Below are 144,179 nucleotides of genomic sequence, written 5' to 3' on the forward strand. Positions count from 1 at the left end.
ATATGAAGAGAAAGATCTCTGTACATCACACGAAGTCACAGGACAATATCGAAAAGAGGCTATGTCACTAACAGAATAACCATCAGATGTTTTTCAGATTCTCCTTGTAACACCTTATTCACATCCCGAAGAAACATTAAACCTGGATTCCTTGCTTCAGTTTTCTCAATTCTGTTACGAAGACACTTTCCTATTTCTCCTGATATGTCTCCGACGATAGCTGTTTCGTAGACCTCAAGGGCAGAAAATAGAGGCATTGCTTTTTCCTCCAAACGTGTGATTGTGGCTGGGAGTTTACTGAAATAGGTCCTAATAAACACTAATTTCCTCTGGACACTCTCCTCATTGCAAGCGCTAATTGCAGCTGGGATACTTGCTGCTTCATTTCTGTCCATCGCGTCCAGCACCCTTTTCACGTCTTCTAAATGCTCACTGTAATACAGAGCTGCTTCTATCCATGTTCCCCACCTCGTGATGATCGGCTGTGGGAGTAAACGAATACCTGGCATCATTTCAGTAAATAATTTTACTCTTGATGGCATGTTCACAAACACTTTTTTCACAGAGGAAATTAAGGCATTTACTTCTGGAAAATACGTTCGAATTTCTTGAGCCAGTCGGTGAAGAGCATGTGCTAAACAAGTTATGTGAACTGCCTTGGGATAAAATACCTGCAAAGCCTTAGCAGCCTTAATCATATATGCTGTTGCATCTGTAATTATCCCAGGAGTTTTTCCTCGTTTTCTTTAGCGGGCCACAAAACGCGTGATGCATCACGAACAACCCTAGCAATAGTAGAATGGTTTGTTATTTCCAGTACTCTGGAGACAATGAGATGAGGTGTTCCTGGTGCAAATTCCGCCATTTTTCCGACGTTACAACGTTGGCAATATATCTCCCACATAAGTCAGTCGTTTCATCTACAGATAACCATACGTTTGAATCCCCAATATCATCTCTGATCTCTTTTATTACCTGAAAAAAATTATTTCATTGAAAATTTGTAAAGAACAGCCATGGCAATATGGGTCTCACTTTTTTTCGGGGGGGGGGATAAGTATAACAAAAAATATTAAAGATGTTTCTTGATCGTAAACTCGTTGACACTACAGGCCATACGAAATTTTATGTTTCGGTTTTAAATATTTTTGTGTAATAGATTTAAAAGTCTTTAAAAAAATAGAAAAGTTTTAATGAAACTTAAAAGGAGGGTGGGGGATATGGGGGTAGCTAACATGCAAACTAATTTCATTAAATGAATGTTTAAACTTACCTCTTCGTAAGGGCAATACCGAAGAATGTAGCAGCTCTATGTTCTTCTGCATTGACGCCAGGTCGAAGTTGTAATATTAGTTTTTTTAGATGAGCCTTCCTGATTTCAAGCAGTATCAGTGCTCTCTTTATGTCGTATAGTCATGCCCTATAAATATATGAAATGAATCACTCGTTTGTTACCTTTCTGATCTTCGACTTCTTACCCTTGATGTGGCGTCGAATGTAATGAAGACCTACACCAAGGTGGCTAGACCTGCCCCACAAGGGGCCTCCCGGCCAATGACGCCAAACGCTCTTTTCCACTTCCATTGTTGAGCATGAGCGAGTTGTGTAGACGGCAGCTGTGTGAACCAGGTGCGGTGTTTCCACATAAATCATGTTCACGATATACGTTTATTCGGTACTGGTGGTTTCTCTTTGTAGTTACTTGTACAAAATGACAGCATAGAAGTGACGCTGTGGCAACAGCGCGCGTTTAAAGTTTCGGGAGGAGGGAGAAAGGCTTCTTTTCACAGGCAGCAGATACGAGCACTATAGTCGAGACAGCCATGGAGGTAAGAATAAGGGGAGATGGCGCTACGTATCCCAGCCGTACTACGTTTTGAAGCCATGGGAGCGTGGCTCGCTGCCATGACACTCTGACCAAAACATTGCCAGTGTGCTATAGCGCTGCGTGTATTACAGTCGCTAATTGCACCATATACGCATGTAACGTTATCAGATTGGTTGTTTCAAAGTTTTTGTTTAAAATAAACCTCGTAAAGGCGAAATTCCGCGTTTCTTCTGATTAAAAATAGTTTTTAATGTAATATTACGAATAGCTAGCCTTCAATGTAAACGATACAATTTTGTTAATTCAGTAGTAAACGTGTATCACAAACTGAATAATAGAAACTGAAAACTAAGTTAGCTATACCCTCCCTCCAAAGCCCCATAAACACATCTTGTTTTTAATACGTACTGGAACATTTCAGTTACGTTACACTACTGGGAAACACTGTTCATTACCACCAATATTTACTGAAATACGGTACTTATAATGGCAAATCTACACAGTGTCCTGTTTAGGCCTATACTTTACGCCAGTTAATGTAGTGTTAGCTTTTAATTTGGTACATGATGAAGACAAAGTGGTTACTCAACACTTCCGATTATCGACGATACGTACGTATTATACTGAAATGTGAACTTGAAAACTAAGAACTTAATTCTTTGAATTAACATACCTTTTGCAAATGTTTTGGGTGTGTAGGGAAAACTGATGGTACAGCATTTTCTCGGAGCGTTACTGTTGAAAGGGAAGTTCGGTCTATGTCCTCTTCTCGGAAATGCTGCGAACATATAGTGCTCCATTTAGACGCACGCCAATTCTTCCTCCTCACGGCATTCTCCCACAGAGCTTTCCGACTTTCATTTTTAGGAAATCTAAAATCATACAACACGCTATAGTACAAGTACCAATGTAGCACACGTTCATTCACAATGAAGTTGTAAAATCACACTTAACGAGACACACATGAAATGTTATTCCCTTCGATTTCGCATCACAATCAGAACGATTCGTACATCCGAACACCCCATAAGTCACCATAATAGCGCAAAATCCTCCCAAAAGCGAGCGACAAGCCTATGCACACAAGCTTACAGCAGCAATGTTTTGGTCGGATTGAGATGGCTTCACATAGCTTCGCAGCTGTGACGTCACGGCGTCTCCCTCTATTCTTACCTCCATGGAGACAGCATAACTTCCCTGACAGCTCTCAGCGCTGTTGCCAGCTTTAAATTGCGGAGCGCTAACGGCTGCAGGTGAAAACAGTAGCCGTCTACAGGGCAGTGACAATACTGAGGTGTTGCCATAGAGACGTTCACAAAATCGCATTACGTTATTGGCTGAGGTAGGCCCTTGATGATGGATGGAGAGGGTTTTAAGGGCACACGACGGCAAGGTCTTCAGTGCCTGCTCAGTAACAGATTGAGATGGTTGTCAAGAAAAGACTCAGAACAGTAAGATAAAACAGAACGTAAGACACAGTAAACTAGCTTGTAAAAATATGTGCCTACCCACACCGAAGCGTGGGATGAAGCACGCCACCAGTAGTAAAACATGGACAACCTAGGAAGAAAGTGGTAGAGGGAGCTAAAACAATATAGCAGATGGTAGTGGCTGGCTGACTGGAAGGAAAAAGGGAGGAACCAGTCACTTTGCAATACACTAAAACCTCCAGCCTAAACGTTTAGACCAGAGTCCAGGCACATCACAAAACTTTAAAACCCCTAGACACACACACACGTCTCATCATTAGCTAAAACACAGGGCAGATCTCCATCAACTTGTGCTTCTGCCCTTGCATCACGGTACAAAATGCAGTCTGTTAAAATGTGCCGGACAGAGATGTGCACACCACAAGCATCACAAATCGGGGGATCCTCCCGCCGTAATAGAAAACTGTGTGTAGGCCCTTGAAGCTGTTGCGCCCAGTTCACTGCAACTGTCAGGGATACCTTTCCCAGTAAATCGTTAAACTGTCTTTCTTATTTTTTCCCTTTTTAGTTTTGCGCCATTTCTAGCGCTAATCTCGCCGCGTTAACAGTGCAGCCCTAGACTCAGGAGAGATGTGTAGGTAAAGATACTACAAGCTGTCAAGAACACCACTGCTGTGGTAGCAAGTGCACAGTGATCAATAAAACCAATGGCACTGCGTACAGGTCTGTAATTTTAGTGCAATCTCAATGTCATAAAATTTCAGGCTTACAAAGAATTTGTTACAGACAGATGAGTTTTAAATCCATAAATGTGTCTGCTTTCGCTGTCATAGCGTACACTCTCTCAAGTGGAGAAATGCAGCCAAAATGTTTTGCAAAACTTTGCGCTTTATATTAATTTCTCATTCGTGAAGCCTGTTACTAAACAATGTGCAAACATAGAACCATGCTATCAGCTATTTCTATCGTCACATTATGTGGCATCTACAAGTACTGACCTCAGGTGTCCGCAACTTCTCCTACAATGAGGAACGACATTGGGAGAATTCAGCCAGTTGACTCCAGCGATCTTCCATAGGTCTGCATCCTGTCGGTTTGGCGTATTTTCCTTGTGGTCTGTCTCTGTGCCTTCGTCTCCATTCCTCCATTCCTTTGTCCATCAGCTACCATTTCTCCTGACAACGTGGCTGTCCCCACTGCCATTTTCTAGTGGCTTTTCTCTTTAGGATGTCCTTGTCATCGTTATCTTGTAAAAGTCACGTTATGTAAAATGTGTGTAGCAGAAAAATGACTGATACATTATTTTTTATCACAGTGTCCCTCAAATCTATCTACGCACAGGCTTTCTTTAAAATGTGGCGGTTTGGTTAAGCTGATTCTTATTGAAAATATACGCTTGCATAATACATTAAATGATTTATGGCAGTATTTAAAAAAGCCTGCCTTCTGACTGAACCAGCATGTAGGCATGATTACTTGAGCCTCTTAACTAACCATCAGGATAATAATATTTTTAAGACAGTTCTGTGGAACATTAATTTTTTTTCATTTTATTTTGCAGTAATGCCTGTCTTTCTAGAAGAAGTGTTAATTGCATTTAACTCGTAGTGTAAATGATGGTTGGTCGGTTGATTCAGAGAGGGGGCCAAACAGGGAGGTCATCTGCCCCATTGGGTTAGGGAAGGATAGGAAGAAAGTTGGCCGTGCCCTTTCAAAGGACCACCTTGGCATTTACTTGAAGTGATTTAGGAAAATCATGGAAAACCTAAATCAGGATGGCTGGATGTGGGTTGGAGCTGTAATCCTCCCGAATGCGAGCCGAGTGTGCTAACCATTGCGCCACCCTGCTTAGTAGTGTTAGTAAGCAAGTGCACTCAGCTACCAGTTGCTGTAGAAAAAATTGTTTACTGGTCTTCTGAGAGTTGATCAGGCAATGGGATGTTACACTGCCCACATGAAATAAACAAATATTGATGTGTATTTTTGTGGATGCAATATTTACAGTAATTTGAGTGTATATCTCAACTTACATCAGACTTTTTCGCTTAGAAGGCTGATTGGAATCTTGTAATAATTTAACAGAAATGATACTGCGTAATTATGCAAGAGACTTTCTGAAGAAATTCTTTCATTTTGTGAGATTTGAGCTGAAATGTACGTAAAAGTCCATAGAATTGGAGTATTGGGATTCATTTTTGTCTTAGGGTCTTAATACAGTTTGCAAATTTTTAAAAACCTATCTACACACACAAATGTTTTAATACATTTATATCACTGTTTGATTAGATCTATGTCAGGAGTATATATCCAAAGAATCATTTCTTTTATTTTTTTTATTTTATTTACCAGTTTACTATAGATAAGAGGGTGAAATGATACAACATGGAATGTCTACTGTATCATGAATTAACAATGTTAAGGTGAACAGAATATTCTAACAAAAAACTGAAAAAAAACATTTTTTTTCGAAATTGAAGGCAACTTTAGTGAAGAGTCTCTAGCTTTGGAAGATGCTTGACTCGATTTCTGGCCATAAAAAGGTCTCCTTATGACATCTATACTGTTTTAGATAACTTAGATATGACCCCTCACAGCCACTGCTGGTTTCTGACACACATGAGACTTCTGAACAATACAACACAAATTTTCAACTTTTCCATTTATTTAAATCACTGCCCACTTGCCAACAGTATCTGTCATTCCCATCTTCTTTTTTGTTACTTGGTCTTTTTCCTACATTGAGGGCCGTGTAATCAGCTTCTGGGGTTGTCTCAACTATTTCAGTTTCTTCCTTGCTTTTTTCTAAGGCATCCATATTGCATTCCTCGTTGTTGTCATGAGAAATTTCCTAACCATCTTCTGTTTCTGGTTCATCCTCTCCAACATTCTTCAGACATCTTCCTCATTCAACCTGGAACTTTCCATTTCACCTAGTAATGTTGCCTCCCTCCTTTCACTGTTGGCTTTTGAAATTTAAGAAAGAAGACAAAATGTTGAAAAAGGAAGGTCCCATTATATTGCCGACAAGAAGAGAGAGAGAGAGAAAACATTTAATTAAAGATTGAAAAGGAAGTATGAAGTTTTTTTCTCTCTCATTGCATTATACCTTCTTCTTTTATTCTACGAATTAATAGACACAGCACAGATATCTTGGTTTAGAGAGCTGCAAGCTTGGTGATGAAAGACCATGGTTTTGTTAATTTTTAATGCAATGAAAGAGTTTGCATAATCATAATCATTACAGTTGGACTTTGTTAAAAAAACACAGCTTGCAGGTTCGACTTACAAATATTGATGTGTGAAAGTGACAGCACACTTATAGCACATGATCATTGTGTCACAAAACTGACCACTTACAACGAATTTAAAAGGTTGAAAAATAGACAAAGATCTTTATTACTAGTGGAGAACATGAGTAAGCACAGTGCTACCAAATAAACACACAAATAAATTACATACAAGTTATTATTTCACAATGTAATTTACAACCTTTTAGTAGCAAGGTTCGAGGAGGAAGAAGAAGGAGGAGGAGGAGGATGATTTTTCAGTGTAGTTTTACCCCTTCTACAAATTATCTATTTGCTTCTTGGTCCATCAGTCAAATTTGTTTCATCGTAGTTTAGAATGTTACAATGCTCTACACCACTATGACTTTCTTCAGGAGTGTCAAAGTAACCATTTATTGTTTGTGCACCTGCCCTGGTTTTTCTGTTATTTTGGCTCATTCTTAAGCTAAGCTGCTCTTTGTGCCTTGTCAAAAAGGAAATGACTGAATCCTCATCTGGCTGATAATTTCTGAACTACTGTATGGTCCTCCCTTGCTTGTCCAACGTGTAAATCCGTATGTCTTAACAGAAAACACCATTTTCAGAGGAGAAGGTTTTATCTGAAAAAAAGTTTAAATAACTTGATGTGTTTAACTTATTACATAATTTAATTATAATGTGATACACTGGGCCTAGATGGGTTCTGCCTAAACATCGAACACATACTGCTGATACTGGTACAAGTATGGTAATTACCTATGGTAACTGCTCAACAGCTTACAATGAAGACGTTTATTTAGGTACCTGTGCATAATGTGCTTTAGTGCAGCAAATTAATAAAGCCTCAGTTTCTAAAAAGCTCTTCCATGGAACTCAGGAGTTGTGTGCACACCATGAGCCTTTTGGTGGATGTTTTTGTATTTCCAAAATATCTTCATCTTGTCTATGTGATACTTTTCTGAAGCAACACACAGTTCATTTTCCACTTCTTACTTCATTCATAGCTTTATTTAAGTTATGAGCACTGCACCAATTTAAAGAATATGTCCCAAGAGCCTCTTGTAAAACCTGAGTATCTTGTTCGGCACTTATGCAGTTTAGCAGGTACGGAAAAAATTTTTCATTCCAAATGTATCTGGCTTGGAGAGCTTTGTGGGTGAATATGTAAAGTTTGTTGGTGATTGTACTTTGTATTTTCATAAATAAAGTGATCTGTAGCGTAGCCCACTTGAGGTTAGGTTGGGAGTTTTTTTTTTTTGGAATGTGGCAGCGGCAGCAGCCGCCTATGATTTGAAAATACTGATTAGTTAGTGTATTACGCAATGTTGCGTCATCGGCAGCGCCGCGCTTATCGGGCAGAAGATATCGCCGACGGTCAAGGCAAAATGAAAATGGATGTTATATTCGAAATCAGCGCATCAGAATTCACTATATCGACAAAATATTGAAAAAAAAAAAATATATAAAAAAAATTTAAAACAATTTTTTTGATGTAAATAATTGACTGGGGCGAAAATAAATATCGTATTCGTAATCAGCGTATCAAATTTGACTATAATCGATCAAATTTTGAAAAAAATTGATAAATTTTTTCCGTACCTGCTAAACTGCATAAGTGCCTCTTGTTCTAGCTGAAAAAAAAAAAGCTGAATTCACTCAATTTAGGTTGAGTGATACCGCTTCATCATAAATAGAACCATTTTTTTAATTTTTATTTTTTTAAATTTTGAATAACAATAACAGGTTATTAATCATGATATATTTCTTACCTTTTACGAGAAATTCAGCTTTATTCAAATGTAGGGTATATCTTTGGTAAGTGAAGTTTCTGGGAATACTGAAGAATGAGATACAACCCATTGGCTTTGAAAAATGATGTCACAACTAACGACAGATGATACATTGCAAAGACACAGATGAATGTTGAGAAGCAAAGAATGTAGTGCAGAGAAAACAGTTCGTAGACATGTACCACACGTACCCACTTTCGAATGTAATTTTACGCATATCGCTCTTTTATTTTTATTTTTTGCAGTAGAAAGCCCTACTACCCTATTCTTCAGTTCACCTATATAGGTCAACTGAAAGATAGAATACAAGGGCTTGTGAAAGAAAAAAAGGACATAGGGCTAGTAAAAAAAAAACGACGTAGGGCTAGGGAAAGAAAAAAAAAAAAAGGAACATGCATAACATTGCTATGGAATACCTCAGCTGACATGTATAGGTTGTATCCTGTTCCTCAGTTGAGCCATATAGATCAACTGAAGTACAAGGTACAGATTTGACGCATGTCATGTTTTTCACCTTCACGATTACTAGTAGCAACTGAAGAATAGGATACTAGAACGAGCGAAGGCCAAAAATTCGACAAATGTTAAATTTGTATCCTGTACTTCCGTTGACCTACATAGGTGAGCTGAAGAACAGAATACAACCTTCGTAGTTCAACTGGGAAGTATGATGCCAGTGTTATGTATGTAGCTTTTTTGCTTTCGCTATACTAGTAGCCTATTCTTGACGGGACCTACATAGTACAGGATATGAAACAACTACAGAGCAAACATCAATTGAAATGACTCACTATCAGACGAAGGTATAATTCAAATTGTGTGCACAAAAGGATTTAAAATTACCACAAGCGACAAAAAGCGTACACAATATCTCTCTCTTAATAACATTTATTTATTTATGATTATGACCTTTGCCACAGAATATAACTATTTATTTTCTATGGCTCGAAAACAAACAATAACGTCATATTTTAGTCATTCATCAAAACTAGCGAGTTGTATCAACACCATCTAGAAGGTGTTGGTTGTATCCTATTCTTCAGCTGACCTGAGTTTCCAATTCCTTGAAAACAGCGTAACATGACCTCTCAAGTAAACAATACCGAATGAGCTGCAAAACTGCCGGGGAGAATCAGCTGACAGTCACACGATTTAAAACTGACCTTAGGGGAACACCATTGTTACCAGCATTTACTTTGTATTACCAATATAAGTAACGTTGCATCTGATCTCCGTTCACCCCATTGAATTATTTCTACTTGATTTAAGATATCGTTTATTTGTGGAATAGCGGTTAAATGCACAGTATGCAAGGTCAAACAAGCCCGACTGCGCAAATGCAGGAAATGTCAATATAAAATGCGTCTTTTTAGATGTCACCATATTGGAGATCACTCGAATGTTCCGCACAGTCAAATTTGTTAGAGATAATTACATTGAGCATTTATCTTTGTGTGGTGAAGAAGTGATTATATCTTTACATTGTGTCAATGATCTTTGCATTACAGCAGTGTGTGGTGTGCGTTTGTTGTCATTGGTTGTTTGCGGTTTGATTGTGGAGGGGGCATTGTTATGAGTTATCCGTGTGACTTTTCGATAACGTCAGTGCAACGCTAGCCTCAGTGAAACTTCAGGATGTGGAGATTTGTGACTGTTTTGTTCTGTATTCACGTTGCAAGCTGTCTTGTGTTTTATCAACCAGAGCAGATACACCTTTCATATGGAGGTATGTTGTAAATAGTTGTCAGACGCAGAATTACCATTTCGTTTCCAAGCATTTGCTAATTTGTCGCGCAAATGTACATTTCACGACTTGAATACTGACAGTCCAAATTAAATGTGAAACCACTGTGAACTCGTTGAGTTTGATGATCGAGGTAATAAAAACTACGTAAACTGCGTTTGTGTACGACAACACGGAAATGTTGTGTTTGTTGCTAAATTAAGATACTAACTACAGGCAGCAAACACAGAGTGAAACTTGTAGCACTTTCGACGGAGAGTAGTGATGAGAAATTAAATATATCATCACAGTGAATTTTAGGATGTTAATTTTTCGTAATTTATCAGTGTTTTCCTGCATTATGTTATTTCCGATCTTGTCCGCCTAAATAAAATTCCAGGTCAAACATGGAGAACAAAAGAAGTCATAATAAAGTTTATAGGGCTAAATTGAAACTGCGTATCGGGCTACAACAAAACAGCGTATTAAATATGCTCGTCACAATTGCGGTGACTCACTATGATTTATTTTAGTTATTCGTCAAAAAATCTTTCCAGGTTGTGGGGACAAAGCCACGAAAGATTTTGCACAAGTTGCACTGTATTGCTTCAAGTGTCTTATATCTCAAATGTTGGAAATATTCTGCTACTGAATTTAAGCAACGATCTAATAAGAATGTGCTTAGGATTTTAGAAAAGAGTGTGAACGGTGGTATGATTTTTAACGTATTTTCAAGACTATTGTAAATTTGTATACCACTGTTTGTTGTGGAGGTTTTACAGGCTGATACCCTTACTGAGTGGACATGAAGCTTTTCCTTGTAACATGCTCATGGATACAGTTTTCATTTCTGTTTGCAAATTCTTTCTTACGTACTCATAGATTTATAGGCCCTATGTACGTACATTACAATGGGAGGATTGATGACTTTCTAAAGAGAGATTTTCAAGAATCAGTTTCTTGAGCATGTTGCATTCCTGTAACAGTTCTTTTCTGGTTTAGGAAAATGAGTGAACTAGGTGGTGTATTACCCCAGAATGTAACTCCGTACAGTAGAATGCTATGGAATTGAGCAAAGTAGGTAATTTAGACACTGTTAAAACTTGCTTTAATAGAGTGTAATTGTAGACTATAACACGTTTTATTTAGTGTTAAATTTATTTTGTTTATTTGTATGTGCCATTTGAAGTTATTTTGAAGCCACATGCCTAAAAAAGTTGTTTCCAGAGACAATGAAATTTTGTTAGTTTATTGTCACACCAGTGCTGCATGTGTCACTTTTAAAGAGAAATTTAGGTGTTTCTTTTGTGTTTATCAGTAGTTCATTGCAATCAAATCATCTATTTAGCTGTGCTGCTGTTTTATTTACAGCTGCTTCTAGTTGACTTGGGTGTTTCCTGTAATAAGGATGTTTGTGTCATCTGCAAAAAAAAATCTGCATCTGAGAAACATATCCTATAATTTTCCTTTAGTTCGTTTTTATTTGTATTTTCTGTTTCCTTTTTGTCAGGTAAGATGGAAGTCATTTTCCTGTAGTACATGCTTGTCCAACAGTATGTTGTGGTCCATTGCTTGTAGGGCAGTGTGACTAAAATCATCGATGGCACTAGTTGAAACATCCTGGCAGATAAAAACTGTTTGCCGGAATGAGACTCGAACTCGGGATCTTTGCCTTTCACGGGCAAGTGCTCTACCAGCTGAGCTACCCAAGCACAACTCACGCCCAGTCCCCACAGCATTACTTCAGCCAGTATCTTTTTATTCCAGTAGTGCTAGCTCTGCAAGGTTTGCAGGAGAGCTTCTGTGAAGTTTAGGAGACGAGATACTGGCTGTGAGAATGGGGCGTGAGTCCTGCTTTGGTAGCTCAGTTGGTAGATCACTTGCCTGCGAAAGGCAAAAGTCCCGAGTTCATGTCTTGGCCTGGTACACAGTTTTAATCTGCCAGGAAGTTTCATATCGGCTGCAGAGTGAAAATTTCAATATGGCACTAGTTTTTCCTGAATCCATGCTGAGCATCAGTGAGAATTTTGTTTTTCTCTAAAAATTTTGTTAACTAGTTATACGTCACATCTTCTGTGATTTTACTTAAGCCTGATAATATGGCAGTTGGTCTATAGTTTTAGTTAGTCTCCTTTCTTATGAATAGGGACTACTTTATCAATTTTTAAACACAGTGGAAATGTACCTTTCAGAAAAGATCAATTGCTTATATCAGCAAGAGGCAGTGATACAAAACTTGTCAGTTGCTTTGCAGTTGCAGTACAGTTTCTCAGTGAAAAATATGGTAACACACTGATCGTTTATCTGACCGGTTTCGCACATTATATCTTTAATATCATTTTAAAATTTTTGTTTTGCATTTTAGTGGTGATCGTTTTCACCTCATTGACCATAACAGAGGCTATGTGCATTTGACTTACTTTGCACAATCCAGATCCTTTCTGAAGCTCAATAGCCTCATGGACTGTGAGCCCTTGCAACCAGTTTTCTCAGAAGCTGTTAGGAAATGCTCATTAATGACATTTGTAAGTGCGTCCAGTTTCGTTAATCAAATTAGGCCTACCACAATGTCAATAATTTCCATGCTGGATACATTTTCATCTTTTTTTCCCAACTCCCTTTTGATAACACTCAAGATGGTTTACTGTTTGAGTTGTCTATTTTAGATTTAAAATGTAAGGATTTGGAGCACATTACATTTCTTTTTAGGATTTTACGATATAATCTATAGTGTTCTTTTATTGCAGTCACATTAGAACGTCTTTGTGTTGTATCTAACTTTCTTTGTCTTACATGAAATTTTCATCGCTTTCTAATCCACAGTTTCACTTTGAAAACCTGAGGATTAATTTTTACAGTTTTCTTGTGAAATACTGCTTCAAATAGGGACTTGAATTCATCTGTGACTAGCTTAAATTTGATATTAACATTTCTTTCTTCATATATTGGGCTCCAGTCAGTCTTATGCTGCAAAAGCTGTTTGAATTTTTCTAATGTGTCCATGTTGATTGTTCTGAAAGACCTAAAAACTGGTTAAGATTTATTGTTAAAACATAATGTCATATGCAACTGTCCATTGTGGTCAGTCAGACCATACGATATTGAAAGCTTCAGTTAATTCAACACACACACACCTACACCTACTCCTACTATTCTTCTTCAGAATAGGAGCAGTTGTCAAGCAAATAAGATTTCATTTTGTGTTTGAATTTTATTTTACTATCTATTGAATTCTTTCCATCACTGCAGAAGTGGTCAGAGATTGTTATGGCTGGTCACTTTGCTCCTTTCTGTGCTTGCTAAGACTGAGATGATAGGTATCATCTGCAACGTACTGTTGGTTGTGATTTTGAGTAAAATTAAAAACTGATGTAGGTAGGTTGAAAATGGGAAATACCTAGTAGGAACACTTATCGTTCTTTAATTTTTTGAAGGGCTGCTATAGGGTGTACAAGAAATTGTGTTCTATGCTTGATGAGTGTGAGGGGTGTGTGTGTGTGTGTGTGTGTGTGTGTGTGTGTGTGTGTGTGTGTGTGTGTTGAGTGAGAGAGAGAGGTCAATAGTCTTCTGCACCTTTGTGGTCATGCGTCTTGTAGCAATTCTTTTGTAGCAAACTGTGGCATTTTACTTGCCTTCTTGGAAGAGACTAATTAGTGAAGAAGTAGAGTTTTATAATGCTAACCCATCACTGTAAACATTCAGTGGATGCTAATACTTTCAATTCCACTAAAATAAAAAAACCCACTTTCTAAATGAAAATTCTGATTTACAGAATGAAATATTACAGATGTTAAATGAAATGATTAAGGGAAAGAATCTCTGGAAACCAGAAGGAAAAGCTGTTTTGTGAGATGTATGAACACGTCTAGAAATAGGGGTCTATACTTCAGTAATGGAGTAAGCGTTAAGTGAACCTTGACAGTGTAAGTGAAAATAAGCATCAATAGTTGAAGTGCTCTTAACAATGTATATGTCACTCTGTTTCTCCATAATTATTCCTACTTTCATAATTTCTGTTCAGTACTGATTCAGCTGAGATCTTTATATCTCATACATGGTCTTCCTTCAGCCCCACAGTTGGCTAATGGTGCCATTAATTCAACTTTTTTGTCCATTTCTCACATACAGCATATCGTGTAAATCATTGTAAAACTATTTGGTCCTGAAGACCACCAATTTTAGCCTGCTTTCAGTGATTTTTATTTTCCTATGTGCAGCCTTGAGAAGGAACACTGTGTTTTGGCTATAATAATTGTTTCAATAAAAATTTAGCATTTTCATAGATGTGGGCTATCTTCACATTTTTACATCCTATTTTCCAGATGTTACTGGGACTACTCATTAGATTTTCCTCTTTTGCCTACTGCATGTAGCCTATTTTGTAATATTTCATGGTTATTGGTGTCAAAAGCTTTGGAAAAGTCTAAAATATACTTCTAACACAGTCACCCCTGTCAGCTTTTGTAAAATTTTGTTATGGCAAATACTGTACATTTTCTACGGTAAAAGCAAAAAATTCACATCATTAAAAAGGTTCTACAACAACAACAAAAAGATTGTACTTATTCAGGGGAATCAGTAGTCTGCCTTTAATGATTGATTCTGTTATGTTTTTAGATTGACGAGAGTAGGGAAACAGGCCTATATCTGTCTTCTTTTTTCTTATAATTCTTTAATACGAGCACAACTCATGCCTGCTTTAGATACTCCAGAAAAATACTTTGAACTAAACGACCAATTTATTACAGCATTTGTTGACGGGGTTTGTACATAGCCCATGCAGGCTTTCAGAAAAAACACACACACACACACACACACACACACACATACACACACACACACACAGAGACAGAGAGAGAGAGAGAGAGAGAGTGAGTGTTTTCTTTCAGTGTCTTCAAATTTTCTTCCTTGATGAGTGATGGTGATGTCATCTGCATGTGTGAATCATTTTATTTCTGGCTGATGTGGCTTGTCATTTGTGTACACGCGGAACATAGTAGGGAAAAGAACACTCTCTTGTTATAATATATATATTTTCAGTTTCTCCATCTACGTTTCTTCCCCTGGAGTGTTACGAAAATGAAATGTCGTGTGACGAGGGCCTCCCGTCAGGTAGACCTTTCGCCTGGTGCAAGTCTTTCGATTTGACGCCACTTCGGCAACTTGCGCGTCAATGGGGATGAAATGATGATGATGATTAGGACAACACTACACCCAGTCCTTGAGCGGAGAAAATCTCCGACCCAGCCAGGAATCGAACCCGGGCCCTTTGGATTGACAGTCTGTCGTGCTGACCACTCAGCTATCGGGGGCGGCTGGAGTGTTATGTAAAATACTCTGTTCTGCAGCATGCCTGTTAACATGTCAGTCAGTCAAATGTCCTTTGTTATTTCATTGCCCTTCGTGAGGATGTGTTTGTGGTCTGCTGTATTGCACACAGCAGAAAGATCAACACAAACAGCAGTGCTCAGTTATTACTTTTCCATTCAAAACTGTCTTCTGTGTGTTGAATCATAATATTATTTGACCAGCACATGTTTGTCTGGTCTGGAACCAGCTTTTTGAGGGATAAGTTTTCTATCGATTTTGGTTGTTATTCTTGGCAGAATCATTCTTTCAGGTAGCTAATCTAGGTGGCTGTTTAAAAAAAAAATAGGATGGAAATTTTTTGACCCAGTGGGCTCTTTGCCCAACTATTCACCTTTGAATTTGCAATACATTACATTTACGTGTGGTGGGCTCAGTGTTCTCATTGCTATCGACAGTATCGTAAGCCTTCGTATTAAGGGACACTGCTAAGTGGTTTAAGATACCTCAGGACTTCACTGCCTCTAGTAATGGCAAAGTGTAGGCTGCCAGGTCTTCTCACTTGTCAGCGAAATGGAAGTGGGCGAAGTGGAAATCAGCATATGGCTGAAGGTTAGATACATGACAAGGGGACACACACACACACACACACACACACACACACACACACACACACACACACACACACACACACACAGTCCGAATGGGGAAAGTCTCCGACCCAGCCAGGAATTGAACCTGGTGAGTGAGTACAAAAATCCGGAGATTTTTGGAGTCACCTACAGTGTGTAAAGCTATATCTTAAGATGATGATGTTGACTGCTTTTGATGACTCCTTAGTTTATTGAGTTAAGCTGCAGACCCCAAAAATGATTTCTGCCTACCAACATGGTACGAACATGAACACAACCTAGCAGTTTCGTCTACAAGTCAGTAGAATGAAGGACACTTCTTACAAGTGCCATAAAAACAGTGTCAAAGGATTTTTTTGTACAAATTGTTTTATTGTTTCTCAGAATATCTGCTTTTAAAATTTACACACATTTTGGTGCTGTCCAGCCAGTTGTGGAAACATGTGTTTTAGTCTGAAGTTTGTACCCGAAAAATGTGGTTTTGCACAGATACAGTAACTTCTGCAGGTGACAAAAACCTCAGTCCTGCCAATTGTTGTTTGAGGTAAGTTAACAAAAAAGTATTTGTGAGGTGATAAATTGTGAATATGGACAATGAGACATCAACATGTTGGTTTTTTTTCATCAAATACTCAATTGTTTGACATGCTGTGTTACAATAATGGTCAGTATGTATCGAGCATAACTATGGGAACAAGTGTTTTTCTTGGAAATGTTTCAGAAACATACGACATCCATTTATTTCGGATTCTCTCACAACACCCAAACAATTAGTTGCTGCGAGGTTCCTGGCTTGTAACAATATATATGACAAAGTTTTGGCTCTCCTTATGATACTGTAAATGGATTTTACATTCCCTCTGATGAAGATATTGAGCTATTCATTAAACCAGTCAACACAAATAAGTGTTCAAGCTTCGGTTGAATTGTACGGAATCCTCGGGAACAAATCTTTTTCACAGATAAATGTTCAAACAAAACCAAAAAAATCTAAACCGTTGCATGGAGGGTCATGAGTTCAAAACTCACCTGGACTGTACAATTTTAATTTCTATATTTGGTTCGAATACGTTCAAGAAGTATCCACCACTATCGAGAATCATTGTACTGGAATGTTCTGTAGCTGTGTATATACTGTATGTGTTCTGGCTGGAGGCAGTTCGCTCTGTGGTCTTGTATGTGCAAGTGCTAAGTAAACCTTTGTTAAGTGAAGTTAGTGTTCGTCATTCATCTAATTACACGTTCTTTTACGTGACATTATTCTGGTGGAAGCGCTGTGTATTGGAGCTGCCATTTACGTGGCAAGAAACCCGAGTTTGAGCCATATTCACAGATTGCAATCTATTGAAGACAGACGAAGAAGAGGACGTTACGATGACAGCAACTCCTTGCCACCACATGAGACATCCTTCCAGGTTCTCTGTTGACAATGGCCAAGATCCAAACAAGTGGCTGAATGTATATGAGCATACAGCCACATTTAAGAAGTGGAATGACACCGTGTGTTTGGCTAATGTATTTTTCTGCTTGGAGGGCACTGCCAAGCAATGGCATGAGAACAACGAGGAGAAGTTCACAAGCTGGAAAGTGTTCCAGGCAGAACTGCACAAGTATTTCGGCGACACACGACGACAGAAGTGCATGGCTGAAGATAAACTAAAGTGCAGGGCACAGCGTCCAGGAGAAACTACAGCATCCTAAATTCAAGATGTCTTGGAGCTGTGTAAAATATTGTACCCTAGAATGGAGGAGGAAGACAAGATTGCACATCTCATGAAAGGTGTTGCTGAGGACAAGTATCAAGCCCTACTCCTGAAGGAGGTTTCGACAGCAGACAACTTCATAAAATGGTGCCAATATATCGAGACAATGCATCAAAAAAGAATTACACGCAAGAAGTTTGGACTGCTTTCAAATGTCGTACGATGTCTGTGATGGAGCAAGCAACTGATTTCAGAAGTGTTCTTCGTCAGATAGTGAGAGAGGAGGTTCAAAAGGCACTTGGATTGCATGGCGAGCAAAAAACCGAGACACTTCAAGAGGTCATCGGGAAGGAAGTGGAACAGACATTGAACCCAATCTCTCGTCCTGAAAAAGTCGAGACCCAACCAGAGTTACTTTCCTATAATGTGGCATGAGGAACCTGTTTGGGCACCAAGGAAAACTGACGTCTGGAGGACCCAGGATAACCAACCAGTATGTTTCCACTGTGGATGACCAGGACGTGGTACGCTATTGTCGAGAAAGGCGGCGGATATATGACGATGCCCGCACCAGAAGACAGCAGACTGATCTTAGACGATGCCAATTCCGGGACGACGAAGATGAACAAGAAAATGTGGGTGCAGGATGACACAGGTCACTATCGCCATAAGCTAGCCGCTGGAGAGGACGCTCCCCAACCCGCCAGTCGAGGTCTCCAGCTGATCATTTAGCTGCTGCAACCTGGAAAAGTAAAGGCTGTGACCTTCCTTGGAGGTGAGGCCGCCGAAGAGAAAAATCCTCCACCATCGATCACTACAAAAATGATTGGGAACTACGTCAATAACCTCATGGATGGCTGACCAGCCCAAGGTCTTGCGGACTCTGGAGCATCATATTCAGTCATTTCGGAGAAGTACCATCACCAGTTGCAGAAAACCATATTTGTCGACAACAAAACATCTGTGCAGAAGGTGGCTAATGGGAAATATGTAAAACCTGCAGGAAGATGTACCACTCGTGTGGGTATAAGTGGTCATACACAGCCCTTGGAATTCATCGTCTGACAAGAGTGTAGTCATGATGTCATTCTCGGATAGGACTTTTTGAAAGATTCTCAGGCAATTATAGATTGTGGTCACTCGAAGCTTATGCTAGACGAGATGAGATACTGTGGACAGGAAGATGCGCATCCGAGTGTGTGGAGACTGTGTGCTGGATGAAGTGATCATTCCTGTAGTCAGCACTAGAAAGGTAACCATCACGTGTCATGCCATGCATCAACCCATGGATCTTGTAGTAGGATGTAAGAGAAGCATACCACTGAAGAATAACTTGGCCATCTCAGCCTCTGTCATCTCATTTAAGAATGGATTCGATGAATTGTGGATAGTTAACTGTCGCCGAGAACCGCAGATCCTTCCAAGACGCAAGCACGTAGCAAATGCTGAGCCGTTAATTGAAGAACAGCTGAGCGTCATAGAAACCTCCCATGCTGAGTCTGTGCGTGAATTTTGGGCTACCACTATGAGACAAGATCTTCTAGCTCGACTATCACCAGTTCTCACTAAGGAACAACAGAAGAAGCTACTCGCCATTCTTCAAGAGTTCTCTGAATGCTTCAATCCACAGGTGAAGAGCAAATTAGACAAATTTATGGTGAAGCACCGGATTAGCACTGGCGACCATCAACCAATAAGCCAGAGAACATACCGTGTGTCGGCAACGGAATGTCGGATAATTCGCGACGAGGTAGAGAAAATGATGAAGAATGACATCATTCAGCCTTCGCAGAGCCCATGGTCGTCACCATTGGTCCTCGTCGGGAAGAAGGATGGCAGTTGGTGCTTTTGTGTTAATTACAGGAAGTTTAATGAGATAACTAAACAGGACATTTACCTTCTTCCACGAATTGACGACACACTAGATTGTCTGAAGGGGGCTAAGTTTTTCTCAACGATGGACATGTACTCGGGATACTGGCAAATCAAAGTAGATGAGGCTAATCGTGAGGAAATTGCATTCATCACCTGAGGGCCTGTATGAGTTTAAGGCGATGCCATTTGGTTTGTGTAATGCACAAGCAACTTTTGAACGGATGATGGATGATCTTCTTAGGCATCTGAAGTGGACAACGCGTCTTTGTTATTTAGATGACATTATAGTGTTCTCAGAGACATCTGGTGTACATAATAAGACTGAGGGCCATTCTTGAGTGTCTCCAACAAGGCAGACTGAAACTTAATCCAGGAAAGTGTCTCTTTGAAGCAAATGAAATCAAAATACGTGGACACCTTGTATCAAACGAAGTGTGTGGCCAGACGCAGAAAAGGTGAGATCTATAACAGCATTTTCTATTTCCTAAAAGTATTAGAGATATGAAAAGCTTCCTCAGATAATGTTCTTGTTACCGTCATTTTATCAAAGATTTTTGTATCAAAGCCAGGCCACTCCAAGGGTTGTTAAAAGCTGATGCTAAATTTATCTGGGGTGGTGCTCAACAAGATTCTTTCGATGTGCTGTGAAAAGCTCTAACAACTGATCCTGTACTTGGTCTGTATGATGAGTGAGCACCTACAGAACTACACACAGATGCCGGTGGGTATGGGATCAGTGCTGTTCTGGTGCAAATTTTGGATGGAAAGGAGAAGGTTATAGCCTATGCTTCTAGGACACTTACAAAAGCCAAGAGAAACTACCCAACTACAGAAAGAGAATGTCTTGATGTGATCTGGGCCATGTGCAAATTTCGACAGCATCCATATGGAAGGCCATTCACAGTTGTTACTGACCGTCATTCACTATGTTGGTTGACAGGTCTTAAGGATCCAACAGGACGACTCGGCAGGTGGGCACTATGTCTTCAAGAGTATGACATTACCATAGTGTACAAAAGTGGAAGAAAACACCAAGATGCTGACTGTATCTCAGGAAATCCTGTGCAAGACCATCAAGACTTTGATGAAGACAGTGACTGACTCGCTGCACTCCAGGATCTCTCTGCTGAGCAGAAGGAGGACACCAAGATATCGCAAATTATGCTTGCTTTAAATCGGTCAGAGGATGTGAAAGGACAATTTAAGATAGTTAATGGATTACTTTGCAAGAAAAACTTTGAACCGTATGGAAAGAGGTGGCTACCAGTGGTTTCTAAATACATGTGCTTAGATGTTCTATAGAAATTCCATGACACATTGAGGCCAAACATTTAGGATTTATTAAGACATACGATAGAATCGGCAAGAGATTTTTCTGGCCAGGTTCATTTAGGAGTGTCTGTCACTATGTGTTGCACTGTTGAGTGCCAGAGGAGAAAGGCAATTCCTCAGAAACCACCTGGCCGACTCATACCAATTCCACCAGCCGAAACTACTCTCCAGCATGTTGGGGTTGATGTCCTCGGACGATTTCCAACATCTGCTAGTAGCAATAGATGGATAATTGTTTGCGCTGATTATCTGACACGTTATACCATTACAAAATCTGTGAAAACAGCCGAAGCATCTGAGGTAGCCAAATTCATTGTGGAAGACATTGTATTAAAACACGGTGCCCCGAGGTCATTAATTACGGATCGTGAGAAAGTTTTTCAGTCGAATCTTGTGACAAACCATTGGTGCTACATTACTCATCACATGACGACTGCCTACCATCCACAAACTAACGGGCTTACTGAACGCCTTACTAAGACCTTGGCTGACATGTTATCAATGTTGAACAGAGCAACTGGGATGAGGTACTACCTTTCATGACGTTTGCCTACAACGCCGCCAAACAAGACACCACAGGTTTTATGCCATTTTTCCTGGTACATGGGGGTGAGGCAACTACGACGATGGACACTGTGTTTCCGTTACATCCTAATAATGTGTACGACGACTACATCGGCCAGTTGTTAACCAGAGCTGAGGAAGCTCGGCAGTTAGCTCGACTCCACATGCTTCAGGCATAAGAAAATGATCGCCGATGGTATGACGTGAGCCACTGCTCGGTTGTCTATAAGCCTGGTGACCTCATCTGGATCTACTCCTTTTTGAAAGGTTGGTCTCTCTGAGAAGCTCCTCAGGCGCTACTTTGGACCTTATAAGGTTGTAAGACGGTTATCTGTTGTTACTTATGAAGTTGAAGATTTCTATCCTGACACAAAACGATGAAAGATCAGAGATATGGTCCGCGTCCTTCGAATGAAGCCGTATAATGATACTGCAACCCAGGGTAAATTCGATGCTCCAGCGACAGGCAACATTCGGAAAGGTAACAAAGAGCGTATCGGCAAAATAAGTTCTAAGAAGATCACCGCCAGGGCGAGAATCAGTCATCAGGAGTCAGAGTATGCAAGACCAATTACTTGTTCCCAGACTAGGAGGACGTAACACCGAGATGCTGTTCTCTTAAGGAGGGAGCAATGTCACAGAAGGTACTGACAAGGGAACCTCCCCATCACACCCCCCTGAGATTTAGTTATAAGTTGGCACAGTGGATCGGCCTTGAAAAACTGAACAGATCAATTGAGAAAACAGGAAGAAGTTGTGTGGAACTATGAAAAAAAATAAGCAAAATATACAAACTGAGTAGTCTTTGCGAAAGGATAATGTATGCTCAGGAGTGCCGTGGTTAGCGTGAGCCAGCTGCGGAACGATAGGTCCTTGGTTCAAGTTTTCCCTCGATTGAAAAGTTTAATTTTTTTATTTTCAGACAATTATTATCTGCCCGTCCGTCCGTCTGATGCGATAACTTTTTTGGGAGTGATTATCACATCCACAACAAAACCTAAATTGGGCAAGGTAGAAGAATCTTTTTACCCATTCGCCAAGTGTACAAGTTAGGTGGGTCGACAACATATTCCTGTCGTGTGATGCACATGCCGTCACCAGTGTTGTATAGAATATATCAGACTTGTTTTCCTGTGGATGAATAGGTTGACCTATGACCTTGCGATCAAATGTTTTCGGTTCCCATTGGAGAGGCACATCCTTTCGTCTACTAATCGCACGATTTGCAGTGCGGTCGCAAAACACAGACACTAAACTTATTACAGTGAACAAAGACGTCAATGAACGAACTGACAGATCATAACTTTTATGCGAAAATAAAAAAAGGTAAACTTTTCACGCGAGGGAAGACTTGAACCGAGGACCTTCCGTTCCACAGCTGCTCACGCTAACCACGGGACCACGGCGCTCTTTGAGTTCACTTTCTCCTTGATGCTGCCTATCTTGCGCATGGACTATGCAGTTTGTACATTTTGCTTATTTTTTTCATAGTTCTACACAACTTCTTCCTGTTTTCTCGATTGATCTGTGTTCAGTTTTTCAAGGGCTATCCACTGTGCCAACTTATAACTAAGTCTGAGGGGGGGTGCGATGGGGAGGTTCCCTTGTGAGCATCATCATGATTTAGTGATACTATGTGAACTGTTGCAAGGAGGGTCATGAGTTCAAAACTCACCTGGACTGTACAATTTTAATTTCTATATTCGGTTCAAATACATTCTAGAAGTATCCACCAATATCAAGAGTCTTGTACTGGAATGTTCTGTAGCTGTATATATACTGTATGTGTTCTGGCCGGAGGCAGTTCGCTTCACACTCTTGTACGAGCAAGTGCTGAATAAACCTTTGTTAAGTGAAGTTAGTGTTCGTCATTCATCTAATTACACCTTCTTCAATGTGACACTATTATGTTGATGCTCTTCAGTTATGCTGCACACAGCATCCCTGGTTTTTGGAGCAACAACTGATTTTGGTTGACCTTCATGAAACTTGTAACTGATGGAGGCACTATTGCTGATGAGTTAGGCTGTTACAGAAATCATCTTATGAAATCTCTTCTGAAAATTCCACATTTTTCACCAAACTGTTTCTTTAACACTCACTATACACAAACTACCAGTCAGTGTCTGATGTGTCATTTTTTTTTACAACAATAAATGCAAATTTTAAAATAATAATGTCACATGTCAGCAGTGTCATCTAGCGGTTTTTGGTAAAAACAAGGCGACCCTCATGTTGCTAGGCCAACTACAAAGGGATGTTGGGACATTTTGTTAGTACCAATATTACACGGAGATGACAAGAATCATGGAGTAGTGGTAAGCTTATATACAGATGGTGGTCATATCGCTTACATGAGCTATAAAGGGACAGTGCATTGGTGGAGCTGTTACTTGTACTTGGGTGAAACAATTTCCAGCACGATTATGACCACATGATGGTAATTAACAGACTTTGAACGCAGAGTAGTAGTTGGAGCTAGACACGTGGGACATTCCATTTTGGAAATCTTAAGGGAATTCGGTATTCTGGGACCAAAGTGTCAAGAGTGTGCCGAGAATATCAAATTGCAGGTATTACCTCTAATCACGGACAACACAGTGCACAGTGGCCGACTGCCTTCACTTAAGAACCGAGAGCTGTGGCGTTTGCAAAGATTTGTCAGTGCTCAATCAACTACAGAAATCAATGTGGGATATATGATAAACATATCAGTTAGGGCAATGCAGCAAAATTTGGTGTTAATTGGGCTGTGGCAGCAGCCTTTGCTAAAGCCTGCCATCTCACACGGAGCAAGGTTCGCCGCAAGTTTGCGAGATGGCATGCATGCCTGCCAGCTTGCAGGGAAAGGAGCCGGCTATCTTCCATGCCGAAGCTCTCCCACGGTGCAAGATCGGCAGCTAGTTGTGTTGTGATCGGCTGCATGTTGTATCGAACGAAGATGGCTGCTTCAGGTACAGATGTTCAGAGCAAACTGGCGTTATTAGCTGTTTTGTTGCTAAACGATGCAGAAATGCATGCTAAAGAGATAAGAAGAAAGAAAGAATGGACGAAAAACTGGATGAAGGGGAGAAACGATGGAAAAGGTGTGCTCTCCATGCTTCATAAAGAGTTGAGGTTAGTTCGCATAACACCTACTTTTGTTTGAAAAGTATCACCAGTTCATTACTGTTTGACTTCATATATATATACCAATAATGACTGTTATATACGACTTTATTGTGCAATTTGCTATTGCACTTCTTGCTCGTCGTATATGGTCGAACAAGACACACGGCACTTGCAACTCTTTCGAGTGCTTCTGCACACAAGTGTTTATTATAATAGTTTGCGCTTTTCACGATGTACAGACATTGTTCTTCCCTATAAGTACATATCAATGCTTCAATTGCTTCCTTGGACCACTGCGGTGCCATTACTTAATAGTTAAAAGAACTTCCTACTGCACCTCACAACAGCAGAAAAGCGACTATCAGCAAAGGCTTCCCGCCCAAGCTTTCCGTGTCTGACATCACAAATGAAACGTCTCATGATGGGCCAATGCAGGTAGCATGCAGGGAACCTTACAAGAAAACCTTACAAGAAAAATCCTGGAAATCTTACAAGGTTCCCAGCAAGGTAGCTCTCTAGCAGACAACGATGCCCGCAAGGTAGCCGTCGCGCGAGCCAGCAAGGAAACTTAGAGCGAATCGTGCTCCGTGTGAGACGGGCTTTACAGCACAAAATTGCTTGCATGACCTCTCCTAGGCTCGTGACCATATTGGTTGGACCCTAGATGACTGGAAAATAGTATCCTGGTCAGGTGAGTCCCAATTCAACTTGTCAACAATGCACTATGCAAGCTGGTGGTAGCTCATTAATGGTGTAGGCTGTGTTTGTATGGAATGGACTGTGTTCTCTGGTCCAACTGAGTTGATCATTGATTGGAAATAGTTGTGTTTGGCTACGTGGAGACCATTTTCAGTCATTTATGGACTTCATGTTCCTAAACAAAGATGTCATGTTATGGGGCCACAGTTGTTCTCTATCAGTTTCAGCTTTTTCCAAAGCTGTTTCACAGAGGAAGACTGCACTGTAGTTCCTTCTCTAGATTGTCGCACAGATGACAAAATGGTAGATATCGAAATAGACGACAGAGGGATAGAGAAACAATTAAAATCGCTCAAAAGAGGAAAGGCCTCTGGACCTGATGGGATACCAGTTCGATTTTACACAGAGTACATGAAGGAACTTGCCCCCCTTCTTGCAGCGGTGTACTGTAGGTCTCTAGAAGAGCGTAGCATTCCAAAGGATTGGAAAAGGGCACAGGTCATCCCCGTTTTCAAGAAGGGACGTCGAACAGATGTGCAGAACTATAGATCTACATCTCTAACGTCTATCAGTTGTAGAATTTTGGAACACATATTATGTTCAAGTATGATGACTTGTCTGGAGACTAGAAATCTACTCTGTAGGAATCAGCTTGGGTTTCAAACAAGACGATTGTGTGAAACCCAGCTCGCGCTAGACTCAGAGGGCCATAGACACGGGTTCCCAGGTAGATGCTGTGTTTCTTGACTTCCACAAGGCGTTCGATACAGTTCCTTACAGTCATTTAATGAACAAAGTAAGAGCATATGGACTATCAGACCAGTTGTGTGATTGGATTGAAGAGTTCCTAGACAACAGAATGCAGCATGTCATTCTCAATGGAGAGAAGTCTTCCGAAGTAAGAGTGATTTCTGGTTTGCCGCAGGGGAGTGTCGTAGGACCATTGCTATTCACAATATACATAAATGACCTTGTGGATGACATCGGAAGTTCACTGAGGCTTTTTGCGGATTATGCTGTGGTATATCAAGAGGTTTTAACAATGGAAAATTGTACTGAAATGCAGGATGATCTGCAGCAAATTGACGCATGGTGCAGGGAATGGCAATTGAATCTCAATGTAGACAAGTGTAATGTTCTGCGAATGCATAGAAAGAAAGATCCCCTATCATTTAGCTACAATATAGCAGATCAGCAACTGGAAGCAGTTAATTCCATAAATTGCCAGGATAAAGAAAACTGGCGTTCCACGGATCGGAGCGTGGAATGTCAGATCCCTTAATCGGATAGGTAGGTTAGAAAATTTAAAAAGGGAAATGGATAAGTTGAAGTTAGATATAGTGGGAATTAGTGAAGTTCGGTGGCAGGAGGAACAAGACTTTTGGTCAGGTGAATACAGGGTTATAAATACAAAATCAAATAGGGGTAATGCAGGAGTAGGTTTAATAATGAATAAAAAAATAGGAGTGCGGGTATGCTACTACCAACAGCGTAGTGAATGCATTATTGTGGCCCAGATAGACATGAAGCCCATGCCTACTACAGTAGTGCAAGTTTATATGCCAACTAGCTCTGCAGATGATGAAGAAATTGATGAAATGTATGATGAGATAAAAGAAATTATTCAGGTAGTGAAGGGAGACGAAAATTTAATAGTCATGGGTGACTGGAATTCGACAGTAGGAAAAGGGAGAGAAGGATACATAGTGGGTGATTATGGATTGGGGGAGAGAAATGAAAGAGGAAGCAGTCTGGTAGAATTTTGCACAGAGCATAAGTTAATCATAGCTAACACTTGGTTCAAGAATCATAAAAGAAGGTTGTATACATGGAAGAATCGTGGAGATACTAGAAGGTATCAGATAGATTATATAATGGTAAGACAGAAATTTAGGAACCAGGTTTTAAATTGTAAGACATTTCCAGGGGCAGATGTGGACTCTGACCACAATCTATTGCTTATGCACTGTAGATTAAAACTGAAGAAACTGCAAAGAAGTGGGAATATAAGGAGATGGAACCTGGATAAACTGACTAAACCAGAGGTTGTACAGAGTTTCAGGGAGAGCAAAAGGGAACAATTGACAGGAATGGGTGAAAGAAATACAGTAGCAGAAGATTGGGTAGCTCTGAGGGATGAAGTAGTGAAGGCAGCAGAGGATCAAGTAGGTAAAAAGACAAGGGCTAGTAGAAATCCTTGGGTAACAGAAGAAATATTGAATTTAATTGATGAAAGGAGAAAATATAAAAACGCAGTAAATGAAGCAGGCAAAAAGGAATACAAACGTCTCAAAAATGAGATCAACAGGAAGTGCAAAATGGCTAAGCAGGGATGGCTAGAAGACAAATGTAAGAATGTAGAGGCTTATCTCACAAGGGGTAAGATAGATACTGCCTACAGGAAAATTAGAGAGACCTTTGGAGAGAAGAGCCACTTACATGAATATCAAGAGCTCAGATGGAAACCCAGTTCTTAACAAAGAAGGGAAAGCAGAAAGGGGCTATACAAGGGTGGTGTACTTGAGGACAATATTATGGAAATGGAAGAGGATGTAAATGAAGGTGAAATGGGAGATACAATACTGCATGAAGAGTTTGACAGAGCACTGAAAGACCTGAGTTGAAACAAGGCTCCGGGAGTAGACAATATTCCGTTGGAACTACTGACGGCCTTGGGAGAGCCAGTCCTGACAAAACTCTACCATCTGGTGAGCAAGATGTACGAGACAGGCGAAATACCCTCAGACTTCAATAAGAATATAATAATTCCAATCCCAAAGAAAGCAGGTGTTGACAGATGTGGAAATTACCGAACTATCAGCTTAATAAGTCACAGTTGCAAAATACTATCACGAATTCTTTGCAGACGAATGGAAAAACTGGTAGAAGCCGACCTCGGCGGAGATCAGTTTGGATTCCGCAGAAATGTTGGAATGCGTGAGGCAATACTGACCCTACGACTTATCTTAGAAAATAGATTAAGGAAAGGCAAAGCTACATTTCTCGCATTTGTAGGCTTAGAGAAAGCTTTTGACAATGTTGACTGGAATACTCTCTTTCAAATTCTAAATGTGGCAGGGGTAAAATACAGGGAGCGAAAGGCTATTTTCAATTTGTACAGAAACCAGATAGCAGTTATAAGAGTAGAGGGGCATGAAAGGGAAGCAGTGGTTGGGAAGGGAGTGAGACAGGGTTGTAGCCTGTCCCCGATGTTATTCAATCTGTGTATTGAGCAAGCAGTAAAGGAAACAAAAGAAAAATTCGGAGTAGGTATTAAAATACATGGAGAAGAAATAAAAACGTTGAGGTTCGCCAATGACATTGTAATTCTGTCAGAGACAGCAAAGGACTTGGAAGAACAGTTGAACGGAATGGACAGTGTCTTGAAAGGAGGATATAAGATGAACATCAACAAAAGCAAAACGAGGATAATGGAATGTAGTTGAATTAAGTTGGGTGATGCTGAGGGAAGTAGATTAGGAAATGAGACAAAGTAGTAAAGGAGTTTTGCTATTTGGGGAGCAAAATAACTGATGGTGGTTGAAGTAGACAGGATATAAAATGTAGACTGGCAATGGCAAGGAAAGTGTTTCTGAAGAAGAGAAATTTGTTAACATCGAGTATAGATTTAATTGTCAGGAAGTCGTTTCTGAAAGTATTTGTATGGAGTGTAGTCATGTATGGAAGTGAAACATGGACGATTAATGGTTTGGACAAGAAGAGAATAGAAGCTTTCGAAATGTGGTGCTACAGAAGAATGCTGAAGATTTGATGGGTAGACCACATAACTAATGAGGTGGTATTGAATAGAATTGGGGAGAAGAGGAGCTTGTGGCACAACTTGAGTAGAAGAAGGGACCGGTTGGTGGGACATCTTCTGAGGCATCAAGGGATCACAAATTTAGCATTGGAGGGCAAAAATCATAGAGAGATACCAAGAGATGAATACACTAAGCAGATTCAGAAGGATGTAGGTTGCAGTAAGTACTGGGAGATGAAGAAGCTTGCACAGGATAGAGTAGCATGGAGAGCTGCATCAAACCTCAGGACTAAACACAATATCTGGGAGTACGCGTTAGGAGTGATTTAAAATGGAATGATCACATAAAGTCAATTGTCGGTAAAGCAGATGCCAGACTGAGATTCATTGGAAGAATCCTAAGGAAATGCAATCCGAAAACAAAGGAAGTAGGTTACAGTAGGCTTGTTCGCCCACTGCTTGAATACTGCTCAGCAGTGTGGGATCCATACCGGGTAGGGTTGATAGAAGAGACAGAGAAGATCCAACTCAGAGCAGCGCGCTTCTTTGCAGGATCATTTAGCAATCACGAAAGCGTTACGGAGATGACAGATAAACTCCAGTGGAAGACTCTGCAGGAGAGATGTTCAGTAGCTTGGCACGGGCTTTTGTTGAAGTTTCGAGAACATACCTTCACCGAGGAGTCAAGCAGTATATTGCTCCCTCCTACGAATATCTCGCGAAGAGACTGTGAGGATAAAGTCGGAGAGATTAGATCCCACACAGAGGCATACCGACAATCCTTCTTTCCACAAACAATGCGAGACTGGAATAGAAGGGAGTACTGATAGAGGTACTTACGGTACCCACCGCCACACACTGTCAGGTGGCTTGCGGAGTATGGATGTAGATGAAGAACATTCCGGACAGTTTGAGGGAATGATTTGGCAACCCAGATCACCTGACTCGAATCCCATGAGACTTTTACAATGCACAGTCGAGATGTTCCATAAAAACACGGGAATACTGCCGGATATCAGTAACATTCTGCCTCTGTAGTACTACTACAGTGGCACTCACCTGAAGATGGCCAGAAGACTGCGCTGAAATATCGTGGTAGGACGTTACTGATATCCGGCAGTTCTCCCGTGTTTTTATGGAACAATCAGTACTCCGGGAAAGCTTTAAACATCACACAGTCAAGATGTCAGTTCGTGCGCAATATCCCACACCAGCTACACCTTTGCAGTTATATTGATGGCTGTAGAGGTAACATGGTTGAGTATTTCAGCAGAGGAATTCCAATGACTTCTTGTGTCCGTGCCACGTTGAGCTGGTGCACTACACTGGGCAAAAGGAGGTCCGGGATGATATTGTGAGGTATCCCGTGGCTTTTATCACCTCAGTTTGTAGATCACAGGAAACCGTGGAGATGGGAACAGAAAAAGAATTGTGCACTGTTCAGTCATCATCAGATGGTGATAATGATGTGTAATAAAATAATGTGGAATTTCTACTGCCAGTTCACAATTACAACAACATTTTGTTTACATGGGTTATTTAAACCAACATCTTTAATGGGAAGGACTGCGGTTTTGAGCTTTTGTCATCCCATATAAGTAAGTGACCATAAAAAAGTCTAGTTTGCTGTCTTTGTGTAAATAAATTCACCGTGCGTGGCCACATCACGCTGGCAACTAAAGACAGTAGCTCTGTAGCTGTCAACAGTGGTCATCACCAGAACCGTGAAAGTCTGGGCAAGCCAGGCTAGAAAAAGAGAAAATACTCCACTGTCAGTAGTTCCGTGTGCATCGAGCTGTTTATTCATTTGAGGAACATAGTACATGGGAGGAAGACTGCATCACTGAGGAGTACTGTCATATTATATATTATTGTGAGGAATTAGTTCAGTGTACATAAGGAGTTCGCCATTTGATATATTTTTTTGTCTGAATTTGGATATCGGTTCAGTTCTTTTGGGAATTTTACATTTTTCATATATGACAGCAGATGCCATCCATTGACACATGATGATGGGATTCATGTCAGGTGATGTCGGTAGCCAAATCATTTGCTCGAATTTCCAGAATGTTCTCGAAACACTGTCATGACGGAGCGCCTTCACAGACGTGGCATGAATAAATGTATACACTGATATGCAGAAGTAGCAGCTGTTTGAGACCTCTGTAAAGTATACCACCAGCAAATTATGACCTGTTCTAATCTTGTCTAATATACAATTATGGTAGTTTCTTCTATGTTACTCTTTATTTGTGAAACTCAACTACTTTGGAAAGTGCCTTGCCCTCGTAGACTGCTCAGCTGGGGTTTCTATCTACAGCTTCACATTAAACATTTATATAACCTCACTGATGCATATTGAAAATAGACATTCAGCTCAGTCAAGCTGTGCACCTCGTAACAAGGTGGATTTTTCGACAAACACGCATTTAGTACTGGTTCGTAGTAATATTCCATCACCATCTGTGGGAAGATCACAGTCCTTGTTGAATGTATGGAAAAGTAATGGGACCCTTCTTGTTCTCTACATAGGTAAATTGTCTGACGGACCGGGTGAACAGCTATCTGCCGCTGTTTAGTAATGACGGTGTAGTGAACGAGAAAATGTTGTCATTAAATGGCTATAGGGGAGGAGTCTAGATGACTTAAACAGAATTTTTAGTTGGTGTTCTGAATGCAGAAAAATGTAAGTTAATGTGGATGAGTAGCGAAAAAAGTATGTGATGTTTGAATACAGCATCAGTACTGTGTTGCTTGATGCAGTTACGTCAATTAAATTTCTAGGCATAGTGTTGCGAAGCGATATTAAATGGAATGAACACGTAAGGATGGTAATACAGAAGGTGAATATTTGTCTTTGGTTCGTTGGAAGAATTTTAGGAAAGTGTATCTCATCAACAAAGGAGACTGCGTGTACAACGTTAGTGTGACCTCCTCTTAAGTATTGCTTGAGGGTTTGAGATCCCCACTAGGTCATATTAATGGAAAACGTGGAAGCAGTTCGGACTTGTGCTTCTAGATTTATTACTGGTGGTTTTGATGAACATCATAGTATTATGTAGATGCTTCCAGAATGTAAATAGCAATCTCTGGAGGGAAGACAACGTTCTTTTCACAAAACAATATTGAGATCATTTAGAGAATCATCATTTGTGGTTGATTGCAGAACAATTCTAGTGTTGTCGACGTACATTTTGTGTGAGGACTGCGAAGACAACTCAAGGGAAATTAGGTCTTGTACAGAGGAAAATAGATAGTCAATTTTCCGTCGCTCTGTTCGTGAGTAGAGCAGGAAAAGATATGAGTAGTAGTGGTAAGCAGCTCTGCACAGTACAGTGGTTGTGGAGTATGTATGTAGGTGCAGATGAAAATGAGTGTGTATACAAGAACAAAAACCAATCCAGAATTACCGATTCAGCCATAATTTTCATCAACATAACCCCAGCGGTTGGAGTCTAGAAAACCATTGTGGCACACAGCAATCAGTCTGCACAACAATAATTTCTACCTGCAAGGTGCCAGGAGCAATTAATGGCAGAAGAAAACTTCCTCGATGCATCACCGACCATTTTAAACTCGCTGGGAACGACCAGCAGGTTTTCATCTGTCCCGACAATACTCGTGCATGCTGAATTGGATCAGAACTGACCGGGGTGGATATGAAACTTAAAAATAGTTGTCTAGCATTCTCCACCTGTCATGATACCATAAGCAATAGAATACTCATGTGCATACATCGGGAAAGCTAAAAACCTGCATTTTTCGTCAGGTTTCCGCGTTTTTGTCCGACATCTGTAAGCATAAGAATTCATTGGTCCTGAAGACGCTTCTGCATAATCTTTGATTATCATCTTTACATAACATTCTCTCTGCACTCTTCTCTAGAGTAAGTACTTTTTATGAGCTGCATTACCCCAGAAGAGGGTGTTGCAGGGCAGAATTAAGTGGAGGCATGCAGAGTATGCTAGCAGTCCTGTCTGCAGATCAAGAAAGTGAGACAAGTGTGCTATGTGCATAGCAGGGAGAAATGAATTTACTTTGCAGATCATTTATGCATTCTTAGAACCATCTCAGTTTTTTTACTCGTGGGGGTTCTAAAGTTACATGTCTTCTTATCAGCTAGTCATTGTCTGTGTGTGTACCTATAACACAGTTGTCTTCTTTGTATGGTGGATGAAGTTACTGCTTGTATTTTTCTCTACTATTTTTCATAACATCTTGGTCACAGCCAGACGTCACCCATCTGCTGCCCCGTATTTTTACTCTGTGTCCTCTGCTCCCTTTTTAGCAACAGACCCATTTATTAATTTATTCTATGTAAGGATACTATTTTCCTCCAACTACCTGGAAATTATGTTATTTCTTCATGTAATTTGATGTTATTAAATTTTACAGATGTCCCCAACACAATTGTCGTTACGTGGAGCACTTTAAATAACACTGGCAAATCTGTTGTCGAGTATGGCATCGGTGGCCTCATTTTAGAATCAAAGGGAACATCGAAGATTTTTCAGAGTGCTGGCAGTTTGGAGAGAATACAGTACATCCATAGAGTTGTACTAGCGAATCTCACATGGGACAGTATATACGGTAAGCCAGATTGTTCTCTACCTCTGTACTTACACATTTCGACGCAAATCTCTCGACACTTCATTTTGGGCTCAGAGGTGCCTATATCCCTACAAAATGTCAATCATTCGGTATCAGTTTTGCGAAAACACTGTAAGATGGATGCTGTAAACTTATATCCTACCTTGTTGCAGTGTATCACTGTGGGAACCCAGACTACGGATGGTCGGAACTATTCAGGTTCCGAGTCCCACCCGACCCAGAAGGCTCGGTGCAGTGGGTGCCTTCCCTCGCAGTGTTTGGTGACATGGGTAACGAGAACGCTGTGTCGCTGCCATTTCTGCAGGAGGAGGTGCAGAGGGGAATGTACGATGCCATCATCCATGTCGGTGACTTTGCGTATGACATGAATACGGTATGTTGTTACAGTTATACATTGTGATACAAAAGCAGTGGAGAAAACTGTGCAGTAATCTGGGAAAAATAATTGAAGTTCAGGGATGAAAACTATAAGCTTTATTACTGAAGAAAAAAGTACAACCAGCCATACTTTTGAATTAATGAATGAGTGATTTAATATACTGCACCTATAGCAGTGTGCACATAAAAAGGCAGATGGTGGGTAGATAGACAGCAGCAAGGAGCACTGCCCTCTGTGACATTCCAGCCAGTAGTGCCACGTCTGTACATTGTCCTTACAGATGCACAGAGAACGTTTAGTGTCGATTTTCATTTTAGGTTAGATATTGTAGTGGTTCTTTCCCTGTATTGATTTTTCCTCAGATTGCAGATTTAATGACCATTTTTATAAAAGGCAGCTAACTTTGAAAAAAAGTGATAAGTATGATATTGCAGTGCCTGCATTATTCTGATGATGATGCACTGTGGCGACCACAGCCATTACGAATTACACCAGATGAATTCGCAATTGCGAATAATGACCACGATCGGCTGTAGAATGGAATGGCAACAATGAAAATTTTTGCCGGACCAGAACTCGTACCCAGATTTCCCGCTTATCGCGAGAAGTCACTTTGCCATTTTACTATCCGTGCACGACTCGTGGCGAGACCCAAACTTCCAAATGTCATCAACCGTGCGTCTGTGTGGTTGCCACAGTACATTGTCATCAGAATAACGGAGACACTGCAATATCATATTTATCTGCCGTTACTGGGCACGCGACATTCAAGCACAACGTCTGCTCTGTACAGGAATATACGTAATGGATGTGTGAGTACAGCTTGTAGACATACGGAAGTTTGGGTCTGGTTGTGAGTCGTGCACGGATAGCCAAATGGTACGGTATTGGTCGCGATAAGTGGGAAACCCGGGTTTGGGTTCTGGTCCGGCACAAATTTTCAATGTCTTCATTATTCACAATTGCAATTTATCTGATGTTTACAAAAAGTGATATAGGTTTTCCATCACTATGCATACAGTGTAGTGCAGTTATCTTTTGCTAATATACGAGTATATTTTCTTTCATTAATATTACATTGTGCTTAATAGATCTAGCATGTGTACTTTGTTTATCTTCCATCCTTTTATCATTGAAACAAAAATCAGTTAAAATAATTATTTAGCAGGCATAGTAGTGGGCAGTGGACAAGCTTTAGTTGACTGCAGCACTTGCTAGCTCCACAGGGGAAAAAGATTAGTCCCTATGAAAGCAAAATTAAATGTATTAAAATAATTGTGCGTCAAAAAAACTCATTGTGTATGAATTTTACAATAACTGGATTACAAAGTGTAGTTCAATTTGGCATTACCTGTAATTGCCCCGATGTTGGGAGCACGAAGTTAGTGTCAACAGTTTTGTGACCAATACAGTGTAATGAATGTACTTAGCTGCTATAGTCTTCACGGTGGGTGGAACAATGCAGACATGACAAGTATTACATTAAGAAGCAACAATAGTTTACCAAGCATTTAAATTTATCCGAGGTGAGTCGGAAGCAGAAACAGCAGCCCATTGTGGTGTTCACTCCTTCACTCCAGTGATAGCTTGTCCCCAGGGTAGGCAAGAGCTGGAGGGTAGGCCAAGGAACAGAAATGGAGAGCACACTGGTGCTGCTCCATCTCTTTCTCTGGAGATTGCATCACACACCCTCATTCTAACATGCAAACTGTCAGATGGTAGTGAGGCTTTCCCACACAATTTTCACTTTTTTCCCCAGTAACATAATGTAGCATCCATAATTATAAAGAACTTCACTCTGTTATCAAGGTCTATACATTTTACTAAGTTGAAGAAAAGTTCTATTTCATCCATTGCAGCATAGAGGTGTGCTTAATCCATATGTGAAATGCTGAACGGTGAAATAGCCTAAGGACAAGATGTGGAGGTACGTGTTTGTATCTGTTATGTTTATAATGCCATTGGATAGGTAAAAAATTTACACACCAAGTGAAGGAGTACACACATGTAAAGGTATTTAAATTTGCAAGCTTTCAGAGGCAACATCTCCTTCTTCTGGCAGATAGGTTGAAGGGGAAGGAAGAAGTCTGAAGGGAAAGTACTGGTGAGTTTTAGGAAATGTGGAGCGTTCAAAAATGTAGCCCAGAACCCTGGGTCATGGGGCACTTACTGGACGGGACGATAAGGAAAGACTGGTTCAGTTGTTTTCCTTCACCCTTCTTCCTTCCCCTTCAATGATTCTGCCACTGGCTCCAAAAGCTTGCAGATTTAAATACCTTTATATTTGTGTTATCCTGACAACGCTTGGTGTGTAGATGTTTTATGTATCAAATTACATTATATATTAAAAAATCTGTTGTGTTTATGTCTGACATCACATCAGCTAAGTGATTTTGCTGGCTGTACCAAAGAACGAGATGGAATAGTGATGCAATATTTCTGTAGTGCTGATAATTCCTCCGGACGTTGTTGTTCCTAGTGTAGGCTGTGTCTAAACCTAACAATTTAATTTTTCAACCTAATGCAATATAATTGTCGTCATCATCGTCTTCAACCTAAGACTGGTTTCATGCGGCTTTCCACACTAGTGTCATCCTGTGCAGGCCTCTTTATCTCTACATGGCTACTGTGACCTACAGCCATTTGGACCTGATCACTGTACATAACCCTTGATCTCCCTCTACAGTTATGACCAGCCACACTTACCTTCCAAGCACTCAGTATGTTGGCACTGCCTGAATGAGGTGGCACAGTGCTCAGACACTGGGCATACAGTCATCAGGGCAGTGGTGGCTTCCACATATAAGTTTTCTATTACTTCCTCAAAAGGCTTGAGTCAGAGGGCGGGGATGGTTCCTTTCATCTATATCTACATGATTACTCTGCATTTAACAATCAAGTGTGTGGCAGAGTATTCATTGAACCACCTTCAACTTACTGAAAACTGCTTCCCCAAGAAAATAGTTAAATATACTCGTAAGAAACCTTGTAACAAACCATGGCTTACTAAGGGTATAAAAATATCTTGTAACCGGAAAAGGGAAATGTATCTGACAACAAGAGAGAGTAGTGACCCAGAAACTATCAAACTTTATAAAAACTACTGTGTTATATTAAGAAAAGTTATTAAAAAAAATCCAGAAGTATGTGTATCATGTCTGAAATCAGCAACTTTGATAATAAAATTAAAACAATTTGGAATATTATTAAAAGAGAAACAGGTCAACCAAGAGCACAGGAAGACAGTATTACCATCAAATTGAATGAAAACTTTACGAACAAACAAAAAGTCAGAAGTTGAAAATATTTTTAATAATCATTTTCTAAATGTTGTGGATATAGTAGGATCCAGGTGTTCATTAGAAGATGCTAGGCTGTTAATGGAAGAGGCCATGCCTATGCAATTTGATACAATTGAAATCTCACCCACTTCTCCCTCTGAAATTAGGAAATTAATAAACTTGCTTAAAAGCAAAAACTCACATGGAATTGATGACATTTCCAGCAAAATACAAAAAGCTTGTTCTCAACAGATAAGTAAGATTCTCAGCCACCTGTGTAACAGCTCTCTGGAACAGGGCATTTTCCCTGATAGACTGAAATATGCTATTGTTGTACCTTTGCTGCTGATTTTAAATTTCGGTTTTTTACTGTTTCCTAAGTCACGGGCTGGGTCCTAATTACCATAGAAGTTTTGAGCCGTGCTCGCTGGTGTCTTGGTGTCAGTGGTAGCCTGACAAGATTCATGCACGTTTTTAGTCCTAATGAAAGCAGATGGTAGCCAGTGGTCTTTGAAGACCCAGCAGGTACAATGTGTGCTCAAATTTTATTCCCAGATGATGTTGCTTGGCCACCACTGACCACACGGGGTGTCTGTGTTGACACGCTCTGTGGTACATAGATGTCCAGAACTCGGTCTACGGGTGCAGTAACGTGCCACAGACCACTGTTGTGTGCCCAATGTTATATCCACAGATTAACACCCAACGAACAAACATTTTTATTAGATGGAGCAAGGCCACCGCTTAATTTTACTAAAAGATAAACTTTCTTCGAAAACAAAAGGCTTCTTCTCCTACCAAAATTTTATAACAAGCCAAAGAATATGCCACCTTATTGAATTGAAATATTAGCAACTGAACTGAATTTACGTTCCTTTGCCGGGTTTTCTCTCGACGCTTTCCGGCAGATGCCGAGGAAGTAGACGGGCCCAGAGTCCGGGGTCGATGGCCGACGTGGCACCTGGACGTTCCAGCTGCGTCAAAGTTTCTTCCGGGCGGCAGTCCACAGCGGGTCGAAAGACGCCGGTTTTTCTTTCTTCCGGCTATTTAACATGGTGGCTCCGTCTTCCTCCACTGATTCTGGAGTGACGATTGGTGGCCGTTGGCGATCCCTGACTGGTGGAGGTGATATCATAGTGTGGCTCGTGCGTGTGTGTAGTTTTCGGCTGATTAAATGTTTGGCGGGAACGCTTCTAGCGCCGGCTGGCGGAGCGTGCCGGCACTAAGTTGCCGGCGCCGCTTAACTCTGCCGCAGTAGCCGACCGTTGCATTTGTGTGGCTGTGCACGCCACAGCACCCAACATATGCAGCAATCCAACAATATGCCCATCCCACTTCCAACAGTTCCACAGTATGAACCCGTGCAAATGGCTAAACCTGTTCAACAGGAGTGTGCACTTGACTGTGGAGTGTGGCTGTACCCTAGAATGAATGTTGCAAATAGTGTTCATTACTAAACTCAACACATTTACTGCCTGCAGAGTCAAAACACTGGGTACACAGACAGGCCTCCTGATCGCCGACAATGACGACAAATAAATCACCCCTCATTATGCACATATCATACCCTGGTTCAAGTGAACACAGTCCTTGAAGGAGTAATATTTTTTTCCTGCAACGTAGTTCTCACTGCCATTGTGTTTCAATTCATTACACATCTTCCTCCAGAATGTCCTTTATAAGTGCACCCTTTATATTAGCAGCTTGAATAGTGTGACACGATAATACTTACACAAACTTTAAAATACCTTGTAATTAGGGGGATGTGTGGCTTTTGTTCCACATTTGAATATGTACTCCAAAATTAATTATTAAAGTTTGAACTGTTTGTGTCTGCCTAATCTTAGTAAATCTTTTCTCGGAGAAAACTCTCTGCTTTGGAAATTTTATGCTTTGCATGTCAAAATATCAGTTTCCTTAAACAGTCACTTCACTCAAAACATATTACACATTAAATTTAAAAGCACGTAATTAAGATAAAGACTGTTAAGCTAGATTTTGGTGGTACTAAATTTCAAAGGATTAAAGAAATTTTAGTCCTTTTTGTGCCCAAATGAGAAAATATTTACATATGGTGATATAGTTTCTTACATCAAGAGCTACAGTCATATTGATGGCACAAGTTTTCCACATTCCACGGCCTTTTTTACTCGAGACAGCAGGTCACCCATTATATCAGGACTGTCATATCAGGTGTTTATGCATGTTTTTAAGTGACATATGAAAAACTTCGTAACGCATTAATTGTTCATTTGACTTTCAGGAAAATGGGACAGTTGGTGACGAATTTATGAATCAGATACAACCTGTTGCTGCGTATGTTCCGTACATGACTTGCCCCGGAAACCACGAAGAGGCGAAGTAAGTTGCGAGGAACACATTTGTTTATTCATTTCATTATTTTATTCCTGATGTGGGGTAGGGGGATTTACCTACCAGCTGCATGGTGCAGGAGAGATGAAGACAAATCTAAAAAGCAAAATTGTACATTTTACTTTTAAAATTCTTTGAAATTTATGTAGCTTGAGAAAGAAGACGATAGGAACTAGTAGTAGTGCGAGTGATGAAACACACTGGGATATCTTGTAACAGTTACCTAGACACTAGGAGGAGCAGTTGAGGGGAGAAAAAAATTGCACTGAACAGACAAAAGTTTAGACTCGGAAGCAGATTATTATCTAAGCTGTTGGGTGTAGAGATATAGATGTTCATTCATTCACACATTGTGCTCCATAAATCCTATTATAGCAGGGCAGAGTGCAAAAACCAGCATATGGAGGCAGAAGAGCAATTCTCCTGGTTGTCAGGATGGCATTTGAGTCTGCCACCTGAGTGTGGTGGGTTCGACGGGTCAGTGAAGACTGCAGGAGTCCGTTGGAGGACTAAGGTGGCTGCAGCAAGACAGACGTCACTCCTGAAAACTCTTTATTGTTCCAGAGCGCTAGAGCAGCTACAGGTGCGTGCCCTCATCAAGTGGCACAACGTAGCATTGATCCGGAGTGTCTGTGCTGCGTGGTGTGGTCAGGCATCAATCTCTGCCTTGCACGAAGTGACACTGCACTGTGGTGTGTGATGTGTGGAGTAGGCGTCAGGGTGGCTGTTGGACGGAGCTGATGCACCAGGTGCCGAGACAGCAGCTCCCGATTGAGGTCTCCGTGGCTCATCCAGTGCTGGCTGCCAAAGTGTGTAGTGCAGCATCGTACATATGGGGCGAGCCGAACTCTAGATCTCAGCAGTCAATCAGTAAAGTGGCTTCCAGTTACAGTTGCCATCTGTAACCTCTGACCAGTGGCTCAGTCAGTGCTTGTAAGTACGACTGGGTCAGCGTTCGGCTTTCTGACGGCAAAGGAATGCACTGCTGATTGGCACAGTGTGGGTTATTTGGAGAGTCTTGAATGTCTTGCTACAATGATGCATATTCTCCAGGTTAGGTGTGTCATCATCCGAGACCTTCAGGATCATAATTGGAACACCATGTCCTGAATTTCCTCAGTGTCACATTACTTTGGCCATTCCACAACATGACTGTGAAGGGGAGTTTTCTGGGAAGCGAATGAGAACTTAATATATTAACAGGCAAAAGCAGCTAATGCTGACTACATCTGTAAAAGTATACTGATAACAAACTATGACTAGTGCTGATGAACTCACACTGTGAGTTACTGTAATTTCGTGTGGAGTACTTTGTATAATTTTTGAAAGACATCATTATCTCCGTTGACTGTGTGAGGTTCTTTAAAATATCCTACATGACTATGAAACCTGATCATGAGAAGTTAATCAGCTACATTGGAAAAACCCATTTTTCATCCTGATCAACCAATACCTTCATTCAGTCAAGTTGTGCCATAAATTTCTTTTCTCCCCAGTTCAAATAAGTAATCAGTATCCCTTCATCAGTGACCTTGTCTACCCTTGTAGTCTTCATCATTCTTCTGCGGCCCGACATTTCAAAAACTTGCATTCTGCTCATCTTCTACATTTCACCTCTTTCAATTTATCCATTTCCTGTCTCGTAATTCCCTACTCGAAGGTAGTTAGTGAAGTGATAAGCAGAGCGAATGAATACCAACTGCCTCTCTGCATTGCCTTTGTTGACTTTGAAAAGGCATTTGACTTCGTTAGCCACGTAGCTGTCCTCCAAGCTTTGAGTGAGCAAGGAGTGGGAGCAGCATACATTGAAGTGCTCAGCAAAATCTACGAGAATTCTTCAGCTTATGTTAACACCGGCGGATCAACTCGAGAATTCCGCATCGTGAGGGGTGTCGAGCAAGGCGATCCCATCTCCCCAAAACTGTTCTCTGCTGTATTGGAAATGGCTATGTCAAAGCTGAGCTGGGAAGGTAAGGGAATTAGAATTAATGGAAGAAGGCTTACCAACTTGAGATTTGCTGACGATATTGCCTTACTGGCCAAAGACTTCGCAGAGCTCCAAAACTCAGTTACAGATCTTGCATCGGAATGTCAGCTGGTTGGAGATGTGAAAGTCAAGGACAGTCTACTAGAAGAGGTCAGTGAATATGTCTACCTCGGCCAGATTATAAATACGAAGGGAGACATAAGGCCAGAAATCTGTCGACACATCGAGCTCGGCTGGCAAGCATTTGGGAAGAATTCAAAAGTATTCAGATCAAAAATGCCAGTAAATCTGAAGAAAGCAGTATTTGATCAATGCATTCTTCCTGTGACGACGTACGGCTGCGAGACACGGACACTTAACTCATTCACAAAAGGGAAACTTAGGACAGCACAGAGAGCTGTGGAGAGATCAATGCTGGGCTATACAAGAAAAGACAGGAAAAGGGCAGATGACATCCGGTCTGTGACGAAGGTTAACAACATTTCAGAGACAGTAGGTTCCTCGAAATGGCAGTGGGCTGGCCATGTCGCGAGAAGAAAAGACGACAGGTGGACGAAGCTAGTACTGGAGTAGAGTCCGAGAGAGCACCGGAGGCCTAGAGGAAGACCACCGGACAGATGAGACAGAGACATCGAGGAGGTCGCTGGTGACACCTGGCAGAGAACTGCCCGAGACCGTCCCACTTGGAGAAGACTGCTGAAAGCCTACCTGAATCCACGACTCGAAGGGGCCACATCATCTAATGATTGAATTGGCTGATGATGACTTCCCTACTGTACTGCAATTTCTTAATTTTTAATCTACAGTTCTTTTCTAGTAAATTATGGACAGAATCTACATCTGCTCTGCAAAATGCCTAAATTTTCACCTCCCTTAACTACCTTCTCCTTGTTGTTCGTAGTATCTTACCTGTGTTCCTATTTTCTTATCCATTGTTAGACCTATTCTTCTATTAAACCTATTTGATTTTGCCTCGATAACCCTGTTGTCACCTGACCACAAGAACTCTTACTCCTGCCACCTTACTTCGGTGCATGTAACCTTACACTATCCGTTCCCCTTTTTAAATTGTCTGACCTATCTAATTCATCAAGGGACATAACATTTCACACTTTCAGCACCAATGATCCAGGTTTTGTTCCAGGTTATTCCTTCGCTCACCGTATTTGCGTACCACAGCATTGGGAAATACGTACTGTTATTCTTAATGGATGCGTAGGGACCAAACTGATAGTGTGGAGACAGTTTCCTACTTTCTGGGTTGACACACCCGTCCTCGTTGCCTCCGAGAAGGCAGCTTGCAGTTCTTCACAGTATCACTATTTGTAGGTAGTGCCCGTCAGTTGGTGTGAGGCGGGTCTTCAGTGTTTTGTGTCTCGCAGAAGACTTGACGTTTACATCGTGTCACTCTTGTGTACGGCAGTTCTATTAATGAACTTCGTGTACTGGAAGCTCTGCTTGGTGTAAAGTGACAGTGCGTATGTGTGGGTGGGTGAGAGGTCAGAGCTTGAATTGACCCTTCAAGAAATGTTGACAGAGTTCAAAGAAGTTCGTGTGGTACCTTGGCATGGTGCGAGCCACTTTGGTGACTCGTGTGTTCTTAAAACCGATAACACCCAGTTTTTTCACAGCTCTCTGTTTTCTCTGGATGTTCGTACATCCGAGTACTAACTGGGTCCGTCCGACATTGTTTAACTTCAGTGTTTGGGCAGGAACTCGTGTTACTGATATGGTGAGATTGTTGGCTGTTGACAAACTGAAGAATGTACACGTGTCTGGTTCACAGTTGCAGACTGATATACACTAGAATGGTCTCAACATTAATAAGCTGTTTATCAGATAGGATCAGTAACATTATAAGTTGTTGACTGGTGATTCTAATCTGTATAGGAAAAGATTTGTTTCACAACCATAATTAAACACAGAATTTCTATCTGGAATAATGAATGGCACTGTTTAATAATGAGAACCTTGGCTGTAGTACAGTTATAAAGCAGCAGCAGCCAGTCACAAGCACAGTTTAAAAAAGTTTGACTCAAACTATTACCAGTTTCAGATTTATTACAAATCCATTTTGGGATAGTCCTTACAGATTTCCTTATGTCTTGCTGGGGTCCTTTTTTGTATGTGTTACTGGTTTTGTACACTAAGATCAACAAAAAGTTTTTTTTTTATCATAATACAATAAACTTATGAGAGATTTTTTGTTTGATCTTCATGGAAACATTTGTGAAATGATTTTAAAATTAATAAAACATGAAATGTAATGAACACTTACGTGGTGGATATTTCAGCACAACAAATTCATCCTGTATATCTGTTATGTATTTTAAAGTAAACACATTTTTGCAGATGCGCTCTGTGGGTGTTATTTAATTCCCAGGAAACTGCTGTAACAGCTAATCATTTACAAAACGTGGCCCAGCTTCACATGAGTAACAAAAAAAATAGTTTCAAAGTTGTTGGAGTAGTAAGAATGTTGGGTTACAAATGTGCATGGGCACTGTAAAATATGCCTCTGTTAGAACAGTGAAATTAAAGAGTCGAAAAGAGATACAAAATTATGTACAGTAAATTATAATATGTCATTCAATAGAATTTCACAAATATTGTATATAAACAATGAAAGGTTTTTAGGTGTGAGCTGTGTAATCAGATCGAGTGTTTGTTAAATTTAATCAGATCTAATGTTTGTTACATTGTGCACAGATAAGACATTTGTGCATTGAATATGGGCATTAGATGATGAACACTGTGTAAACTAAAGAGCACAATAGAACATGTTATGTTTTCTGCTTCTTTTTTGCTACATTGATGAAACTGGGTATGAATATTGAATCTAAAGTTCCATTCTGTAAGACAAACAGTATTATGACATTTTTTACATTGATTGGGCAATTATAATTTAAGATATGCTGTAATGTTAGTACATTGAAGAGAATCAATGTTGAACTTGGGCATTACAAGACCGACAACGTGTACAGGAGAAAAGCACAGTAAGATACGTTTTCTTGTTGTAGTGATAAAACGAAATTCGAACACCCAATATAAAGTTCCATTCTACATTAAACATAATTGTCTGATATATTTTACTGATTGGGCAGTTATAAAGGAAAAAATAAGCTGTACCAGACTATGAATACCATGTAAATGTGATTTTTTTTTACAGTGAAGATATAGGTAGTTTATATTGGCAAAATATTTTTTCTTTTGAAATGAAACACCATTGAAGGTGTACTACGGCTATATTGCACTGTGGCAGTATTATGCTGGTTTAAAAGGTAAAAAGACCTCTCGGAAGTTATTTAGGCAGGTAGCTGACTGTTTGCTCACTCAGTATTAGATCAGAGAAGGTATTCTTACATCTTGAAAAGTCTTTGTGCCACCCATATCTGTAAGCAGTTTTGTATATATTTCCAAACATCAGAACGTCTGCCATTCCAGATAATTCTGACATTCGTAACCGTTCATCCAATATGGCCTGCCTGCAAACTGCAGGTTATTTCCTATCAATTTTTGACTGTATGATTATTTTCTGCAAGTTGGATGGCAAAGGCTGGTTTGCTTAAGCTATTAAATCAAACGGCACCAAGGTGTTCTTTAAACATTGTTTCAAAAGTTGTACCTGTTTAGTTAATGTAGAGTTTGGGACGGTTATTACGGTTCAGTTTATAAATTCCTGTGTTAATTTTTTTGAAAAAAAGGGGGGTATTAATTTTGTGGGAGTGCTTGTACTAATTTTTGTCGAGGTTTATTTTTGGTGGGAAAGCTGATTTTGACATTCTTCTTTTCAAAAAAGAGTAAATAACAAGATAAATTACAATAAGAATTATTGTATTATAACACTAAAGTATTTATATCTAAATAAAACTGCCTACACAGAAAAATTACTCCCCTCAGAAAATACGAAGTAGTTGTGGACCTCTATATACAAAAGACTATTGATTTATCTAGTTGGCTGTTCTCTGTGGTTTATCATAATTATTGTGATCTCTCACTGTGACATTGTACGTACTTGTCAGATGTGTTACAAATCTAATATACATTCACAGAGAAAAAATACCGGAAATCTCGGGATAAATGGTCACAAGATTTTTGTGCCTGAATACATCATTCCTTTCTGTGCTATACTAAGACTGACTGATGGATAATGTGAGTCATTTCTCTTTCTAGTATTATACTTATGAATTTTACTGTTGTTAAGCTGATATTGATTGTTGACAATAAACTTCACAATGGAGTAAATGTGATAAGACTGTTAGCTGTATGCCTAACTGTTTCACGAGCTGTCTACAAGAGATTGTGATGTGTTCGCAACACATTATCCTTATTACATGATTCTGTGCAATGAAAATTTTCTTCCTTCAGTTAAGAGTTTACTCAGGATAAGAAACAGTTATACATTAGTGAATGAAATCAGGAAAAGTGAGTCAACTTTCCGACATTTTTATCTACAAAGGCTGCTATAACCTATAATGCAAAAGTTGCTTAGTGTAGACTGTTAAGAAATGTTCTTTACATTGAATCAGTCGGAAAAATAAACTTATCAACATGTTGAAGGTTGTTGGCAGCTTACAGGAATCACAGTGTGGGTGGCAGACATTTGTATGTTGGTGGCAGAACGTGCAAGGCCATTCTTATACAGCTGCAAGGCCATAGTGGAATGCTGAAGGTGATGACATGGCAGAGAAATTTTATATTTCACTGTTGCTGTTGCGAGACTGATGGAATCCTGCAACGAATGGACTGAAAACTGCTCTCTGAACAGTAAACCATTGATGCTCTGGCTGATTGATGTCCAAGCTTTGCCATGACAGCAGCATGAACAGTGCTTTGTCCAGTTAAGGGATATTCAAAGTTGTGTGCTGGGTGGGTACTGAAAATGCTTACCAATCTGTACAAAGAGCCAAACATTCAAGCAGACAAGTGTTTTTGGACCACTCTCAACAAGATGGAGCTAATTTCTTTTCCCGCATTGTTATGGGTGTGTAGCTGCGGATATTCTCCACCAGCACAGAATCAAAGCAACAGTCATTGCAGTTGCACCAATCAACTTCACCAAATCCTGAAGTTGGCAAATGATGGCTACTGTTTTCTGCGATGAAAGTGGTATTCTTATGATTACGTTCAGGAAACATGGATCAACCATTACAGCTGAAGTATACTGCAAAATGCTGACTGAGATTCACCATTCTGGATAGTCCTCATCCAGCACAACAAAACGTGTCAAAGCACCATTGCCCGCACTAGGAGTTAGGGTTGGCATTTACCATTTGGAAGTTTTTGACCGCGCACCCTACAGGCCCGACCTAACAACCAGCGACTGCTCTCTCTCTCTTTCTGCTTCTGAAGCAGTGGCACTGTAGGCAATAGTTTTAAGGCAATGGTCGACCCAAAAGGCTGCCATTGTCTACTGGTTCACTTGTTAGACAGAGAACTTCTAATGCAGAGTGATTGAGCAAGGTAGTGCAACATAACAAAAAGTATTAAGTTTATGGGAAACGAAAAAGTCAATAAAAGCTTTTATGAACACATGCCTTTCTTACGTTTTGAATGCATCTCATAAATGACATTCAATGCTTTATAAAATAGTGTGTTCTTGTATGATATGTCCATTTGAAATAATTTGCATTTCCCTCCAGCAGGTGAAGTTAGACTGTCAGATATCATCTATTTCTACAAGTAAAACACTGCTATTCACTCCATGGTCATATGCAGACTGGCAGCCATTGACTGCAGTCCTTAATGTTGCAGCAACTTCAGTGAATACCGTGCACGCTTCTCAATGCCAGGAGACACGGAGGGACTTTTCTACAGTTTCAACATGGGGCCTGTCCACTTTGTCTCCATATCGACAGAAGTTTACTATTTCCTGGAGTATGGCTTGAAAGTTCTGGCAAATCAGTTTGAATGGCTGCTGAATGATTTGAAGGTAAGATTTTTAAGGTTTTACATGTGACATTGTAATTTTGTCAGAGGCAGTAAAGTACTTGGGAAAGCAACTGGACACTGTGTGCAGTGTCTTCAGAAGAGATTATAAGATTAACATCGACAGAAGTAGAGTGATGGTACTGGAGTGATGTCTCATTTAGTCAGGAGACGGTGAAGGAATTAATTAGAAAATGAAGTACTAAATGTAACAGACAAGCTTTGTATTTTGGGGAGATACCAGGAAAACTTTTCCTAGTATAAAAGAATTTGTTAACATCTATTATAAATTTAAGTGTTCTGAAGTCTTTCTAAAGGTTCTTGTCTAGTGTGTAGCCTTGTATGAAAGTTAAACATTGACAGTAAGCAATACAGGTAAAAAGACAGTGGCAGCTTTTGAACTGTGGTAGTACAGAAGAATGCTTTACATCAGATGGGTACAGGAGAGATTGACAGACAGACAGTCTAGCAGTTTTCGGAAAACTGTCTTGGGCAGCTAGTTTGCAGCCTAGACACATTGGAAACATTTTAGATCTTGTAGCTATAAACGGGCTTCACACGATCTACGGTCTCAGTGTAGAGTCAGGAGTTAGTGACATGATCATAGTGATAATGGTTGCTGACGTTAACATCAGTGAAGGAGGCTAGAAGAGTGTTTTTGCTAGAAAGAGCAAATGAGCAGTTGTTAGCATCGTGCTTAGACAGTGAACTGAAATCATTCAATTCCAGTTTGATGGACATAGAGAAATTTTGAGCAAAGTTTAAATGAATGGTAAATTGTGATGCAGAGAAGCATGTGGATTAAGGAAGGAAAAGACCCACTGTTGTTTAACACTGAGATTCAGAAAATGCTGAGGAAGCAAAGACTGTTGCATTCTCGGTTCAAAAGAGGATGCACAAATGATGACAAAGGTTAGTAGAGATTCTTGTGTCTGTAAAAAGATCTATACATGAAGCATAGAACTACTACCACTGTCATACCTCAGCAAAATATGTGGCCGAGAACCCGAGAATATTCTGGTTCCATATAAAATCGCTATAGTGGCCTAAGTCTTCTATCCAGTCACTCGACCAGTCCGATGTGGCAGTAAAAAATAGCAAAAGGAAAGCCGAAGTTTTAAATTTCGCTCTTAAGAAATGGTTCACGTTGGAGAATCGTATAAACAGACTCCCGTATGGACCACATAGTAATAGGCATCCCTGGCATAAACAAACAACTGAGAGAGTTGAAAACATATAAGTCACCATGTCCAGATGGAATCCTAATTCAGTTTTACAAAGAGTACTCTGGGGCATTGGATCCTTACATAGATTGCATTCGTCATGAAACTCTCGCCCAGTGCAAAGTTCCTAGTGATTGTAAAAAGGTGCAGGTGGACTCCTACATACAAGAAAGGTGAAAGAATGTAACCACAAATTTATAAATCAATATCTTTAACATCGGTTTGCTGCAGAGTTCTGGAACATATTCTCAGAATGAATATAATAAATTCCCTTGAGATCAGATAGCTTCTATCCAAACATCAGCACAGTTTTCCAGTGTCATTTGTGCGGAACTCGGCTTTCCCTTGCATGACGTCCTTTAAATCTTGGACAAAGGACAAAAGGCACATTCCATATGTCTAGATTTCCAGAAAGTGTGCCCCGTTGCAAAGTATCAGTGAAAGTATGAACTAATGGAATAGGTTCCCAGATATGAGAATGGCTTGAAGACTTCTTGAATAATAGAACCCAGTGTTGTCCTTGATGGTGATTGTTCATCAGAGGCAAGGCTATCGTGACGAGTGCTTCAAGGAAGTGTGATAGGACCACTATTATGTATATAGAAAGTAAGTGATCTGGCAAACAGGGTCGGCAGCGATCTGCTGCTATTTGTCGACGATACTGTGGTGTACGGGAAGGTGACAATGCTTAGTGACTATAGGGTGATACAGGCTGACTTAAACAAAATTTCTAGTTGGTGTGGTGAAGGGTAGCTTGTTTTAAATGTAGAAAAATGTTAGTTAATGCGGATGAGTAGGAAAAACAAATCCATAACTTTTGAATACAGCATTACTCATAGTAGTGTTTTACTTGTCACAGTCATATCATTTAAATATCTGGGCATGACATTCCAAAGCGATATGAAATGGAACACGCATGTAAGGACTGTAGTAGGATAGACCAATGACTGACTTTGGTTTATTGGGAGAATTGTAGAAAAGTGTGGTTCATCTGTAAAGTAGACTCACCTATTCTTGAGTATAGCTCAAGTGTTAGGGATCCTCACCAGGTCGAATTAAAGAAGCCACCATAGAAATTCAGAAGTGGGCTGCTAGATTTGTTAATGATAGGGTTGATCAACAAGTCAGTGTTACGGAGATGCTTTGGCAGCTCACATGGGAATCAATGGAGGAATAAAACATTCTTTTTTACGGAACACAGATAAAATTTGGGGAACCACCATCTGAGGTGAACTGCAGAACAGTTCTAGTGGTGGCAACATACATTTTGTGTAAGGGACACTGAAACCAGAAAGTAGGGTTTGTATGGAGACATACAGACTGTTGTTTTTCCCTCTCTCTATTTGCGAGTGGAACAGGGAAGCAAATGACTAGTAGTGGTACAGTACCCTCCTCCACGAAATGTGCAGTTCCTTGTGGAGTTAACATGATGATCATCAATAAAACTGACAAGCTGCAGGGACAGATTCCTGACCTGAAATGGAAGAAAAAAGGTCCTATGAACATATATCCGAAAACAGAAGGTGTGCCTATAACAACAAAAAATCGTTCAGGAACACAGTACAGAGCTGCAGTAAATCCGCATCACAACAGATGTTCAGAGTGGCCTCCATGTAGCGGTTTTCGTGCAGGAATACAAATAATCACATTTCAGCTCGCACTATGTTGGTGGCCCACTTGCCTGGAGCTTGTACTAGGGTTCGTCTCAATATTCTGTAGAACCCGGTTCTCCAAATTTGATGTGTGCACTGTCTGCTGCGTCAGTGCACGTTTGTCTGTCTGAAAGGACCCGTGATGACACAAACATCCGAAAAAGGGTTGATGTGTTACGTAATGTGGTTGATGTTGGTGAGGGTACTTGTTTTGGTTTGGCCGTGCTGCCTCTCGACCGTTTCCTTGTGCTCAGTCATCCACAAACACCATCTCCATGTGTTCCTGACAGAATACGAACGATTCTGCAGCTTACAGTATGCTGCATCAATCACAAAGGCTGCAACACAAGGCACATTGTCAGAGGAACTGTCATTCGTCAGCGCCATGTACTGTGGCAATGAGGAACTTTCACAGATGTTCTTAGGACCTTTTGTACTGTGGCAATGAGGAACTTTCACAGATGTTCTTAGGACCTTTTTTCCTCCAGTTCAGGTCAAGCCCATCCCTGCAGTTTGTTGGTTTTATCAATTTTCACTCAGTATATGTAGATGTTGATGTAGGTGTAGACTTCAAGTACCTAATGAGATGGTACTGAAGTGAAATGAGGCAGTAAAAGAAAATGACACAACTTGACTGTTGCCTAAAGAAGGCATTGGTTGGTTGGACATTTTCTAAGGCTGAAAGGGAACCACCAGTCTGGGGATGGGTGAAGATGTGTGGGATGAAAATTGTAGGAGATAAAGGTGTGACTACGGTAAATAGGTACAGATTGCTGTAGCAGAAATTAAGCAGCTTGCACAGTATAGTCTCAGTCTTCTCTCTCTCTCTCTCTCTCTCTCTCTCTCTCTCTCTCTCTCACACACACAACACAGTGTGTGTGCGTGCGTGCGTGCGTGCGTGCGTGGGTGTGTGTGTGTGGGCGCGCTCGCGCACTATGAGTCTCTGAATGGTGTGTGGGGTAGGTACTTGGTGTATCAGAGTAACATTCTTTCTGCCTTTTCAATTTGTGGATGGTACGTAGGAAGAGAAACGGAGAATTGGTATATATGTACATGTATTTGTGTGTTGATACCAAATGTGGACATTATTTGAGGTGCTAATTGTAGGATTTAATATATTGCTTGATTGACATGAGTAGTTCTAAGTGAAGCAACAACACCTTACCTTTAAGGGATATACATATTTTTTCACATGTCGTAGATTTAAATGTATGCAGCAACTAAAGTGCTCTTGCGTAACACTCTTAGAGTGCTTTACTGTATTGAGTCTTAAATGTTAAATTACTAGGAATTAATTAAAAGTCAACAGACTAATTCCTGTTGCCATTGGAGGCCTTGTCGTACATGCAAGTATTCCTATCAGGCAACAATTAGACACGGGAAAATCCAGGATGGAATGTAACAATATATGAGTGTGGTTTCAGTTGTCTGAGACTGCAGTTGTGTGTGTGTGAGTGGGGGGGAGGGGGGGCCACGTGTCCATGTCTGTCTGTTGTTGACGAAGGCCTTAACAGCCGAAAGCTATAATTGTGAGAATCTTTTCGGTGTGCCTATCTGTGACTCAGTATCTCCGCTATATAGTGAGTAGCAACTTTCTTCCCAAAATATTCCCATTAGGCAGTAATCTTTCTGTTTAGTTTTGTTGAATTGAATTTTCTCATTTTGAGAAATGACAAGAAGCAACCTGAAGTATTTCTTTATTTTCAACAACTGTTTTCAACAGACTTTGCTGTCATCTTCCAATCTTGAACATTTTTGTTACAAGGCTAGTACAACCTATTCTTGAATATTGGTGAAATGTGTGGAACCAATACCAAAGAGGACTAACGGAGGACACAGAGCATACACAAAGAAGGGTGTGACGAAGCAAGCTGGGATAATTTTACTTCACCTCTTGTTTTGCCATCCGTTCCTTAAATTCGATTTGTTACTTCTAACTATTTACCATTAGCATATGCAAGTATAATCTGCATTTTCATATAAGATAAAGGTTGACCCTCAGTTTTAAATTTTTTAACAGCAGATCTAATTTTGTGCTTAGTTTTATGTATGTAATTGATTTTCTAATTTCTTTTGACTATTCCTGGTTGGTACCGTTTGTTATAGGGTTAAATGAGTAATTGCTTCATAACTTAAATTCTGTTGTTGACTTAAAAACAAATATAAATTCTGTAATAATTGTAAACATTTGGAAGACGAAATGCTAGTAATGTTAAAGTATGTATTTGACTCTATTCAAAAACATCGTAGAGAAGCCAGCCCTTAAATACCTGCAAAGTAATTAACAGTTTTGTCAAAAGTATTGTTTGCATAACGATAGCTGTGAATTTCATCATTTAAACAAATAATTTGGCCTAAATCTGGTAGTAGAAGAAACTGTTAAATGGAATGAATTTTTTGATGTATTAGTTAATTTAATGAGTTAAGTTTTAATTGTAATTTCTGTAAATTTAACTTCGAACAATGTGTAGTTTCAGCACCTATTGTTGTTAGAATATATAAGGGCTTGGTTTTTGGTCATGAGACAATCAGTCCACGGCTGAGTTTCGGACGAAGAACCTGTGTTGGTTAGAACAACAACAGTGTATCAACTTAACAGTGAAATAAGTGTTACACCAACTGGCCATTAAAGCAATGACAGTGACTGGTCTATTTATTTGAAAGACTGTGAACTGTATGTTTAGGCTTTTACTGGTTGTAGATGTTCAACAGTAAACTATTGTAGCAGTATGTGGAGGTTTGCCTGAAACCTATTAATGAGGCTTATTGAAGGTTAATCAATAGTGCACGGGCCATATAACTGTGTAATATTGGGCAGTTGTAAACAGTGAAAGTAAAAGACTGTGAATCGCAACTGTGCATCTGTTGGCTGCATTATTTGTCAGTGTCCATATTACAAAACCCATTTTTCAACCACTGTAGCAATTCAGTACATTGACACTGAGGGCAACAAACAAAGAAACAAAGTAGGTGAAGCGCTACAAGGGTCAGCACCAATGGTCACATGTTTGTTTGACTTATGGGAGAGCATCGCAGAAATGTCAGTAAACCCGAGTTGCTAGACACTAACTATCAGTTAAACCCTACTCATGACATTTTAAGAACCAGTGGTGAGTGTAGAAGCGAGAGATGTCACCAGCCCTGTACATACCATTTCCACGGACACTACAGAGGCAAAATTTGACTAATTAAAGCACGCACAGGGGCAATACTGCATCGACACGATGTCCTTGATTTATGGCTTTCAGAATATTGTGGGTAAAATGTGAGTTGGGTTTCATATGACAGATGTTTTTGTCATTCTGTTTGTTCCAGGATTTCTAAAACAGATTGGTGGCAATGGTACTGAACTGTAGTTTTGTGGATCACTTCTGCTACCACTCTTGTAGACAGATGTGACCTGTGCTCTCTCCCAATCACTTGACACAGTTTTTAGTGCAAAGCATTTTTTGTATTTAAAATTGGAGCTTACTCAATTGAAAAAAAATTCTGTACAGAATATGACAGAGATTCCATTAGAACATGCAGCCTTGTTTAATTTTAGCAATTTCAGCTGCTTACGGACACCACTAACACTAACATCTATACAGCTTTAATACTGTTTGTCTTTATGACAGCTAATTGTAGCCTGGTAGATTTGAAGAAAAGCTATTGCTTTTTCAGTTACACTGAATAACTGCAAGAAGGGAATTACATAACTTATAACTTAAGACTGGACAAAATGACAAAATATAGGACCAGCTGACATGACAAGCAAACGGTAGCAAAAATGTAGACTGAAAAGCTCACACCTGTAGTAGCACCCATTCATCCGTGGCTAAATAATAATACTCTCTCTCTGTTAATTCATTTGTGTCCCTTTCGTCTTGTGTGTTCACTGTATACTTCATTTTTAGGGTTCTGTACCTCAGTTGCTAAAAACAGGACCCTTGTAGGATCATTTTATTATTATGTCTCCGTTTTCTCAGGAATGCTCAGAGGCATCAAGTTGAAATTTCCAAAATCTACAGTCCCTTGGCAGTGTAAAACATTTAAGCTTATAAGTCTATGCAGTCAACAGATACGTCCATTGATGTCACATATTTTGATACTCTCAGACTCGCACATCAAAACCTGTAGATGAACTGTCTATATACATACGTTAGTACGGGTTCCTCATAGTGTGAGTCCTACTTGCACTTGTGCGGTATTTTTCCTAATAGTGTGTATTTTTACTATTTTTATTTTACTTAATTTTATCATTGTTGACTGAGTTACGGCTTTGGTTCTAGGAAGCTAATCGTCCAGAGAATCGTGCTGTGCGCCCATGGATAGTTGTCTACGGCCACCGTCCCATGTACTGCTCCAACAACAACACCGATGACTGCACGTTTTATGGAACATTAACACGCATTGGTCTTCCCGTAGTCAAATGGTGAGTTTTCTTCCTTCAGCTGGCAGCCTTGGCATTTCTATTATTTTGCATTAAATCTTTTTTGTCTCAGATAACTTTAATCTTGCTTCAGATATGAGTAATCTCTTTCTACTTAGGTGAATAGTGACCAGCTCTCTCATATGAAGACAAGCATATTTTTGCAACTTCATTGATCATTAAGATCTAGGCATCAACTCATTTTCAGACACACAGGCGAATACAAAAGAACAGTTTCCATACAATATCACCTGTCTATAGAGGTACACGAGTATATGTAAGGATTTTCCATTTACTGGAAAAACTGGAGTTGCACAACTTGGTGTTGGGTTTCTTATGTATACACAAAGGATTAGGTGTCTATCAGTCTCATCTCAAATTACTTCAGACTCACAAAAGGTATTTGTAACCTCTTTTCATGTAAACAAACAATGGACATTGGCTCATAAAACAATGACGAATGCATTTCTGTAACTTCATTTATTATCAAAAATGATCTTTTTTCCCACTGTAATATGCGATCTGTACAAGACAAATTCACAGACACACAGACTTGCATCGAGAGTGTTGTTAACATATTGCTTACCTTTGCAGTCCAAATTTGTATAGAGGTTGGCCTCAACAACTCAAAAATTGTGACATTTAACAAAATTTTCATATTATTTCTCGTGGGTTTGTAAGAGAGATACAGTATTGAATTTGTCTCGTACAGATCGCATATTACAGTGGGAAAAAAGATCATTTTTGATAATAAATGAAGTTACAGAAATGCATTCGTCATTGTTTTATGAGCCAATGTCCATTGTTTGTTTACATGAAAAGAGGTTAAAAATACCTTTTGTGAGTCTGAAGTAATTTGAGATGAGACTGCTAGACACCTAATCCTTTGTGTATACATAAGAAACCCAACACCAAGTTGTGCAACTCCAGTTTTTCCAGTAAATGGAAAATCCTTACATATACTCGTGTACCTCTATAGACAGGTGATATTGTATGGAAACTGTTCTTTTGTATTTGCCTGTGCAGTGAACTAAAATTAAGTAACTGGATCAAAATGTGAATAGTAAAGAGCTGTTTAACAATTAACAGTACTGTCAGCCCTCACATCTCCCATTCGAGGAAAGCTTGTGGAAGTGAGCCGAGCCAGTAGATATTGAAAGAATCCATATAGTTTGGTTACATAGCCAGTGATACCCAAAGTTGTTTATGGAAAACTGATAAGGTTGCAATGAAAATCAAAAATTTAGAATGAGGAAAAGGTAAAATGGAATAGCAGAAGTGCCGACTCATGCGTTATTTGGTCGGTTTTTACATTCATGCCTTCTTTTTAAACTTATTGATTTATTACTATTACTTTTTTAGTTATGTCATCTGACTGAGTTGATGTCTCCGAGTAGCACTTGCACACTACGCCCTCAGTTACTCGTTGGATAGATTCCAATGTTAGTCTTTCCTTACAGTTCTTACCTTCTACAGTTCCCCATAGTACCATGGAAATGATTCCCTGATGTCTTAAAGCTTGTCGTGTCATCCTGTCCCCCCTCCTTGTCAGTGTTTCCCATGTAATTCTGTCGGCACCAGTACTGCAGAGACCCCCCCCCCCCCCCCCCTCTCCACCATCAGCCCACCTACTTTTTAGGATGCTTCTGTAGCACCACATCTCGAACGCTTCAGTTCTCTTATCATCTTCCCACAAAGTCCATGATTCACTTCTGTACAACACTGTCCTCCATACTAGTAGACTTAAGGGAATGCCCTCTTTGCGTATGCTAGTCTGCTTTTTATGTCCTCCTTGCTTCATCTGTCATAAATTATTTTGCTTCATGGCAACAATTCTTTCAGTTTTTTGTGCTTCATGGTCTCTAATTTTGATGTAAATTTCATCACTAATCTCATTTCTGCTACTCCTCAACACTTTTGTCTTTCTTCGGTTCATTCAAATTCCATATTCTGTGCACTGTGACCTGTTCATTTTGTACAGTATGTCCTTTGTTGCTCCCACTGAGGATAGAAATGTCATCAGTTATATCCTTTCATCCTGAATGTTAATAACATGCCTAAACCTATCTTTCATTTCTGTCACTGCTGCTTCAATGTACAGATTGTGATCAATAAGTGAGAAAGGCTGCATCCTTGTCTTCAATCCTTTTTAATCCAAGCACTTCTATCTTTTTCTCTGTTGTGACTCACCGATCTTTCAAAGTGCCGCCGTGCAGTTACGCGTGTCCTCTGCATGCGGCGCTGTCTGCCAGCCATGCAGCAGCAGCCCCACCTAAGCGGCCAGCCAGCCAGCGGCCGCTAGACTCGGACTCAGTTATGATTTGACTGTTAAAGTGTACACACGTCTTGCTCTGTGACTTTCATGTATTGCGTCTTCCTTGAAATATATTTGTTCAACTTGAAGTTATAATAGTCTCCCAATCTTATTGTTCCCTCGCGGTTCCTACACATTTTGCTTATTACCCGTCTTTCTTATTTTCTTCAGAATTTACATCATCCTGCACCATGTTACATTGTCAAACACTTTCTCTATGTCGATAAATCCTATGAAGGCGTCTTGATTTTTCTTCCATTATCAAGTGCAACATCAGAACTGTCTCTCTGGTGCCTTTATCGTGTCAAAGTCAAACTGATTATCAATTAACAGATCATCAGTTTTCTCTTCCACTCTTCTGTGTATTGTTCATGTTTGCAACTTTGATGCATAAGCTAATTGTACAACAGTTTTCACAGTTACCGGTCCTTACTATCTTCTGGATTGTGTAGCTGATATTTTTCCACCAGTCCCACATGTTCCACACGTCAGTTTGCATAATTTTCTGAAGGAATGTTACCTATGCCTTCTACTATATTTCATCATTAGGTCGTCTATAACTCTGTTACATTCTGACTGTAATACTGGATCACCTACGTCATCCATACTGAATCTCAATTCTTCTTCTATCACATCATCACACATTTCTTCCCCCTTTCCACATATCTGCCCTACCATCTGTATTTAACAATGGAATTCTCCTTGCATTATTAATTTCACTCCTTTGCTTTTAGTTCTGCTGAATATTTTTTGACTTTTCTGTATGCTGAATCTGTCCTTACTACAACCTTTCTTGTCTCCGCATTTTTCTCACAACCATTTTGCCCCAGCTTCCCTGCACTTCATATACATTTCATTCCTCAGTGACTTGAATTTCTATATTCCTGTCAGTTCCTGAGTATTTTCATACTTCGTTCTTTTGCCAATCAGTTGAAGTACTTATCCTGTTATCTGGGATTTCCTAACTGTTGTCTTCCTTGCATGTGTATTTGTCTGTGAATGCACTTTTTAGAGGTGTCCATTTCTCTTCAACTGAATTGCCTACTGTGGTGTTCATTAACACACTACACACACTCTTAGAGAACCTTAAACGTACATAGCCATTCCTCAGTACTTCGGTATCCCATTTCTTTCCACGCTGATTATTTTGAACTTCAGTCTGCTCTTCATCGTTACTAACTTGCAATAAGGGTCTATATCTGCTCCTGCATATGCCTTACAGTCAAACATCTGATTTTATAATATCTGTTGGGCCGCCTCCTCTTTTAACAATGTATTCTGTATTATTTGCTGAAACTTACTGCAGAGCTGTATTAGTCCTTGTCCTCTGACATTGCTGCTACTGATCCCAAATTCCCCCATAACCCTGTCTTCTATTGTCACCTACGACCGCATTCCAGTCACCCATGATTGTTAGATTTTCATCTCCATTTATGTGCTGAATTTCACATTCAGTATTATGGAAAGAATAGTTGCTACTCATCATGTAGTGGAGATGCTCATTCACAGATAGGCACAACAAAAAGATTGTCAGAAAGTGAGCTTTTGTCCAACAAGGCCTTTGGCAAATATAGACAACATATACATACACATTCATGCAAACGCAACTCAGTAGCCAGAGAGAGAGTGTGTGTGTGTGTGTGTGTGTGTGTGTGTGTGTGTGTTTTTTTTTTTGTCTATATCTGACGAAGGCCCTGTTGACAGAAATCTCAGGTTCTGACAGTCTTTTCGTGTGTGTGTGTGTGTGTGTGTGTGTGTGTGTGTGTGTGTGTGTGTGTGTTTTTGTCTATATCTGATTAAGGCCCTGTTGACAGAAATCTCAGGTTCTGACAGTCTTTTTCTTGTGCCTACCTGCGACTCAGAGAGGTGGTGAGTAGCAAGTATACTTTTCTTAATATTATTATAATCCTTTCTGGATTTTCCATTGTTTGACATTCAGTATCCTCATATACTTTCTCCATCTCTTCATCTTCTGCTTCTGATGTTGGTATGTGTACTTGAACTACTGTTGGTGCTGATTTGCTGTCAGTTCTGATGGAAAAATATAACCTGTGGTGTAGGGGTAGCATCTTTGATTAGCAATCAAAACGTTATCGGTCCCGGGTTTGAATCCCACACTGCGGTGTAAGAAGTCACCCACATTCTGCCAACAGCCTTGTCAAGAGGGCAGAGAAGCGGACAGAGGTTCAGGGCACTCTCTGGTCCTAGGAGTGGAAAACTGCCCCTAAAGGCGGAAGAATCAGCAATGATCAACGACATGAGGATGCAGAAGGGAATGGGAACCACTGCATTAAAGACATGTAACGTGTATCCACAGGACATGTGGCCTGTGATTGAAAAAGTGTCATGATGATCTCTATTGGCAAAAGGTTTTGGAGTAGCCCCCTTCAGATCTCCATGAGGGGACTGCCAAGGAGGAGGTGACTGTGGGAAAAAGACTGCATAATCAACAAAAGGATAACGTTCAAAAAGTCAGGGCGTGGAATGTCAGAAGCTTGAACATGGTAGGAAAACTAGAAAATCTAAAGGGGGGAAATGCAAAGGCTCAGTGTAGATATAGTAGGGGTCAATGAAGTGAACTGCAAAGAAGACAAGGATTTCAGGTGAGATGAGTATAGGGTAATATCAACAGCAGCAGAAAATGGTATAACCAGAGTAGGATTCGTTATGAACAGAAGATATGGCAGACAGTGTGTTACTGTGAATGATTCAGTTATAGAATTGTTCTTATCATAATCGACAGCAAACAAACACCAACAATGATAATTTAGGTATACATGCCAATGTCGCAAGCTGAAGGTGAAGATATACAGAAAGGGTAACACAGTATGTAAAGGGAGACGAAAATCTAATAGTCAAGGGCGACTGTAATACAATTGTAGGGGAAGGAGTAAAAGAAAAGGTTATAGAAGAATATGGGCTTGGGTCAAGGAATGAGAAAGGAGAAATACTAATGGACTTCTGTACTAAATTTCTACTCTGTTCAAGAATTACAAGAGGAGGAGATGGTATACTTGGAAAAGGCTGGATGATACTGGAAGCTTTCAGTTATATTAAGTCATAGTCAGACAAATTCCGAAATCAGATAGTGGATTGTAAGGGCATATCCAGGAGCAGATATATACTCAGATCAGTCTATAGTGGTGATGAAGAGTAGGCTGAAGTTAAAGACATTAATCGGGAAGAATCTATATGCAAAGAAGTGGGATATGGGAGTACTAAGGAATGATGAGATACACTATGTGGTCAAAAGTATCCAGACACCCCAAAAAACATACATATTTCATATTAGGTGCATTGTGCTGCCACCTACTGCTGGGTACTCAATATCAGTGACCTCAATAGTCATTAATAGTGTTCGGATCGATATGCACTTGAAACCCACGAAATATGCACCAAAACTCCTCGAAATATGCAGTTAAAATATGCTCTTACTGCCAGTATATGCCTTTAAATATGTAGCTAACATTCTTTAATAATTCATTTCTCTTAGGTAAATTCTTTAAAATATGCATCTTACTTGGGAAAATTAATGAATAACCATCAAATATTTTCAATAATGCCTATAATTCAATGAATAAAATGAAGTATAACATAGGTACTTATAGTAAGTTAGATAAATTCTAAAAATTAGAGTTTGTTTGAACTACCAAGATTTTTTCCATATTCTCTACAAGAAATTTTTTCCTGTGGTCAGATAATAACATTTTCAATCCTGAAAATGATCGTTCAACATCACATGACACTACAGGTAAAAATTTAAGAGTAGCGACATCAGACAACGTGACATCATCTAGATTCTCGGAGCGTTTCTCTCCTTCCAGTAACTGAGCGATCTTCGAATCGTAGTCCAACCAGGATATCTGTGAAGAACTGCATCCAATTTTCTTCTAAGTTTCTGACCAATCAGTGGTGGCCAACTCTTGCTCTGTGTCCTGAGTCCTTTGACAAGGAGCCACTGCCTTCGTAACTTCCATGTTACAAGTCTCAAGTTCCTCAGTTAGGTCTGGAAGGCCACCCAAGTGCACTCGGATGAAAGATAGGCTGTGTATCACACTGGAATTCTTCAGGGCATCCTTGGCTTTTGGTATAACAAAATTTTCGCTATCTTCAAAACCCTTTAGGACCTCGAACAAGAAAGTAGTAATCTAGTGAATGTGGGTTTCAATCGGAAACTGCTGTACAGAGAAATAAGCTTAATATTATAATTCTATGTTGTGTTTGTTTTCTTTGCTTATTCAATTTACCCAGAACTAAATACACGTCCATACCTCTTCCACTTTTCTGTGGTTGTCTGCATAATAGTTTGCAGCTGAAATCCACGTTCCCCACCTTGTAAAGTCTGGTCCAGGTGGCAGAGGACAGTCAATATGAGCAGTCTTGAAAGCTCTCACTCGACTTGGTGCTTTGATGAAGACCTTCTTTGCCGAAGATTTGAGGCTGTTGATCTCTGGCGGTTTGGCTCTGCCCTCTTCAGCGACTCGATGGATGCCATGAGTCAGACACATTAGGTAAATAATTTTAGGGTAAAACACTCGGAGACCCTCTTTGGCCTTCAGCATATAAACGGCACTATCCATCACAATGGCCAAAACCTAGTTCTCGCCATGTTTCTGTTCTTCACATCTCCATAGCACGCCTGAAAGAAAATCAAAGGACTTTACAAATTTTAAAAAAATTTTGGTTATTGGCTCGGGATATGATGTGAAGAACTGCACTCTTATATTATCTATAATTTATTTTAAACTATTCAGTATTGGTGAAACTTGCGCAATGCTCCCTGCAGCGTGCGTGCAATCGTGGCGTGTGTCGTTCGTTCCACTTCTTTGCATAGTATGAGGTGTCCTCATGCAGCCTCATCAGCAGAGAGTTTTCCAACTATGATGTGTGCCATATACCGACTGCAAGAATCAGTGGTTTCGTTAACAGATAGCCAGACTGGAGAATTGCCAATGTCTTTCCTAATATTCTCCAATTTCTAAATTTAAAAAATACACATAAACATGTGGATACTACATAGGAGACATACACACAAAAACAATTTTACAAAAATAAATACTCAGACATAATTTAAATTTATTTTTTGAGTTTGATTTTAAAAAACAACTGTTATTTTGGCCCATGTATATACCAAATTATATCCATTGACTTTCACATACCTATGTTCATAAAAATTACCAAAAAACCTTACCTCTCCATACAGTGAGTCCATATGGTTATTTCTGAGCTTTAAACCTTACCTTTCCATACAATGGGTCCATATAGCCCTTTCTGAGCGTTGATTCTTTTCCTGTATATTTTTTCGAGAAGGTCCTTAATCCTTCATTCTCCAGCTTATTCAAGGGGATGTTTGCTTTTATTAAAGCCTTGCAAAGATCTTCATTGAACTCATTTTTGTCGTCCATATGCTTTGAAAATGGGGAGATCAATGGCTGCTGTGAAGTTTTTAAACTGTCTCTTGGTTACGTTGTTCTGGTGCTGAGATGTCTTTTTATGCTCATCCAGTTGAAATTTTTTCTCAACCCTGATCTACAGCATTGGAGGAGTGAATAATTATCAATAAGTATGTACAATTGTACAAAACTGTAAGAAACGGTGTGTACCAGCGAGATGGTCACTCAAAAAAGTGAATTAAGACTACAAATAAGTTTCTAAATATTGAAACTTCAATCCCCTCATAACATGTAACATCTCTTTTCTTAATCTTTTCTTAATCTGCAAGAACGCCGAAGGTAATTCCTGAAGGTATCTTTTGTTCCTTCCCATTCGTACATAGAAAACATGCATGCAGATTTACAGATGAACTTAATAATTGTTTTAATTTCTTGGAAAAATTATCGAAAAAGAAAAAAAAATTAAACTTACCTCTTTTTCACATAGTTGGCAGAATATTATTTTTCCGTCTGTTGTGAAAGCACAATCGCTCCCGATCCATTTCCGTAAATTATTGGTTTTTGGCCCGGGCATATTTATAATTTGAAGGAGGTTGCAAAGAGTCGATGTGAACAGCACAGAAACCCTCGCAAGAATGATTCATATTGCGAAATGCCAAAATAACTAGTAGGGCACTGTTGGCACACTGCAGAGATCAGGTGAGCGACCTGAACACACATAAACTACGGGCAACAAATACTGAAGCACATTTCTACTACCCCCCCATGAACCATGGACCTTGCCGTTGGTGGGGAGGCTTGCGTGCCTCAGCGATACAGATAGCCGTACCGTAGGTGCAACCACAACGGAGGGGTATCTGTTGAGAGGCCAGACAAACATGTGGTTCCTGAAGAGGGGCAGCAGCCTTTTCAGTAGTTGCAAGGGCAACAGTCTGGATGATTGACTGATCTGGCCTTGTAACAATAACCAAAGCGGCCTTGCTGTGCTGGTACTGCGAACGGCTGAAAGCAAGGGGAAACTACAGCCGTAATTTTTCCCGAGGGCATGCAGCTTTACTGTATGGTTAAATGATGATGGCATCCTCTTGGGTAAAATATTCCGGAGGTAAAATAGTCCCCCATTCGGATCTCCGGGCGGGGACTACTCAGGAGGACGTTGTTATCAGGAGAAAGAAAACTGGCGTTCTATGGATCGGAGTGTGGAATGTCAGATCCCTTAATCGAACAGGTAGGTTAGAAAATTTAAAAAGGGAAATGGATAGGTTGAAGTTAGATATAGTGGGAATTAGTGAAGTTCGGTGGCAGGAGGAACAAGACTTCTGGTCAGGTGACTACAGGGTTATAAACACAAAATCAAATAGGGGTAATGCAGGAGTAGGTTTAATAATGAATAGGAAAACAGGAATGCGGGTAAGCTACTACAAACAGCATAGTGAACGCATTATTGTGGCCAAGATAGATACGAAGCCCACACCTACTACAGTAGTACAAGTTTATATGCCAACTAGCTCTGCAGATGACGAAGAAATTGAAGAAATGTATGATGAAATAAAAGAAATTATTCAGATTGTGAAGGGAGACGAAAATTTAATAGTCATGGGTGACTGGAATTCGAGTGTAGGAAAAGGGAGAGAAGGAAACATAGTAGGTGAATATGGATTGGGGGACAGAAATGAAAGAGGAAGCCGCCTGGTAGAATTTTGCACAGAGCACAACATAATCATAACTAACACTTGGTTTAAGAATCATGAAAGAAGGTTGTATACATGGAAGAACCCTGGAGATACTAAAAGGTATCAGATAGATTATATAATGGTAAGACAGAGATTTAGGAACCAGGTTTTAAATTGTAAGACATTTCCAGGGGCAGATGTGGACTCTGACCACAATCTATTGGTTATGACCTGTAAATTAAAACTGAAGAAACTGCAAAAAGGTGGGAATTTAAGGAGATGGGACCTGGATAAACTAAAAGAACCAGAGGTTGTACAGAGATTCAGGGAGAGCATAAGGGAGCAATTGACAGGAATGGGGGAAATAAATACAGTAGAAGAAGAATGGGTAGCTTTGAGGGATGAAGTAGTGGAGGCAGCAGAGGATCAAGTAGGTAAAAAGACGAGGGCTAGTAGAAATCCTTGGGTAACAGAAGAAATATTGAATTTAATTGATGAAAGGAGAAAATATAAAAATGCAGTAAGTGAAACAGGAAAAAAGGAATACAAACATCTCAAAAATGAGATCGACAGGAAGTGCAAAATGGCTAAGCAGGGATGGCTAGAGGACAAATGTAAGGATGTAGAGGCCTATCTCACTAGGGGTAAGATAGATACCGCCTACAGGAAAATTAAAGAGACCTTTGGAGATAAGAGAACGACTTGTATGAATATCAAGAGCTCAGATGGAAACCCAGTTCTAAGCAAAGAAGGGAAAGCAGAAAGGTGGAAGGAGTATATAGAGGGTCTATACAAGGGCGATGTACTTAAGGACAATATTATGGAAATGGAAGAGGATGTAGATGAAGATGAAATGGGAGATATGATACTGCGTGAAGAGTTTGACAGAGCACTGAAAGACCTGAGTCGAAACAAGGCCCCCGGAGTAGACAATATTCCATTGGAACTACTGATGGCCTTGGGAGAGCCAGTCCTGACAAAACTCTACCATCTGGTGAGCAAGATGTATGAAACAGGCGAAATACCCTCAGACTTCAAGAAGAATATAATAATTCCAATCCCAAAGAAAGCAGGTGTTGACAGATGTGAAAATTACCGAACTATCAGCTTAATAAGTCACAGCTGCAAAATACTAACACGAATTCTTTACAGACGAATGGAAAAACTAGTAGAAGCCAACCTCGGGGAAGATCAGTTTGGATTCCGTAGAAACACTGGAACACGTGAGGCAATACTGACCTTGCGACTTATCGTAGAAGAAAGATTAAGGAAAGGCAAACCTACGTTTCTAGCATTTGTAGACTTAGAGAAAGCTTTTGACAATGTTGACTGGAATACTCTCTTTCAAATTCTAAAGGTGGCAGGGGTAAAATACAGGGAGCGAAAGGCTATTTACAATTTGTACAGAAACCAGATGGCAGTTATAAGAGTCGAGGGGCATGAAAGGGAAGCAGTGGTTGGGAAGGGAGTAAGACAGGGTTGTAGCCTCTCCCCGATGTTGTTCAATCTGTATATTGAGCAAGCAGTAAAGGAAACAAAAGAAAAATTTGGAGTAGGTGTTAAAATTCATGGAGAAGAAATAAAAACTTTGAGGTTCGCTGATGACATTGTAATTCTGTCAGAGACAGCAAAGGACTTGGAAGAGCAGTTGAATGGAATGGACAGTGTCTTGAAAGGAGGATATAAGATGAACATCAACAAAAGCAAAACAAGGATAATGGAATGTAGTCTAATTAAGTCGGGCGATGCTGAGGGAATTAGATTAGGAAATGAGACACTTAAAGTAGTAAAGGAGTTCTCCTATTTGGGGAGCAAAACAACTGATGACGGTCGAAGTAGAGAGGATATAAAATGTAGACTGGCAATGGCAAGGAAAGCGTTTCTGAGGAAGAGAAATTTGTTAACATCCAGTATTGATTTAAGTGTCAGGAAGTCATTTCTGAAAGTATTTGTATGGAGTGTAGCCATGTATGGAAGTGAAACATGGACAATAAATAGTTTGGACAAGAAGAGAATAGAAGCTTTCGAAATGTGGTGCTACAGAAGAATGCTGAAGATTAGATGGGTAGATCACATAACTAATGAGGAAGTATTGAATAGGATTGGGGAGAAGAGAAGTTTGTGGCACAACTTGACCAGAAGAAGGGATCGGTTGGTAGGACATGTTCTGAGGCATCAAGGGATCACCAATTTAGTATTGGAGGGCAGCGTGGAGGGTAAAAATCGTAGAGGGAGACCAAGAGATGAATACACTAAGCAGATTCAGAAGGATGTAGGTTGCAGTAGGTACTGGGAGATGAAAAAGCTTGCACAGGATAGAGTAGCATGGAGAGCTGCATCAAACCAGTCTCAGGACTGAAGACCACAACAACAACATTTCTACTACAATAATCCATCTTTCAACTATGAACCATCACACGTCTTTAGCATCCATGAAGGTGAGAGACTACCTAAGTGGAAAAACAAGACTATTTCCCTCCATAAGCTACCCACGTTTACCTGAAAGGCTTTTATTCTGATTGCTCATCCAGTATTATCTCATTTTGGAAATTCATTGGCCTAATATTGTGGGAGGTTCTTTGGTTGCCAGGGAACAAAATGAACCTCAGTATGACCTCTAAATGTCAAAAATATGCATCTTTACGGCCATTTCCTCTAAATATGACAATAATATGCTCAAATGTCAAAAAATAGGCAAATATATGCATTTTAAATTTGAATATAAAGTAGCCTAGTACCTCCAAAATATCATAATTCGTGAAGATACAACACCAAGTACCATAAAAAAATTACATGCAAAATCAGAACTCTAGTCATTAGACATTGTGAGAGAGCAGAATGGGCCGCTCCGCAGAACTTACAGACATAGAACGTGCTCAGGTGATTGGGTGTCACTTGTGTCATATGTCTGTACGTGAGATTTCCACACTCCAAATCATTCCCAGGTCCACTGTTTCCGATGTGATAGTGAAGTGGAAATGTAGAGCACAAAAGTGTACAGGCCGATCTCGTCTGTTGACTGACAGACACCGCTGACAGTTGAAGAGGTCGTAATTTGTAATAGGCAGACATCTATCCAGTGCATCACAGGGATTCCAAACTGCATTAGGATCCACTGCAAGTGCTATGACAGTTGGGGGGGAGGTGAGAAAACTTGGATTTCATGCTCGAGCAGCTGTTCATAAACCATACATCATGCCAGTAAATGCCAAACGAGGCCTCGCTTGGTGCGAGGAGCGTAAACATTGGACGATTGAGTAGTGGAAAAATGTTGTGTGGAGTGACGAATCACAGTACACAATGTGGCGATTCGATGGCAGGGTGTGGGTATGATGAATGCCTGGTGAACGTCATCTGCCAGCGTGCTTAGTGCCAACAGTAAAATTCAGAGGCAATGTTGTTATGATGTGCTCATGTTTTTCGTGGAGGGGGCTTGCACTCCTTGTTGTTTTGGATGGCACTATCACAGCACAGCCCTATATTGATGTTTTAAGCTCCTCCTTGCTTCCCACTGTTGAAGATCAATTTGGGGATGGCGATTGCATCTTTCAACACGATCGAGCACCTGTTCATAATGCACGGCCTGTGGCAGAGTGGTTTCACAACAATAACATCCTGTAATGGCCTGACCTGCACAGAGTCCCGACCTGAATCCTACAAACACCTTTGGGATGTTTTGGAATGCTGACTTCGTGCCATGCCTCACCTCTCCTCAGGGCAGCACTCCATAAAGAATGGGCTCCCATTCCCCAAGAAACCTTCCAGCACCTGACTGAATGTATGCCTGCGAGAGTGGAAGCTGTCATCAAGTCTAAGGGTGGGTCAACACCATATTGAATTCCAGCATTACCAATGGAGGACACCACAAACTTGTAAGTCATTTTCAGACAGGTGTCCGGATACTTTAGATCACATAGTGTACGCTTGAAGTTCTCTAAGACTATAGATACAGTAGTAAGGAAAGCTCAGTTGACAGTACAGTTGAAGAGGAATAGATATCTCTAAAAAGGGCCATCACAGAAGTTGGAAAGAAAAAATGTAAGTACAAAAAAGGTAACTGCGAAGAAACCACGGGTGACAGAAAAAATACTGCAGTTGATCGATGAAAGGAGGAAGTACATAAATGTTTCAGGAAACTCAGGAATACAGAAATACAAGTCACTGAGGAATGAAATAAATAGGAAATGCAATCGAAATGGCTTCATGAAAAATGTGAAGAAATCCAAAAAGATATAATTGTTGGAATTAAAGACTCAGCATACAGGACAGCCAAAATAACCTTCGGTGACATTGATAGCAAGGGTGGTTATATTCCAAGTGCAATGGGAATTCCACTCTTAAATGTAAAGGAGAGAGAGTGGATAGGTGGAAAAAATACTTGAAAGCCTCTGTTAGGGGGAAGATTTGTCTAATGTGATAGAAGAAGAAACAGGAGTTGATTCAAAAAAGATAGGGGATCTAGTATTAGAATCAGAACTTAAGAGGTATGGAGGACTTAAGATCAAATAAGGCAGAAGGGGTAGATAACATTCCATCAGAATTTGTAAAATCATTGGTGGAAGTGGCAAAAAAATGACTGTTCATGTTGGTGTGTAGAATGTATGAGTTCGGCGACATGCCATTGGACTTTTGGAAAAAATTCATGCACACAGCAACGAAGACTGTAAGAGCTGACAAGGGCGAGAATTATCGCACAGTCAGCTTAACAGCTCATGCATCCAAGTTGCTGACAAGAATAATGTACAGAAGAATGGAAAAGAAAATTGAGGATGTGCTAGATGACAATCAGTTTGGCTTTAGAAAAGGCAGAGGCATGAGAGAGGCAATTCTGACATTGTGGTTGATAATGGAAGCAAGACTACAGAAAAATCAAGACATATTAATAGCATTTGTCGACCTGGAAAAAGGGTTCGATAATGTAAAATGGTGGAAGATGTTCGAAATTCTGAGAAAAATAGGGGTGAGCTGTATGGAGAGATTGGTAATATACAATTTGTAAAGAGCCAAGAGGGAATAATAGAGTGGATGACCAAGAAGAAAGTGCTTGGATTAAAAAGGGTGTAAGACAGGGATTTAATCTTTCACCCCTAGTGTTCAATCTGTACATCGAAGAAGCAATGATGGAAGTTAAAGAAAGGCTTGGGAGTGGAATTAAAATTCAAGGTGAAAGGATATCAATGATACGATTCGCTGATTACATTGCTATCCTGAGTGAAACTGAAGAAGACGTAAATGATCTGCTGAATGGAATGAACAATCTAATGAGTACAGAATATGGATTGAGAGTAAATCGTAGAAAGAAGAAAGTAATGGGAAGAAGCAGAAATGAGAACAGTGAAAAACTTAACATTAGGATTGATGGTCATGAAGTTAAGGAATTCTGCTACCTAGACAGTAAAATAACCAATGATGGACGGAGTAAGGACAATAAAAGCAGACTAGCAATGGCAAAAAGGGCATTCCTGGCCAAGAGAAATCTATGAGTATCAAACATAGACCATAATTTGAGGAAGAAATTTCTGAAAATGTACATCTGGATTACAGCTGTGTATGGTAGTGAAACATGGACTTTGGGAAAACCGGAAAAGAGGAGACATAAGGGAATGACTTCCACGATACTAGAGGGAGCTGTAGAGGGCAAAGACTGTAGAGCAAGACAGGGTTTGGAATACATCTGATAAATAATTGAGGACATAGGTTGCAAGTGCTGCTCTGAGGTGAAGAGGTTAGCACAGGAGAGGGATTCGTGACAGACCTCATCAAAACAGTCAGAAGACTGATGACCCAAAAAATAACTAATAATAATAATAATATAAAATAAAATAAATGGAAGGATTCCAAGGCAAGAGGGAGAAGGAGACAGGGTCAAAATGGTCTGAGGAGAGAAAAAGGATACATAGTGAAAAGATGAAAGAATACTGGAGGAAAAAGAAAGAACAACAAAGAAGGAAGCATTAAAATTGGTGCGTGGTCCTTAGATGACCCAAATAAAGAAAGAAGGAAAGAAAAAAATAAATCGTATCAGTGAGTTGCTCAAGTAACCCACTGTAAGCTTTTGTAACTAGTTTTTCACACATTTTTCACGGAGCTGAATCCGAATTTTCGCAGCTCCACCAAAATTTTAGCCCAAGGAAAAAATACAGACATTTTTACTTACAATTCAGAAATGAAGCAATTTTCAATAAAGTTGACTATGTATGAAAATGAAGAGGATAACATTTTCCTAAGATTATGTTTGAGTGAACTTTATCGACAGGCCAACCGTATGTTGTGTAGCACATGTAGAAGTTTGCATGATTTCAGGTGCCAGCACCAAAACCCAATTCCTCATCCATCAGTATGCTATGATGTGCATTCAAATGGCAAAATGAAAACTTTTGTCTCTCCCACAATTCAAAGGTTTTCAGATACCTGATGTAATTCCCATAATAACCATGTCTTTTTTAGAATATGGTAATAATAATAATACTCGGGGCGGACCAAAACTATCACATCCTCGAGGATAAGTACCCGGAGTAAAAACCGGCGAAACTAAGAAAACTAACACAAAAGCCCAGACACGTCTGTGTGGTAACCACCGGTACTCTGGCTAGCGTCTGTCACCAATGGTGCGGCTGATACGAGCTCCAGGAACTGAAAATCCCTGGTTCTACCAAACTGGCGCAAGCCAGACAAATTACAAGCATAATGGCAAGTACACCTAACAACAACATTACCCCAGGTGGACGATCCACCCGTCGCAAGATGGCAACCAGGCACACGGATTCTGGGGGACCTGGAGATGTACTAAAGGGCGAGTCGGAGCGCTCTGGCAAACTACCCAAGAAAACACACACATACTTTGGCACCTTCAACATACAGACACTAATACAAACGGGAAAATTACACAATGTAACAATGGAACTCACCAGTCAAAAGATCTCGATCCTAGCGCTACAAGAAACAAGATACACGGATTCAGACACAATAGACTACGGAAACTACAGATTCTTCAAGAGTGGAACCAACAGGAAAATCGGCAAAGGAGGAGCACTCCTCGGCATGGCCTTCGCAGTAAACAAAAACATCCTAGACTCAGTAAAAGAAGTCAACGCGATCAACAACAGGCTCATGACCATGCGAATCAAACACTCCAACAAGAACTACACCCTCATCAACGTACATGCCCCCACGAACGCAGACAACAAGGACAAACCAGAAGAAACAGACAAATTCTGGACAAACTCGAAACCACCCTGGCAAAAATACCCCAAGACAACGCGAAAATTCTACTAGGCGATTTCAACGCACAAATCGGCAGAGAAAAACGCTACAGAAAAACAGTAGGAAATTTCCCTGCACACAAATTCACCAACAAAAACGGCACCAGACTGATCGAACTCTGCCAGCAAAACAACCTCAAAATCATGTCAACCTCCCTGATGAAAAAGCCCAAGAAACAAAAGACGTGGCGATCACCAGTCCACTCACTAGGCGAATTCCAGATAGATCACGTGGCAATCTCCTATGAATACCAGAAAGAAATCCACGACGTCCAAGTGAGAAAAGGCGCCAACATAGATTCGGACCACTACCTAACAAGAATCAAAATCAAACTCACACCAAGAAGACAACACAAAAAGAAATTGACCTCACCGAAATTTGATACAAGAAAGATCAGAGAATCGAACATCACAGAACACTGGGAAAAACAAGAGGTGAAAGATTGGACCAGCTTTAAACAAAAAATTGTGAACACAGCCAAAGAACTGATCCCGTAGACTAGAAAACCCAGGCACCCTTGGTGGAACACTACCTGCGAAATCGCCCTACAAAATCGAAGAACAGCTTTCACAAACTACAACAGCAACAAAACACAAGAAACACAGGACAACTTCTATGAAATTCGAAGACAAACATCGAAAACAATAAGACAAGAGAAACGCAAATACATAAACGATCAGCTAAACTCCATCGAAGAAGACTTCAGAAATTTCAACACACAGGATTTCTACAGGACGTTCGCCAACCAAGTCAAACGGTACTCACCACAGAACCTCTGCTTCAGAAAAGAAGACGGAAAACTGGCACTTACCAACAAAGAAAACTGTGAAGAACTCGTGAAGTACTTTTCAAAATTACTAAATTGCCCGGAACCTAACTCAACCTTCGAACCCCGAGAACCGGCCAACGCACCGGAAGACTCACCATCACCAACAAAAGAAGAAATCCTCCACTGCATAAAGAAACTGAAAAACAACAAGGCAGCCGGTGAAGACGGAATAACGGCAGAACTGCTGAAGAACCGAGGACCAAACTCGCTAAACGAAATCACACAAATCATACAGAACACCTGGACAACCGAAATCATACCTGACGACTGGAAGACCGCACTCATTCGCCCGCTACACAAAAAAGGTGACAGGACAGACACAAACAATTATAGAGGAATTTCCCTGCTACCGGTCATCTACAAAATTCTATCAACCTGCCTTCTCAAGGACAACTGGAACCCGCCATCTCGGAATACCAAGCGGGTTTCAGACCCAACAGAGCCTGCCCCGAACAAATCTTCAACCTGAAATCAATCATAAAATTCCACATGACAAGCCCCAAAAAAATCATCTGCACTTTCGTCGACTTCAAAAAGGCTTACGACTCGATCGACAGAAAGTCCCTCATCCAAATCCTCAGAGAAAAAGGCCTAGACCAAAAGACCCGAAGACTAATTGAACAGACACTAACCAATACAAAATCCAAAGTCAAATTCATGGGCGAAATCTCGGACCCCTTTGAAATCCACACTGGCCTAAGACAAGGGGATGGACTATCCCCGCTATTGTTCAACATCGTTCTGGACAAAGTAATGAGCGAATGGGAAGCTGAAGTCAGGAGACAAAACACCTGGAGACCAGTCACATTAGGAAGGAAAAGACTGGAAATCCCTTACCTAGCATTCGCAGACGACCTAGCGATACTGACCTATGACCCAACATCAGCAAAAACACAGATCGAAATCCTGAAAGAATGCGCCGAGAAAGTCGGCCTACAAATCTCTTTTGAAAAAACGCAAGTCCTAACAAGAGAAGGCGACGACATCACAACCAAGTACGGCAAAATTAAAGGGGTCACACACTTCAGATACCTAGGCGAAATCATCGAACCGACCGGAACAGAGAAACTGGCTTACGAAGACAGACAACAGAAGACACAGAAATCACTAGGCATGGTACGAAACGTCTACAACAAACAATGCATTTCCAGAAACACCAAGATCAGACACTATAACACAGTGATCAAACCCGCCGTACTGTATGCCAGCGAAACACTAGCACTCAACAGGAAAATCAAAATTGAAGAAATCAAAAAAGAAGAACGCAAAATCATGAGGAAAATTTTAGGAGGAAGACCCACACCAGATGGCTACAGACTACAGAAGAACTCAACAGTAGAAGCATATTCAAACATCGAGAACGATATGAGAAAAAGGCGCCTTAAATTCTACGGACATTTAGATAGACTCCCTGAAACAAGACTCACTAAGAAAATTCTAGAACACATCAAGACACTTAAAGTCTTGACACCCTGGATGGAAGGAGTCCGAAAAGACCTACAAGCAATTGGCACCACAAACACCACAGACAGAAGCACCTTCCGAAAACACATAGACAATTGGGAAGTAAAGTCAGAAGTGCTAAAACAGCGGACCAAACAAGAATGGTCTGAGGAGAGAAAAGAGGCCCTCTCCAAGAGAATGAAGGAGTACTGGAAGGACAAGAAGAACAAGCCTTCAAAGTCATAAGCTTAACGATTTCCTTTTAGGGAAAATTCGCCAACAATAATAATAATAATAATAATCAAACAATGGAAAACCCTGGATGGAACATAAGAATTTGTGACAAGGAAAGTTGCCACTCACCATGTAGCAGAGATGCTCAGTTGCAGATAGGCACGACAGACAGACACATACACACGCTGATTGGTATATTAATAATATAATAATTTTTTAAAAATCAAAAAAGTTTCATCCTCTTTGCGCTTTGTGCACCACTGCCCTCATCATCTGCAAAATGAGAATACATATGGGTATGTTATAGCTAAATAAGATTATAGATGACTAATTTTAGTTTATATCAGATGAATACCAGGTTAATAATTATTTACTGTCCTTGTTTCAGTCTTGTGTTCCTCCTCTACTTCCAACACAGCTGCTTTCAAGTCTAGCGAATCATGGTGGCTGACATTCGTGCAAGCTGTATCATATTTGGTACTTTTTGAGAAGTGAAGGCCTGTTTTTCAGCAGCTACAAGAGTAGCACAGAACTCAGTTTTGCATATGCATGTAATGGGTCAGGATAATATTGGCTGCTGGTGGCAGAAACATAACAGTTGGAACCAGACGATCCTTGGAACTTATCCAGCCTGATTCCTTGAGATTTTTATTTTTGCCAAGGCACTATTGTATCTGGCGATCCTCAGTTGTTGGTGCAGAAATGATGTTGGCAGTCATTCTGAATGCTGTTTTGTTGTAGCTTCTGTATTGAAGGTGGTTCAGGGACTTAGACTACCACACAACTCGATGAGGAATCATCCACTATAGTCTCCTTGTACTTGTTCCCATTTTGGGTTTTTCTTAAGGGTAGTGATGCATTTCACTTTACCGTGAAGGTAAAGAGCAGAATTAGTGACACAGCCACTGACTAGATGCAAAAGGGGGGGGGGGGATATTCTCTCAAGGAAGTTGACCAATTCCCTGAAAGTAAAACTGCTGTGGCATTTTCCGCCTCCCTGGTTTCATCAATAATCTATTACTTTGCTGATTGAGGCCTATTACAATGATGAAGAGGTGCACGTCTTCCACAACAACTATGACGGTTTACTGTGTGGAATCCAAAGATAGTGCTTTGTTGATAATCAAGGTATCAGGATCTTCAATTGCTTGCTTGGAAGCTATGCCTGCTTTGGCCAATTTGTTCATCAACATTGATATCAAATGGTCCTTGTTCTTGAAATTAGAGAGGAATATCTTGTGAGTGGCCATTGTTTCATAGAAGATTATTTGTACACAGATGTGTTTGTGGGACCTTTCCACTGAAGTTGTTGAAAATATGCTGCACAGCACCATCAGTTTCAGTGGCGTATTACCATGCAGGCCCTTCATGCCTTGGATGTGGTACTGGACATGTGCTGCGACCAAGTCAGGAACTGATTCATTCCAATGTATTACTGGTCACCCTACTTCACTGTCATCTCACTCAGTAAGGTTCAGAACAGTCTCTCACAGCCCCAGCATATGCACACAATTCATTAGTTTCTGTCGATTGGCTGGAAGCTTGTTTTGTTGGAACAAAAATTGTGTCATAATAGCCCCCCCACCCCCCGGTCACACACACACACACACACACACACACACACACGCACACACGCAAACAAGTCGGTTTTTAAATAAAAATCTCATCATGCAGATTGAGTTTCTTTTTGGCTACAACCAACCGCAACCCTCTTGGCTTCCGCTGCAGTTAGTATTTCACTAGTGTACTTTTTTCAACTTGGTTCATGAACCTTAACCACAGTTTCTCGCTTCAGAAGGGCAACTATCCCATCCTTGCTTCAAGAACGTTATTCAAGGTCAATTCAAGCCGGAGTGAAGGAACTTTTCTTCAGTCATCCAGTACACTACACGTATCATATATACATACCATCACATAGAACACACTTGTGTGACTTGAATACATAAAAAAGAAATGGAAACCCCACAATCAGGCTTTCCAGACCATGCAATAACTGACCAACTGCTGTGTCATGTTGTCATTCATCATCAGAACCGGTACGGAGGGGCTCAGGGCAGCACACCACATTCCTGGCCGTCTTCAGTGTTCTGACCTCGCAGCCACTACCTTCCAGTCAAGTAGCTCCTCAGTTGGAATCACAAGGCTTTGTGCACCTCAGTTTGGTCCTCCCACAAGGTAAAATTCTGTGGCAGTACTGGGAGGCAAACCCAGCTCGGGGTCTGTCACGTTGACCACTTGGCTATAATGACGGACATATGAACTCATTACGTATGACTGTTTTGTACATTAAAGCTGAATTTACCAACTGCATATACATTCTAAGCGACTATCTGAGGGTGAACTCATGAAAAACTACCAGTGCAGGAGACTGACACGAAGGAACAGCCTCCCCCCCCCACCCATTCAGGAGGGGGAGGTCAGTGCCGTCTCTCAAACCTCTTCCCCCTCCACTGCAGCACTGCAGCAAGTATCAACTACCAACTAATCCAATAGCATTGTGACACAAGTGGGGAATGGAATTCTGCGATGGATGTGCAACCAAGTATGGCAAGGGCACAGGGATAGGTACTGAGCTGACCCGTCTCCTCAGCTTTGAACTCGGGCTAGCTTCCAACATATGCTACATACCGTATGATTGGCCTGATGAAAAGAAGCACTATGACATATTTTGTATGAAATTTTATCCTCTTTATTTTCGTAACTAGTCAACTTTGCTGAACATTATGTTATTTCCAAATTATAAGTGAAAAAGCCCAAAAGAATCCTGTTTTTCGTGACAATGAAAAAATCAGTTTTTGACAAAATAATTTAATTGGATGGATAAAAAATCTACTCACCAAGTGTTGGCAGAACACATACAAAAAATAGGCTTGTAATTAGGCAAGCTTTCAGAGACAGTGTCTCCTTCAGGTAGAAGGGTTGAAGGGGAAGGAAGAGGGGTGAAGGAAAAGGACTGGAGAGGTCTAGGAAAAGGGGTAGATTTCACCCAGAATCACGGGTCAGGGGAGACTTACCGCACGGGATGAGAACGATGGTCTTTCCTTCTCATCCCGTGCGATAAGTCTCCCCTGACCTGCAGTCCTGGGTGACTTTCCTGAAATCTACCCCTTTTCCTGGACCTCTCCAGTCCTTTTCCTTCACCCACTCTTTCTTCCCCTTCAACCTTTCTGCCTGAAGAAGGAGCCACTGGCACCGAAAGCTTGCATAATTACAACCCTCTTTTATGTGTGTGTTCTGCCACAGCTTAGTGAGTAGATTTTTTATCTATCCAATTTTTTTTGACACATTTCTCTGTCGAAATTTTGGTGGGACATATAGAAAACTTGTCAAAAAATGTTTTCAAAATTTTCCACCAGTTGGTGTTTCAGAGCATTATATCCATTACGGATTTGCTGTAGACATTGGCCTTTATTCTTGTGGCCAGAAATCCTTATCTTTTTCCATTTCACTTCATTCATCCACACTAGATATACATTGAGACTCTGCATTTCCCTTTACAGATGTTCTAACTTTTGTAGTATGTGCAGATTTTATATTCTGCCAGGACATTCTATTGCCATAAAAAGGCAAACTAAGTATTTGGCAAGTATGACATGTGAACAATGTAGGATGCAAAACTTATAGTGGAAAAAACTGTTCCTAGCTCTCAGAACCATTAGTTCCTCCCTCAGGGAAGAAAAAGGGATAGGGAGTGCCCATCATACCTTGGGTTGAGAGAGACCCACTAGTTCTGAGGAAGAGGGGAGGTAGGGACAGTTTTTTAATGTGTCTGTTGGCAGTAACAGCAGTTGCCCAGCAGTGCTGTCTTCTTGAAATTTTCAGGATTTCTCAATTGAAATCTCCTTTTGATGAAAAACTCAAGGAGACAAAAATTAGAAAGCACTATGTGATGTTTACCTTCTTTATTTCTTCATTAATAGTTCTCTGTGTTGACGTACTGCATTGTTATACTGGCTGAGAAAATGGGGTGTGGAAGTTCAACACGTACTACGGTAAATGATGTAGCTGACAGTTGCAAAGTTGCGTTTCACAGTTCTTTCACTGTTCACAACCCCCAATATTACACACTTATGTGACCAGTTCACTATTGGTTAACTTTTGATGAGCCTTATTAATGCGCTACAGGCAAACATCGACATACTGCTATGATAGTTTGCTGTTGAACATCTATGAGCAGTAAAAACCTAATCACACAGTTCAGTTTTTACAGTATACACTATCATTGTTTTAACACAGCCCATTGGTATTAAATTAATTCCACTGTATTATTGTTACTCTAACTGATACAGATTTCACGTCTGAAAATTGGCCATTATATATCCTGGCAATAATAGGCTCTGAAACTGTATGTTGTTTGATGTGTAAGTTACAGAAATTACAATTATAACATAACTCCTTCAATTAACTGAATATAGAAAAATTCCTTCTTTTTAACAGTTTCTTCTACTACAAGGGTAAAGCCAAATTATTTGTTTAAATGATGGCCCTGCTAATATGTTTTCGAATAGAGCCAAATAAATACTTTAAGAATCCTAGCAGTTGTTCTTCCAAATGTTTATAATTTTACAGAATTTATATTTGTTTATAAGTCAACAATAGAATCTAAGTCACAGAACAAATTACTGATTTCACCGTACAACAAAAGATATTAACTAGGAATAGCCAAAATAAATTAGGAAATTGATGACATACAGAAAACTAAGAACAAAATCAGATCTGGTGTTATATACCTTAATACTGAGGACCAACCTTTCTCTTTTATGAAAAAGCAGGTTATACTTAAGCATGTTAATGGTAATTAGGGAAAAATGAAAATAAAATGAATTTAAGGAGGCAGATGGAAAAACAAGAAAGGAAGTAAAAAGATCCCAGCTTGTTTCATCAAAACTAGTCCACAGCAGAGTTAAACATGGGAATCAATCAAGATACTGTGTGTTGATTTTCTTTGAATGTAATTCTGAATTCAGAAGTTGGTTTCTCATTATGATAAATGCCGCAGTATGTTGAAAAGTAGATTAACATGTAGACTGTAATATAATAATATTTTTAAAAATATACTTGTGTTTGTGAAGTATGAAAATTATACTCACGAAGAAAGAAGCCACAAATTGTTTCTTTTGGTGGATCTTGTTGGTCTATGTAAATGACATCTGAATATGGCTTCAAGGTTGAGACTGTACGATAGTGTGGGATAAAGGGATGGTACATAGTGACAAAAAGGAAACCCTTTCCTGATTTTCTGAAGCAGCTGTTTCTTTTATCACGAATTAGTTTTCAGCTCTTTAGGACATCGTCAAGTGAAATCTTATTGCAGCAACCACCGAAATGATGTGCCAGATGTTAGCAAAAAAACTATTTACACAGGAAATTAATAAATTTTCTGCTCAAACATTTGTAAATCGGATTTATTTAAGAACAGATTTTAGAGGCACTTTGATGGCTTAGTTGTGGTTTTCCATCAGTTCTGTGCTATCTGAAATTTTTGAACAAATTTACTTTCAGAAGAAATTAAATAGAGGGTCAGGTACATGGATTATGTGCTGTATTTATAGACTGGTATCACAAGACAAATACATTTTTAAATATAATAAGATTTAGGTTGCAGTGTAATTGAGAGGCTCTCTTATAAATCTCTTGGAACTTGATGTAAACATTAGCACAAAGAAACATTTCTTCATCATTTCCACACAAAAATCTATCATCTGGTTACAATACAATCACTGCAAACTCCCAGCATCCACAAATTTACATAAATGCAGTTTACCATTGTGTAGTACTTTGTTTTATCAGAAACTGCCTTTCAAACTTGCTTACAGACAAACTTGTTACTTTCAGTAATGGCTGTAGCTGTGGCTTGAGTGATAAAATTAAAAATGTTATCCCCTAAGACATTAATGAGTGAAAATGTGCAAAATATGTAAACTTACTGACTTCTGAAGTAGTGCATAACTGAAACAGCTGAGTTTTCTGAGTTTGAAGCTAGCCCATTTTTGCAAAACCAGTCTGAAAGTTGCACGAAGACATCATTTGATACTTCTTTGCACTGCTCCAAAACAGTGCATGTATCGTCAGCAAACAGGATTATTTCTACCATATTAACTGATGTACATTGTATTGACAGCAGTACAAGGCAGTGGTTAACTGATTCCTCCACCATGTGTTCATGGTGTCCGTAAGGAGTGTGGTGCCAATTACATCACAACCGTACAAGACTCTCAGCAAGACCTACAAGACTGAATGATGTGAGTAGCCGAATCGATGGCAATCAAGTGATACTAACTGGTCTTGAATGCCTTTACGCATCTGCCAACATTAAGTAGCAGACAACACTGTGTTCAGTGTAACCGTATCTATGAAAGCAGAAACAAAATGTAAAATAATCAACAACTGAAATGTTGTGCATGATTGTATTTGAAATCGTTGTATTTACTGACAAGCTAAATGGATTAAACACAGTTTTTCCTGATAGCTGGAATGTGAAGCAGCAGAAATGGGGCCAATCAGTGTATTTAGATCTCTGTTGATTCTTGCCAAGTGTTTACCTAGAGAGGGCAGTTTGTTCTTCCACTTCAGCACATTCTGACACCAGAGGAATTGCTTAGAGATAGTCATTATTAACAGTTTATTGTATTCACTATTTCATCCATAAGAGACGGCATTGTGAGGGCTGTAACTGTGTACAAATAAAACAGTTTCTGTGTCAGTGTCTTATTTATTTTGCTAGTATGCATTTCAGTGGTTGACACCACCATCGTCAGGTGGAGAATTGTGTATTTACATGGCTGGTGTTGGTGAAGAGTATAGACGTCTTTCCATTGTTATAGACAGAGAGCAGTGTAGGTTATTTTGCATTTTTTTGCTAATGATGAAAAGCAGAGATGCAAAACAACCTTCACTGGTATTCATCTGTGACTGAGAAAGATACCTGTACTAATCACCAACACCAGTCATGTAAATAAACAATTCACCACCTGAAGATGATGGTATGATCCACTGAAATAGTTATTGGCAAAATAAACAAGTGACTGGCGCAGAAACTGTTTTGTTGACTAACTGTTAATACATAGTGTAGTGTACTGCAGTACTGAAGACTGGTGAATCAAAAATATAAATAATTTTCTTCAACAAGCTCTAATGAAGAAAAGCTCTTGTTTCAAGATACCTTCATGTACTAAATCTCCATAAATATTTCTCTAACTGGACACAAGTGTGTAGAAAGTGGCGTAGGTTGCGTGCAGTATGTCTGGTCATTTCTGCCTACTTGAGACTGCAAAATTCAAGTTCAACCTTACCTAGGTTAGCATTGTGCCTCAGCACTTAGAACTTCCCTCCTAGCTATTCTCTGGCACTGTACTCTTTCTGATACAGTATCTTGTAGCTGCAAACAATGTAACTATGTGGCTACAATTGGACGTGTGGGTGGCTAGGTTACTTCAAATAATATTCTAGTATGCTATTGCAGTGCATTTATTGATTAATACTGTATAATAATTCAGAACCACTCAGTTTGGTACAGTTAACTTCAAAAAATGCGGAAAATACGGGAGCATATTTGACACTGAGACCGATCTAGAAGGCATCCTAATACCGACTGGAGTTTCTGAATAAAATTGGTCTTCTTTAGGCAGTTAAAATATTATTTATTGCAATTGCAATTTTGACGCGAGGTCATTGTTGAGCATTGTGCAGTGTAGTAATCCACTCAATAACATACAGCTGTAAAGTGTTAGAAGATAGTTCCCAGTAGTGTTAATTTATCAGCTGTCCCATACACCATGTGGACACGTGTTAGAAAGCTAGTGAAATAATAGCAGATACAATAAACATTTAAGTAAAAATCTCGTGTAACAGGTGTGGTTGATGATTATCTGCCACACAAGATTTTGACTTAATTGTTTATCAGGCATGCTGTTATTTCACCAGCCTTCTAGTATGTGCTCACTTGGTGTATGGAATAGCAGATAAATTTACACTGCCAAATGCTTTCATACTGCTGGTAACTAGCTTCCAGCATGCCACAGCTTTATGTTGCTGAGTGGATAATTACATTTCAATATGCTTGACAACGAATGTCAAAACTGCAATCGTAATAAATAATGAAACTTCCTGCCAGATTAAAACTGTATGGCAGACCAAGACTCAAACTCTGGACATTTGCCTTTTGGGAACAGTTGCTGTATTGACTGAGCTACCGAGTGTGTCTCGCAACACAACCTCACAGCTTTACTTCTGCTGATATGTGATCTCCCACCTTCCAGACTTCTCAGTCCAGCACACAGTTTTAATCTGCCAGGGAGTTTTGCATCAGTGCACTCTCTACTGCAGGGTGAAAATTTCATTCTGTTAATAAATAATATTCTAACACCCTACAGCAGAATGACTTCAATCAGCACCTTATGGCACTCCTAGTCTCGCTGCCCGACTTCCAGTCTTACTCATCAGTGTAGCAACCTGTACCACTGCTTAAGAAAGCAGGTTATTTGTTGAAACTGCAGCAGCACAGTACAAAGTTAAAAATATCAAATAAATGGTTTCTGTATTAACAGGAACCTCATGAGGTGGGAGAAAGATTGAACATGATTTACCCCTCCACCTGGACTATTTTCAGTTTTCATTACTATCAGGCATACACTTTGTTCGCGTGAATAGTTGAGAGAAAACAAATGTGTGCTTGGGTGCAAAGACATCCTACAAACTCCCATGCAACATAAATCACACTGTTCGGAAGAAAACCATAAAGGCAGGCTCAGTAGCCACTGCTTTGCAAATTCTGTGGGATTATGTAGATTCAAGGACTGCAAAGTTTGTGTCTGCTAATGGAAAGTAAAATTGTTTGTTGTAGAGCTGCATGACAGGCAATAACATATCGTAATCAATGTTCTGTTGTTACAAATGGAGGTAACTGTTTTCTTTGAAAAACACATATGTTTTCATGTAAAAATTAACTATAGAAAGAAAGTTCTGGTAGAATGTAAATACTGTATGAGTAAAGGAGACAACTCACCAAAAATCAGAAGTGCTGAGTCATTGACAGGTGTGTACAAAAGAAAGGAGACTTGATAGCTTTTGAGCAAATCCTTTCTGGAGCCAGAGAACAAATACACACCAAAAACACATTCACGCATGCAAATACACATGCCTTACATAGTGCTGGGTGGAAGTGTAGTACCAGGATTGCAAATCAGCAGTGGAATAGTTTGGATTGGGGACTGCGTGAGGTTGGTGGATAGATGGGGAGAGGAGTAGGAAGACTAGGAATGCAGAAAGCAGGGGTGGAGGCATCCGGAATGGCTACATGGTGCACAGGTGTCGGAGCTGGTGGCAAGCAGTGCACGGTGAAGTGGTGTAGGGACGTGAACTCTGAGGGGATGATAGGACGGAGGAAGAGGAAACTGTTTGGAGGAGGGCACAGGAGACTGTTGACTGTTGTTTACTACAGGGTTAGGAGAATGAAGGATGTGTAGTGAAGATTACTCCCATATACATAGTTCAGAAAAAATAGTGCTTATGAGTGGGAGGAGGGGGATTGAGATGGCTCGGGTGAAGCAAGCATTGAAGTAGAGGATGTTATTCTAAGCTACATGTTGTGCAACCAGGTGGTAAGCTTTGTTGTGGCCCACAGTTTGGTGGGCCCATTCATTGTGGTGGACAGCTGATCAGTTGTCATACTGACATAAAAACCTGTGCAGCTGAGCTGATGTATGACATGGCTGCTTTTACAGGTGACCCAGCATCTGATGATGTAGGATAAGCCTGTTGCGGGACTGACGTAGGATGTGCTGTATGGATGACTCGGAGAGCTAGTAAAGTTATTGGGTTTCATTATGTGCCTACTGATAACTCATCTACATTACTCCTAAATTATTTACATTCTACCAGGAATTTTGGTTACCATGTTTATGACACTAATGTGTTCCAACTTTCGGATACTCTAATAAGAGAATGTGAAAGGACTGTGCTTACATCTTGTACCTTAAGCTGTTGCTTGTTATTGTTATTATTATTATTATTATTATTATTTCTTTTTTAAGGTTTGGTCTAGAGGAAGTTTTCTGCCAATACGGTGTGGACCTGCTGATTTGGGCTCACGAGCATTCATATGAGCGTCTGTGGCCCATCTACAACTACGTGGTACGCAATGGCAGCTACGAAGCTCCTTACAGGAACCCACGCGCTCCTGTCCATGTAACAACCGGATCGGCAGTAAGTGGACGATCTTGTCTGACAATCTGCAGTGCTATTTCTGCTTTCCTTACAGAGAATTAATGTTACAGTGTGAAAGTACAGAAAACTTTTGGTGAGTACTCACAGATGTACTTAGTAGTGTGACTTCAGTGCATAGCCTTGCCTTCAGACAACAGTTACCTCGTAAATATCAGTGTTACATCAGAGACTGTTTCCTTAATTCATACTATTCAGACAGTAATTTATGTTTTGCAGATTGCTGTGGTGAAGTTAGTGTCGCTGTGGGTGGTTTTTATTTTAGAGAAGAGTTTGGTTGTCAGGTTATGTAGTACCGTGTGCTCAAAAGAAATTTTGACCTTGCTAATACACTTTTTACCTGTACTAATTGTAAGTTTCCTGATTATAGAAACATGTTTGGTATTATCTAATGTGTGGTAATTATGAAGCAATTTTAATTTAAAAATTTCACTGTTTATTTAAAATACAAGGGAAAGTGTGTTAATTATATTATGATCTTAAATAATATTACCTTAGCATAAACTGTGAGTTAGGCCGATGTAAATAATTTTTGAAGTCCAGAATGAATTTTCACTCGCAGTTTAAAACTGCGTGGCAGACAGGGACTCTAAAACCCAGAACCTTTGCCTTTTGCAGGAAAATGCTCTGTTGAGTGACCTGTTATGACTGACCCTCTGTTCTCATCTCTGAATTTACTTGAAGAGTTCCCTTGAGTTTATGGCTGTCAGGCGCGTGGCAGGGATTTTGTGCATCAGTTATCCCGGTGGCAGTTATTTAAACGGTGTGGCTAGACCGACCTACAAGCTGCTTTCTCTATGTATATGGAACTGTAATTAATATATCTAAAAGCAAAGATGATGTGACTTACCAAATGAAAGTGCTGGCAGGTCGACAGACACACAAACGAACACAAACATACACACAAAATTCAGGCTTTCGCAACAAACTGTTGCCTCATCAGGAAAGAGGGAAGGAGAGGGAAAGACAAAAGCATGTGGGTTTTAAGGGAGAGGGTAAGGAGTCATTCCAATCCCGGGAGCAGAAAGACTTACCTTAGGGGGAAAAAAGGACGGGTATACACTCGCACACACACACATATCCATCCACACATATACAGACACAAGCACTAATGCCCTTTCTCCAGCAATGTTCCACTGCCTTGATCCCATCTCGAAAATTAGATTCCGCCAGGTCTGCAGAATACCCATCAACTTTGGCTGCCAGGTCTTCATTTAAACAGAATATCAATCCACTGAGCAAAAGTCTCAGCTTTGGGAAGAGATGGAAGTTTGATGCAGCCTAATAAGATGAATAAGGCAGGTGTGGCAACAATTCTCACCTTAGTTTAGGTATTTTTTGCCATGGCAATGACACTTGTGTAAAGGCAGGGCTTATCTTGATGAAAGATGACTTTCTTCTTGGCCAAACCTGACCTTTTTTGTGCATGTTTTGCAGTAGGTTATCCTAGTGTCATCATGTATTTGATCAGTGAGAAGGGAATCTATAAGCAGAACCGCTTTCGCATCCATGAAAATTAATGGCATAATCTTTCTAGGCAACCGTATTGCCTTGGTTTTCCTCGGTGATCGTGATTCAACATGTTTGCACTGGTTTGACTGTTGTTTTGTCTCAAGAATATAGTATGGATCCAGATTTTATCTGTGGTCACTGATCGATGCACACAATCTTGTTGCTTGCTCCCTGCTCATTGTCGGGACATTTCCATTCTGGTACCATTTCTCATCTTGTGTAACAGTTGCAGCAACCATCCAACAGATAATTTTCTCATATTGAGTTCCACTGTTAAAATGTAATATGTCTGTTCAAATGACATCACTTCAACTTCAGCAATGTCTTACACTTTCAGTCGGCGATTCTATGTGATCATTGTATGCACTTCTGCAATAATTTCTGGTATAATGGCACATCTTTCCCATGCCACTGTGCAGATCGTCATCTAAGCTGCCCCCACCAAATTTAAACTCGTTTCTCCTCTTGGCAACAGTTGAATGCCCCAGTACGTTCTGAAAATTGGGGTGAATTTCCATCAGTTTCAACCCTTTCTCTACAGAGTACTTAATTAGTGCTTGAATCTAAATTTTTTCCGTCTTCACAAATCACCACACTGGAACAACAGAGTGATGTCTGCACTACAAATCTCAATGCTTGTAAACGATAACCTGTCATTACATCGGAATCTTGTTGCACTAGCACTGTCATTTGGTGGTGATTCTGTGAACTTCACACACTACCCTTGTAATTGACAACATCATTGGGCCAGGACGGGCTCAGAAAAGGATCGTCTGCTGTGGAGTCCCACGCTCAAAAGTGTGTTGTCTGGAATAGTAGTACTTGAATCAGCATTGAACTCCATTGTCAGATCTGCCAAGGTATTGCCAGCTATCCATGTTTACCAACTGGTCAAGTGCCCCATATCCACATTCTGTGACAATGCATGGACATCCAACACGTGGTTTCACTGTCTTTCAACGACCTCCTAGAGATGGTCGCACATGACAGCAGCATGGAAACAGCTGACCATTTTTGACATTTCTGAGATGCTCATTCTCGGGCACCAGACCATAACAGTCATCCCTTTTTTGTCTCTCACTACAGTGGATTTGCATGTATTGTCTCCTCACTCACCTTTGCTCTGTGTATATATTTCCGTTACCATGCCACGGTGCCCGTAATGCCACCAAAAAACATTCAGTCTCACAGTTGGCAGTGTTCAAAATGTTTTGGCTGATCAGTGTACAGGATGTCCACGATTTAAGTTCCAGATTCAAATCGATGTAGATGAGAACCACTGCTCAGAGTGAAGTCAGATTTGAACAGCATATTATTAACACAGGGGAAAACACGGTGGAACGAAAAAAGGGTAACAAAAATCTTACAAATAGGTGATACTGTAAGCATATTAACATAGATGGGGTCGGCTACAAATGGAAGATGAACCACAATATGATGGCAGTGGTTTGAGTTGTATGTTACACCATCCGTACTGTTCAGTGTGCACGGGTGCACAAGTTTGACAGTCGACATTTGTGGTATTGTTAGTTAGGTAAGCCCATCCACCATGGCACGGTCGTACTACATCAAATGAGAAAAATCCATTTTTAACTGTCCTGCAGCCAAAAACTACATGAGAAACGAAATGAGATTGGTTGCTTATTGTCATGGGACTGGCACGATATATGTTCAGTGTGCTGTCCACTGTTTCCTGTCACAGGTTGAAATCGAGACACAGTATGTTCCACAACAGGCTGGAGTGTCTTGGGGATCACATCGGAATGCACTGCACATTGTGCAATTTCAGTTTATCTACATTCATTGGAGACCTGAACACAATATATTTCAAATAACCCCACAGCCAAAAGTCACACAGATTAAGATCAGGTGATCTGGATGGCAAGGCTGTAGGAAAATGATAGCTGATGATTGTGCCATTTTTGTAATACCTCTGTAAAAGCCACTACACTGGCTGTGAAACGTGTGGAAGAGCATCATCTTGTCTAAAAATGATCCTATCCACACTATTGAAGGTTTGGAATGACATAGGTGCCAAAAGACTCTCATAGTGCTTACAAGTGACAGGACCCACACGACTCTTCTCCACAAAAAAATACAGCTCCACAATAAATAATGCTGTCAACGCACACCAAACTGTCACCTTTGCAGAATGAAGTGGTACCAGTTGATAGGCATGCAGATTTTCTGTAGCCCATACTCTGAAATTCTGCATATTGACATATCCTTGGAGATGCACATGGGCTTCATCTGTCCAGAAATGTGCCATGGCCATTCATTGTCCACTTTCATGTGAACAAGAAATTCCAGACTAAACATTTGTCTTGTTGGCAGGTCAGCAGGAAGCAACTCCTAACTGCGAGTGATTTTGTACGGTTAGCAATGCAGGATGTTTCGCAGGATTTTAAGTGCACTTCTCGCAGGCATGTCCATTGTTCAGGCAATTGCCCGTGCACTGCACATTCACTCATCACTCCTCGACCCCGCCAGTAATGCTTTTACCACACCTTCGACAGATGTCGGGCCGAAAGCTTTCCTCCCTCTACCAAATGGCACTTTAAAAGAACAAGTCTTTTCAAATTTGGTGATCATTTTCTCCAGACTCTTAGCAGACATTGGACCAATGCCTGTTTTCATATAATTGAGTGTCTAGAACTTCTGCAGGCTACTGGTGCACAGTCACAGTTCTTTTAAAAGAGCTTTACCAGCAACACATGCAGTCCTTCATAGAGACAATCGTGTTGGGCATCTGGGACACAAACTGAGAACAGCCGTGTGCTGCGTATCAGTTGGTGTGTGTGTGTGTGTGTGTGTGTGTGTGTGTGTTTTTTTTTTTTTCTGATGCTTGCAGCCCCATCAATTGGTCAAAGTTTTGTTAAGTGTTCTTTTCTTTTATTCTATAATGTTTCCCCCTGTGTCAATAATAACCTCTTCAAATTAGGCATCATTCTGAACAGTGGTTCTCCTTCTAAAGCGTTTTGAAACTGAAACTTTAATTATTGACACCGTGTACATAGAACTGCGAAACGAGGTGGAGAGAGGATGTACTTGTACAGAATTGTTGTTGGCAGCAGGTAATGCTTTGTACCTGGTTGGCAGAACGTTTTGTGAACTACAAGTAGCACTTGCCTCTCAGTGAAAGGTTATTTGGGAAGCATCTGAAAACGTTTGTAATAGCTTCGGCGACGATTCTTTCGCTAAGCTGGTGATTCATAGTTTCTTTCTGGCCATTGGTTATCATGTATTCACTGGATGTAACCATACAGAGTTAATATTTTATTAGCTGTAGCGTCAAGAATAGTATTTTCTTTTCCTGTTATTGTTATCTTCAGTTCGAAAACTGCTTTGATATAGCTCTTCATGCTACTCTATCCTGTACCAGCCTCTTCATCACTGAATACCTAGTGCGACATTCATCGTTCTGAATCTGCTTACTATATTCATCTCTTGGTCTCCACCTACAATTCTTAACCCCCAGGCATCCCTCCAATACTAAATTGTGATCTCTGGATGTCCCAGAATGTGTCCTATCAACCAATCTTTTCTTCTAGTCAGGTTGTGAAACAAATTTATTTTATCCCCAATTCTGTTCAGTACCTTCTCATTAGTTACGTGGTCTACCCATCTAATCTTAAGCATTCTTCTACAGTGAATTTAATTCCCTCAGCATCACTTGATTTAATTCGATTGCTTTCCTCAGCATCACTTGATTTGATTCGATTGCTTTCCATTATCCTAGTTTTGCTTTTGTCCAAGTTCATCGTATGTGCTCTTTTCAAGACACTATCCATTCCATTCTACTGCCTTTCCAATTCTTTTGCTGTATGTGACAGAATCACAGTGTCATCGGCAAATCCCAAAGTTTTTATTTCTTCTCCCATTTTTCTTTTGTTTTGTTTACTGATTCAGGGTGTATATGACCCGGGAGATCCGGGAATTTTTTCGTCCGGGAGGAAACCGGAAAAAACCCATGAATTTTTTAGAATTCCGGGAATTTTTCATTGTTTTCGTTACCAGCCAAATTTTTGTGATTTTGACTGTTAAGAACCAATATTCTAACGAAGGATATTACTGTATCCCACTTCTGCAGAATAATACTGCAGCAACAAAACATGAATGAGAGAAGAAAAAAAAAAAAAACGAAAATAAAACTTAAGTCGCAAAGGAAATGCGCCATATACAACAACAAAACCCAGTTCTCATACAAGCATCTGCGAACCAAAGTGTGTCAAAGGCTTTAGGAAAAATATGCAGTGCGTCCTAACAACAAATTGCCTCCGATGAGTGGGTCGTGACAGCTGTTTACATTAGATTCATTTGAGCAGTTCCGGGAGGCCTGTTGTGCATGCACAGTTGAGTCGCGTATGAGTAGTACCTTCTCCTGCTTCTGGCTACAGATGTATGGCTGGGCGCCACTATCTAAATTGCTCCGCTTCGGAAATATCGTAGATACGGTGCTGATGCAGAAAGCAGTCTGAGTTGTAGTGTGGAGGTGGGTAGTCTCCACGTGACCTGTGTTTACGTTTAGTGATTTTGCTATTTCATCTTCGTTTATTTCTCTCACATTAAATGAAAACAAAACGAATTTCTGTGACTGAGAGCTACCAAATGAATTAAAATACGTTTGCATAATTACAGTAGGCTAAAATATGTTGTTAGTTTCAGGTTTTATTTCCACCTTTCTGACAGTCGAGCATCAATCGCCTTGCAGAACAATGAAGTTATTTTTTTCGGTTTGCTAAAGAGATGTGGCTTTTATTAATCTTTTGCGCTGAGGCGGTCAGTTTATTTGAAAAGTGTTTAATTTCATACTGCTGGCTAGTTTCAACTGTTCGCTGCATTTCAAGTACACGTTTTCCACCTTCTAGCTTGTATGGCATTATGCCATAATAAAGAACCAAACATGAGATAATACATCCGAATCTGGACATACAATTGTGCACTTTAATCCAAATTATGCATTTTAGTATGGTTCACAAAATTCCAATGCTCTTGAAGTATCCTTTGATGCCTTGTTTCTTTTATGACATAATGCAAGATCTTTTAATACTTTACACGTATGAACATACGGGGTTCCTGCATCATCGTAGCTGCGCAGGCGCAGTGACGCCTGTTATCTGGCGCTCTCTGGCAACTGATGAAACGAACCAGCTTCTAACAGGTCAGGGAAAATATTGTGAATGGTGGTTTGAAAAGTACTACTTTCAAAGTAAATTTCCTTTTACGATAGATGAACTATGTGCGAGAATGTACGATGAATTTCTTAAATCACAGTGTGTTTGACTCTCATTTAAAAATCAACTCTTTGAGGACGACCATCTAGAAGAATTTCGAGCCCAGAAGATCAGACATTTACATCGTTATTAAAAATTATACTGGCACATTTGTGTGATGTATCTTAAAGTGTAACACGCGCAAAAAGATCAGCATTATATGTGGAAGCTTAGCTTCTCTTGCAGCTTATTAATCTTAGAGACCAATATTATTTTGTGAAAGCTTTGTTTTTCTTGTAGCAACACTATGTATATTAATTTAAACCATTAACTTTTCTTTTTTGTGTGTTCGGCCTACTGAAGATTGATCTTTGCTATTGGTTGACTACGTCACGTGTCCTATGCTGTCACCAGCTGGCGAGATCACGTGACATGAGCTATGACTGGCTTACAAAAGCGCATTGTAATCTTGATTTCATTACTTCGGAAAGTAACATGCTGTGTTTAGTGGAATTCGAATTTATACCTTCGTAACACAAAAAAATGCAGCGTACATGTTGCTGCACATCAAAGATCTTTCCAAAACATATTTTTTCCACCCCTGGGTTTCGTTTTCTAAAGTGCCAGCAAATTCTATGTCTGTGTAGAAAACCATAAACATTCTAAGGATTGATAAGTTGTACAGTGCCGAGGAAAAGTATGCTGTCACTTAACACGGAAAAAGTGTATTTTCACCCGGGAGAAAGTGTATTTTTGACCGGGAAATCTGGGAATTTTTTTTCTTTGTCAATGTATACACCCTGTGATTGCTCAGTCTACAGATTGGATAACATCATGGACAGGCTACAACCCTGTCTCACTCCCTTCTCAACCACTTGTTCCATTTCATGCCTCTCAACTCTTATAAATGGCCTTCTGGTTACAGTACAAGTTGTAAATAGCATTTTGCTCCTTGTATTTTTGCCCTGCTACCTGCAGAATTTCAAAGAGAATATTCCAGTCAACATTGCCAAAAGCTTTCTCTAAGTCTACAAATTGCGGTGGCCCAGTGTAATGTTAAGCTCTCTCTATACAGCTTAAGCGTTTTCGTGGACTTACTTGTTGAAGAATGCTGGTTCTGCTTTCTTGCAGCGCCAATGTCTTCTGCTAGCACTGGACGCTTCTCCGAAGATTTCACTGCTAGGAAGGGGAAATTTTCACTCTCTCTCTCTCTCTCTCTCTTCTTATTTAAAAAATACGCTACTATTGGATTATCATTCAATGCACCAGAACATATTTATTTCCAGTTTGTAAAAAAAAAAAATGGGCAACTAAACACTATGACGTAAGCCCACACATTACCGGGCATCCAGAATCAGTTAATTACACATTTTTGAACACAATTAGTACATAAGCTTTTATCGTGGCTGGCTATCCACATCCAGTCCACGTACTCTCAACAGCAGTTCAACGTCTAATAAACAGTCACTGTTTCGAGTCTCTCCATTTGTTTTTTAACAATACAATGATACATTACTCCTTGCAACCGGCCATGGAGCTTCCGGGCCGTATTTGCTTATTCTTGGCAGGTCGCGCTGAACACTTGCCAGCGCCGACAAATTATCTCCCTTCCAGTTTCGCCTGCACAAAAAATAAATGGGTGCAATATCCCATGCTCATCCTTACGCCCTGCTTTAAAATAACGTGTGTTCGAAACGGCTCCAACACAAGTGTCTCCGGACTTTCGTAAAATTCTGGGGGGCACTACAAAATGCTATAAACATAGGTTTTCCTTTCCTTACTCTATCCTTTAAGGTAAGTCAGAGAGTCAGTATTGCCTCGTGTGTACGAACATTTATCTAGAATTTAAACTGATCTTCCCAAAAGTCGGCTTCTATCTGTTTTTTCATTCTTCTATAAGGAATTCGTGTTAGTATTTTGCCACCATGACTTATTAAACTGATAGTATGGCAATATTCATGCCTGTCAGCACTTGCTTTCTTTGGAATTGCAATTGTTACATTCTTCTTGAAGTCTGAGGGTATTTTTTCTGTCTCATACATCTGGTCCACCAGATGGAAGAGTTTTGCCATGGTTGGCTCTGCCAAGGTTGTCAGTAGTTCTTACAGGATGACATATACTCCTGAAGCCTTCTTTCCCTTTTTTTTCAAATTGTTGTTGGAGTATGACATCTCCCATCTCATCTTCATCCATGTTCTCTTCCCTTTCTATAATATTGCTGTTGTATAGATCCAGCGCATAGTCTTCGCACCTTCAGGCTTTCCCTTCTTTGCTTAGTACTGGTTTTCCATCTGAGCTATTAATATTCATACATCAGCTTCTCTTTTGTCCAAAGGCCTCTTTAATTATCCTGTAGACACTGTCTGTCTTTGCTCTAGTGAAATATGCTTCTAAATCCTTACATTTGTCCTCTAACAACCATAGCTGCATGGCCATTGTGCTCTTCCTGTCAGTTACATTGTATAAACATTTGTATGCCCTTTCACCTGCTTCATTTGCTGCTTTTATATATTTTCTGATTTCATCTGTTAAATTCAATATCTTGTGTGTCATCAAAGGATTTCTATTAGGCTTTGCCTTTTTACCTCTCTTATCCTCTGTTGCTTTCATTATTTCATGTCTCAAAGCTACCAATTCATCTTCTACTGTATTTCTTTCCCGTGTTGTAATCAATCGTTGCCTAATGCTCCCTCTGAAGCTCCCGACAACCTCTGGTTCTTTCAACCTATCTAGGTGCCATCTCCTTATATTCCTACCTTTTTGTAATTTCTTTAGTTTTAATCTACAACTCATACCAATAAACCAGAGTCTACATTTGCACCTGGAAGTGTCTTACAATGTAAAATCTGGATCTGAAATCTCTGTCTTACCATTATATAATCATTCTGAACCATTCCAATGTCTCCTGATCTCTTCCATGTATACAACCTCCTTTCGTGATTCTTAAACCAAGTGTTAGCTATGATTAAATTATGCTCTGTACAAAATTGTACCTGACGGCTTCCTCTTTCATTCCTTTCCCTCATCCCATATTCACCTACAGTTTTTCCTTCTCTTTTTGTGCCCGTTTCAGGGCTGCTGTTTGCTGCAAACTTTTTTCCAATACCTTGAACCGTTCAAAAAATGGAAAGTGTGTTACATCTTAAGTGACTCCTTCTGTATACACAGCTGATCGCAGTGTGTAAAGTAAACACATGGTTTGAAAGCAGCTGAGTATAGTAGGAAGGCAAATAGAGGCGCTCTCTTCTCTCTCTCTCTCTCTCTCTCTCTCTCTCTCTTGTTTTCATGTGTACAAAGTAATCTACAAGAAATTTCCATGATTATTAGTTTGCTTTAAAACAAGCGTTCAGTGCATAGTGTTGTGGAATGGGGAAAAAAACCGCAAATTGGCGTTCATAAGAAGAAGTAATCGAAGCCCACACCTACTACAGTAGTACAAGTTTATATGCCAACTAGCTCTGCAGATGACGAAGAAATTGAAGAAATGTATGATGAAATAAAAGAAATTATTCAGATCGTGAAGGGAGACGAAAATTTAATAGTCATGGGTGACTGGAATTCGAGTGTAGGAAAAGGGAGAGAAGGAAACATAGTAGGTGAATATGGATTGGGGGACAGAAATGAAAGAGGAAGCCGCCTGGTAGAATTTTGCACAGAGCACAACATAATCATAACTAACACTTGGTTTAAGAATCATGAAAGAAGGTTGTATACATGGAAGAACCCTGGAGATACTAAAAGGTATCAGATAGATTATATAATGGTAAGACAGAGATTTAGGAACCAGGTTTTAAATTGTAAGACATTTCCAGGGGCAGATGTGGACTCTGACCACAATCTATTGGTTATGACCTGTAGATTAAAACTGAAGAAACTGCAAAAAGGTGGGAATTTAAGGAGATGGGACCTGGATAAACTAAAAGAACCAGAGGTTGTACAGAGATTCAGGGAGAGCATAAGGGAGCAATTGACAGGAATGGGGGAAATAAATACAGTAGAAGAAGAATGGGTAGCTTTCAGGGATGAAGTAGTGAAGGCAGCAGAGGATCAAGTAGGTAAAAAGACGAGGGCTAGTAGAAATCCTTGGGTAACAGAAGAAATATTGAATTTAATTGATGAAAGGAGAAAATATAAAAATGCAGTAAGTGAAACAGGCAAAAAGGAATACAAACGTCTCAAAAATGATATCGACAGGAAGTGCAAAATGGCTAAGCAGGGATGGCTAGAGGACAAATGTAAGGATGTAGAGGCCTATCTCACTAGGGGTAAGATAGATACCGCCTACAGGAAAATTAAAGAGACCTTTGGAGATAAGAGAACGACTTGTATGAATATCAAGAGCTCAGATGGAAACCCAGTTCTAAGCAAAGAAGGGAAAGCAGAAAGGTGGAAGGAGTATATAGAGGGTCTATACAAGGGCGATGTACTTGAGGACAATATTATGGAAATGGAAGAGGATGTAGATGAAGATGAAATGGGAGATACGATACTGCGTGAAGAGTTTGACAGAGCACTGAAAGACCTGAGTCGAAACAAGGCCCCCGGAGTAGACAATATTCCATTGGAACTACTGACGGCCGTGGGAGAGCCAGTCCTGACAAAACTCTACCATCTGGTGAGCAAGATGTATGAAACAGGTGAAATACCCTCAGACTTCAAGAAGAATATAATAATTCCAATCCCAAAGAAAGCAGGTGTTGACAGATGTGAAAATTACCGAACTATCAGCTTAATAAGTCACAGCTGCAAAATACTAACACGAATTCTTTACAGACGAATGGAAAAACTAGTAGAAGCCAACCTCGGGGAAGATCAGTTTGGATTCCGTAGAAACACCGGAACACGTGAGGCAATACTGACCTTACGACTTATCTTAGAGGAAAGATTAAGGAAAGGCAAACCTACGTTTCTAGCATTTGTAGACTTAGAGAAAGCTTTTGACAATGTTGACTGGAATACTCTCTTTCAAATTCTAAAGGTGGCAGGGGTAAAATACAGGGAGCGAAAGGCTATTTACAATTTGTACAGAAACCAGATGGCAGTTATAAGAGTTGAGGGACATGAAAGGGAAGCAGTGGTTGGGAAGGGAGTAAGACAGGGTTGTAGCCTCTCCCCGATGTTGTTCAATCTGTATATTGAGCAAGCAGTAAAGGAAACAAAAGAAAAATTCGGAGTAGGTATTAAAATTCATGGAGAAGAAATAAAAACTTTGAGGTTCGCCGATGACATTGTAATTCTGTCAGAGACAGTTAAGGACTTGGAAGAGCAGTTGAATGGAATGGACAGTGTCTTGAAAGGAGGATATAAGATGAACATCAACAAAAGCAAAACAAGGATAATGGAATGTAGTCTAATTAAGTCGGGTGATGCTGAGGGAATTAGATTAGGAAATGAGGCACTTAAAGTAGTAAAGGAGTTTTGCTATTTGGGGAGCAAAATAACTGATGATGGTCGAAGTAGAGAGGATATAAAATGTAGGCTGGCAATGGCAAGGAAAGCGTTTCTGAAGAAGAGAAATTTGTTAACATCCAGTATTGATTTAAGTGTCAGGAAGTCCTTTCTGAAAGTATTTGTATGGAGTGTAGCCATGTATGGAAGTGAAACATGGACGATAAATAGTTTGGACAAGAAGAGAATAGAAGCTTTCGAAATGTGGTGCTACAGAAGAATGCTGAAGATTAGATGGGTAGATCACATAACTAATGAGGAAGTATTGAATAGGATTGGGGAGAAGAGAAGTTTGTGGCACAACTTGACCAGAAGAAGGGACCGGTTGGTAGGACATGTTCTGAGGCATAAAGGGATCACCAATTTAGTATTGGAGGGCAGCGTGGAGGGTAAAAATCGTAGAGGGAGACCAAGAGATGAATACACTAAGCAGATTCAGAAGGATGTAGGTTGCAGTAGGTACTGGGAGGTGAAAAAGCTTGCACAGGATAGAGTAGCATGGAGAGCTGCATCAAACCAGTCTCAGGACTGAAGACCACAACAACAACAACAAGAAGAAGAACAACACCAAAAATGCAACAGGAGCGTAATATGTAGGAAATTGTCCACGCAACCTGCCACTGATGATGCCTTGCAGAAAATAAAGGCGAAACGCGTATGGCACTAAAATTGTGTTTTGTTCAGTTGCTGTCAGACGGTCCATAAGTGAAAATTATTAATATACCGTAATATTATTAGTTTCAGTTGGTTGCTGTATAACTTGACTCTTTCCACATCCCCTGGAGGCTCTCCTTGATGACAGGATTTGCAGGACACAATGTGAGGATGAGTAAGACTCTCACGTATGTTCAGCGAACTCAGCTGTTGGGATGGGCAGACCGTTTCAAAATTCCGGGAGCCCACATTTCAGTAGAAGTTGAGAAATATGTTACTTTTGCAGACTAAGAGTGCATTGTTTGATGCCCATGTTGATAATAATAGATTAATTTGTTTGTGTACAAAAGGGTACCAAGAACTTCTCTTTCTGCACTCCATCTGCAAGTAGAACAGGAGGAGATGGATGTGGGAAAGTGATTCTGGCACACTGTGTACCCTCTGCCACACACTGCACAAACATAGATGTGAATTGGTCATCCAGTGTGTCATTTGCAAATATACAAACCTGTTTTCAAAAAAATTTTACAGACATGTGAGAAAGTATGTTGTTACAAGATGCCCGTTTGATGACGGTCTGTTGGTCTGCAGGGCTGTGAGGAGCTGCACGACAACTTCACAGAGGAGGCACCATCCTGGTCGGCCTTCCGCTCTAAGGACTACGGCTACATGCGGATGAAGATTTTCAATGCCAGCCACCTCTATATGGAACAAATATCAATAGACCTGGTGCGTATAAGGTTACTTTGCTCATATTTCTAGACAAGCTGAGAAGTTGTGACTGTTGTGTTCCATTACTTTACATGTCTTCATTTTAGTATGTGTTGTGTGTTCTCGTGACAAAAGATCGTAACTAGTTAATAATTCCCATTATCTTTAATCTTCCTTCACTGTTTTGCCTCTCCCCTTTGTCCATAAGTTATTAAGAGATAACGCTTAAGCTCAAAATTATAGAATTTGTCAGTAATGTTCAGTTTCAGTTCACTTTTCAGAGCATTGAATATGTATCTAATTGTTTGCAAATGCTTAAGAGTCAAAGTAAGGTTGTTTCATCAAGACAATTGTAACAGGGACTACTGACAAGAATATAAAGGCTTCTCTTCATTAACCCCAAGCAAGTCATAGTAGTGGGGGCCAAAGAGGTACCTGTGGTACGTTGTTAGAATCTTTTCTGCCATTCTGGATTTGTGGCAAGTTTTGTTGAGGCATCTCTAATAACCATCTTACGGAAAATTCAAGATAGACTATAGCGGGGTGTATTATCAGGATGTATACACCTTGGTAAATCTGGGAAAAACCCGAGAATTTTTTCATCCAGGAAAAACTCAGGAATTTTTCATTGTTTTAGTTGTCACTCAAATTGTTCTAGTTCATACTGGTAAGAACTAGTACTCTAACAAAGAATATTACTGCATCCCGCTACTGCAGAATAAAACGTGTAAGAGAGAGACAGAGAAAAAAAAAAACTTCAGTTGCAAAGGAAATGTGCCATTTATAACAACAGAACACCGCATGCATCCAAGCATCTGCCAACAGCAAAATGCGTCAAAGGCCTTAGGATGAAGACTATGCAATACATCCTAACAACAAACTGCTCTCGATGAGCGTGATGTCACAAGTGCTTGCATTAGGTTTGTTTGAGCAGTTGCCAGCAGGCTGATGCGCATGCACAGTTGAGTCGTGTGTGAGCAGTACCTCCTACTGCCTCTGGCTACTTGATGCCAGTGCTAACCAAAAAAAATTTTGTGGTGCGCCCGAGCTGCCAGAGCCATGCACGCGCAGAGCAGTCCGAGATGTAATGGGGAGGGGATAGTTTCCACATGATCCGTGTTTACATTTAGTGATTGTGCTGTTTCCTCTTCGTGTACAGCTCCCACATAAAATGAAAACGAAACAGATTTCTGTGGCCGGGAGATATCAGATGAACTAAAATACATTCACATAATTGTGGAAGGCTAAAATATATTATTAGTTTGTTTTCTGATTTTATTTTATTTCCACATTTTTGGCAGTGAAGCATTAATCGCTTCACAGAACAGTGAAGTTTGCTAAAGAAATTTGGCTTTTATTAATCTTTTCTGATGAGGCAGTCAATTTATGTGAAACAAAGTGTTTCATTCCACAATATTGGCTAGTTCAAACTCTTCACTGAATTTCAAGAGCACGTTTTTATCTTCTGGCACACATGGCATTAAGCCAAACAGGAGATAGTGCAGTACTGGTACTCCAAGAAAATTTACATCCTGAAAACCACACTGAAAAGCTTAGTATCAGTTTGGCGCCTACTTCATTGTGAATCTGGACATACAAATTGTGCGTTTTAATACAGCTTACAAAATTACAATGCTCTTGCAGTATCCTCTCATGTCCTGTTTCTTTTATGATGTAAGATCTCTTAATGCTTTATACATATGGGCTTCCTATGTCATTGTAGTTGTGCATGCACAGTAACACTGGTTTTAAGGTACTCTCTGGCAACTGCTGAACCGACCCTATTTCTAACAGGGCTCGGAGGAAAGTATTGCGAATGGCAGTTTGAAAAGCATTACTTTCAAAGTAAATTTCCTTTTACGCAAGATGAATTGCGCTACTTGTGAGAATGTGCGATGAATTTCTTAAATCGCAAAGCATTTGACTCTTGTTTATAACTCAACACCTTGAGGACCAGCCACTTAGAAGAATTAGGAGACCAGACATTTATGCCATCATTTTAAATTTTAATGGCACACTTGTGCTATGTATCTTAAAGCGTAATGCACACAAAGAGAGATCAGTGTTATATGTGGAAGTTTAGCTTCTCTTGTAGTTTATCTTCGAGACCAGTATTATGTGAAATCTTTGCCTTAGTGTTGGGAAGTTCTACGCTGGTGTATAAAACATTAATCATTCAAAGGATTGATAAGTTTTACCATTCCAAGAGAAAATATACTGTCACTTAACACGGAAAAAGTGTATTTTCACTCAGCGAAGAAGTGTTTTTTAACCAGGAAATCTGGATTTCCCCCCCCCCCCCCCCCCCTTGTTGTTTTCATATACACCCGTATATGTTCACTATAAGAAAATGTTTACAAATTATTTCAAATCTTTTTTGTCTGTTGTTTCAAAGTCTTTACATTACAATAATGTAGGAACAGATGTTCTAAGTTTTATAAAAAAAAAAAAAAAAAAAAAAAAAAAAAAAAAAAAAAAAAAAAAAAAAAAAAAAAAAAAGTATTGAATATGAAATGGTGTATTTTCCCAGTTTTGGCCACATGAATTCTAGCTATGGCAAGTAATTTCCTCATTTTTGGCCACTATATATTGTTATAAAACTGGGGCTTTAAATTCCAGAATCAATGTGCTAGAAAGTGTTTTTTTTTTTTTTTTTTTTTTTTTTTTTTTTTTTTTTTTTTTTTTTTTTTTTTTTTTACAAACAGATACAAACATGCATAAAGTAGATACAAGTTACAGAAATTTAGTGGGACAGAAAATCATTAATAAGAAGTATTGTAATGATTGGCTCAGAAAAATGTATGATTTATTCCACTTTAGGAACCAGAAAAAAGAGGTTTCATCCATATTAAAACTGTTACTATCAATTGACATATCCTTATCATTCAGTGTTACAAATACTTCCTGGAACCAATTTCTTATTTTTCTTCCCTGAGAATATAGAATTGGGCCCCACATTCAACATCTTTTTGTGAGAAAATTTTGTGTCAAGGGACAGATGTGACATCACTTTTTTTCCAGGTTCATAATGTGCAATACAGCCTTAGAACTTCACAGACACGCATTTCAATAAGTTTTTCTGTAGATGCACTTAGATTTTCCTTAGCAGCTAGAAACCCCATGTTGGAGCAGTCCAGAACCAAGTCCATCAACCCCTTAAGAGAGAATGTGGGTGACAAGCCCTGTAGATTTTAGTGGAGATAGGCCATAAATTTGAATTCTTAATGTTGTTGGAATAATGTCAAACTTGCTTGCATTAACAACCTTCATTCCCTCAACAATAGCCCCCAGTGCATTTTTAACTTTGCTAGGAGAATACTGAAGTATCTTAGTCTTAGTGTGACATGACTCAAAAATCTTGAGTTAAAAAATGTTATATTTTCATAATTTGTATTTCATGTTTTACTGTATTATATGGATAGGTAATTAATATGAAATGTTCAAGAAAGACTGTTAGTAATATAAAAATTACCAGAAATATTTTAAATAAGCCTACTGAAATAAAATAAGCATAGCTAGAATCCAGACCAAATCTGTATTATAGATAATTCTAAAAGTGAACAAAGCAGGACACTTACGAGGGGCGGTCAAAAAGTTTCTAACCTAAGAAATAAAAGAATGATAGAAATTTTGTAATACCAATTTATTTTTCAGTATAATACCCATGTACACTAATACATTTGCGGGCACAGTCAGATAACTTCTGCAAACCATTCAAATAGAAGGTCTTCAATTTCAAGGTCAACAAAGCATTGTCACTGCATATCATTGTCAAATTGTCATCCTTTGAGGTATTTTTTATTTATTTATTTATTTTTCGGTGGGACCACATTTAGGAGAAGTCTCCATGGTCATGGAACGAGTCAATACATGAAATTATAACACGATTGTAGAAACAGATAAAATGAAATATAAGAAACATATTCAGGCGACAAGTCGTTAGTTTAAATAAAGAAAATCAAGAATGTAACACTGGAATTTGCTTAATTTTTTAGCTCTTCCAGGAGCTCCTCGACAGAATAGAAGGAGTGAGCCATGAGGAAACTCTTCAGTTTAGACTTAAAAGTGTTGGGCTACTGCTAAGATTTTTGAGTTCTTGTGGTAGCTTATTGAAAATGGATGCAGCAGAATACTGCACTCCTTTCTGCACAAGAGTCAAGGAAGTGCATTCCACATGCAGATTTGATTTCTGCCTAGTATTAACTGAGTGAAAGCTGCTAACTCTTGGGAATAAGCTAATATTGCTAACAACAAACGACATTAAAGAAAATACATACTGTGAGGGCAATGTCAAAATTCCCAGACTATTGAATAGGGGTCGACAAGAGGTTTTCGAACTTACACCATACATAGCTCGAACAGCCCGTTTTTGAGCCAAAAATACCCTTTTTGAATCAGAAGAATTACCCCAAAAAATAATACCATATGACATAAGCGTATGAAAATATGCGAAGTATACTACTTTTCGTGTTGAAATGTCACTTATTTCAGATACTGTTCTAATGGTAAATAAAGCGGCATTTAGTTTCTGAACAAGATCCTGAACATGGGCTTTCCACAACAGCTTACTATCTATCCGTACGCCTAGGAACTTGAACTGTTCCGTCTCGCTTATAACATGCCCATTCTGTCTGATTAAAATGTCAGTTCTTGTTGAATTGTGGGTTAGAAACTGTAAAAACTGAGTCTTACTGTGATTTAGCATCAAATTATTTTCCACAAGCCACGAACTTATATCATGAACTACATTATTTGATAATGTTTCAATATTACACACAAGATCCTTCACTACCAAGTTGGTGTCATCAGCAAACAGAAATATTTTTGAATCACCTGTAATACTAGAAGGCATATCATTTACATAAATAAGAAACAGCAGTGGCCCCAGCACCGACCCTTGGGGAACGCCCCATTTAACAGTGCCCCATTGGGACTGAACATCATTACCACTCTCAATATTGCGGAGGATTACCTTCTGCTTTCTGTTCTTAAAGTAGGAGGCGAACCAATTGTAAGCTACTCCCCTTACTCCATAATGTTCCAACTTCTGCAGTAATATTTTGTGGTCAACACAGTCAAAAGCCTTCGTTAAATCAAAGAAAACACCTAACGTTCGCAACCTTTTATTTAATCCGTCCAAAACCTCACAGAGAAAAGAGACTATAGCATTTTCAGTTGTTAAGCCATTTCTAAAACCAAACTGTACATTTGACAGCAAATTATGTGAATTTAAATGCTGCAGTAACCTTGTATATACAACCCTCTCGATAACTTTAGCAAACACCGATGGCATAGAAATAGGTCTATAATTGTCAACATTATCCCTGTCTCCCTTTTTATAAAGTGGCTTCACTACCGAGTACTTTAATCGGTCAGGAAACCGACCACTCCTAAAGGAAAAGTTACAGATATGGCTAAGTACTGAGCTAACATACGTGGAACAATACTTCAGTATTCTGCTAGATACCCCGTCATATCCATGAGAGTTCTTGGTCTTTAGTGATTTAATTATTAACTCAATCTCCCTCTTGTCAGTATCATGGAGGAGCATTTCAGGTAACAGTCTCGGAACACTTTTTTCTAAGAGCGCTATATGATTCCCTGTTAGGACTAGGTTTCTATTCAGTTCACCTGCTATATCCAGAAAGTGATTATTAAGTACTGTACATACATGCGACTTATCAGTAACACGGACATTCCCACTACGCACTGATTCTATATCCTCGACCTGTCTCTGCAGACCAGCCACTTCCTTTACGACTGACCATATGGTTTTAATTTTATCCTGAGACTTAGCTATTCTATCTGCATACCACATCCTTTTTGCCTTCCTAATAACTTTTTTAAGCTCCTTACAATACTGTTTGTAATGGGCTGCTGCATTTAGATTTTGACTGTTTCTAACGTTTTGATATAATTGCCACTTTGTTCTACAAGATTAGGTTTGGGACAAGAAAAAAGTCTGATGGAGCCAGATCTGGAGAATGTGACGGATGATGTAACAATTCTAACCCACAGTTTCCAGTGTGGCGAGGACTTTGTGCACCAGTGCGTTGTCCTGATGCAAAAGAACTCCATGCACCAATTTTCAATGCCTTTTTTTTTCTTTATTTCTTCTCTCAAGCTGCACAGAAGAGTGCAATAGTATGGTGCATTGATAGTTACACCCTTTTGCAAGTAATTTGAAATTTTTTTGGGGTAGGGGGTGAAGGATGTTTCCATTGTCGTGACTGTTGTTTTGTCTTAGGATCGAAGTGGTGAACCCACGTAACGCCCATTGTCACATACTTTGCAAGAAGGCCAACTTCATATGCTTCAGATTGGCAGATGATTTCTTCACAACATTGCACACACTCTTGTATCTGATCTGCATTCAAGTCTTTTGGGACCCACCAAGATGAAACTTTTCACATTCCCACAATATCCACAACAATGTCACGAGCACACCCATGGGAGATTTTAGACGTGGTTTCAATGTGCTGCCATATTGTTCAATGATCCTTCAAAATCGTACTGTGAATTGCAGTCACTGTTTCATCAGTGGCAATGGTGACAGGTCTTCCGCTCCTTGGCACATCTTCCACCCACATTATTCCACGTTCAAAGTCAGACACCCAGCCGCATAAGACAGATCACTGTCCTTAAGTGTACTCCTCATGTCCTCCACAATTTCCTTGGGCATCATTTCCTACAAATGAAGATATTCAATCACAACACGGTTCTTGATTCTTTTGGTATTCGCCATTTTGCTTACACTATGGTATACTACACATCCTAGTGACAAAACTAACGAAACTGGAGCTGCGAAACTTGACTTGCATTCCTGCGAAGGGTCACCATAAAAGTAGATTGTGTTGTTTGTCTGAGACATTATGGTAGCTGTCTGGGGCTAGAAACTTTTCAACCAGCTGTCGTATATGTTTGTATTTACGGCCACAAGGACGGCCGTAGCAAGGAATCGGATATGGATCTGTTACTGGCCGTAGAAGTTAATGGTATGAATTTTTGGTTATATGATATTTAACTTCTAACAAATGAAACTATAATATTTATCCTTACCTCTTAACAGATTGTTTCTTCTGATGTTTTATTTAAAAGTGTAGAATATGAGAAACTGATTATGCATTTGCTTAAAGAAAAACTCTATGACACTCAATTTCTTCATCACAGACCTTTTCACAAAATTATGACTCCAAACAAGAACAGAGAGAAATGCTCCTATAATTAATTAAGTAGTATATGAAAAGGATTGTTGATACCATGTAGAAAAGATGCTGAGTCACAGAAAAGCCCAACCAAAAGACTGTCGAAAAGTTGGCCGAAAGCTAACTAGCCTTTTGTCAAAAGTAGAAAACATACATACACACACTCACGCAAATGCAACTAGCACACACATGACCGTAGTCCCTGGCAGTTAGAGCAAGACTGTGAGCAGCAGGGCATTAAGGGAGAGGCAATCAGGTGGGGGGAAGGAGGAGGCTGGGGCGGGGAGAGGGAGGGATAGCACGGTAGATGTCAGGGACGGCAAAGTGCTGCTCGGAGCATGCTGGGACGAGATGGAGAGTGGGGCAGCTAGGTGCAGTCGAGGGGTTAGGTGGAGGGTGGAGGAGAGGGGGAGCGGAAAAGGAGAGGAGTGGAGGGTTAGCGGAAAAGGAGAGAAGTAAAAAGACTTGTTGTTTAGTGGGATGAGGGCTGTGTGGTACTGAAATGGGAACAGGAAAGCGGCTGAATGGGTAAGAACGATGACTAATGAAGGTTGAGGCCAGGAGGGTTACAGGAATGTAGGATATATCACAGGGAGAGTTCCCACCTGCGCAATTCAGAAGAGCTGGTGTTGGTGGGAAGGATCCAGAGGGTACAGACTGTGAGACAGCCACTGAAGTGAAGGACGTCATGTTGGGCCGCGTGCTCAGCAGTAAGGTGGTCCAGTTGTTTCTGGGCCGCTGTTTGCTGATGGCCTTTCATCTGAACAGACAGCCTGTTGGTTGTCATGCCCACCTAGAATGCAGCACAGTGGTTGCAGCTTAGCTTGTAGATCACATGACTGGTTTCACAGGCAGCCCCGCCTGTGATGGGATAGGTGATGTTTGTGACTGGACTGGAGTAGGTGGTAGTGGGAGGTTGTGTGAGACAGGTCTTGCATCTAGGTCTATTACAGGGATATGAGCCATGAGGCAAGGTGCTGGTAGCAGGCATTGTGTAGGGATGGGTGAGGATATTTTGTAGGTTCGGTGGGCTATGGAATACCACTGTGGGAAGAGTGGGAAGGATAGTGGGTAGGACATTCCCCACCTCATGGCACAACGAGAGATAGTCAGAACCCTGGCTGAGAACGTAATTCAATTTCTCCGGTCCTGGGTGATACTAACAAGGGAACCTCCCCATTGCACCCCCCCTCAGATTTAGTTATAAGTTGGCACAGTGGATAGGCCTTGAAAAACTGAACACAGATCAATTGAGAAAAAGTTGTGTGGAACTATGAAAAAAATAAGCAAAATATACAAACTGAGTGGTCCATGTGCAAGATAGGCAACATCAAGGATAGTGTGAGCTCAGGAGTGCCATGGTCCCGTGGTTAGCGTGAGCAGCTGCGGAACGAGAGGTCCTTGGTTCAAGTCTTCCCTCAAGTGAAAAGTTTAATTTTTTATTTTCAGACAATTATTATCTGTCTGTCCGTCCTTCCAATGTGAGGCAACTGCGCCGTAGTTTGGGGACACTACACCTAAACAAACATCGAAACACACGACGTCAGTTGACTACATCACACAGAAGAGAGAGTATTCCTGCTAATGAGGCTCCCTGGCTGGCAGTTCACTGTTCGCTACTTTGGACTAGAGTGCATTAAATACGTGAGATGTATTCTGTGGGCAATATGAATCCAGCAAATATAGCTTGCGACTTCAATAACAAGGTCAATGAATATTTTCCGAACTGTAAGGAATTGGAAAGTTCTTTAAGGGATCGAATGATTGTCGAACATTTGTATGATTATTTCCTACATTTGTTGATAAACAGTACATGTGGTGATGACGATACCTTGCTGATTGCTGTGGGTCTGTATGTACCAGATCATGAGATTGTTGACGATCCGTACAAAGAACACAAAGAGGAAATCTGTGACTTCAGTCTGATGGTATTTCTTTGGGTTACATGAAGGAAATGCTCCAATACAGGTTACTGTCCAAACCAATTGAAAGACGCATATATAGATTATGGAGTGAAGTAACAAATAAATTTAAGAAATTTAAAGGGCTGGAGGAAAAAAAGCACAATTAAATATTGCAAAGAAGTCGCGGAACAAGGTGGAACCCAAAGACAGAAGTTCAGTGAACTAGAAAACCATGTATACCGACAATTTATTAAAGCCAGAAATGAATTGAGTGTAGTGCATGATACAGATCTACAGATTTGGGGATTGCATTACGCTAAACAAATCGGCCTGGACTTCAAGGCTTCATCTCATTGGCTTGTCATGTTCAAAAGAAAATACAAAATTACGAGCAGGAAGATTACGAAATATGTAAGCAAGAACTACGCTAATAAACTGGAATAACTTCTAGAGTGTTCCAAGACGTTTGTTACAGAAACTAACGTCAGATTCCAACAGTATAAAGATGCATATATTATCAACGCAGATCAGTCCGGTTTTAACTATCAGATGTGTTTTCCTGTGGAGGAATCGGTTGACCTATGACCTTGCAATCAAATGTTTTCAGTTCCCATTGGAGAGGCATATCCTTTCGTCTACTAATCGTACGGTTTTGCGGTGCAGTCGCAAAACACAGACACTAAACTTATTACAGTGAACAGCGACGTCAATGAACGAATGGACAGATCATAACTTTGCGAAAATAAAGAAAGTAAACTTTCCACTCGAGGGAAGACTTGAACCAAGGACCTCTCGTTCCGCAACTGCTCACGCTAACCACGGGACCACAGCGCTCCTGAGCTCACACTATCCTTGATGTTGCCTATCTTGCGCATGGACTAATCAGTTTGTATATTTTGCTTATTTTTTTCATAGTTCCACACAACTTCTTCCTGTTTTCTCAATTGATCTGTGTTCAGTTTTTCAAGGCCTATCCACTGTGCCAACTTATAACGAAATCTGAGGGGGGTGCGATGGGGAGGTTCCCTTGTAAGTCACGAGGGAAATGCTCGTCTGTGGCCACACAATGGGACTTTGGAAGGTGGTGGATGACTGGAAAATAAGGCATGGGAGATCTGTTTTTGTATAAGGTTGGAAGGGTAATTATGATTTGCAAAGTCCTCAGTGAGACTGTCGGTATATTTCAAGAGGGACTGCTCATCAATACAGATGTGACGGCTATGGGTGGCTAGGCTGTATCGAAGGGACTTCTTGGTATGGAATGGGTGGCATCTGTCGAAGTGGAGGTATTGCTGCTGGTGGTTGGTAGGTAGGTTTGATATGGATAGAGGTACTGATATAGCCATCTTTGAGGTGGAGGTCGACATCAAAGAAGGTGACTTGATGGGTTGAGTAGGTGCAGGTGAAGCAAATGTGGAGAAGGTGTTTAGGTTCTGGAGGAATGTGGATAGGGTGTCCTCACCCTCTGTCCAGATCATGATGGTGTCGTCAATAAATCTGAACCAGGTGAGGGGTTTGGTGTTCTGGCTGTTTAGGAAGGATTCCTCTAGATAGCACATGAATAGGTTGGTGTTGGACAGTGCCATGTGGGTACCCATAGCCATACTCTGGATTTGTTTGTAGGTAATACCTTCAAAGGAGAAGTGATTGTGGGTGAGGATATAATTGGTCATGGTGGTTAGGAAGGAGATGGTTAGTTTATAATCCATTGGGCTTTGGGAAAGGTAGTGTTCAATAGCGGTAAGGCCATGGGCGTGTTAGAGATGATGATGATGATGATGATTGGTTTGTGGGGCACTCAACTGCACAGTCATCAGCACCCATACAAAGTCCCAATTCTTTACAAAGTCCAATCTTGTCATTGTCACAAATTATGATGATGACGGCAACAGAAACATCCAGTCCCCGGGAAGAGAAAAATCCCCAACCTGGCTGGGAATCGAACCTGGCACCCCGTGATCCAGAGGCAGCAACAATAGCCACTAGACTACAAGCTGTGGACGGCATTAGGGATGTTAGGGTAAAGGAAGGAGGCATCGATAGTGACAAGCAAGGCAAGGCACTCTGTGGTAAAGGGACAGGAACTGTGGAGAGTCAGTGGCAGAACTGGTTGGTGCCTTTTATGTAGGAGGGCAGGCTGCGTGTAACGGGCTGAAGGTGTTGGTCTATGAGAGCAGAGATTCTCTCAGTGGGGTACAGTAACCGGTTGCAACGGGGCATCCTGGTTGGTTGGGTTTATGGACTTCAGGAAGCGTGTTGAAGTTAGGAGTGCGGGGAGTGGAAGGGGTGAGGAGAGAGGTGGACTCCTGGGAGAGATTCTGGGATGGGTCTAAGGATTTGAGGAGAGACTGGAGATCCTGATGGATTTCTGGAATGGAGTCGCTGTGGCAGGGTTTGTAGTTGGATGTATCTGACAACTTGCGGACTCCTTCCGCCATTTTAATCCTTGCGGTTCAATGCAACAGTGGTGGAACCTTTTTCAGCGGGTATGGTTATAAGGTCAGGACCAGTTTTTAGGTGGTGGATTGCAGATCTTTCTGCAGATGTAAGGTTAGTTTGCATGTTGAGGGATTTTTGGAATGATGGTGAGTGAGGTTAGAGGTTAAGAAATTCTGGAAAGTTAACAGAGGATGATTTGGTGACAGTGGAGGTGGAACACGGTTGGATGGAGTGAACTGAGTCAGGCAGGGTTCAACATTGGTCTTCAGTTGAGTCTGATTGGTAGTGCTGGTGGGGAAAAAAAAGTGTTTCCACTGCAGTGTCTGGGAGAAGGTCTAACAACTCCTGCTTGATTGAATTTTGGTGTGGGGCGAAAGGTGAGGCTTTTGGAAAGGACTGATACTTCTGCAGGGCTAAGGCTTTTGGAGGAAAGGTTCATGGCTGTTTTGGGTCTGTCTGAGTTCTGGATTCTGTGTGGTGGTGGGAGGGAATTTTGGAGGCTGGTGTAAGTGTAGTAGGTCCGAGAGACAGGGTTTGTCAGGGACATGGGGGAGGTTTGGTGGTTGTTGTAGAGGTGGCATACAGTGGTAGTCCAAGGCAGGAGTAGGAAGTGAGCAGGTTGGAGAGTTTTTTTAAGGTGGCATTGTCTTGTTGCTGTAGTTCCTGGAGGGCAACTCTTTCAATGTGTGTTATAGGATACAGGAATTTAGGATTGCATAGCAAGAGAATTTTACGGATGGAGAGAATGTGTAGTAAGGAGATTTGGGCCTGATTGATTTGATTTTGCACAACTATACCAACCTATTAATGGGCTATCTAAAGGAAGTCTTCCTAAACACCCAGAATCCCAAACCGCTCACTTGGTTCAGCTTTATTGGTAACATCTTTGCAATCTGGATCAAGGGTGAGGATACCCCAAGCACATTCCTCCAGAAAATCAAGACCTTCTCTAGTTGCTTCACCTGCTCCTACTTAACCCATTAAGCCACCTTCCTCAATACTGACCTCCACCTCAAAGTTGGCTATAACAGCACCTCTGTCCAATCAAACCTACCAACCACCAGCCATACCTCAACTTTGACAGCTGCCACTTGTTCCATACCAAGAAGTCCCTTCCATACAGCCTAGCCACCCGTGGTCCCACCTGTAGTGACGAGTGGTCCCTCTCAAGGTATACAGAGGGTCTCACTGAGGCCCTTGCAGATCTTAATTGCCCTCCCACCCTTGTATAAAAGCAGTCCTCCTGTGCCTTATTTTTCCAGTAACTCACCAACTACCAAAGCCCCCCGTCTGGCCACAGAGGAGCATTCCTCTCATGACTCATCACCTAGAGTGGGAGCAACTGAATTACATTCTCTGCCAGGGTTTTGACTACCTCTCGTCATGCTGTGAAGTGAAAAATGTCCTGCCCACTATCCTTCTCACTCCTCCCACATCGGTGTTACACTGCCCACCGAACCTTCACAGTATCCTCGTCCATCCCTACACAACCCCTGCTCCCAGCCCCTTGCCTCGTGGCTCATATCTGTGTAATAGAACTAGATGCAAGATGTGTGCCATACATCCTCCTACCACCACCTATTCGAATCCTGTCACAAACTTCACCTACCCCTTCAAAGGCAGGGCTACCTGTGAAACCAATCATGTGATATAGAAGCTGAACTGCAGCTACTTTGCTGCATTCTACACGGGCATGAGAACCAACAAGTTCTTCATCCGCATGAATCGCCACTAACAAACTGTGGCCAAGCAACAACTGGACCACCTTACTACTGACCACGCGGCCCAACATGGCGTCCTTCACTTCAGTGACTGCCTCACAGCCTGTGCCATTTGGATCCTTCCCACCAACACCAGCTCTTCTGAATTGTGCGGGTGGGAACTCTCCCTGAAACATATCCTATGTTCCCATAACCCTCCTGGCCTGAACTTTTGTTAGTCAGTGTCCTTACCCATCCAGCCCCTTCCCTGTTCCCATTCCAGCATTACACAGCCCTCATTCCACCAACGCTACCGGTCTTTTTACTTCTCTCCTCTTCTGCCCCCCTCCCCCCCTCTCCGACCCGGTCCCCAGCCCTCCATTTAACCTCCCAACTGCATCTAGCTGCCCTTGTCTCCACCTTGTCCCTGCACACTCCCAACAGCACCCTCCGCAACCCCTACCCTGCTATCCTTCTCCCTCCATGCCCCAGTGTCGTCCTTACCCTCACCTGGTTGCCTCTCCCATAATGCCCCGCTGGTCACAGTCTGGCTCTAGCTGCCAGGGTATGTGGTCATTTGTGTGTGTGTGTGTGTGTGTGTGTGTGTGTGTGTGTGTGTGTGTGTTGTCTGCTTTTGACAAAGGCCTTGTTGGCCGAAAGCTAACTTTCGAACAGTTTTGGTGTGCCCTCCTGTGACTCAGCATCTCCACTGTATGGTTATTAGCAGCTATCCTTTTTATATATTGTTACATTCCATCCTGGATTTTCCACTATTTGTTTGAGTAGTATATTTCGTGTTGTTTATAATAAGCTATTTTAAGACTTTCTGGTATTGAAAACAATCTTAAAAATTCATTAATTACATCAAAGTGGGCATAAATGTGGTAGTGGCCAAAACTGGAGAATTGACCCTACCAAAGTCTTTGTCAGAAACGTTTCTTTATATAGTTTGTATTTCTTACTGATTGCTGATTTGTTAAAGTTTGCCTGTAATCAGCTTTTTCTTCTGTCGCAAACATCGTCCAATATCTCGGGTGTTGGCACACGATAAGGAAAATCCTGAAATCCTTTGAGAGACCTCACTGTGACACTCTTAATTAAACTGATGCAACACAAACAAGTCTTCCTTCCGCTCCTCCCACCTGTCACTGAATGAAAATACTGAGCAGCTTATCTGTGTATAAATTTTGCAATATTGCTGCTGTGTGATTTGACAGAGGGAGGACCCAAGAACTTCATGTGTATTCCCTTAGGAAGCATTGAAGGTGGAAATTTCTAGAATATGAGAGTATTTCTGCACACATGAATGAAGTAGAGAGGTACTTCTAACCACAAAGTTCCCATGGCAAGATTTCACCATGAGATTAATCATCTACTAATTCCAGTTAGGTGTGGGATTCACCTATACACTGCAAATTTGACACAGGACTTGTGCAATGTTTGTATGGCATATCAATTTGTGATACTTGTAATTCAAATTATTTTCCCAGAGTTGTATAAGATGGATTTTATGAGCTCATTTCTTAGATGTATTGGGCGAGTTTCCCTTCCTGGCACTTTCTTAAGTGGTTAGCATTCGGGAGGACGACGGTTCAATCCCGTCTCCGGCCATCCTTATTGAGGTTTTCCGTGATTTCCCTAAATTGTTTCAGGCAAATGCCGGGATGGTTCCTTTGAAAGGGCACGGCCGATTTCCTTCCCAATCCTTCCCTCACCCGAGCTTGCGCTCCGTCTCTAATGACCTCGTTGTCGCCAGGACGTTGAACACTAACCACCACCACCACCACCACCACCACCACCACTCTGTTAATGATGTGATTTTGTGTAACATTAAGAGTGACCACATTGTTGTCTGCTGCTTCCTGTCCTAGTCTGGCTCTAGGTTGTATACTTAAATTTGGATGTTCTACCAAGGAAGTTGATGAAAATTAAGAGATGCATAATTTGTTTTGCTTTACTCTGCCAAAACTTCATTAGCAACTCTAAACCCTTCAAACAGAGGGTTAACAAGCTATTATCTGAAAACTATCATTCTAAAATACTGTAAGGTGTGAACTAAGACTCTAGTTTGAATCAAACAATGGAAAATCCTGGATGGAATGTAACAGTATTATGAGCAGGAAAGTCGCTACTCACCATATAGCGGAGATGCTGAGTCGCAGATAGGCACAACAAAAAGACTCTCACTATCAAAGCTTTTGGCCATTGGCCTTCATGCTACCATTGATAACAGCGAATACTGTGAGAAGTTTCCAGACAAGACAAGGCATACAGCACATACTGTTGAGATATATGCTGTTGTGCAGATACTTGGGTTGCAGTATAGATACAAAGTTAAAAGGGCTAAGAAATTAAATTAAATTAAATCCTGTCACAGCCTAACAAGCCATGAGTCCTTCATACAGAAATACTCAGAAAATATCTGAACAGCCTTCGTTACTTTGTTGTTGAAGTTCAGGTTCACTGTGTGTATCAGTCTGGATTGGGACTCCCAACTTTTAGGTGGTGTCCTTTTTCTCCTGGGGCATCTACTTTGGGATTTAGTTGAGTCTATCAGTAGATCAGGTTTCACTAGGCATGCCTGCAGCTCAGTAGATATGGGGAAGGGGAGTCTGGCAAAGCTTATAGGTGACAATGTAGTGGGACCACTCGTGGAAAAATTCCAGCAGTATTTGGTGTTGGAGCTGCACCTTTTTTAGATTGAAGCCAGCTGATAGTTATAACTGATTAAAGGAAGTCCCTCTAACTAAGGAATCAGCTTCAGAGGGTGTCAGGTATCCAAGTAGTGAAGGAATTAACATATTTCCTAAAAATATAAGAGGTATTAGAGATAAGTTAGTGAACTGCTTATAGATGTTGACCCTGACATTAGTGATATATCACTACACCACTTAAATAATTTGACAATTGAGAGGCTTCCTTTACCAGGATACAGATTAGCTGGCTGGTTTTCATGGAGTTCCTTGCAGAGCGGGGCAGTGGCAATGTACATAAAAAAAAACAGTATTCTGTTTGAGTCCATAGACATATCATGGCACTGCATTGAACAGATATTTAAATGTTGTGCAGGGGCAGTTGAATTTAATGAAACTATTAACTTCTAATTGTTGTTGTTTATAGGTCCCCTAACTCTGCTCAAGCTAGAGAAGGTTGTAAGTTCACTTACAGGAAGTACTAAAAATTAGTTATATGTGGTGACTTCAGTATTAATTTTGTATATGATTGTGCAAGAAAAAGGATGTTGGTAGATCTCCTAAACTCATATGATCTGATGCAGATCATGTTTTTTCCCAACTAGGGTGCAGGGGAACAGTAGCACAACCATCGACAATATTTTTATTCATTCTTCATTACTAGATGGGCATTCTGTTAATGAAAGGGTGAATTGTCTTTCAGACCATGATGCACAAATTTTGACACTAAAAGGCTTTTGTACTCAAACAAATGTCACATGTAATTACAAACTATGTAGGAAAGCTAATCCAATGGCAATAGAGAGTTTTTAAACCTCATTAAGAAACAAGAGCAGCAGGACATTTATAGTGCTCTTTGAGAGTTGCTTTCTGCTAAAACATTCTAAATGTGTTACTAGCTCAAGAGGCAGCCTGAGTGGCTGACTAGTGGGATAAGGATACCCTGTAGAACAAAGAAGGAGCAATAACAAAGTTTAGAAGCAGTCACAATCAAGCTACGGTAGCCCATTACAAACAGTATTGTAAGGTGGTTATAAAGGTTATTAGGCAGCCAAAGAGTATGTGGTATGCAAATGCAATAGCTAATTCACAGGATAAAATTGAAACCATGTGGTCAGTTGTGAAGGAAGTGTCTGGTCAGCAGCACAAGGTCAATGATATAAAGTCAGTCCATAGTTTAAACATTCTTGTTACTGATAAGTCAGATGTGTGTCCAGTATTTAACAGTCATTTTCTGAGCATTGCTGGTGAATTAAATAAAAACTTAATTTCTACAGAGAATCATATAACTATCTTGGAAAATGCCTTTTTGAGATGTCTGAAATACTCCTCACTGACAAGGTCGAGACTGAGTCAGTAGTTAAATCACTGAAGACTAATGACTCTCATGGACGTGATGGAGTGCCTAGCAGAATATTAAAGTACTGTGATGCACATGTTAGCCCTGTACCTAGAAATATTTGTAATTCCTCCTTTAAGAATGGTCAGGTTCCTGAACGATTAAAGTACTCAGTAGTAAAGCCGCTTTATAAAAATGGAGAAAGTGATAATGTATACAAATTTCTATGCCATCATTGTTTGCTAAAGTTATTGAAAAGGCTTTGTATGTAAGGATAATTTAGCATTTTATATCACATAATTTTCTATCAAGTGTACAGTTTGGCTTTCAAAGTGATTTAATGACTGAAAATACTATATTCTATTTTCTCTTGAGATACTGGATGGATTAAACAAAAGGTTTCAAACACTAGGCATATTTTTTGATTTAAATGAGGCCTTTGATTCTTTTGATCACAAAATATTGTTCCAGACGTTGGGCCATTACAGAATACAGGGAGTAGCTCACAATTGGTTTACCTCTTACTTCAGCAAGACAGCAAAAAGTCTGTTGAGAATGGCTGTGATGTGGGGTACAGTCAAATGGGGGTTCCCCCCGGGTATCAATGTTGGGGCCACTCCTGTTCGTTATTTATATAAATGATATGCCATTAAGTATTACGGGTAACTCTAAAATATTTCTGTTTGTTGATAACACTAGCGTGGTAGTAAAGGATGCCATGTGCAACATTGGCTCTGTTACAAATAGTGCAGTTCATGACATAAGCTCATGGCTTGTAGAAAATAAACTAACACTAAATCACAGTAAGTTTCAGAAACTGTAAAAACCAACACACAATTCAACAAAAACCAACGTTTTAATTTCAAAAAATGGGCATATGATTAGTGGAACAGACAGTTCAAACTTGTAGTTGTTCAGACAGATAGTAAACTGTCATGGGAAGCCCACATTCAGGATATAGTTCAGAACCTTAATGCTACCACTTTTACTATTTGAATGGTATCTGAAGTAAGTGATAGTTCAACACGAAAATTGGTCTACTTTACTTATTTTCATTTGCTTACGTCGTATGGTATTATATTTTGGGGTGACTCTTCCCATTCTAAAAGGATATTTTTATCTCAGAAACGGGCAGTTTGGGCAATAAGTGGTGTAAGGTCACGAACCTCTTGTTGACCCCTGTTCACTAGTCTGTGTATTTTGACATTGGCCTCTTAATATATATTTTTTCTTTACTGTTGTTTCTTGTTAACAATATCAGCTTATTCCCAAGAGTAAGCAGCTTTCACTGAGTTAATACTCGGCAGAAATCAAACCTGCATTTGGATCGGACTTCTTTAATTCTTGTGCAGAAAGGTCTGCAGTATACTGCTGCATCCATTTTCAATAAGCTACCAGAAGAATCTTTGATGGAAACCCAGTTCTGAGCAAAGAAGGGAAAGCAGAAAGGTGGAAGGAGTATATAGAGGGACTATACAAGGGCGATGTACTTGACGACAATATTATGGAAATGGAAGAGGATGTAGATGAAGATGAAATTGGAGATATGATACTGTGTGAAGCGTTTGACAGAGCACTGAAACAAGGCCCCTGGAGTAGACAACATTCCATTAGAACTACTGACAGCCTTGGAAGAGACAGTCCTGACAAAACTCTACCATCTGGTGAGCAAGATGTATGAGACAGGCGAAATACCCTCAGACTTCAAGAAGAATATAATTATTCCAATCCCAAAGAAAGCAGGTGTTGACAGATGTGAAAATTACCGAACTATCAGTTTAATAAGTCACAGCTGCAAAATACTAATGCGAATTCTTTACAGACGAATGGAAAAACTGATAGAAGCCGACCTCGGGGAAGGTCAGTTTGGATTCCGTAGAAATTTTGGAACACGTGAGGCAATACTGACCCTACGACTTATCTTAGAAGAAAGATTACGGAAAGGCAAACCTACGTTTCTAGCATTTGTAGTATTAGAGAAAGCTTTTGACAATGTTGATTGGAATACTCTCTTTCAAATTCTGAAGGTGGCAGGGATAAAATACAGGGAGCGAAAGGCTATTTACAATTTGTACAGAAAGCAGATGGCAGTTATAAGAGTCGAGGGGTATGAAAGGGAAGCAGTGGTTAGGAAGGGAGTGAGACAGGGTTGTAGCCTATCCCCAATGTTATTCAATCTGTATATTGAGCAAGCAATAAAGGAAACAAAAGAAAAATTTGGAGTAGGAATTAAAATCCATGGAGAAGAAATAAAAACTTTGAGGTTCGCAGATGACATTGTAATTCTGTCAGAGACAGCAAAGGACTTGGAAGAGCAGTTGAACGGAATGGACAGTCTCTTGAAAGGAGGATATAAGATAAAGATCAACAAAAGCAAAACTAGGATAATGGAATGTAGTCTAATTAAGTCGGATGATGCTGAGGGAATTAGATTAGGAAATGAGACACTTAAAGTAGTAAAGGAGTTTTGCTATTTGGGGAGCAAAATAACTGATGATGGTCGAAGTAGAGAGGATATAAAAAGTAGACTGGTAATGGCAAGGAAAGCGTTTCTCAAGAAGAGAAATTTGTTAACATCGAGTGTAGATTTAAGTGTCAGGAAGTTGTTTCTGAAAGTATTTGTATGGAGTGTAGCCATGTATGGAAGTGAAACGTGGATGATAAATAGTTTAGACAAGAAGAGAAGCTTTCGAAATGTGGTGCTACAGAAGAGTGCTGAAGATTAGATGGGTAGACCACATAATTAATGAGGAGGTATTGAATAGAATTGGGGAGAAGAGGAGCTTGTGGCACAACTTGACTAGAAGAAGGGATCGATTGGTAGGACATGTTCTGAGGCATCAAGGGATCACCAATTTGGTATTGGAGGGCAGCGTGGAGGTTAAAAATCGTAGAGGGAGACCAAGAGATGAATACACTAAGCAGATTCAGAAGGATGTAAGCTGCAGTAGGTACTGGGAGATGAAGAAGCTTGCACAGGATAGAGTAGCATGGAGAGCTGCATCAAACCAGTCTCAGGACTGAAGACCACAACAACAACAACCACAAGAATTCAAAAATCATAGCAGTAATCCATGCACTTTGAAATCTAAACTGAAGAGTTTCCTAACGGGTCACTCCTCCTATTCTGTTGAAGAGTTCCTTGAAAAATTAAGTTGATTCTTATGTTATTGTCGATTGCGTTTACTTAAACTTGTGGCTTGACTTTTTTTGGGTTCATAAACATTTTATTTTATGTGTTATTACTTTTACGTTTTAATTTCATGCACTGACACATTCCATGACCTTGGAGAGTTGCTTCTCAATTTGATCCTATGGAACTAGACGTGTAAGTAAAATACAATTATTGTGTTTAATCAGTCAAATTTAGCAAATGTTGGGCTAAATCTTTCATCATGTCTGGCTAATATAGCATTCTGCTCGCAGAGTGGCTTTTGAAACATGTTTACTCCCATCCTTTTTCTCTTTCATGTAATGCTGTTTCCTATTGCGTAGCCCTAGCTTTATTCTAGCATTCTAAAATGAGATGCATTCTCGTTTCCACCAAATTGGCACTCTCATGCCACATACCGCCTTTATATGATCATTTCTAGACAATTCCTTTCAGTTTACCCACATCCCTACCCTGTCATCTAAGATAACTCCTTTGGCAGAGTCTGTCAAACCTGCTTGTATGCTGCACCTGTCGCATCACATTCCTTGCTCTTCCTTCTGTTGTTCTCTTGCAGTTCATGTGCACATTATATATAACCCACCTTTCACTGTAGTTTATACCTAATTTTGAAAATTTCAAACATCTGCAACTACTTTACCTCCCCCCACCCACCCATAAAAAGCTATAAAAAAGTACTATGGTCTTTCTTAACTTTTGCCTCCATGGTAAATTCACATCAGTATAACTTTTCTGTTCCCTTTACCTTTCTTAAAAGCCAAACTGCTCATCAACTTTCATTCCCATTCATCTGTACACTATTCTTGTGACCACCTCAAGTGCGTGAGCTGATTTTACAATAGTTCCCACACCTACTTGCCCTTGCTGTCTTTGGGATGCTTGTGCAAATGAGTGTGTGCGTGTTTCCTTTTGTGATAAAGGCCGTGGCCGGACGTTAATGAGTAGGGCCTAAGTGTTTTAGTTGTACCTGGTTGCAAATTAACGTGTCATCTTGATGGTAAGTAGCAATCTTAGCTTTGTCTTATACTGTTGATACTCCAGCCTGGAGTTTCCATTGTTTGTTTTTATTAGTAGAATTCCTATTACCGTAAACACCTCAATGTGACCTTTGATGGTAATGTAAAAGTGCTGTTTATGTATAAATGTTTCATACTGCTTTGTGGATTGTAACACATCAACAAGGACTCTTACATAACTCTTTTGAAACTTTTTTGCTGTTGCTTGATAATACTGAAGGGAGCACAAGTAGCTAATTGCCAGTGAAGTAAAGCTTTCATTTCAAATCAAAACAACCTAGTGCAAGGAAAATGAGTTTGCAAATTAAATCTAATCTATAATTGTGGGCTCAAGCTTATAAGAGACTTCAAATGTTTGCTTTGGTAAAGATACTTTTGTGTTTCTGCTAATGTGTGAATTACATGACGTAAGAATTCTCTTTGGTTTTTCCTCCTTATAATTAAGGTAGACAAAGACAAACAATAAAATTACTCATTAATTCAGTATGAGTGTTTGATTTATGATCTCTATCACACAATAAACTAAAACTTTTTATCTTTACAGGAAGGAGCAGTTATTGACCACCTGTGGTTGGTCAGAGATGAGCATGGTCCGTTCGAATGCTCAGGATAAAATTCCTGGCTGTGAATAATACATTCCACCCATTGAAATTTGTGCATATCCATTCCAGTAATATCTTGAATGTTCACAGTGACAATATTTATCAACATTTTTGTTGCCATAACATCTCAATAGTTTTATAGGGTATTTTGAAACTTGTTGCATTGTCTTGGTGGCTATTAAAGGTGAAAGCAATACCTGGTATATTTTTCTAGTATTTTTATCATGGTTGAACACTTTTAGCTTACATTTGAAAATTCTCTGAAAATTAGTCTGACATTTATGGCACTACTGTCATTCACACCTATGGTAGATGGTATATATTATTTTACACGGGTGTCTGTAATATACAAATAACTTAGCAAAATTATACTGCTGAAAGTGTGAAATTTCTAATATCTGTTCTCTGTATGTAATATGGATTCATGTTTTCTATATTGAGTGTATTGTATACATTCCAGTTCTTAAGGCTTTTTTGTGATGGTACTTAAACTATGTACAATGATTGCAAATTTAAGGACTGCGGTGTAGGCAGTATATATGGAGGGCAGGTACTGTAGAATCCCCCAGAAAACGCTTTAAGGTCCATAGTGTTTTCCCATAACTCCTGCCAGAAAATAGAAACTGAAAGTTCATTGTTATCTGTGAACCAATAAGAACTGTGATCATTTTGTTGTGTTCTGTTATTAAACAGGCATGTTCTCAGTATTGTTGTATCTGTAGCCTTGTTAATAGTGATCCACTATTGTTGTTACTTTTTGTGGTCAGAGTATATTTTGTGTATATGTTGTCCAGTAAAGTGTATTATTAAATAACACATGTATTTAATTTGTATGTTGTTTACAAAACTTGTGCTACCCTATCAAACATTTTAATATCAGGTTATTCTGTTTTAGAAAAAGGGTTATTTTTCTATCAGATCTTGAAAGAAAGTCAAGATTCACTTTAATGAATTATGAAAATAAATGAGGATATGAGGGACTACAACTTACAATAGGAGATTAAAGATACACTGTTGCTCCATAATGTCTATAATTCTTGTGGTCATTTTGTTTTGTGTTGTCCTAATTAGCTGTCTAAAGAATGAAATGAATTGCTTTCTCCTCATGCGCGTTACTGGTTCCATTTGATTCATTGGAAGCTAGTCTACAAGGTCAGTTTTCTGATGCACTTTTTTATTATACTTCTTTCTGTCTCCAGTTTTCTGTTAGTTGTTTTGAAAGTGATTTCATTCCGACATATTACTTCTTGTTCTGTAAATGTTTTAATTTTGTTGCTATTAGAGACCTTTCCTGTTGTATATGTTCTCAATGACAGATTGTGCTTTAGTCAATTTGTTTATTTTCTATAATATCACATGTACAAAAGTTAAAAATATTATGGAATAGGAAATTGATGGAGAAACTGTTGAAATAATAGGGAAAGGAAATAGCTATCCAGTATTACCTCCAGGAGATAAAATTCGTAATACAGCCTATATAAAAAAGTTAAAACAGAAAATACTAAACCTATCTCTTTGGGCTGTAATGTGTTCTTTCCCTCGGAAAGTAGTCCCTCACAAAATGGGATCCTGAGTGAGCCACCACTTCTTTCAAACCTCATTCCTGAAAGCTGGGTGTAGTTTTTTTCTACACCTTGTAAATGGATCTGTCAGCAGTACTTGGAATTTTGCCTCTTGAAGGTAAGTATTGTCCAGCCATTCTGGCTGCTTGTAATTTTTGATAGTTTTCCCAACTGAATTTTCCCTTTGATACAAATAAACATGAAGGTCCAGAAATCAAGGACCAGTCATTTCCACTTTAAGTGTTTTTGCCAGAAGTACTATGAATTTCCCCTTACTGTGTCAATTCCTGCCTAGCTGTTGTCTCTCTGCAGTTAAAAAGTATTACTGTGTTAATAATTTAAGCACATATGTGGACTTCCAGTTACAAGAACAGTTCAAATGAATGTTTTTAAAATGGTACATGTGGACCTTACTGATTATTTTGGATTTAGTTGTGTCTGTGAACAAAGAAAGATTTCAGGTTAGAAGTTTAATTTGGTTATTTTCTAATGAGAGTGGAGTTCCTCAGGTGTACAGTGAAGCTACCGTACTGTTTCCTCCATTGTGTCCTCAGGCAAAACAGACTTCATATTAGCACTTTCTCTCTGTTACCTGGTTGAAAAAACAATTAGCACACTCCCAATACAAGGAAATGTACTTAGTTTTTTTAAAGTGTCTCCCAAGTGAATTGGTCATTCTTATCATTCCAGTTAATAATGTCCCTCCTCCGACTGAGTATGTAATTATTGAAACACTTGCCAAATTTCACTGTTTGTTGACCTCTGTTTAAATGACAGCGAATAAATTCAAAATATCATCGCTAGAGAATAATTCTTAATGAAAATTTCACCAAAACATGCTGACTGTAAAGATAAAATCATGAAAAGGATAGATTATAACAATGAAAACAATTTTTGACAGTTTAATGTAATTGGATAGATAAAAAATATGCTCATCAAGTGGTGGCAGAACACACACGTAAGAGAAGGTGGTCATAGGCAAGCTTTTAGAGCCAGTGGCTCTTTCTTCAGGCAGAAGGGTTGAAGTGGAACAAAGAGGGGTGAAGGAAAAGGACTGCAGAGGTCTAGGAAAAGTGTTAGGTTTTGGAAAAGTCACTCAGAACCGTATGTCACGGGAGACTTACTGGATCAGATGAGGAGGAAAGACTGACTGTTGGGGACTGCAACGCACGAGATATGTAAACCTGAGAGCTTGGAGGTGAAAGAAAGGGTGATATGAAAGACAGAGATTACTGCTAAAACATTGCGTGTGAGTTAATAAGAGTGAAAAGCTAATTATGTTGTAGTAACAGAGGTGGGAGGGGATGGCAAAAAATAGACAGGTAAGAAAAAAAGATGCTGAAAACTAAAACGAAGTGAGTAAAGGAGTAGTTACTGTGAAGAAATGCTGAGACGGAAGAAATCAATGAAAATTAGGCCTGGTGGGTGGTAAGAACCAAGGACACGTTGTAATGCTAGTTCCCACCTGCAGAGTTCTGAGAAACTGGTATCTGGAGGAAGAATCCAGATGGTAAACATTGGCTCTAAAGACCTTAAAAGCTGTGAGCACGTGTACTGAAAATGAGATGTGTTATACAGTGCTTGTAGCTCTCAAGGTATGCATTTTAGAGCCCATAATTTACTAGACTTTTTTTGCTTTGAATGATCTGGAAACTACCTAGAACAGATACCTAGGAACCCACTCACAATGAAAATATATTGAATCTAATGGCATCAGACAGACCTGTCCACTTTGAGGACATCCGCATTGAAATTACTATCAGTGAACACGGTACAATTGTGGCAACAATGATTGCCGCAGTACAAAGGACAACTAAAACAAGCAGAAAGATATATAGTTTCTGTAAAGTAGATAAAAAATTGACAGTGTCATATCTCAGTGAGTAACTTGAAACTTTCAGCAAAAGGCAGGAGCGTGTAAAGGAATTGTGGCTCAAGTTTAAAAGAAAAGTTGACCATGCACTGGATGGATACGTACCCAGTAGAAAAGTGCATAATGGGAGGGAACCTCCGTAGTATACAGTCACTGTGAAGAAACTGAGATAACTGCATAACAGATGTAAAACAAAGTATAGGACTATAGTTACAGAGATGCTGAATGAAACACGTTTGGCTGCCGAGAGGGCAATGTGTGATGCCTTCGATGACTACTGTAGCCGAATGCTGTCAAATGATATTTCACAAAACCCTAAAAAATCCTGCCTGCATGTAAAGGCTGTTTGTGGCACCAAAGTTAGTGTCCAGTCCCTAGTGAATGAGACATGAAATGAAACTGAGGGTAACAGAGCAAAAGCTGAAATGCTTAACTCAGTTTTCAAATATTCCTTCACAAAGCAAAACACAGTAGAATTGAGAATTGCCCCAATTTAACCCTCGAACCACTGAAAAGATGACTGAAATAAGGATTAGTGCCAGTGGTGTTGAGAAACAGCCGAAATTGTTAAAACTGAACAAAGCTCCAGGGCTTGATGGAATCCCTGTCAGATTCTGTACTGAATTTGCACCTGAGTTAGCCCCACTTTGAACCATAAGTTATCATAGATCCCTCACTTTTTGGAAAAAAGCACAAGTAACACCCATCTACAAGAAGGGTAGTAGAAGTGATCCATAAAACTACTGTTCAATATCCCTGACATCAATTTGCTGTAGAACCTTAGGACGTATTCTGAGCTCAAATGTAATGAGGTATCTTGAACAGAATAACCTCCTCCTCAATACCAACCAGTATGGATTTCGAAAACATCGATCGTATGAAACTCGACTCGCACTTTTCTCGTATGGCATACTGAAAGTTTTGGATCGAGTCAGTCAGGTAGATAAGTGTTCCTTGATTTCCAAAAACCATTTGACTCAGTATCTCACCTATGCATACTGCCAAAAGTATGATCATATGGGTTGTCAAGTGAAATTGGTGACTGGATTGAGGACTTTTTGTTAGGGAGGACACAGCATGTCATCTTGGACGGAGGGTCATCATCAGATGTAGAAGTAACTTCAGGCATGCCCCAGGGAAGTGTGATGGGACTCTTTCTGTTCATGTTGTATATAATGACCTTGCAGACAATATTAAAAGTAAAGTCAGATTTTTTGCAGATGATGCAGTAATCTTTGATGGAGCACTGTCTGAAAGAAGCTGCATAAATATCAAGTCAGATTGTGATAATATTTGAAAGTTGTGCAAAGACTGACAACTTGCTTTAAATCTACATCTACATCTACATCTATACTCCGTGAGCCACCTTACGGTGTGTGGCGGAGGGTACTTATTGTACCACTATCTGATCCCCCCTTCCCTGTTCCATTCACGAATTGTGCGTGGGAAGAACGACTGCTTGTAAGTCTCCGTATTTGCTCTAATTTCTCGGATCTTTTCGTTGTGATCATTACGCGAGATATATGTGGGCGGTAGTAATATGTTGCCCATCTCTTCCCGGAATGTGCTCTCTCGTAATTTCGATAATAAACCTCTCCGTATTGCGTAACGCCTTTCTTGAAGTGTCCGCCACTGGAGCTTGTTCAGCATCTCCGTAACGCTCTCGCGCTGACTAAATGTCCCCATGACGAATCGCGCTGCTTTTCGCTGGATCATGTCTATCTCTTCTATTAATCCAACCTGGTAAGGGTCCCATACTGATGAGCAATACTCAAGAATCGGACGAACAAGCGTTTTGTAAGCTACTTCTTTCGTCGATGAGTCACATTTTCTTAGAATTCTTCCTATGAATCTCAACCTGGCGCCTGCTTTTCCCACTATTTGTTTTATGTGATCATTCCACTTCAGATCGCTCCGGATAGTAACTCCTAAGTATTTTACGGTCGTTACCGCTTCCAATGATTTACCACCTATGGCATAATCGTACTGGAATGGATTTCTGCCCCTATGTATGCGCATTATATTACATTTATCTACGTTTAGGGAAAGCTGCCAGCTGTCGCACCATGCATTAATCCTCTGCAGGTCCTCCTGGAGTACGTACGAGTCTTCTGATGTTGCTATTTTCTTGTGGACAACCGTGTCATCTGCAAATAGCCTCACGGAGCTACCGATGTTGTCAACTAAGTCATTTATGTATATTGTAAACAATAAAGGTCCTATCACGCTTCCCTGCGGTACTCCCGAAATTACCTCTACATCTGCAGATTTTGAACCGTTAAGAATGACATGTTGTGTTCTTTCTTCTAGGAAATCCTGAATCCAATCACAAACCTGGTCCGATATTCCGTAAGCTCGTATTTTTTTCACTAAATGTAAGTGCGGAACCGTATCAAATGCCTTCCTGAAGTCCAGGAATACGGCATCAATCTGCTCGCCAGTGTCTACGGCACTGTGAATTTCTTGGGCAAATAGGGCGAGCTGAGTTTCACATGATCTCTGTTTGCGGAATCCATGTTGGTTATGATGAAGGAGATTTGTATTATCTAAGAACGTCATAATACGAGAACACAAAACATGTTCCATTATTCTACAACAGATTGACGTAAGCGAAATAGGCCTATAATTATTCGCATCTGATTTATGACCCTTCTTGAAAATGGGAACGACCTGCGCTTTCTTCCAGTCGCTAGGTACTTTACGTTCTTCCAGCGATCTACGATAAATTGCTGATAGAAAGGGGGCAAGTTCTTTAGCATAATCACTGTAGAATCTTAAGGGTATCTCGTCTGGTCCGATGCTTTTCCGCTACTAAGTGATAGCAGTTGTTTTTCAATTCCGATATCGTTTATTTCAATATTTTCCATTTTGGCGTCCGTGCGACGGCTGAAGTCAGGGACCGTGTTACGATTTTCCGCAGTGAAACAGTTTCGGAACACTGAATTCAGTATTTCTGCCTTTCTTCGGTCGTCCTCTGTTTCGGTGCCATCGTGGTCAACGAGTGACTGAATAGGGGATTTAGATCCGCTTACCGATTTTACATATGACCAAAACTTTTTAGGGTTCTTGTTTAGATTGTTTGCCAATGTTTTATGTTCGAATTCGTTGAATGCTTCTCTCATTGCTCTCTTTACGCTCTTTTTCGCTTCGTTCAGCTTTTCCTTATCAGCTATGATTCGACTACTCTTAAACCTATGATGAAGCTTTCTTTGTTTCCGTAGTACCTTTCGTACATGATTGTTATACCACGGTGGATCTTTCCCCTCGCTTTGGACCTTAGTCGGTACGAACTTATCTAAGGCGTACTGGACGATGTTTCTGAATTTTTTCCATTTTTGTTCCACTTCCTCTTCCACAGAAATGAACGTTTGATGGTGATCTCTCAGATATTCTGCGATTTGTGCCCTATCACTCTTGTTAAGCACGTATATTTTCCTTCCTTTCTTGGCATTTCTTATTACACTTGTAGTCATTGATGCAACCACTGACTTATGATCACTGATACCCTCTTCTACATTCACGGAGTCGAAAAGTTCCGGTCTATTTGTTGCTATGAGGTCTAAAACGTTAGCTTCACGAGTTGGTTCTCTAACTATCTGCTCGAAGTAATTCTCGGACAAGGCAGTCAGGATAATGTCACAAGAGTCTCTGTCCCTGGCTCCAGTTCTGATTGTGTGACTATCCCATTCTATACCTGGTAGATTGAAGTCTCCCCCTATTACAATAGTATGATCACGAAACTTCTTCACAACGTTCTGCAGGTTCTCTCTGAGGCGCTCAACTACTACGGTTGCTGATGCAGGTGGTCTATAGAAGCATCCGACTATCATATCTGACCCACCTTTGATACTTAACTTAACCCAGATTATTTCGCATTCGCTAATAACTTCACTGGATATTATTGAATTCTTTACTGCTATAAATACTCCTCCACCATTGGCGTTTATCCTATCCTTGCGGTATATATTCCATTCTGTGTCTAGGATTTCGTTACTGTTCACTTCCGGTTTTAACCAACTTTCCGTTCCTAATACTATATGCGCACTATTTCCTTCAATAAGAGATACTAATTCAAGAACCTTGCCCTGGATACTCCTGCAGTTTACCAATATTACGTTAATTTTTCCTGTTTTTGGTCTCTGAGGACGGACGTTCTTTATCAACGATGATAATGTCCTCTCTGGTAAGCCATCAGGTATTTTATCGTTTCGCCCAAGGGGGGGTCCCTCTAACCTAAAAAACCCCCGTGTGCACGCCACACGTACTCTGCTACCCTAGTAGCTGCTTCTGGTGTGTAGTGCACGCCTGACCTGTCTAGGGGGGGCCCTACAGTTCTCCACCCAATAACGGAGGTCGATGAATTTGCAACCATTATAGTCGCAGAGTCGTCTGAGCCTCTGGTTTAGACCCTCCACACGGCTCCAAACCAGAGGACCGCGATCGACTCTGGGCACTATGCTGCAGATATTAAGCTCAGCTTGCACTCCGCGTGCGATGCTGGTTGTCTTCACCAAATCAGCCAGCCGCCGGAAGGAACCAAGGATGGCCTCAGAACCCAAGCGGCAGGCGTCATTCGTTCCGACATGTGCTACTATCTGCAGCCGGTCACACCCAGTGCGTTCAATAGCTGCCGGAAGGGCCTCCTCCACATTACGGACGAGACCCCCCGGCAAGCACACCGAGTGCACACTGGCATTCTTCCCCGACCTACCCGCTATTTTCCTGAGGGGCTCCATAACCCGCCTAACGTTGGAGCTCCCTATAACTAATAGGCCCGCCCTCTGTGACTGTCGGGACCTTGCCGGAGAATCGGCCACTGGCCCAACAGGCGAGGCATCCTGTGGTGGCTCGGAAACGATGTCATCACCACTAGGAAGCACCCCGTACCTGTTGGAAAGGGGTAAGGCAGCTGCCACGCGGCCAGATCCCACCTTTGCCTTTCGGCCAGGCACGCGCGAGCCCACCACTGTCCGCCATTCACCCTGGAGTGATGGCTGACCGGTAAGATGCTCACTGCCGGAAGACGCAGCGACATCAGGGGTTCCATGTGATTCCGAGGCCACCGAAGTAGGCATAGGTCTCACCACAGTTGCCCCAACGCCACTACGAGCCGACGCCTGCGCCTCGAGCTCGATGAGCCTAACAGACAAAGCCTCCACCTGCCCCCGAAGAGTGGCCAATTCTCCTTGCGTCCGCTCACAACAACCACAGCCCCTACACATGACTATGTTTACCCTACTCTATACGGTGACAAATTCCCAAGATAATCTTCTGATGAGCTACTCTGATAATCAAGAAACACTCACTGAAATACGAGACGCGATAACTACGCTAGGTTTTCCCAGAAAAACTATTTAAAAGCTAAGCGCAGCAAATAAGTACAAAAACGCTTTATACAAACAGTACTCGCTGCTGCTGGTGCTCTCGCTCTGGCTGTCACAAGACAACTGCTGATTCAAGTGACTAGTGGCTAACGGCCGCGAAACAAACAAAAGACGGTTTTAGAGCGCTTTCTGTTCTAAACGATCAAGAAAACACTAAGAAATCTAACACGAAAACTACGTAAAGTTTTATCAAGAACTGTTAGTTACTATGCAGAGCAGATAAACACAAATAGAATCCCTTCCTTAGTGGAAGGTCGTAAACAAAATGCAAAATAAACGCTTTATACTAACAGTACTCGCTGCTGCTGGTGCTCTCGCTCTGGCTGTCACAAGAAATGTAAAATTGCGCACTTCACAAAACTAAAAAAATGTAGAATCCTGTGACTGTAATATCAGTGTGTCACTGGGCAGCTTATACAAATACCTGGATGTAACACTTTGCAGGTATGTGAAATGGAATGATCACATAGGTTCAGTCGTAAGTAAAACAGGTGTTAGACTTCGGTTTGTTGATAGAATACTGGGGAAGTGCAATCGGTCTACAGAGGAGATTGCTTACAAATCACTCATGTGACCTGTTCTAGAGTGTGCTCAGGTGTGTGGGACGCGTACCAAATAGGACTAACAGGGGACATTGAAAGTACACAGAGAAGAGCAGCACAAATGGTCACAAGTTTGTTTAATCTGTGGGAGAGTGTCACAGAGATACTGAACTGGAAGACTCTTGAAGGTAGACTTAATCAATATTGAGTAAGTATATCAACAATGTTTCAAAAACTGACTTTAAATGATTACTGTAGGAATACACTATGACCCTTTACGTATCACTCAAATAGGGATTTTGAGGATAACGTTAGAATAATTATTGCATTCAAATGGTCATTCTTCCCCTGCCCCATACATGAATGGAGCGGGGAAAAACTCTTAATAAATGGTACAATGGTATGTAGACTGTACCATGCCTTTCATGGTGGTTTGCAGACTGACCATATCTCCTGGGACTCCCTTTGTACCCTGTCTAATCAAAAGTATCCAAACTCCACTATGTAATGTGGGATTGAGCCGACCAGTAGGGAGGCTTGGAGGCAGTCAGGTGGAGGTGGAACCGCAGCCAGCTGTTGGGAGCAGTGACGTGTTCGCTCTCTTCTGCTGGCAGCTTCTAAACTGATCAGACACCCTCCTCTCTTTCGCCTCTTTTTTGTGGTAGCCCATTCAGTCTCGGTGGCTTCTGTAAGGCTGCCTTTCCCTTTTATGGCATTCAAACATCATACCGTTTCCCCTCCTGGCTTTAACAGCTTACTTGCTGCCTGCATAGGTTCCAGGACCATATGTCTCTCGCATCCTGTTATTCTCACGCTCCGAGACCATCTGTCGTGTGAAATTACACGTATACTTCTCGCTACTGCACAGCGACTCGTACTGAATGTTAAAATATAGCAATAAAATTGTAATGAAATGTTGACAGAATTATGGCATGAACACCACATATCCCCTCAGCAAAAATGTTTACAGTTTTTGAACTTTGTTAAAATTTATAAAAATAACACAAGAGCACAAACCTTACTAAGGCCTTAACTGCTCTGTTACAAGATATTTTTCCCACTATTCTGCTTTCAGCATCTCAAAATTACCTTAAATCTTAAGGTGCTTACCCCTACTGTCAAAATACACTAACATATGCACATAATTAATTATGTGAAAAATCTGGCTCCAATAAAATATTGTTACAATTGATTAAGAATTCTCCTTGTTCTTTGATTGCTTTTAAATGCATCTAAATAACAAATTTATGATATCAATATAATGGAAGGAAACATTCCACGTGGGAAAAATTATATATAAAAACAAAGATGAGGTGACTTACCGAACAAAAGCGCTGGCAGGTCGAAGGACACACAAACACACACACAAAATTCAAGATTGGCAACAAACTGTTGCCTCATCAGGAAAGAGCGCTTTTGTTCGGTAAGTCACCTCATCTTTGTTTTTATATATAAATAACAAATTTCATAGTCAACACTAATGACACCTCCACATCATCTGCATTTGCTTATTTTGTGTAGCTACTTTCTGAGTCATTTGTTGATTCACAGATTGCTCGTGTTGTCGGCATCCATTCTCCACTCCTCTCGATCCTATTGGTACGTGCAACATACGTTCAATAATACAAACGTTAGAAACATACAATCTCACCATCCTCCTGAAAGAAAGACAAAAGTACAATAATATTAATTACATAAATGATTAATAATTTCATCATAATCCATTCTACAGGCCCGCTAGATGCCTGGTTTGTTTGTAAACATTAAATGACCTCTTACAACTTGTCACATGCCACATAATGGTGTGTCACCTGCATTCTGCTCTGTCGAGTGCCCTTGGAGCAGCCTTGTTGCGTCAGCTTGTGGCTGGTAGTTTGTTACCCCATACATCATTGGCCACGCCTCCAGAACTGCTACTGCCTGCTCAACTGAATTTAGCAGTCCACATGGTGTGCAGTCATTGTATGAAACCTCTGTCTTACTTTAAACATATCGTACACACACAGTTTGCGGTCAGTGCCACACCATATCAGTAATATATTATAATGAACTTAACGTTACATCACACTAATATTTACACCAGATTTTTCTTTTTAGTTCTATCTTGAATCATAAAGTAATTAATCTCTCAGTGTGATAATAACAATTGATGATTTATTTACAAAAGTGTTTCATATCTACCACACTGTAAACAATTTTTGACTCTTTTGCTACAGGTGTTGCTAGTTCCATTGCATTGGCATGAGCTGCACAAATAATCATGTGTGGACCCTCATATCTCTTGTAGAACTTCATTATTTCATTGTCTACTTTGAATATTTTGCCCTTGCCCCAACAACACAATATTTCCCACCATAAATATTCTGGCCATTTTTCCTAGGTTATGTCTTTCCTGTCTCCGCTGCTTTCTCTTGTGATCCATCCAGCATTAGTTTCCTGATCTTATCCAATGACATCCTCATCGTAGGTAGAAATATGTGTGATGGTTTGTTGTCAAATGTTACTTCATCAGGTGAAAGTTCAATGGTTGAATGTGGCAGTTCATTCATTATCTGCTGGAAATTTTTTACATACTTTTCCCAGGTTGAATGTCTCTTAAGCCCTAAATAACTTGGCTATCTACCTCTCTGACATATTTGATGGTGGGTGGTATTTTTAAAAATATATAGACCGAGGCCCGTTACCGTTAAAGATGTTTTGTGGCTTTCCAACATTTTTAAAGTAATTCTTTCTCTTGACACTTGCTATGTCCTTTACCATACTTTTCCGTAAGGAGAAGAATTTTTTTTCATCGGTAGCACATCCAAAGCTACCAACATATAAGTATATATTATGTAAATTGAAGGTGGAGGTGGGAGGAAGGGAAGGGAAGGGAAGGGAAGGGAAGGGAATGGAAGGGAAGGGAAGGGAAGGGAAGGGAAGGGAAGGGAAGGGAAGGGAAGGGAAGGGATTATTGTCATCAGCTGCATCAGGACTTTCTGCGGCATCAGTGGCAGCAAGTGAAAATGTTTGCTGGACCAGGAGTTGAACCTGGGATCTCCTTCTTACTAGTCAGTTGCATTAACCACTGCACCTCCTGGACACAGTTGTTTATTGAAACTGTGCAGACTGTGTTGAAACATCTCTCGGCCGACCCTCATTCTCACCTAGCACCACCTGTTCGCAGTCTCATGTCCGTGTCCTTCATGCTTGCTACTTAGAGATTTCCGCAGGAGGCTGGACGTCATTGTGCATCCGCACTGATGTGGTGGATCTATTAGCCGTAGAGGTGAATCAATTATATGAAATTGTGGTGTTTGTTCTTTCGGACATCACAGATTCATGTAAGCATCTCTCACAGTTGATAGAAGACACTATATTGTGTTAGGTAATAATATAATGGTGTGACTGAGATCAGAAAATTAGACATATGTTAAAAAAATCATTACCGTTAATCCCTAAGTCAATTTTGGAATATACATCTTTCATTAAAGGTCTTTTGAAGATTCTTGTAATTTTTTTTTTTTTTTTTTTTTTTTTTTACCAAGCTCTTGTGCCACGATATTACTCTCTTGCACGAGGAAAATTCTTCTGAAGTCTTTTTATAGCCACAATGGTGTACCCTTTTTTTTTATTGACAATGTCACTTAGATTTTAAAATAATGAACTTTCCTTCCTAGCATTGCTTAGCGAGGACCAAACTTAATTTTCCTTCATTTGAAACTGTATTCTTGCTATAAGTACAGCTGTGTTACATTACAGTTGACGTGTTTATCACCTCCATTATGTAATAACTTTTGTTTATTATTCAGAAATGACTTTTGGTGTAGGAACAGTTCTGGGAAAAAGCTGAAGCAATGCAATGTAGAGTTCGTAAGACTTAATGTAATAAGATGTCTTTAATGTACAAAAGTCTACAGTGTATGTGATGTGTGTTCTCTCACAATAATTATTCCTTGACATGGAATGTTTATGCTCAAGGCACTTACAGCATACTTTATAAAATATTCTTATTTGGTTTTCTTTCTCATTTGACAGCACTTTTAGTACTTACTAGGATGAATTCCATGATTTTAAACATCAGCCTACAGCAAGATTTGAACACTTAAGCAATACATTATATTTTCCCCCCGTCTGCTGTAAGAAATGTTAGTGCTCTTATTAATAATGGCATACAGCAGGTATGTCTGGTACATATGTATATTTCACAAAGATTTTAAACAATTGCATTTTTGGCTTTATTGTACATAATTTACTTATATCTAAAATTTTCTTTTATCATTTGGTCCAGGGATAGGGACCATTTCTTTGAAGGTTCGTGTCTGTTAAAAAAAAAATTATAATTAACTGACATACTAGAAACAAAGTAAAAGAAAAATGTAGGAAAATGCAGGTATCAAGAATGGTAAATTCAGACATATGGTACTGTTCACTGAAATTTTTGGGCATTTCAAAGTTTAAATATCCATGTCATACAGTTTACGGTGTTTCTAATACAATGTTTGTTTCTTGCAAGTCTCTGTATTTTCATTCTCAAAAGCACTTTTTGGATTATTGTTGTTTGCACTGCTTTCGCAGCTCTCATTGTCGAGTGCAGTCTCTCCGCTCTCAGTGTCAGTTGCCTCAGCAATGCAGATGGTCAATAACAGTGAACAGTTTATACAGATAGGTGCCTTGTCAGCATCAGGTGGAAATATTCCATCCTAAGACATATGGCGACTTGCGTGGAGTTATATCGTCGGAGAGTACCCATCCCACAATGAACCAGCCGCGAGATTCTATCTCGTAAGTATCCATATCATCCTCTTCTTTTTTAATCATTGTCTTCTGTGTTCAGGAAACTCCATAGAATGTGCGTTCATTTGCTGTTGATACACTGAACAGTACCTTGACAGAACCACAGGTACTTGTTTTGTATTACATTTTAATCAACCCCAAGAAATGTAAAGCAATTGAGGAAATCGTTCACAATGTGTATACAAGCTGTATTGCCTTGTGCCGCTGTGATTTTAGGGCATATTCAGCTTCCCACAGCAACGGGCACAACAGCAGCGATTAAATTTACAATGTGATGTGATGCGATGCCATTCCAGTTCTCACACATGGCAACACTCAACAGTGCTGTCCCAGGAAGTACGGGACCTTATCTCAATGAGAAAATCATCAGTTATTTTGCTTCCCAAATAGCAAAACTCATCTACTGCTTTAAGTGTCTCATTTCCTAATCTAATTCTCTCAGCATCACGTGATTTAATTTCATTACATTCCATTATCCTCATGGTGGTATTATGAAATATATACAGTTGTTTTCTATTCTTCCCTAAACATATCCTGCCAAACTGAGGCCCATTCTCACTAAGGATGTTTTATGGCTTTCCAACATTTTTAAAGTAATGCTTTCTAATGACAGTTGCTGTGGTCTTTCCTATACTTTCTCTTAAAGGAGGGGTTTTTATGTACTTTAATACCACATCCAAAGCCACTGACCCATAAGTATGCTCTCCCTTAGTTGATGGGAGGAACATATCCAAGTCAGCAGCAACTATTTCTAGTAAAGAGGTAATAATAATAATAATAATAATAATAATAATATACATAAGCCCTTTTATCTGTTGATTAAGTACTTTGGTTTTCTGGCACAATTCACACTTCCCATGGCCTCTCTTCTACTTAGTTAAAGGTGCATGTTTCTTTAAGTTTGTTTGTGCACTTTTTGTCACTATAGTGACCGTGTGCAAAGTGTACGTACTTGTATGAAATTCTCCTTTACCTGTTCTGGTAGACAAATCTTCCAGACTGGCCTTACAGAACAAAACTCCATCTCTAACTACATCACATTTGTGTAGCATAACTTTGCTTTTATTGCCCCATTTTTCTTTAAATCATTTTTAAATTATCGTCATTCTGTTCTCTTCTCGTATCTTTTAATACTCATTCCACGTAACTTTCAGACGGGACATTTTTCATTAGCAGTATTTTGACATCTTTACCATTGTTATCTTTGAAGTCGACACTATTCACACCAATTGGTAACTGAGATAGAGCATCTGCCAAAATGTTGATACCTTATTTCAAAATTATAAAGAGTGGCACAGTTAAAAGTAGCCCACCTCCCCCTTCAATGCGAATGCAAGATTTTGACATCCAAAACAGAGTAAACAGGTACAACAGTGGACAGTTTTATGCAATAATTGATTGTTAGCATTCTTCTGTTAGCATTTCAGTTTATTTTATCAGTGAAGTTAGATGTTTCTCTCTCTGGTATGCAAAAAAACATTCTAAATGGAAGAAAGAATTGGAACTGTGGAAGCATTCGATTGAGCAGAAACTTGCTAAATTTTTGGGGTCAAGTATCCAGATAGAGGACTACCAGCAAAGAGAGCAGTACAGAGTCAGAATAAAAACTGGCACACCTACGGATCTGTGTAGAAGGTAAAATGACAAGGAATCCCTTCAATTCGCACACCGTAAATTATTGCAGACATTCGCTGAAGAATTATCAAAACGCGAAAAAGTGTATATGTAAATTGGCCCAATAGGTGCATGTAAGTAGACGATCTGAAGCCATATCGTGTGACAGTTGTGAAGTGATTATGGGAGGATGACAGTAAAAAATCTGAAGATTACTGCATGTGGCTATGTGGCTTTTGAATAACATCCATGATTAGTGAAGCATTGTTTCATCCTTCTTGTATGAATTCACAGAACACAAGATACTGGGCAGTGGAGAACCCTAACATTGTGTGTCAGCAACCATTCTGTGATGAAAAAGTTGGTGTTTGGCACAGTATAATGGAAACGTGTGTCTTTGGACCGATATTTTTTGACACTAGCCTCAACTCAGTTGTGTATATGGAAATTTTTGTGCTCATCTCCCTTAATATGAGAGACAATACAGCTTCTTCCAGCAAGTTGGGTCATCATGCCACACATGTAAGGTATCCGTGGAACGAGTCCATGATTTCTTCACTGAGGAATGAACTGTCAGCAGACATTAATGGCCACCATGTTTGCCAGAGCTAACATCATGTGATTTTTTTTTCCTGTAGGGACCCTTGAAGAAACAAATCCACACACAATACAGGACATTAAAGACATCAGCCATTAAGCTGTCCCGATTGATATCCAAACTGTACACCGGGTGTATCGGAATATGCTTAGACATGTGCAGCTGTTTATCAATGTTGCAGGGTGTCAGTTTCAGCATCTTCTATAAATGTGTTTTTCACCTTTTTTCTTTGAAAATAAGTGGCAAGTCCATTTCAGCTCTTCATTTCTGTAATTTCACTGCATTTCCTTTATACTTGCATGGGCTACTTTTATCTGTGCCACCCGTTCTCCTGTACTGATAAAGCCCATCTGGTGAGCCTACCATGAGTCAATCTACAGCCCTGTAACAATGATAAAGCTTTATGGTCCATGACAACTATAACCTTTCTATCAAGCAAATAGTTTTTAAAACTTGCCAAAACCCCACACAGTGGCTAGAGCCTCTTTTTGTATCATGGGGTACTCCATTCCCATTTGTTCAACATTCAACTTGAAAAACTAGTTGGCTTTCATTCACTTCCTTCTGGGGTTCACATTATTTGGAATATTTTTGCTTTGAACTGTCCTTGGCAACAGAAATCTGGGTGATGTAGGTTTAGTGTTTCACAAAAGTCTCCTTTATTTTCTGAAATTCTTGTATACATTGTTCAGACCAAATCCATGTGGTATTTTTTTCTAGTTAATTCCAGTAGTGCTGGAGCATTCATGGCCTGATTATTCTCAAATTTTCTATAAAAAGGATAACCAGAGAAAGCTCTTAATTCATTTTATATTTCTGAGTTCCAGTGCTTCCTGTACTGTCCACACCTGTTCTGGATTTGGCCTAATGCCATGTGCCGAAATAACACATTCCAAAAATTTAATTGCTTTTCATCCAAATTCCGATTTCATATTTACTTTGACAGCATTATCAGACAAAGAACTTAATATTTTGTGTAAGACTTCATTATGTTCTTTCCAATGATTGGCCAGAATCAGCACATCATATACATAAAACACCACACACCACTTTTGACAACAATTTCTCTCCCAGCACACCATCCAACATTCAGATAAATGCTGACATGTAAATATTTAGTCCAAATGGCAGTACATCAAAATAAGAACATCAACCCATGTAAACAAATGCTGTGTACTTACTATATTCCTTTGATAGTAGAATCTGCCTGTAATTGGCCATCAAATCAATAGTTGTCATAATCTGAGTATTATTGAATTTTTGAATCAGTTCTACTAATATTTCTGGTTTATCCATTTTTGGAATTATTATTTCATTTATTGCTCTCACATTCAGGTCTATTCTGACAGATTCCTCTTTCCTTAAGACCAGTACAAACTGACACAATACTGACACTGTGACCTCTCAATGATATTTGATTCTAACATATGTTGAATCTTTTTGTCGGTGAGTTCCTGTTTTTCCATCGGGATAACAAACAGCCACTACTTAAATAGTCTGTGCTCTTTCTCCTCTAAACAGTAGATAAAGTCCTTCCTTATGTCATGTATAGGCGCTCAGTCCGGAACCGCGCGACTGCTACGGTCGCAGGTTCGAATCCTGCCTCGGGCATGGATGTGTGTGATGTCCTTAGGTTAGTTAGGTTTAAGTAGTTCTAAGTTCTAGGGGACTGATGACCTCAGAAGTTGAGTCCCATTGTGCTCAGAGCCATTTGCCATATGTCATGTATATCCGAAAACACCTTTACATGTTTCCTCAACAATCTCTTTACTGATTTCTTTTTGTCATACAAGATAACTTCCACTTGACCTACTTTATCACCAACATTTTCTCAATATGCAATTAATTTTAACATGAATCAGCATATTTCAAGCTCAGTCGCCTTCTACATTTTTCTGTAACATATCTTCCTTGCCATACATACTTGTATTATAAGTCATCTCATCTCTACACTCTGTGTCTGTGCTACTTGTAATTCCCATTATTCCACTGCAACTTTCATCAGACACGGTAATCATTAATTTTATCCTTTAATATGCACTTCATTCTGTTTCTTCTTTGGGATTGCACCTCCCGTAAACAACAGCTCAGCTTTGTATTCACCCATAATTATCTGAACATCTCTTGCAAAATCCACATCACAACTTACTATTAACAATCTGATTCCAATAACTAATTCCACACACAATACAGGAGTTATTATATTTACATTAAATCTCCAACCTTGAATCTCAGTTTACGACATTGCTCGGTTCAGTATTAACTTACTCAGCATGGATGGCTCCAGTAATTCTTGCCTCTTCCACTGGCAATTCTGGAATATCATTTCACTCTTTTTATTTAATTTGGATATATAAAAAAATCTACTCACCAAGAGGCAGCAGACCACAAACACAAAAGGCTGTTGCAATAGGCAACTTCTGGAGCCAGTGGCTGTCCTTCAGGCAGAAGGGTTGAAGGGTGAAGGAAAAGGACTGGAGAGCTCTAGCAAAAGGAATAGATTCTGGGAAAGTCACCCAGAACTGCAGGTCAGGGGAGACATACTGTACAGGATGAGAAGGAAAGACTGATTGCTGGGTACTGCATCGGATGAGTTTTGAAAACCTGAGTGCTTACAGATGGAAGACAGGATAATATGCAAGACAGAGATTACTACGTAAACATCACTCTTATTAACTCGTGCACAATGTTTTAGTAGTAATTTCTGTCTTGCATATTACCCTGTCTTCCACCTTTAAGCTCTCAGGTTTTCAAATCTTGTCTGATGCAGTCCCCAACAATCAGTCTTTCCTTCTCAACCTGTACAGTAAGTCTCCTCTGACCCGCAGTTCAGGTTGAGCTTCCCAGATCTCTGCAGTTCCTTTCCTTTGCTCTTCAACCCTTCTGCCTGAAGGAGGAGTCACTGGCTCCAAAAGCTTGTCTATCACAACAATCCTTTATGTGTGTGTTCTGTCGCCACTTGTTGAGTAGATTTTTTTTATCTACCCAATTAACATAATTTTATCAATAATCGATTGATTTCACTTTTTTAGCTTGTCATGGAGCTCGTCATTAATGGCACAAATGCCACTTCTTGAATCTAGAACAGCTAATACTTGTGTACCACATAATCACCTTCAATGTGGACTGATTGCTTTTATTAATTTCCTTTTCCTTCTCAGACACGAAGTATTCCTTAATAGCGTCCCTCTCACCATATCCTAATTAATTAACACTGACTGGTCCTTGTTAAGATTCACTTCTCAACTGGACCTCATCAGAGCTCCTAATTATGAGGGACATTCAAAAGAAAAGGTACAAAAAAACACTGTTGATATAATTGAAGTGTTTACTTTGGTGATTATACAAAAGGCCTGGAGCACAACTCTCCCACTGTTTCATGAGCCAAAGGATTCACTATTCCCAGAATTCCTGTGGCTGTGACAAGAGCCAGTCCTCCACTGTGTCCTTCAATCCACTGTCCAAGTTGAGGCACTTCCCTTAGAGATATTTCTTTAGCAGAAAAAACACGTGGTGGTGGGAGGGTAACATGTCCAAGCTGTAGGGCATATGCTTAAGCTTCTCCCACCTGAACTTGGCCATTACACTTTTTGTGGTCTTGGAGACTTTGGATGTGTTGTTGTGGAGCAGAATCAATCACTCTGTGAGCAGCAAAAGCTGTTTGCTCTTGATGGACTTGGGTAGGCTGTAGAGTGTCTGTGATTAACATGTTTGCCTGGCCTGGTCTCAGGTCATCACTCAAACACTCCTGGCCTTCATGGAAATGGGCACCCCAGTTGGTCACTGACTTGTTGGACACACAGGCAGTCTCCAGTCTCCCCCAACATAAGGCCAGCAATCAGTGATGAATACCAGCCAGTTTAAACTCTTCCACAGTAAGAAATCTGATGTCATCTCGCTGCTCCTTAGTTGTCCAATTTTGCAATGTGAACTTCATGATGTCTTCACATGCACTGCCACATCAAACTGACAGAACATACAACTGCCTGCTTCTCTCTTTAATCATGTGCCCATGCCTCTGCATACTACGTGGCTCTCTCTTTTTTCATCTTGTAGTAGTTCTTGCAACCTGTGTCCTCAGTTATTTGCTTGATGTATTCCAATCTCTGTCCTGTCTACAGTTCTTACCCTCTACAGCTCCATCTAGTGCCATCGAAGTTATTCCCTGATATAGATGTCCTATCATCCAGTCCCTTCTTCTTGTCAGTGTTTTCCATCTATTCCTTTTCTTGTCAATTCTGCAGAGAATTCCTTCATTTCTTACGTTATCAGTCCACCTTATTTTCAATGTTCTTTTGTAGCACCACATCTCAAACTCCTCAATTCTCTTCTGTTCTGGTTTTCTCCCATCCACGTCTCACTACCATACAATGCTATGCTCCAGCCATACATTGTCAAAAATTTCATCTTCAAGTTAAGACCTATGTTTGATACTAGCCCTCTTCTCTTGGCCAGTAATGCCATTTTTGTCAAGTGCCAGTCTGCTTTATATGTCCTCCTTCCTCCATCCATCATCAGTTATTTTGCTGCCTAGGTAGCAGATTTTCATAACGTTGTGTTCCCCAATTCTGATGTAGTTTCTCGCTGTTCTTGTTTTAGCTATTTGTCATTGCTTTCACCTTTCTTCGGTTTACTCTGAATCTGTATTCAGTAATCATTGGATTGTTCATTCCATTCAACAGGTTTTGTAATCCTTCATCACTTTCAGTGAGGGTAGCAATCTCATTTGTCATTGATATCCTTTCATCTTGAATTTTAATCCCACTGTTGAACCTCAATAAGTTATCCCAAAGCGGCATTTGCAAATCTCAACCAGGATGGTTGTTACATGTTTTGTATTTTTTTATAATTTTCTGCTGCAGTCAGTCCATTTCCCTCATCTTATTTATTTCATCTGGTCTCATTCTTTCCTCCTCATCTCTCACCTCTCTTTGCTTATGTCCATAGTTACTATGAAATCCTCCACAATTCACTCCACTTCTACCTATAGTAGGTGGTCCCCAAAATATCCTTACAATTATCTCTTCATCTCTCCCTCATCCCTGTTACCTTGTCTCCATCCTTCTCTATGTTGATGTATGCTAGGCAATGAATCCAGCTGTGCAAGAATGTGCAAAATGCTATCAACACTGTGTTCAAAATTCCCAGTAATTTTATTTTTCCTTGCACACTTAAAGGTAATTTTAATACTACAATTGAAATTTGATGCCTTCCTTTTAAAGGACTGTTTAAAAATTTCGTTCCCAGTAATTTTGAAAGAATCCTTTGTAACAGTGACACCCACCGTCAACAAAATTTCTCTCCATGAAAATGTCACTACGCACACTGTTTTATCCAGTGTTTGACCAATTCCGACTGACAAAAACATTAACAAATTTGTCATGTTTTAAAAGAAGAACCCATTCTCAAACCCCATGACAGTGTTTCACCTTCCAATCTACTTATGGCAAACCCAATTTTCTTTCTATCATACCACAATTTAGGTAATGTATTCTCAAATTGTTTCACAAATGTGACAGGGTGGACTGAACTTACTGTAAAAAATTAATGGAACTTCAGCACATACAAAAAGCTGTGATCAATTGTGTCACAATTACCTGCAAGATTCAAATTCTTTCCTGTAAATACGAACCTTCTAGCCTTTCCTTAATGCTATTTCAAACTTAAGCATTATAGTCAATCAATTTCTGCTTACTAACATCAATATTTTAAGCTGTAGATTTTTCAGTTTATTTTATTTTTACAAATATTTTACTTGTCTTATTATGAGACTGACTTTTGGCATTACCTTCTTTTTGGATTGCTTAAGTAATTTTGGAATAAAATTTTGTGATTATAGCATAACCCAGAAGTTTTATCCGATTTAGTTACTACTTTCTCAACATTAGATTTTAGTTCAGTAATTTGGTCATCGTTTTCCTGGATTTTATTTTCATTAGTGCTAATTCTTTCTGATAATTCCCCTTCCATTTTCTCCAGCAATTTATTAAGCTGATCAGTCTCTCTCTATTTTCTTTTTCAAACATGTTCTTTACACCTGTCATTTCAGACTGTTACAACCTGGAGTTTCCAACATTTGATTTAAAACTTAGATTTAGACAAATTGAGTATAAATTCATCATAATATTTGATCAGCTTGCTCATTGGCTTTATCAATCTTATTGTTAGTTTGCTTTCATCCTTTATTAATTTGTCTTAACTCATTACTGCAGTATCATGTCAGGAAGTAGCTAACATCATACAATCCCTAAAAAATTTTTAACCTGTGGGCTGGGACGAACTTCCAACAAATATCATAAAGGTAGGAAGTGACAGCATTGCACCTCAACTCTTTAAAATAATAAACCGATCATTTGATGAGGACTGCTTTCCAGACAGACTGAAATCTGTCCAATCTACAAAAAGGGAAAACAAGATGATTTAGTTAATTTCCACCCAGTGTCTATACTCCCAGTTTTCTCTAAAATAGTTGAACGAATAGAATAGAATTAGAAAAGTACAATAAAGAAGGTAATATTATTCTCAATAACCAGTATGGGTTTAGGAAGGGACAAAACACTTTACAAGCTGTAAATGAACTAATCTCTAAAGTAAATAAATGCCTTGACAAGAAACAAAGTGTATCTGGTATTTTTTGTGACCTCTCAAAGGCGTTTGACACAGTAAACCATAAGCTACTGTACCAAAAATTGGGTACCTGTGGCTTCCATTGAAAATCTATAACAACTTAGGTTAAAGACTGACGAGTCACCAATGTTCTCAATCGAATGATTTTTATGTGACAATAAAGCATTGTATCTTATCTTTATTAGGCTGTTCACTGGTTGCTTTCAGTTCCTTATGAAATTTTTTTGACAACTCATTTTTATTTAGATTGGTCATTCTACGGAAATTGTCTGATATTTGTCTCATTTCATGTAATAATACCCTAAAATCACAGTCTTTGGAGTTCCAACAGTAAGCTCATCATCACTTCTCGATAATTCTGTCGATTCAGCATGACTTATAGTATCATTAAGATCTTTTTCCCCCATCTACATTAACATTTTCCACATTATTATCCCGCTTAACTGGTGATGTAATCACCATTAATATAACTCATCTTGCCGTACTTGTTATGGCAGTAATTCACAGAACACAAAATTTTAAGTCCTAAAATGGCAAGAATAGTTTTCTAAAAATATGAAAAACGTTATTTTCTGTATTCAGAACGTAAGCACAACTTACATAATCACTGCAAAGTCAGGCACTGCCTCTACACTGTCACAAAGTTGGAGCCATATGCATTGAGCTGCTGACTCAGCCAGACCCCCGTCGACTGTTGGTAGTGTACCCGTACTGACTTCTGCGCTTAAAGCCTCGCTCGCACCCCCGCCACACACTGGTGATTTTGCCAAGTCAAAGCTGTTTCTGTCTGCCTGCCTCCACCTGCTGGTACCGCATCTCCACTGTTGCAACACTCTAAATTGCTCATGTCATCAGCTGACTGCATAACCTTCTCTCATCCAACTTCACTTGCAGTTTACATCCATCATCAGATTAATCTTGTGGCAATAAACATCCATGCACAGTATCTTACAACTGCAATATTCCACAACAAATGTCATAATATGTTCTTTTGTGAAATCACAGCTCAGAAATAATGTTATCTGCTAATATTCAATGTGTATAACAGATAATATCACGCATTTACTCTGATTAAAATTACTTTGTGATTGACAGATTGTAGTGGGGGAGGGGGGGGACAGTGTTATCAGCATGCAACTAGCCACGCTACACAAGGAACTGCATGTTCCCACAGAACTGGACACACATTGAGCATTGTCTTTCGAAGTTCATGCACCGTTTCCACTTCACAGTGTACATCATTCAAGATAACTTCCTGCCACGTTTATTACACACAGTGCGCTGCTAACGGTCGTGAGGGTAATAGGGGGAATGCTAAGTGCAATAATTAATGCCTCCATGTTCTTCCTATCAGCAGACT

The 144,179-nt window shown here is 40.0% G+C and overlaps 1 protein-coding gene across 1 annotated transcript; it reads left to right on the plus strand.

Moving 5' to 3' along the window:
* The first annotated feature begins 9,810 nt into the window (after positions 1 to 9,810).
* Positions 9,811 to 120,657, plus strand: LOC126424810 (acid phosphatase type 7). Its single transcript, XM_050087601.1, has 9 exons — positions 9,811 to 10,040; positions 33,416 to 33,610; positions 33,784 to 34,004; positions 39,555 to 39,652; positions 47,406 to 47,583; positions 54,726 to 54,868; positions 84,046 to 84,217; positions 97,654 to 97,791; positions 119,786 to 120,657. Exons 1-9 carry the CDS (start codon positions 9,950 to 9,952, stop codon positions 119,852 to 119,854), a joined length of 1,305 nt encoding a protein of 434 aa, XP_049943558.1. The 5' UTR covers positions 9,811 to 9,949; the 3' UTR covers positions 119,855 to 120,657.
* Positions 120,658 to 144,179: the final 23,522 nt, after the last annotated feature.

The sequence above is a fragment of the Schistocerca serialis genome, chromosome 10 (assembly GCF_023864345.2).
Source record: "Schistocerca serialis cubense isolate TAMUIC-IGC-003099 chromosome 10, iqSchSeri2.2, whole genome shotgun sequence".
NCBI lineage: Eukaryota > Metazoa > Arthropoda > Insecta > Orthoptera > Acrididae > Schistocerca > Schistocerca serialis.

Excerpts from the sequence above, each read along its gene's own strand:
- LOC126424810 (XM_050087601.1), top strand. The coding sequence starts at position 9,950 with ATGTGGAGATTTGTGACTGTTTTGTTCTGTATTCACGTTGCAAGCTGT. Across the intron at positions 39,653-47,405 it reads GGAAACCACGAAGAGGCGAA|CAACTTCAGTGAATACCGTG; the intron begins GTAAGTTGCGAG and ends TTAATGTTGCAG. Across the intron at positions 97,792-119,785 it reads AACAAATATCAATAGACCTG|GAAGGAGCAGTTATTGACCA; the intron begins GTGCGTATAAGG and ends TTATCTTTACAG.